Here is a 144,179-nt window from a genome sequence, read left to right on the forward strand (position 1 = left end):
CTCCCTATCAGCAATAAGGCTGTTCTGCTTTTCTTATCATTCATGCTTCACTGGAGTGAACTTTCAATTTCCTTCAAAACCTTCTCCTTTGCGTTCACAACTTGGTTAACTGGTGCAAGTGGCCTGGCTTTCAGCCAGTCTTGGCTTTCAACGTGCCTTCCTCACTGAGCTCAATCATTTCTAGCTTTTCATTTAAAGTGAGAGATGTGCAACTCTTCCTTCCACTTGAACATTTGAAGGCCATTGTTAGGGTTACTCACTGGCCTAATTTCAATCTGTGCCTCGGGAAATAGGGGGGCCCCGAGGTGAGACAGAGAGATGGGGAATAACCAATTGGTGGAGCAGTCAGAACACACACATTTATCAATTAAATTTGCTGTCTTATTGGGTTTGGTTCACAGGACCCGCCAACAATGACAATAGTAACATCAAAGATGACTGATCACAGATCAACCATAACAAGTATAATAAAAACTTTGAAATAGGGTGAGAATTATCAAAATATGGCACAGAGGTATGAAATGAAGAGAATGGTATTGACAAAAAGGTGCCAATTGACTTGCTTGTTGCAGGGTTGCCAAAACCTTCAACTTGTAAAAAGCATGGTATCTGGAAAGTGCAATAAAGCAAAGTGCAAAAGAGAAGAATTCCTGTAATCTCAACTTAACCGGTCTGCAGATATGGGCTTTTCCAGGGAAAGGGGCATGATCTCAGGTTTATGGCCATCTTTAGTCAAAGGCAAGTCCCAGAGGAGGTCTCAGCTCAGAGACAGTGATTGCTAACACTCCCAGAAGCTGGAAGGGTGTGCTCCAAACCTGAGGTAGGGTATCCTGGTGGTATACTTTGGCCTCTAAGGAGAGATGGAAGTGGGACTCCGCTCAGAGTTCTGGCCCTATTCACTTTTAAATCATGGCAGATCATCTTTAAATTTTTTTTTTTTTAAGATTTTGTTTATTTGTCAGATAGAGAGACAGAGAGCACAAGCAGGAGGAGCGGCAGGCAGAGGGAGAAGCAGACTCCCTGCTGAGCAAGAAACCAGATGTGGGACTAGATCCCAGGACTCTGGGATCATGACCTGAGTGGAAGGCGGAGGCTTAACCGACTGAGCCATACAGGTGTCCTGAGATCATCTTTAATTTTTAAATTAGTTTTAAACTTTTAATCATGATATATATCACACTAGAGAACTTACAATATTGTCTACTATGTAGAGCATTTCCAATACCTTGGAAACCCCCACATAAATCTTTTTAATTGTATCCTCTACAGCAGTAACTGCTAGGCCACATTTGATGTTATTCATTTACTGGTTAGTCTTAATAGCTGCCCTCCCCCCCTTTTTTAAAAATTTATTTGACAGAGATCACAAGTAGGCGGAGAGGCAGGCAGAGAGAGAGGGGGAAGCAGGCTCCCTGCTCAGCAGAGAGCCCGATGCGGGGCTCGATCCCAGGACCCTGGGACCATGACCTGAGCCAAAGGCAGAGGCTTAACCCACTGAGCCACCCAGGCGCCCCGCTGTCCCTTTTTAAAAAATTAAGACACCAGTGATATTGGGCAAAAGGAAACCATTCAACCAACAACATGATTTTTTCCCTTACAACCATCTTATTTCACATGTGCTTAAATACTTCTCTACACACACTACAGAATGGATACGACATTACATTCACAGATATGACACTTTTCTCGACGTGGCAAGCAGGGAGCACCCCTACAAAGATCTTCTTTACATGTGTTCTTAAAAACACTTCTCTCATGCGTTCCTTTATGGCTTTTTAAAGACACATAAGTACTCCTAAAAATATTTTTTAGTTTAGTTTAAATGGACTCATCCTACTTCAGTCTCTTCCTGCTTAACATGCTCTAATTTAGTTTTCCTTTTTACTGGTGATTATAGCGGCAGCTTGTTCTTTTCTCTTACTGTATATTATTCCATTATATGATGAGCGATGCCATTGATTTCTTTGATATTGTCTGATGTTGTTGGTTGGAACTTTGGGTACTAACTTGTCTATGAGAGTTTGTTTTTTAAAAGAGGTTTTATATTTGACCAAAGCCTTAATCTCTAGTTGTTGACTTCCATGCAAAGGCACAAAACAGATAGAAATATCCTTTTCACAGAGGAACTTTTTGTTTTGATAGAAGTGCCTTCCACTTAATCATTAGAATCTGTTAACCTATAATGGTTGGTTTTAGTTAGAGCATACTTAACATAAAAATTTTTCAAAAATGAAATAAAATCAATGTTTTATAATTGATAAACTGTGATTCTACATTAGAAAGATATATGAAGGAATCCTGTCTTTAAAGACAATTATCACATGATCTCTCTGATATGAGGAATTTGAGAGGCAGGGCAGAGGATCATGGAGGGTAGGGAGGGAAAAAACAAAACAAGATGGGACCAGAGAGGAAGAGGAAACGTAAGAGACTCTTAATCTCAGGAAACAAACTGAGGATTGCTGGGGGGTGGGAGGGTAGGGAGAGGGTGGCTGGGTGATGGACACTGGGAAGAGTATGTGCGCTGTGTATGGTATGTGAGTGCTTTGAAATGTGTAACACTGATGATTCACAGACCTGTACCTCTGGGGCAAATAATACATTATGTATTAATAAAAATAATGATGTTAAAAGAATCAGCAAAATCAATAATAATTGTGGTATATAAAAACAAATTTTGTGTATGAGTATCTCACGAATAACTCTGATCCTTTGAGTTTTATTGCTGCAATTATCAAACATGGGACCTCAGCCCCGAACATGCCTATTCAAGATGATGAATCATAGGTAGTGAATTACAAGATGCTGAACTTCAGCTGACAACTCTAACAATAAGGAATTTGACTAGTTGCTTGGGATTTTACAGTACACTAATGTGAATAGTTTTTCAAAAAAGATTAATTTGCTAAATATAGCATTGCTGGAAATAACCTTTCTCTAATGGTTTTCCTGATGAAGAAGCAATTCCTACAAGACAATTTGGCCCTCAGTATAATTTCAAGGAGCTAACAACTGAACAAATCAATGGCTTTAATTATCTGCTTGCCAAAATTAAGCTAAAACTTTTTAAAGCAAATGCCCCCACAGGGGTTTGTTCAAAAATGATTTTAAAACATCTAAAATAGCTTAGTATTCTTGATTCAGAAAAATTTCTTTGAAGGATATAAATTCAAGATCTGGAAGTGCCTTTCATTTCCCATGAGTTTAAATCCACTGAGCTGTCAGGAGCAATGGTTTTTTCCCCCAGGAGGGAAAAAGGAAGAAGAGGTGTGTGTGTGTGTGTGTGTGTGTGTGTGTGTTTCCCTCAAAGGAGTGTTGTTTACTAATTTTTATTTATTGTAGACTTTTTGTATCAGGGCCCAAAGTTAGAGCTGTCCTTAACGATGTTTACAGAATGGTGGCTTTAAAGGTAATAAAGTAACGCATAAGAACATTAATTACTCTGTGTGTGCTTGCAGGACTCCATTAACTCTAATCCAGCAGGAGAAACTTGCCACCATCTTGCTTCGTGTGTGAGACTGTGTGTGTGTCTATGAGTAAGTCGTTCACCTCACCCAAGAAGGACAATAAAATGTTGTCAGAGATTGGGGAAGGGGACCAGGTAGCAGACAAAGCATGTGCTTCCAAAGTCCTATTACTGTAAGAAGGATAATCTGTGAGAAAGGGCAGAGGGAGATCATCTGCGGTTTGAGTGGCTCAGGTAGAATCAAATGGGACCAGCCTCTAGACCCCTTGTTCACATCTGGAATCTCTGCCTATAATCACACCTGAGATAGCATTTTGGTCCTAGATTTCATACCAATGAACTTAGACTACCATCTGCTTTCTTTATTTTTATTTATTTATGTAATTTATTTTAAAGATTTTATTTATTTGAGAGAGAGAGCATGCACGCATATGCAATCACCAGCAGGGGGAGAAGCAGAGGGAGAAGCCGACTCCACACGGAGCAGCGGCCTCTGAGGAGATGAGGCAGGGCTACATCCCAGGACTCTGGAATCATGACCTGAGCAGAAAGCAGATGCTTAGCCAACTAAGTCACCCAGGCATTCCTTTATAACCAATTTTATTATCCAGTATAGTTTAATACAGTGTTATCTTAGTTTCAGGGGTACTGCTTTCTTTAGTTATACAGATGACTTTGTAACCTTGCAAAGGCTCTAGCCATCATAGAAATGATGACATGAATCAAAATAATATTAATACTTCTATATACACCCAGAGATGAAGTTTTAATCTGCTTCTATTTGTTATTTAACATATTTAATACAATTAAGGAGATCTGGCATTTTGTACTTGTGATTTTATTTATTTTTTTAAAGTTTTATTTATTTTTTAGTAATCTCTCAACCAATGTGGGGCTCAAACTCATGACCCCAAAATTGAGATCAAGAATCCCATGCTCGGGGGATGTGAGTCAAGATGGCGGAGAAGTAGCAGGCTGAGACTACTTCAGCTAGCTGGAGATCAGCTAGATAGCTTATCTAAAGATTGCAAACACCTGAAAATCCATCAGAAGATCGAAGAGAAGAAGAATAGCAATTCCGGAAACAGAAAAACAACCACTTTCTGAAAGGTAGGACCGGCGGAGAAGTGAATCCAAAGCCACGGGAAGATAGACCCCGGGGGGAGGGGCCGGCTCCCGGCAAGCAGCAGAGCAACCGCGCACAAAATCAGGACTTTTAAAAGTCTGTTCCGCTGAGGGACATCGCTCCAGAGGCTACCCGGGGCAAAGCCCACATGGGGTCAGCGTGGCCTCAGGTCCCGCAGGGTCACAGAAGGATTGGGGGTGTCTGAGTGTCGCAGAGCTTGCGGGTATTGGATCGGGAAAGCCGGCTACAGAGACAGAACCGACAGTAAGCTCACAGCTCGGTGTTACCTTGAACCGGTCGCAGGCTCGGTGAGCTCGGAGCGCGGCCGGAGGTCAGGCAGACGGGAGTGACTGGGCGATGTTCTCTGAGGGCGCACTGAGGAGTGGGGCCCTGGGCTCTCGGCTCCTCCGGGCCGGAGACCAGGAGGCAGCCATTTGTATTTCCGTCCTCCGGAACTCTACGGAAAGCGCTCAGGGAACAAAAGCTCCTGAAAGCAAACCCAAGCGGATTACTCACCCTGGCCCATGGTAAGGGCGGTGTAATTCTGCCTGGGACAAAGACACTTGAGAATCACTACAACAGGCCCCTCCCCCAGAAGATCAACAAGAAATCCAGCCGAGACCAAGTTCACCTACCAAGGAGTGCGGTTTCAATACCAAGGAGAGCAGCAGAATTCCAGAGGAGAAAGCAAAGCACGGAACTCATGGCTTTTTCCCTGTGATTTTTTTTTAGTCTTGCAGTTAATTTAATTTTTTTCTTTTTCAATTTTGTTTTTTTTCTCACCTTCTGGTAAATTTTTTTTTTTAACTTTTACCTTTTTCTTTTTTAACTTTTTTAAACTAGTTTATCTAATATATATATTTTTTCTTTTTTATATTTTTCTTTATTTGTTTTCTTTTTTAAAAATTCTTTTCTTTTTTTTCTTTTTTCTTTCTTCCTTTTTGAACTTCTTTTTATCCCCTTTCTCCCCACTCACGATTTGGGATCTCTTCTAATTTGGTTAAAGCATATTTTCCTGGGGTTGTTGCCCCCCTTTTAGTATTTTACTTGCTCCTTCATATACTCTTATCTGGACAAAATGACAAGACGGAAAAATTCAACACAAAAAAAAGAACAAGAGGCAGTACCGAAGGCTAGGGACCTAATCAATACAGACATTGGTAATATGTCAGATCAAGAGTTCAGAATGACAATTCTCAAGGTTCTAGCCAGGCTCGAAAAAGGCATGGAAGATATTAGAGAAACCCTCTCGAGAGATATAAAAGCCCTTTCTGGAGAAATAAAAGAACTAAAATCTAACCAAGTTGAAATAAAAAAAGCTATTAATGAGGTGCAATCAAAAATGGAGGCTCTCACTGCTAGGATAAATGAGGCAGAAGAAAGAATTAGTGATATAGAAGACCAAATGACAGAGAATAAAGAAGCTGAGCAAAAGAGGGACAAACAGCTACTGGACCACGAGGGGAGAATTCGAGAGATAAGTGACCCCATAAGACGAAACAACATTAGAATAATTGGGATTCCAGAAGAAGAAAGAGAGAGGGGAGCAGAAGGTATACTGAAGAGAATGATTGGGGAGAATTTCCCCAATATGGCAAAGGGAACGAGCATCAAAATTCAGGAGGTTCAGAGAACGCCTCTCAAAATTAATAAGAATAGGCCCACACCCCGTCACCTAATAGTAAAATTTACAAGTCTCAGTGACAAAGAGAAAATCCTGAAAGCAGCCCGGGAAAAGAAGTCTGTAACATACAATGGTAAAAATATTAGATTGGCAGCTGACTTATCCACAGAGACCTGGCAGGCCAGAAAGAGCTGGCATGATATTTTCAGAGCACTAAACGAGAAAAACATGCAGCCAAGAATACTATATCCAGCTAGGCTATCATTGAAAATAGAAGGAGAGATTAAAAGCTTCCAGGACAAACAAAAACTGAAAGAATTTGCAAACACCAAAGCAGCTCTACAGGAAATATTGAAAGGGGTCCTCTAAGCAAAGAGAGAGCCTACAAGTGGTAGATCAGAAAGGAACAGAGACCATATACAGTAACAGTCACCTTACAGGCAATACAATGGCACTAAATTCATATCTCTCAATAGTTACCCTGAATGTGAATGGGCTAAATGCCCCTGTCAAAAGACACAGGGTATCAGAATGGATAAAAAAACAAAACCCATCTATATGTTGCCTCCAAGAAACTCATTTTAAGCCCGAAGACACCTCCAGATTTAAAGTGAGGGGGTGGAAAAGAATTTACCATGCTAATGGACATCAGAAGAAAGCAGGAGTGGCAATCCTTATATCAGATCAATTAGATTTTAAGCCAAAGACTATAATAAGAAATGAGGAAGGACACTATATCATACTCAAAGGGTCTGTCCAACAAGATTTAAGAATTTTAAATATCTATGCCCCCAACGTGGGAGCAGCCAACTATATAAACCAATTAATAACAAAATCAAAGAAACACATCAACAATAATACAATAATAGTAGGGGACTTTAACACTCCCCTCACTGAAATGGACAGATCATCCAAGCTAAAGATCAGCAAGGAAATAAAGGCCTTAAACGACACACTGGACCAGATGGACATCACAGATATATTCAGAACATTTCATCCCAAAGCAACAGAATACACATTCTTCTCTAGTGCACATGGAACATTCTCCAGAATAGATCACATCCTCGGTCCTAAATCAGGACTCAACTGGTATCAAAAGATTGGGATCATTCCCTGCATATTTTCAGACCACAATGCTCTAAAGCTAGAACTCAACCACAAAAGGAAGTTTGAAAAGAACCCAAATACATGGAGACTAAACAGCATCCTTCTAAAGAATGAATGGGTCAACCGGGAAATTAAAGAAGAATTGAAAAAAATCATGGAAACAAATGATAATGAAAATACAACAGTTCAAAATCTGTGGGACACAACAAAGGCAGTCCTGAGAGGAAAATATATAGCGGTACAAGCCTTTCTCAAGAAACAAGAAAGGTCTCAGGTATACAACCTAACCCTACACCTAAAGGAGCTGGAGAAAGAACAAGAAAGAAACCCTAAGCCAAGCAGGAGAAGAGAAATCATGAAGATCAGAGCAGAAATCAATGAAATAGAAATCAAAAAACAATAGAACAAATCAATGAAACTAGAAGCTGGTTCTTTGAAAGAATTAATAAAATTGATAAACCCCTGGCCCGACTTATCAAAAAGAAAAGAGAAAGGACCCAAATAAATAAAATCATGAATGAAAGAGGAGAGATCACAACTAACACCAAAGAAATACAAACTATTATAAGAACATACTATGAGCAACTCTACAGCAATAAATTTGACAATCTGGAAGAAATGGATGCATTCCTAGAAACATATAAACTACCACAATTGAACCAAGAAGAAATAGAAAGCCTGAACAGACCCATAACCAGTAAGGAGATTGAAACAGTCATTAAAAATCTCCAAACAAACAAAAGCCCAGGGCCAGACGGCTTCCTGGGGGAATTCTACCAAACATTTAAAGAAGAACTAATTCCTATTCTCCTGAAACTGTTTCAAAAAATAGAAATGGAAGGAAAATTTCCAAACTCTTTTTATGAGGCCAGCATCACCTTGATCCCAAAACCAGACAAGGATCCCATCAAAAAAGAGAGCTATAGACCAATATCCTTGATGAACACAGATGCGAAAATACTCAACAAAATACTAGCCAATAGGATTCAACAGTACATTAAAAGGATTATTTACCACGACCAAGTGGGATTTATCCCAGGGCTGCAAGGTTGGTTCAACATCCACAAATCAGTCAATGTGATACAACACATCAATAAAAGAAAGAACAAGAACCATATGATACTCTCAATAGATGCTGAAAAAGCATTTGACAAAGTACAGTATCCCTTCCTGATCAAAACTCTTCAAAGTGTAGGGATAGAGGGCACATACCTCAATATCATCAAAGCCATCTATGAAAAACCCACCGCTTAGCTTTTCCGCTAAGGTCAGGAACACGGCAGGGATGTCCATTATCACCACTGCTATTCAACATAGTACTAGAGGTCCTAGCCTCAGCAATCAGACAACAAAAGGAAATTAAAGGCATCCAAATCAGCAAAGAAGAAGTCAAATTATCACTCTTCGCAGATGATATGATACTATATGTGGAAAACCCAAAAGACTCCACTCCAAAACTGCTAGAACTTATACAGGAATTCAGTAAAGTGTCAGGATATAAAATCAATGCACAGAAATCAGTTGCATTTCTCTACACCAACAGCAAGACGGAAGAAAGAGAAATTAAGGAGTCAATCCCATTTACAATTGCACCCAAAACCATAAGATACCTAGGAATAAACCTAACCAAAGAGGCACAGAATCTATACTCAGAAAACTATAAAGTACTCATGAAAGAAATTGAGGAAGACACAAAGAAATGGAAAAATGTTCCATGCTTCTGGATTGGAAGAATAAATATTGTGAAAATGTCTATGCTACCTAAAGCAATCTACACATTTAATGCAATTCCTATCAAAGTACCATCCATCTTTTTCAAAGAAATGGAACAAATAATGCTAAAATTTATATGGAACCAGAAAAGACCTCGAATAGCCAAAGGGATATTGAAAAAGAAAGCCAACGTTGGTGGCATCACAATTCCGGACTTCAAGCTCTATTACAAAGCTGTCATCATCAAGACAGCATGGTACTGGCACAAAAACAGACACATAGATCAGTGGAACAGAATAGAGAGCCCAGAAATAGACCCTCAACTCTACAGTAAACTAATCTTTGACAAAGCAGGAAAGAATGTCCAATGGAAAAAAGACAGCCTCTTCAATAAATGGTGTTGGGAAAATTGGACAGCCACATGCTAAAAAATGAAATTGGACCATTTCCTTACACCACACACAAAAATAGACTCAAAATGGATGAAGGACCTCAATGTGCGAAAGGAATCCATCAAAATCCTTGAGGAGAACACAGGCAGCAACCTCTTCGACCTCAGCCGCAGCAACATCTTCCTAGGAAAATCGCCAAAGGCAAGGGAAGCAAGGGCAAAAAGGAACTATTGGGATTTCATCAAGATCAAAAGCTTTTGCACAGCAAAGGAAACAGTTAACAAAATCAAAAGACAACTGACAGAATGGGAGAAGATATTTGCAAACGACATATCAGATAAAGGACTAGTGTCCAGAATCTATAAAGAACTTAGCAAACTCAACACCCAAAGAACAAATAATCCAATCAAGAAATGGGCAGAGGACATGAACAGACATTTCTGCAAAGAAGACATCCAGATGGCCAACAGACACATGAAAAAGTGCTCCATATCACTCGGCATCAGGGAAATACAAATCAAAACCACAATGAGATATCACCTTACACCAGTCAGAATGGCTAAAATCAACAAGACAGGAAATGACAGATGCTGGTGAGGATGCGGAGAAAGGGGAACCCTCCTCCACTGTTGGTGGGAATGCAAGCTGGTGCAGCCCCTCTGGAAAACAGCATGGAGGTTCCTCAAAATGTTGAAAATAGAACTGCCCTATGACCCAGCAATTGCACTACTGGGTATTTATCCTAAAGATACAAATGTAGTGATCCAAAGGGGCACGTGCACCCGAATGTTTATAGCAGCAATGTCCACAATAGCCAAACTATGGAAAGAACCTAGATGTCCATCAACAGATGAATGGATCAAGAAGATGTGGTATATATACACAATGGAATACTATGCAGCCATCAAAAGAAATGAAATCTTGCCATTTGCGACAACATGGATGGAACTAGAGCGTATCATGCTTAGTGAAATAAGTCAAGCAGAGAAAGACAACTATCATATGATCTCCCTGATATGAGGAAGTGGTGATGCAACATGGGGTCTTAAGTGGGTAGGAGAAGAATAAATGAAACCAGATGGGATTGAGAGGGAGACAAACCATAAGTGACTCTTAATCTCACAAAACAAACTGAGGGTTGCTGGGGGGAGGGGGGTTGGGAGAAGGGGGTGGGATTATGGACATTGGGGAGGGTATGTGCTTTGGTGAGTGCTGTGAAGTGTGTAAACCTGGTGATTCACAGACCTGTACCCCTGGGGATAAAAATATATGTTTATAAAAAAAAAAAAAAAAAAAAAGAATCCCATGCTCGGGGCACCTGGGTGGCTCATTGTGTTAAAGCCTCTGCCTTCAGCTTAAGTCATGATCTCAGGGTCCTGGGATCGAGCCCCGCATCAGGCTCTCTGCTCAGCGGGGAGCCTGCTCCCCGCCCCCCTGCCCTCTCTGCCTGCCTCTCTGCCTCTCTGCCTACTTGTGATCTCTGTCAAATAAATAAACAAAATCTTTAAAACAAAATAAAAAATGAATCCCACGCTCTTCCAACTGGCCAGCCAGATCCCCCTGTACTTGTGATTTTAATTTGATATGTTTAATTAATATTAGTCTTATGATTTTTATGAGGAAGGTTTTTGATATAGTTTGAAAATAATATTTGACTGTCTAAAGGAATTGGATATTTCAAGTCTGTATGTTTCAGGTTTCTTAGCACCATTTAACTTAGTCAAGTTTAATTAAATATTTGTATCTAACATGTTGAGTGTATGAAGGCCTTGAGATACACTGAATTTCTGTGATTATTGTTTATTACGCTTAACCAACATATAATTAATTAAAGGTTAATTATTTGGGATAAATTACTGTTAAACTTATTACTTATTGAAATAGTAATCAAAGATCAAGTAAAAATTTTATAGAAAAATTATATGTGTATTGAAAACCAAATATTTAAGTTGAGCTCAATGCTTAAGAAACACTAATCTTTATGATATACCAAAGATCCCTTTTTAACATTAAATAACTCAGTTAACAAATGATTACGCTCTTCTGGGAAACTAATTTCCCCAATTCTTGGCAAATATATGAGTGACTAGAATACTCTCTCAGGGTTCGGCACAGAAAACAGTACTCACTCCAACAGAGTAGAATTTCTACCCCTATAACAGTGTATAAGTAGAAAGGACTTTGGTGTTCACACACTCCTGCAGGAGCTGGACGAGCGGAAGTCAGAAGGTCAGCTGCTGCTGGTCCTACCATCACAGCAGTCACTATCACGGCTACCAACGTGCATGGAGCTGGTGACTGGACATTGGTACACTTACATCCATTGGGACTTGCTTGCCAGACGCAGTAGCAGCCAGAACATGGCCTCCACTTCCTCCCCGCCTGCATCGTACTGGCAGAACCCAACCTGTATTCTAAACTCTAACAGTGAGAGAGTGAGAAAGGTAGCTTCTTGCCTCCTAGTGCCTAGGACACAGGAGGGAATTTAGAAGAATTAGGACTGGGTGCTGAGTGTCCAAAGGCAAGATCTGTGAAGCAAAATGGCCACAAATCCATATAGGCCTAGTTATTATGACATAGCATTATTTTTCAATATTATAGAATGCAGGTCAGAAATTGGATGCCTTTTATCATATAGAGCATCTGGGGGATAAGGAGTATTAGTCAACCATAGGTGGTTTTCCAGCAGAAGTTTTAAAAATGTTTGTGACCTAATTTAGACTACTTAATGGTTCTTTTCATTTTGTAGAAATTATTTCCTCTTGACATTTGTCAGCAAATACATTGTATAAAACAGGTTTCTTTCTCACATGGTTTTACAAGGTTTATATTTCAGCACTACGATTTTCTGGGGCAATATGCCCCAGAGTGTGCTTTCCAGAGGAAATATGACACCATTAGGTCAAAACTGTGTCTTCCAGTTCCCTCTTGGAAATGTATGTATTTTTTTATTGAGCAGAAATAATTTCACAATGTGGCTGAAGACTGCTTTGTAAAAAGGCTTATCAACAGAATAAATAAATCTGAAGTCCAAAATTAACTCACCAAATTTACTTCTCTTTTTCTGTATTCTCACAAGCAGTTTAATCTTCTAGTTGGCATTTTGATCTAGGACAGAAACACTGTATCTTCTGGTTTGGAAATTTTCTTGATTTGGTTTTGCTCTATATAATAGTGTTAAGAAGTGATGGTTAGAATTTTGATTGTGAGATACAAAAACTAAAACATTTTGCTCTCTATAGTAGTGTTAAGAAGTGATGGTTAGAATTAAGTTTGATTGTGAGATATAAACACTAAAATAATAATAGCTTGTCAAAAATTCTCTTGGGATGGGAGGAGAGAAAGGACGTCGTGAGGGTAATGAACAGTCTATGTCACACCCATACTTTCATGCACACATAAAACATTAACTTCAGAAAAGTATCAGATTTTTTTTTTTTTTTCAGAAAAGGAAGCTAAGTGTTACTGCTTGACCGGATGCATTATTTACCCTAAGTAGCACAAATGCATTTCTTTAATAGAAAAGCTTATTCAATATTTCCTCCTGGGTTAGCAAGAACATACTATCTCCCACTGCAACCCTAGTAGTAAAGGGAGTCCTTTCATTTTGTGCCCCTGCGAGTTTTCCCTGATTTGAGTTCTTCAGGATAGAGTTTGGTGTGGATTAACGGATTAGCAGAAGTGAAGTGAGCAGAACCAGGAAGCAGGAGGAGGGGCTGGAGGGATTCAGCAGGGAAGTTTTCCCTCTCTCTTCCCATTTCCTGTTTCATCACTATGGAATTTGCTTTCTGCTCTAAGATGATTCCTGGGCCACTGTGAAAAGCAGGGGAATTAGACTGGAGAACATGAAGTCTGGGGAACCCCTGGGTGACAGACCAGTCTATAGGAGGTCATCAAGGCTACCTTGTATCGAGTGCCCAGGAGCCAAGCATGATGAAAACATCACCTCATTTTATTCCCTGAACCATCCAGTGAAGCGGTAATTGTCAACTCCATTCTCAGAAAGTTAAAGTAGCTCCCCAGAGTCACACAGCCAGGGAGGGGTAAAGTCAGAATTCCAGTCCACGCTGTGTCTACTGGCTCAACTGATGTCTCACTGAGGAAATGAGATTATCAGACACCTCGGGTTCAGACCAGATGTTCTAAGATGATGTGGTCCATGAAGGTAATGGGGTCTATAATTTGGGGCCCATAATTACCAGTTACAGGTGAGGAATGGTAGATGTCAAGAAAATTAAAAAGAGGCACAGAACTTCCGAAATGATTTTATTCCACCTCACTGTTAGCCGAGCATCATCTTCATCTTTCTCCTTGAAATCATGATTATTGGTTTAATTGCAGTTCCCAACTCTTCTGTCATTCTTCATTCACAAGCCCTCATGGACTTTGTCCTAAATGTAATGCAACAGCCACACTTGTCCTTTCTCCTGTGGCATTTGAGACAACACTTCTCCTATGGGCCAGATGAAGTCAGATTGCTAAAAAATGTTGAATTCTTAAAAAAAAGAAAAAAAAAGGTAAATTCTTTCTTCTTCAGATGTCCTCACCGAGGGCAGGCAGTGTTGGTTGACTACTCTGCCGCTCCTTTTGTTCTTGTTCAATAAAACCCCGGCTTTGTTCAAGTGTTCCCCACCCTTGCCTCTCAGTGGAGGTAGGCCCAGCCTTGGGTGAAATGTGATCGGTATGAGAAAGGAACAGTAGTTTCATTTTTCTCTCCAGGAATTGATTTAAGAAGGGACAGGTGAAAGAATTCTGGGCAATATAAAATGAGGATATCTGATGGAGGCTTCTGGGAAATTTTTCTTTACTTATTAAAAAAAAAGCATGCATGTGGGGCACCTGGGTGGCTCAGTTGATTACATGTCTGCCTGTGACTCAGGTTATGATCCTGGAGTCTGGGGATCGAGTCCCACCCACATCGGGCTCCCTACTCAGTGGGGAGTCTGCTTCTCCCTCTCATGCACACTCTCTCACTTTCTCTCTCTCAAATAAATAAATAAATAAATAAAATCTTCAAAAAATAAAAAAACAAAAACAAAAAGAAACCAAAAACCAAAACAATACTTAAAAAAAAAAAAAAAAGGATGCAAGGAAGGATTGTTTAATCTTCTGGCCTTTATTTTTTATTTTTTTTAAGATTTTATTTATTTATTTGACAGAGAGAGATCACAAGTAGGCAGAGAGGCAGGCAGAGAGAGAGAGAGGAGGAAGCAGGCTCCCTGCTGAGCAGAGAGCCCGATGTGGGACTCGATCCCAGGACCCTGAGATCATGACCTGAGCCGAAGGCAGCAGCTTAACCCACTGAGCCACCCAGGCACCCCTCTTCTGGCCTTTAGACATGGCCTGTAAAGGTGACACGTTTGGAGCTGCTGCAACCATTCTGTCAAAATGGAGAAATCAACCAGGGGACAAAAGCAAAAATGCCGAGGATGGCAGAGCAGAAAGACCGAAGGAACCTTGAAATGTTTTGAAATGTTTTTTCAAAAAAGATTTTATTTAGGGGCACCTGGTTGACTCAGTCGTTAAGCATCTGCTTTTGGTTCAGGTCATGATCTCAGGTCCTGGGATTGAGCCCCACACTGGGCTCCCTGCTCAGCAAGAAGCCTGCTTCTCCCTCCCCCTCTGCTGCTGCTCCTACTTGTGTTCCCTCTCTTACTGTCTCTGTAAAATAAATTAATAAAATATTAAAAAAAATTTATTTGTTTGAGAGAAAGATTTTATTTATTTTATTTATTTGAAATTTATTTGAGAGAAAGTGAGCAAGAGAGCAAGAGAGCTGAGCAGTGAGCCTGAAGCAGGGCTTTATCCCTGATCTCAGGGTCATGACCTTAACCGAAGGCAAAGGCAGATGCTTAACCAACTGAACCACCCAGGGATCCCCAGTAATCTAGATTCTTGATGACTTCAATGAGTTGCTGGAATAACCAAGCCTGAGCCTAAACCTGGTCTTCCTGTTACACAAAATAAATACATTTATTGTTTAAGCCACTTGAGCTGAACTTTTTTGTTACCTGAATGCAAATGAAGCATCTTAAGTGATAAACTAAAGCAGGAGAAATAGAACCATGAGATGAGGAAGTGGGTCACTTTTGGTATGAGCAACCAGAAGAAGTGGCAATGTGCTACTTAGTATGTTCACACATAATTCTTATAAAGAGCTGTTCAGCAATACCACAAAAATAGATTACTTCTATTTTTTCAATTAGGAACTGCAAAAACCTCCAATTAGAGCAAGAGGTAAAACAAATTGGAGAAAAAAATTTTTGTTAATTTTCTAAATATTAAATTTTTCACACATTCTTAGTAAAGGATATCAATTCTGACAACTCCTCCTGGCTAAAAATGCAGGTATGTTCTTCTTAGTCCTTTGTCTCTCGGGCTAACCATTATTCTAGGAGACCTATTCCAGAAGGTCTGTGTGGCTCTAGAGCTCCCCAACTCTCACCCTGTAGAATGATGACGTTTATTTCCCAGGAAACGAGATGATGACTTTTCATTTCTCAGATACCGCAAAGGATACTGTAAACTGTACAAGTTTCCATCACAGAGACATCTGTTTTGCTCAGACGTGTGGGCACTTTCTCGTAAATCTGCATCTCACTGGTTGTCAGCTCCAGGAATAAACGTTCAATACATGTACGCTGAAAGAGAATTAAAAGTGGAACTCCTCCTTTTTTTCTAAAACAAAACTCCAAAAAATTGCTTATTCCTGGGAAGAACATCTTATATTATAGCTGTAGGAAAATCTGCAAGTTTTAACTTGTTTTTTGTTCCTTACCAGATGGATTGTATGTTAGTAGCTTACGGTGAAAGTCAGGCCTCTGAGAGATTTAACTGCTTCTTGATGTGAGATTTAGGACAGGGTTTGATCAGCTGGATGTTGGAATGTCTGTTGCTGCCTCAACATGCTCCTCTGGGCTAATAACTGCCTTCTGAGTTGCTTTCTTGCCTGTAGACGAGCACACTCCAGGTGGTAAAGAAACAAAATACTTAGGAACTAGTCCTTAATCTATTGAAATCATTGACTTTCTGATTTCACTAAATCATGACTAAGCCCAGGTATGGTTTCTGAGTAGTCCAGGCCTCAGGAGATGAACTGGACAAGGCTGCCAAGCAGAGGAATGCCTCTCGTCCTCCTGCCTCTGGCCCAGATCACAGCGCCCACAATAGAAGCACAGCTTCAAGAGTCATCTAAGGAAAAAGGTTGTACTGATTCAAACAAAAGTCTCCCGTTCTTGGGAGATTTCACAATGCACAGTGCATGTTAGAGACTCTGAGAAGCCTTGTAATCAATCTTTGTATAATCCAGCCCTTCTCAAACTTATTTGATTTGGGGATATTTCTTTTCATTTAACACTTACAAATACCTCCCCAAAGACTCGTTTCCTGAGGAAGAGACATTCAGGATCACTTGACTGGGCCATATTTGTTTTCCTCTTTTTTTGCCTGGCCTTCTAAGGGATGGTGTGTGTGTAAAATGGGTAGCTGGGGGAAGGGGCTGGGGCTTTTAACTAAATCAACCATATCTGAAAAGAGAAACTCAAGAGATGGAGTACAAAAAAAGAGCAAAGAACCCTCAAACCAGGGAACTCCAAGTAATGTAGTTAGCATTTGTTCGGTACATACTGTCAGGGACTGTTTTTAGTGCTTTACAATTAAGAAGACATTTAATCCTCAAACAACCCAACAGTAGAAGTAACTACTACTATTGTTCCCACCTAACAGTTAAAGAAGGCTGAGACTCAGAGTTAAGTAAGAAACTCACTCCAGCTATTAAACAGGAGAAGTCCCACTTTGAGCTCAGAATGGTTGGTTCTAGAATCAGTCCTCTTCACCATTATGCCAGACTGCCCTTATAACTCTCCAAAGAGAGATAAGCCAAACAGATCCCCCACATTGCTCCAGCATGGAGACACACCTTCCATTCTTTGGTCTCGGAGTAGAGCCTGTGAGGAGCTATTCCACCTGACTTTCTATGGCCTCCCTGAACTTTCTGGCTGTACTCCTTCGGAAGGTGACCTCTTTCTACTTCACATTACTTTCATGTGTAAAATGTAAAAAAAGGAAGAAAAAGGAAAAACTGTATCCTTCATGAGGAGGCTGTGAGGAGTACTCAAATATACGTCCACTATTGTTCAGTCAGAGCTAGTCTCACAAGCCTCTACCTATTGGCCTGGTCTCTCCTCTACTCAGAATAAGACTGTCATCTTTTATACAAAGGTCCTTCAGATATTTGAAGACAGGTAACATGGCACCTTTCTTCCAGGCTAACTATTGCTGGATTCTTTACGTGTGTCTCCCAGATGGCTTCAGAATGCTTTCCCTTCCTCTCATTCTTTAAAAACAGCTCTTTTACCAACATACAGCATTTTGATCTTTCTTTCCTGAATATATCATAAAAAGAGAGTGTTCCTTTCTCTTACTGTCCTTAAAAGGTTGAAGTTTATTTCCTAAGAGATGAAGTTGTCAGTACCACTACAAACTAAAACATTAAATGTAATGCAGGATTTTATTTTGAAAAGTTTGTTTCCTTTTTTATTTATTTTCTCTTCCACAACAAATAATTTAATGTAACAGTTACTGAGTCTTAAAATGGGTGCATTACAGGGTCATGCGAGCATTAGCTGAACGAATGACTGAAAATTTTTCTCCTGTTACTTTGATAAGAACTGCATCTTTTCTGATGCATTCAATACTTTAAGAAGGACTTGACCAGATGTCCTCTAAATTCCCCCCTAATCCTCAGATCCCACGATTCGAGGCTTCTGCAATTTTGTTGGAAGTACAAACATACTGAAGTTGACCTCATTCCAAAGCACAATAAGTTCATGACACGTTTTATTTAGAGGAAATTTCATTTATAACTATAGTACAAATAAGTTATAGGTATATAAAGATATTGAAATGTTTATTTCCCATTTCCTTTCTTTATTCTGAGAAATTGCTTCTTCAGAGGGTGATTAAATTCATTTTAAAGTGGTTTATCTACTCATGCTGCGTATTTCCCCATTTGACATGTTAATCCCCTATCTTGCCAGATAACCCGTTGGTTATTTCCATCAGGTATAAACAAATGTTTCCAGTGACAGAAAGCCAGGGCAGTGACCTCCCATATGCCACACCATCATTAAGAATTCTTGACAAGGAAGCAGTCCTTTGGAACTCTTAGCAGAAATAGACAAAAAGGCTCCACTCAGCTTGTCAAATCTGATGACATGGGGAAGGATGGGACACATATTAAAAAAAAAAAAAAAAAGCTTTTTGTGTGGACCTGAGATCAAAACTGATATTCAGCACACAAGGACCTCCCCCAGAGGTATCCAAAGATAGTAGAATAGTGAGGTTTTTGGTAAGCAGAGTGAACAAAGAAGGACATGCGGATCAAACCAGCCTATCTTGTCAGGTCACAGACCCACTCAATTTACTAAAATCTACCACATTAGTATGTCTCTCCATTGAGGCATGCTTTAGTCATTAGCTAATTCCAGTTTTCTTGCAGGAAGTGTTTCTTTGTAAAGAATCTAGGCTTTTAAGTAGGGAAGAAATAGAAACAATTACAAAGTATTAAACCCTTAGCAATGTAAGTTTATAAGGTCAAATCTTCAAATGCCGTGTCAGTCATAGCACATATACTGTGATACACAAATAAATCAGATGTACACAGATACCAATGCAGGCAACATTATTTTGACCTCCTTTTGTGTTTAATATTGAAGGCTCTACTAATGCATTAAAAAACACAGAAACTTTTGAACATCCATCAGTTATGTAGAGGAATAAAAAATGTTCCAAACATTATTCATCAAAGCTCTAGAAAAAGAAATGGTTTTTCTCTTCAGTATTTAAAAATTGGTATCTAACAATTTCATTTTGAACTAGGTTAGTATTCTGAGTCTTCTCCATTAAGCTCTTAAAATTAAAAGAATTTTGTCTTCTCAAGATAATAAAGACTTAAGTACACATTCAATTTGAAAATGGGCATTTATTTTTCTATTATACATCTCTGGCCAAAGGGAGCTGAAGGATTTTTTTCCTTCTTACTTTCTTATAGAAAACACTGTCAGATTTTTATTTTTTTTAAAAAGGAAAATATAACAGAACTGTAGTTGAGAAGACTAATTTTACGTAAATGGTACTAACCATCGCTCAGTTAAAAGAACACTTGTAACAGATTCACTTCAACAGATGATGTCAATTTTTCAACACTAGTATATCCCATATCATTTCTGCATGGCCTTGACATATTTTTCCTCAACACAGTGTCTTCATTTTTTTGCTCTGTAATTTCCTTGACTTAAAATAATGGCTTGAGGAAGATCACATGAGATTTAGAGGCTCTCTAAGGTGGTATTTTTTAAATGTTGGGCAAAGTTGGGCTGATTGATAATGTAATTTATTAAATGAGCTGTTTTCAGTGCCCTGGGCTCATGCAGCAGTTTGAGAGGTTTTTATTTCCTTTTGTAGCTGAAGAGTATAGAGTCTGTTTTCTACAAGAACACTGAAGTTGCTGAAAAAGTCCAGGTAATAGATCATATTGAATCCTACTATTCTGGAGAGATTTGCATTTCATGGTGTTGTCATAGGGTAGGTATTTCCTTGAGCAAGACTATATTTAAGTGTTAGAGGGAACACAGAATTTCATAACCATAGTCGCTGTTCTCTGTGAGAAGATTTTTAAATTTGCTATGATCACTTCATTTCAATTTCGTTTTCTTAGAGTCATGCACACTCAATGTGACCTAAATTTCTTCAGTTCATTTCAAATCAGAAAAAAAAATTCAAGAGGATAAAAACAAGCACAAAGTAAACAAACATATAATTTTGCCATTAAATTTTCTCCTGCAAATATTTCTCGTCGTTTTCATTCTGTTTCAACACTGCAGAACAATACACTCATGGCCAATGGCGAAGCAATGTGCATATGAGAGACAAAATATAGAAACCAGGAAAGGACTATACGCATAAACCAAACTGTTAAAATCCTGGTAATAGGACCATCTTCTTCTTTCCTTGTTTGTTGTTAATGCTCATTCCACATGAATTCGCATTTCGGTTCTGGGAGGCCCTGCACCGTGAATCCCGATCACAAGGACCACAGTCTGTGGAGGGTAAAAGTGAGGCTGTTGCCAGTATCTACTGGTAGCAAACTTGAAAAAGTTTTCTGGAAGACTAATAAAATTATATTTTGCCTATATGTCTTCTGGATTCTGGGGACCTTGGAAATAGAAAAGGCTAAGAAACAGGGCATGCTCTTTTGAGGTTTCTTGGGCTGGGAAGTAGAAAAATAGGTGTTTTCCTTTGAGGCTTTTTTTTGTGGCTGAGAATGGTGAGGTTGAGATTTCTGAGAGCACTTTTTCCTTTTCCTCAGTCTTTAAGGGAGTGGTAGGCTTTGGCAGTCCGGCTGTTGACAAAATCTGTCTTCTTAAACTGAGCCTTTGGAATAAACAAACAGAAATGTGAAAGGTAACAACATTGTCATACACGAAAATGGAGTTTTTAGTGCTGTGTCGCCTGGGGCAGACAAACAGGCCATTACGATGTGGCCGTTAACTGCAACCCAGACCTTTTTAGTGTTCTTACCTTCTTGTAGGCATTATGGAGCTCTGTGTGCGTCCACAGGGAATATAGGAGAACAGAAGCAGCTTTACTTGCTTTGTTGGAGCCATAACTGAAAAGAGGAAAAAGGCATTCCGAGATCAGGATGCTGTCTGTGGGCGTTCCGCAAATCTTTAACTGCTGCTGCTCGGCAGCCATCCGTTAAGTCAGGACACTCACCATAACAAGAGAATTAGATGGTGAGCTTTGAAGGCCAGGGGCCACATTGGGTTAAAAAAAAAAAAAATTATTAAAAAAAAATCTTGGGGCGCCTGGGTGGCTCAGTAGGTTAAAGCCTCTGCTTTCAGCCCGGGTCATGATCCCAGGGTCCTGGGATCGAGCCCCGCATTGGGCTCTCTGCTCGGCGGGGAGCCTGCCTGCCCCCTCTCTCTCTGCCTGCCTCTATGCCTACTTGTGGTCTCGCTCTGTCAAATAAATAAAATATTTAAAAAAAAAAAAATCTTAAAACCACTAGCACAGGCCAGCAAATAGTTTTTATAGAGCATATTCCTGATATTTACAAGGAATATATCCTTAGATTTCATAAATCCTTGGCTTATAGAATAAAATTTATATATTTATATACATTATTTACATTTATTTATATTACATTAATAAATAAATCAAATATATGTATATTAAATATTATATATATGCTATTTATAGAATAGAAATATATTTGTACATTTATAATGCATATACATAGAATACAAATTCAGGAAAGCATGACTGAAAAATATATCTACCTTCTAGACTTAGTGATTCTACGAGAGTATGAGTAATATTTTTAAGTTAATATAATAAATTCTTATTGAAATATTTGTTACAATAGCTTCCAAATTTCTTTGTTTTTGTATGGAGTGAATGGAAAATGTACTCCCGTTATAAATCCAAGTCACTACAATACTGGACACTGTACTTAAGTTTTTTTCCTTCAATTTAAGAAAAAGACTTTATTTATTTGAGAGAGAAAGTGAGAAAGAGAGAGAATGAGCAGGGGGAGGGGGCAGAGGGAGAAGGAGACTCCTGGTGGAGAAGGGAGCCCAGCATGGGGCTGGATCCCAGGACCCTGGGAACATGACCTGGGCCAAAGGCAGATGCTTAACCGACTGAGCCTCCCAGACGTCCCTCTTCTTTATTTTTTAAGTAATCTCTACACCCAACATGGGGCTCAAACTCACAACCCTGATCTCAGAAGTCACATGTTCCACCCACTGAGCTAGCCAGGTACCCTGACAATATACTTAGTTTTTGATGTTTTGCTTTTTTTTTTTTTTTTTAAATATTTTATTTATTGACAGAGAGAGAGAGATCACAAGTAGGCAGAGAGGCAAGCAGAGAGAGAGGAGGAAGCAGGCTCTCTGCTGAGAAGAGAGCCTGATGCGGAGCTTGATCCCAGGACCCTGAGATCATGACCTGAGCCGAAGGCAGAGGCTTAACCCACTGAGCCACCCAGGTGCCCCTGATGTTTTGCTTTTAAGTTTGTCCTAAAATGAGGTGAGTTGGGGGGTGAGGTAACTGGGTGATGGGCATTAAGGAAGGCACTTGAAGTAATGAACACTTGGGTTTTATATGCAACCGATGAATCACTACATTCTACTGCTGAAACTAACAATACACTATGTGTTAATTAAATTGAATTTAAATAAAAACAAAACAAAACAAAACATTTGTCCTAAACATCCTGTTTCTGGCTAAGGATCTATGCTTCCTTAGAGCTCTTTCTCTTCCATCAACTGAACAAGCACACAGCTGAGTTTTTTCTTTTAACAAAGAAACAAACGTTTAATTTTTCATGTCATAGGAGTTTACAAACAGGCAACCATGAACAGATAATGCAATACGGTATGGAAAAGCACATCTTGAGTTCATTCATTAGCTAAAAGCCTTTCTCTTCCATGCCAGTCTTGCATTAAGGGAAAATCAAATCAGCACTTTACAGATTTTTTTTAGTACTTCATGGACTTTTCCGAGTCACTTGCTAATACTGAAATACTAATAAATCCATGAAAACTATGGGTCTTTAATATTTAAAACTGGAAAATGTTTTTTGAATAGCAAGGGTTTGATATCACAGCTTCTTTTTAAGTTGGTTGTTACTTGGAAATCATTTATTCAAAGAAAAAAATGTTATAAATGGCAACTAATTTCCAGGCTAGCCCCTACATTACGGGTCAGCTATACAACACTTAGCAAGGAAGGAACAGCAGGCACAACTGGTAGAAGCTCCATGTTGATGATATATATTTTTTTGAGCCAGGGCAAATGGACACTCAGGGCAAAAAAGAACAGAGTAGCACATCCCCATATATTGCTAAGCTATACTAAAAGTGAGGGTATATTCTCATGCACTTTTTATGCCCGATTACTCAAATAATGAAAATCATATGGTCTTAGGGAGATTTGCTTAGAAGCATGGATGACTACTCGAAAGTCATTTCTGTTTTATAGCAATCATTCGATCTTTCCATAAAGACTGAGCAACTGGGGCGCCTGGGTGGCTCAGTGGGTTAAGCCTCTGCCTTCGACTCGGGTCATGGTCTCAGGGTCCTGGGATCGAGCCCCACATCGGGCTCTCTGCTGAGCAGGGAGCCTGCTTCCCCCCCTCCCCTGCCTGCCTCTCCACCTACTTGTGATCTCTGTCTGTTAAATAAAAAAAAAAAAAAAAAAAAAAGACTGAGCAACTGCTCTCTATCAGGTGAATATTCTGACTTGGGGAATTCTAACCAGCGCTCCTTTTAATCCTTTGACTCTGAATATGGTCTTCCTTCCCCATGAGGTTTGGGAATGGGACTGCAGCGTACAGGGGCCCATGTGAGTGGGGAAGGAGATGTGTGTTGACTCCAGGACCCCACAGACCCCTGTGCTTCCCCATGGGGCCAGGCACACATTCGTCTAGCAGGGGTGAAGTCCATGTGCTTTACCACTCATTAGAATTGGGGTATAACACTTCATCTCTTTCTTAGTTACTTACAAAAGTAACTTCTATTTAACAACTCAAACAATTCAGAATTGTATAAATAGAGAAAAAGATGCCCTCTTTGGATTCCATGCCTGTAAATTAACTAATAGTAATTAATTTCATTACACAACGTTTTTCATTCTCTTTATCACTTTTTTTTTAATGGAAAAAATTAAAAGACACAGGAACAGGGATGTGGGATGTCTACTGTAATTAGATCTCCTATTCTCAGAAGGGAATGAGAGATGGAAGAGATGTGATAGAGAAAACTGAGAAAGATGGAATTTCTGATTACGTTGCCTCCTACTTCTTGTGTTATCACTGCTTTTTCTAAGGTACCTGGTGTGACACTAGGTCTAGATCTAAGTGAGGAAAGGAGCAGTCCCTTTGCTGCCCACTTTGGTGGGAAGGACTCCCACTTTGCTTATATTTTCCTGGTTTTAAATCACAGCTGTGGCTCTAGGAAACAAATTAATTCATTAGGTCAATAAAAGGTTGCCACGTACTACCCAGAGAAATTATGGAGTTTAACTATCTGGATATTTTAGAAGTAAATGGGCAACTATTTGGCTTGGAGAATTCAGTTTTTCACTTGCTTGATTATCAAGAATTGAACCAGACCATCTGGCTCAACTTTACAATCTTGTTTTTTGGGCCATAATACTCATGGTTCTCAATGTGTGGACATTCAAAACTAGATGTCATATGGGAGGGATGGTGAGGAATGGGGAGATAACCAACAGGCAGATACTGTAAGACTTACACATCGCCTGAGCTGATGGCCATAATTTTCTGCAGGCCTCCAGTGTTCAGAAGATCCCGTGCATTCTGGTAACTATTTTGGATTATATTGTTCAGAGTGTAGCAGGCAGAGGCTGTAGTCTCAATGAGAAGATCAGTACTCGGGGCTGTGTCAGGAATTATGGAAACCAAATCAGGCAAAGTTTCTTTGGCTACAAAAAGAAAAAAAATCAACATTTGATTAGAAGGATTATTCCTTAATCTCAAGATCCCAACACATTTTGGGTAAAAAACATTTTTAAAAGAAACACAACTAGTTAATGAACATATGGAAAGACGTAATCTCTGATACTCAAATTTTAAAAAGATCTTTCTTACTTCTTTTTTTAAGATTTTTTTCTGTTTATTTGACAGAGAGAGATCATTAGCAAGCAGAGAGAGAGGGGGAAGCAGGTTCCCTACTGAGTAGAGAGTCGGATGTGGGGCTCGATCCCAGGACCCTGCGATCATGACCCAAGCTGAAGGCAGAGGCCTTAACCCACTGAGCCATCCAGGCACCCCTTAAAAAGATTCTTAAATGGTGATTTTTAAAAAACATTTATTTGAGAGAGAGAGAGAGAGAGAGAGAGAGAGAGCATGTGGGCAAAGGGACCTGTGAGTGGAGGGGAGGGAGACTCCCCAGCATACTCTCTGCTGAGCAGGGAGTCCAATGTGGGGCTCGATCCCATGACCCTGAGAGTGACTTAAGCTGAAATCAAGAGTTGGATGCTCAAACAAATTAGCCACCCAAGTGCCCCCCCCAAAAGATGGTATTCTCTTCTCAGTACATTGGAAATCTTTTGGCAGAAATGACAATAATTTGACAGAAGTGTCAAGAATTTAAAATTTTTTCACATTCTTTGATTCAGTAATTGCACTTCTAGAAATTAATCCTAAAGACATTTACTTTAAAAACAGAAAAAGCCGTATGCAGAGGTTTTTATTATAGTATTATATATAAGTGGAAAATTATAAAAAGCTTACATAACTTAATAATAGGAATATGATTTTCTAAAACACATCTGCAAAGATTATGTATCTCAAAAATATTTGTGAAACATGTATAATAAAATATTTATATTAGTATTCTGTGTGAAAGTTAAGTACAGTTATTTATGAAGAATATATAATATAAAATATTAAAAAAAGAATATATAATAACATTTGGAAAGAAAATATTCAAAAGAAACCTGAGAAGAAATACATTAAAATGTTAACAAGACTTGTTTTTTGACAATAGTATTGATGGTGACCTAAAAATTTTTTTCAAAAAAATTATTTGTATTGCTTAGTTTCTTCAGTGCACAAATAATACTATTATTTAAAAAAAAAAGGCAACACTTTTAAATTTATGTTTTCACTCTATATGTAAGTTCTAGGTTGTAGGGTTTTAATTTGTGTTTTTTTGGTGGTAACAAAAGAGGTATTACTATTTGATGATTTGACTATAACTTGTCAAATATATTGGTATATATTTTGGGCAATATAGATATATACTTGATTTTTTGCAATGATTCTTTTCATGTGTATTTTCTTCTTTTTCTCTTACTACTTGGGACCCTTCTTCAATGATAGAGAGCACGCGCCTGTTGCTCTTCACAGCTCTTTAATACGGTGTTGTGTTTATCATGGTTGTATAACAAATACTTCTGCTTTGTTTTGTTGTTTCTTCATCTGAGTTTATGTGTCATGATGAAGCGCACTCCTTTCCCTAGGGCACTGCATTGTAATCAGTCATGTGCTGTCTGAGTTCCAAAGGTGGCTATGGGTTCCTGAAGACAATCATCACATTTACTCTGGACTTCCAGCTTTGAGCGCTATGTCTAAAACAGAGACAGATGCAATAAAAGGACTGAGCAACTTGTCATCCTTTGATAATATGTGGACCTGACTGACAGGAAGGACACACCTTCTGCTCAAAGACCTGAGCTCTGGTTTTCACTGTTGTTGAAGCATCGAGGCACAGTGTTCAGAGCTCAGAGCTCAGGCTCTAAAGTCAGACTTTTCGTTTCAGTCCTGTCTCTCCCCTCCGTGGCTGTGTGGTCTGGGCAAGCTACTTAACCTCTCCATGCTGCGTTTCCTCAATCTGTAAAATGGGGGAATAATAGTATCTACTTCACAGGGTTGGTAATATACATACATACATAAATGCATACATGTAACATTAGGAAAGAAAATAAGCAAAAGAAACCTGAAAAGAAAGAGCATATGTATGTATGCATATGTACGTACACACATGACTGGGCCTAAATAAATATATTTTGGGACAATTAAAATGGGATCTTTAATAATGAAATATAAAATTAAAGGCCTTCTCATGTTATTGGGAGAGATACAGCTCAATGTCTTGTTGTTGAGGGAGATTTTATTTAATCCTTAAACTCAATGTCTTAAAAAGCCAAGGCATTAGTTGGATGTCAGAAAACATCTGTAAATATGAGTAAATGGGAATTGAGAATCTCAAGATGTGTCCAAATACTTCCTTATAAATACATTATTTTATCTGATCCTTGAAGTAGCGATTATTAATCTCATTCTGGTTAGAGCAGTTCAATGACTAGCCAAGGTGTTGTAAGTGACAAAGTGGCCTTGTAGGACGCAGATCCGTGTCTTCTGCATGAGCTCTAATACTCTGTCACCATACCAAGTGTGCCTATCTTTAAATTTGTAAGAAAATATATTTTTTAAAAAAATTTTATTTGTTTATTTGAGAGAGAGTGCATGCCTGAGCTGGGGGGGGGGTGGAGCAGAAGGAGAAGGAAAAGCAGGCTCCCGGCCGAGCAGAGAGCTGCCTGTGGGGCTCGATCCCTGCACCCTGGGATCATGATCTAAGCTGAAGGCAGATGCTTGACCAACTGAGCCACCCAGGCACCCCAAGAAAATAAAAGTTTTAAGTTTATTTCTGTAAATCCAAGTAATACGTGAGGATTTCATTCCAAGTCATCATATGGAATGTTTTAGTCTAGAAGTCTCTCATGAGAAACACGATTCATGTATTTTAAACTGATTTTCATTTATTCCTGGCTATGACTACTCTGAATCAAGATGGGTCCTGTCACTCAAATTATTTATCTGACATAAAGCTGACTTGGAACTTAAATTTCATTTATCTTGTAGAACCCTCTTCTCGATACTGTCCTTGAAATGAGTAGAGTTTTGTTGGTGGGTCATCTTATGAAAGCAAGGGGCTACATAGAAATAAAGCTACAAATATATGACCAATTAATCTTCGACAAAGGAGGTAAGAATATGCCATGGGAAAATACCAGTCTCTTCAACAAATGGTGTTAGGAAAACTGGACAGCAACATGCAAAAAATGAAAGTGAAAGTGGACCACTTCCTTACACCATACACAAAAATAAGATCGATTAAATATCCGTAAAATTACTTCAAGAGAGGACAGGTAGTAATTTCTCTGACATTGGCTGTAGCAGCATTTTTCTAGATCTCTTTCCTGCAGCAAGGGAAACTGAGCAGAAGTAAACTGTTGGGACTACATCAAATGAGAAAGCTTCTGTTCAGCAAAAAACTACAAGACAACCTATTGAATGGAAGGAGATAGTTGCAAATGACATATCTGATAAAGGGTTATTATCCAAAATATATGAACAACTTATACAACTCAACACCAAAAACCAAATAATCCAATTAAAAAACGGGCAGAAGACAAGAACAGATGTTTCTCCAAAAAAAACAGATGGCCAACAGACACATGAAAAGATGCTCATCATCACTTATCATCAAGAAAATGCAAATCAAAACCACTATGAGATATCACCTCACACCTGTCAGATGGCTAAAATAAAAAAAAAAGAAAAAACTCAAGAACCAAGTGTTGGCAAGAATATGAAGAAAAAGGAATCCTTGTACATTGTTGGTGGGAATGCAAACTGGTGCGCCACTGTAGAGGACAGCATGGAAATTCCTCAAAAACTTAAAAATAGGACTACCCTACCATCCAGTAATTGCACTACTGAGTATTTACCCAAAGAACATGAAAACACTAATTCAAAGGGATACATGCACCCCTGTTTACTGCAGCATTATTTACAATAACCAAATTATAGAAGCAGCCCAAGTGTGTATTATATGGAATATCATTCCGCCATAAAAAAAGAATGAAATCTTGTTATTTGCAAAAACATGATTGGAACTAAGTGAAATAAGTCACTCAAGGAAAGACAAATACCATATGATTTCACTCATATGTGGAATTCTTTTTTTTTAAAGATTTTATTTATTTGAGAGCGAGAGAGAGAGAGAGAGAGATCGCACAAGCAGGGGGAACAGCAGAGGGTGAGGAAGAGTGGTCTCTGTGCTGAATAGGGAACCTGATATGGGGCTCAACCCCAGGAACCCAGAATCACGACCTGAGGCAAAGGCAGATGCTTAACTGACTAAGCCACACAGGTACCCCTCATAAATAGAATTTAAGAAACAAAATAAACAAAGGGCAAAAAAAAAGGCAGTTAAAAAAACAGGCTCTTATCTGCAGAGAACAAACTGATGGTTACCAGAGGGGTAGTTGGTGGGGGGAATGCATAAAATATGCGAAGGGGATTAAGAGTACAGATACTGGGCACCTGGGTGGCTCAGTGGGTTAAAGCCTCTGCCTTCGGCTCAGGTCATGATCCCAGGGTCCTGGGATTGAGCCCCACAATGGGCTCTCTGCTCAGCGGGGAGCCTGCTTCCCCCGGCCCCCCACCCCCGCCTGCCCTTCTGCCTACTTGTGATCTCTGTCAAATAAATAAACAAAATCTTAAAAAAAAAAAAGAGTACAGATAACTGTGATGAGCCCTGAGTAATGTATAGACTTGATGAATCACTGCACTGTACACCTGAAACAAATGACACTGCATGTTAACTACACTAGAATTAAAATTTTAAAAATTACAAAGAATCCAATGAAGATGATCTCATTGGAATTTTATGAATACAAGCCTTACTACAATAACAGACTCCATAAAATAAATTGAACAAAACTAGACTTTTGGTGCAAACTACCTCATTAGTGAGAGGATGTGGATGAGGCCGGTCATAATAAATTCTGATTGTGACTATCCGATAATGGTCCTTTGCAGCTATTCCATAATACAGGACATGGCCAGATCTGTTTAACAAAACACTGGTCCTCTCGATAATGTTCAGTGGGCATCACCTACAGTATACAGAGCACTTTAGTTAAGAGGACCAGTAAAATGATCAACTGGAATACAGACATTGGAAAAGAAACTTTCCTCTCTTTCCCTCTCTCCCTTCCTTCCCTTTCTTCTTTCCTTTGTTTCCTTCCATTTTATGTGTCTACAGGCGGTGTTACATGCACGTCATACACAAGTTACAAAAGAGGAACTCTTAGAGATCGAGGAGACTAATATTGCTGCGTGTGCAATCAAGACATTCCTCTAGGTTTGGCCAAGAGTTAGAAATCAGGACTGAGACCAACTTGAGTACACGTTCCCACAGTTTCTAAAACATGTCTGAAATGTAGTGAAAAATTTATCCAAAGTTCAGTGATTCTATGTCATTTTGAATGTTTACTTTTGTTAAAACTAATTCTAATGATTTATTGGCCACTAGATGTTGTATGACCCAATTTTAATATCATTTATTCATTTTTCTGTCTAAACTTTCATCTGTTTATAGGCATAGAGAGATGTCTGGAAAGATATTCACCTAAGGTTAACAAGAGTTGTTTTCTGAGTGATAAGAGGAAGTATTTTTGCTTTATTTGTGGTGCTTTTCTTAATTGCTTGAATTTTTAAAATGAGCATATATCTTTAAAAAAATTAAAGTTGTTATTCTTTAATAAAACCATCCAAAACAATGATTTTCCATTTATCTAGCTTCTGGTTGAAAGTGACAAATACAGGAAGAGAAGTCACATTGTTAAGCCATTAAATATTAAGAGGAGAAAAAGTATAAATATTATAATTATCCAGGGGAGCCAACAAAATTTGAGATGCAATGTATCAAAGCCAGAACTCACTCAAAGTAGGCTAACAAAGAAAATAAATAAACATTAAGTATAGTGTAACACAAAAAACCTTGACTCTGCCAAGACCATTTCCTGCTCAACTGAAGAATTAAATAGAGTGTTTATTTATTAAAAAAAAAAAAAAAGTGAAGTGTGGGGCTACATTTGTATCTTTCCAACAGTTTAGAGGATGGTAGAACACTGGAACAACAGTATTTTGCCCTGAAGGCACGTGTATAATGGGTTGAGCACAAGTTACCTCCATCAGCACTGTTTAAAGATGGAGCCATCTATCCTTTGGGGGGGAAAAAAGTCAAAGGATAATATACCTGATTAAAGTGCAGCACAAAAGTCCACAAAGGACAATGAGAAGAACACTTTCATATTTTTCAGAGCGCCTAGGGCAAGGTTTCTTTTAGATTCATGCAAAGTTTCCAGGCTCTCTCTGTATTTATAATGGGCAGGAAACCATTTATGAAACTGCCTGTCCAATATCGTGCTGCTGGCTGGCTTTGGAAATGACATTAGTAAAACAATAACCACAGACTTCAGTATCTCTGGTGCTGTGTGTCTGTGTGTGTATTCCAAACTACTAATCCAATTCACTAAAACAAAAAAAGAATTTGTGTATAATTTTAGTGGAAGATTGTGAAAAACTGAATTCTGAGTTGTCAGGAATGACTGATTTATGGAGCATTAGGAAACATGATTGATTTTGGTGTTATCTTCCTATTGTCTCATTTTATAGTATTTGACTTAATTCAAACATTCATCAGACAGTTCTGTGTAGAAAGCAAAGGAACAAAACATTTTATTATTTGATAGTGTAACATAGTTATCTTTGTCAATAATACAGACTCTCAAAAAAGGAGCAAATACTTCATTGTATTCATTTTAAAACTGTCCATGCCAATTTTTTTTTTTTAATCTAAAAAATTTTGGGGCTCCTGGGTGGCTCAGTGGTCATGATCTGAGAGTCCTGGGATCAAGCCCCACATCGGGGTCTCTGCTCAGCAGGGAGTCTGCTTCCCCCTCCCTCTCTCTGCCTGCCTCTCTGCCTACTTGCAATCTGTCAAATAAATAAATAAATAATCTTTAAAAAAATTTTTAAATTTAAATTCAATTTAACTAATATACAGTGTATTATCCGCTTTAGTGTCTTATTAGGTTTGCTTCCTTCTGTTTTTATCTTATTTTTCTTTTCCTTCCCCTTGATCCTCTGTCTTATTTCTCAAATTCCTCTTATCAGAGAGATCGTATGAAAATTGTCTTTCTCTGATTGACTTACTTCGCTTAGCATAATCCCCTCTAGTTCCATCACACTGTTGCAAACGTATGCCAATTCGGTATATATTCAATGACTCCACCTTTCTGCCTTTTTTGCACAACCGTCCATTTTTTTTTTTCTAGTGCAACAGGGACCAAACTTCTAAAGGGAAGACCACTGTGTGTATATTTTCCACGTTTTAGAAGAGCAGTCTTAAGCAGTCTGAACTAACTGCGCAGGTTAAAAAGGCTCCATCGACTGCTGAGCCGAAGGCTTTTGAAAAACATCACACATGTTACCTACCTTGTTAATTTCTCTTCCATAGTAATTAGAACAATTTAAAAAATGCTGAATATTAAGAAAATCCCTATTTGAGACCCAGGGAGAAAGCCTACCTTGATGCTTGGGTGCAAAAGCCAGGTCTATCACATTTCAGTAGAAAATGTGATAAAGACAATGGTTCACTGCATTTGTATTTTCAATATGTATTCACAACATCCAGACACGTTTGCTGACTCACCAATTTCATTCTGTAGAGAAAGATTCCGAGACAAATTTCTCAGCAGGGAGACCGCCGTCTTTTTCACACTTGGATCACCGATATGCAGCATCTTGCGGGTGTGCTGAAGGCCATTTTCCTTCTGGACAACTGTCTGAGCTACTGACGTCGGCATCTGTTGCATGAGGCATGTCTTATTAATACTATTGCATTAACATCACACGATAATATCAAGTTTCTATAGATTACTAGAGACTGAGCAAGATGTTTTGAAAACTAGGGCTGTGGTGAAACTAGTCTGAAGATATTTCCTTTAAATTCTTATTACACTTTCAGGGGTGCCTGGGTGGCTCAGTCCATTAAGTGTCTGCGTTCAGCTCGGATCATGATCCCGGGGTACTGGAATAGAATCCTGTGTGGGGCTCCCTGCTCAGTGGGGAATCTGCTTTTCCCTCTCCTTCCCTTTCCTGCTCATGCTCTCTCTCTCTCAAATAAATAAATAAAATAAAATAAAAATTCTTACTATGTTTTCAATTTTGTTACAGGATTAAAAAAACAGTTTATTTGGTATTTTTAAATAGAATATTGGATTTGGCAAGTTGCTATATTTTTGTACGTTTATAAATAAAACCTGTCTTTTCCTTTCCTTCCTCTTTATTCACATTTTCAGCTCAGCATCATGAAAAGGATATAAGGATGATGTTTTAGAATCAAACATGAGTGTCAAGAAACTAGTTGCATAATGTTTTCCCTTTCTCTATTTTCTTGAACTATTTGCTTAATTGATATTTCAGTGCATTTGTAGGTTGTTGCCTTGGTCACCTTCTTGCTCACATTTTGGCACTTTTTGTATTTTTAATAAACTTATTCATTTCTACAGAGCCAACTTACTCTGAAAAGAGATGTAGGGCTTTTAAAGAATGCATGGCTAGTTAGATTACCCTAATTCTATGTTCTCAATCAGAGGCTGTATGTGCAAATCTTATTTGGAATCAAGCTGGCCACCTACTTTCAGGGGGTCTGAGTACTGACCACAACCTTCCAAGCATCAATAAACCTCTAATATTGGGGTTTGTGTCTGCAACTTTATAGTTTTGTATCTGAAGCTAACTTCAGGCCACCTGCCAGAAATTCCTATAATTCTTGACCATTGTTAAGGGTGACTATCTTCTCTGTTTATCTTATCTAAACACTGCTTATTTTCCCCACCTCCTGCAGAAGCTCTCCTTACATTCACCACTCTACTTTGTAGAACAGGGGTTCTTAATATAGGGCCTAGGGTAGGTTTCAGGGAGGGAACAGGAGGTCCTTAAAACTATTTTAGCATTGGGGCACCTGGTTGGCTCAGTTGGTGGACCTGCATCTCTTGATCTTGGGGCTGAGTTCAAGCCCCACGCTGGGTACAGAGAGTAGTTAAAAATAAAAAAATTTCATAAAAAAAAGGAAGTCTATTTTTGTGTTTATAATAAACTTTCTCAGGGAAAGGATATATAACTTTTATTAGATACTCAAAGTATCCACAACTCCAAAGAAGTTTAACACTCATTATTTTAGAATGTTTTGTTGGAAACCAGTTACACTTTGTTTTTCACTAATTTGTTGAACATTCCATTAAAGTATTTGCTCCAATCTGAGACGAATCTTTCCTCTGTAGCCATCCGGAGAGGAGGCTACTTATTCTCTACCACTCCTGTGACTTGGGTACAGAGGTAGGTTGGCATTCCTTTCTCTTCCCAGTGTCCTGTCTAGATAATGTCTTCCCAAACATGCAAAAGCTCTGCTCTTCTGAGTCCTGTAGGGTTTTCTTTGTCATCTCAAGGCCTACTGGTCCTTTCCCAACATCTACTGGAGGCTTCAGAGCCTGGCTGGGAGACTTCTCCATCTCTTGTTCACTGTAGATGAGGACATTAATTACATCATAGTTCCTAGACTTCCTAAATGTCACTGACCTCCATCTCTCCTACACATGAGCCAATCAATTCCACAGTCATACAGAACCTGTATTCACCCCAAAATATCTGGAGTCTGAAAACATAAACTCCAGTGTTAGACTCTGAATGCAACTTCCTGTACTTTTTTGCTCTCTCTCCCTCACTCCTACCATATTTCTTCCTCAGCCGCATCAAGAACTCCAGTGCCTTTATGTCAACCCTTACTCCCCACACCTAAAGTTGTCAATCCTCTCTGCCTTACCTTTCTTTCTCATTTAGACTAAGGCATATGAACCAACACATCAAAAACTATCTTTCAATACCCTTCACTCTCTGTCATTCCAGCTTATTTCCACCCATCCATTAAAACTACAAAACTGATTTTACACCGGGCGACCAAACAGAGTAAATAGTGCAGTTGTGGAATGGTATTTCTGCAAATTTATGGTCTCTAGTCTTCACTAGGAACCAAATGTTGCCAGTCAACTTTTTAAAATGCCTGTTCGGGCTTCAAAGCCTTACACCAGAATGATCCTCCTAAAATTCAATCTTATTATATTCTACCTCAGGATTAAGCCCTGTAATGACTCTTCATTGTCTCCAGAATGATGTTCAGTTGTCTTCAGATGGCCTGGCATACACTTTCCTTTCTTTCCTTATCATTACTCCCTAATTCTCTGGGTTACAACTATACTAAATTGCAATCTCTCTTATTAGAACATAAGCTCCTTTGAAGGAGAATATGGATCTTATCAGCTCTTTTTTCCCCTTCAGGGCTTTGTATGGTACCTAGAACATGAGAGATCCTATGTAAATGTTTACTGAATTCAACTATATGAACAATACGTTATCAAGTTTTCCCAAAGATTTATTATCATCTCAGGAGATCGAGATGGATTAAAAAGTCACAAGATATTGATTCCTTAAAATTTTTAAGACATAAGATGCTTTTAAAATTAAAATCTTGCTTTCTATATTATCTATACGACTTAATGATATATTCTTATATATAATAAAGCACTTTGATGTTAGGATATAAAAAAGATCATTGAACATATAAGACCTGATGAAGTCTGGAACCTCAAATGATGTTTAATCAACCAGGATTGAAAGCACAGCGTATTAGTCTTATTATTCTGATTCACTGAGGGAAATGATAAAGCCCAAAGTGATACGGTTTTTACAATCTGCTCAAAAAGGAAAGTAAATAGATCTACCAAATAGAGATTTTTTTATATTCCAGCTCTAGGGAATATGTGACAATGACTATTAATTAGTTGGTCAGCTACTTGCAAATAGTACTTCTAGTTCATATTGTCCTGATTACTAATGAGGTTTCTAAGCATCTCTTCAAGTGTTTATTGGCCATTTCTATATTATTCTTTGTTCAAGTCTCTTGTCCGCTTTTCTATTAGGTTAGCTTTGGACTGTTAACTTGATGAGTTTTCTTATGTTTCCTAGACACCAACCTTTGTTACTTACGTATCTTGCAAAAATCTTTTTCTACTCTGTGGTTTTGCCTTCTTACTGTCTTAATGTATTTTGATAGCATAACAGTGTAAGTTGTTAATTTTAAGGTAGTCAATTTATAAAATACATACTTGATAGTAGTACTTTCTGCATTCGCTTTTAAAAATCTTCCCCTTCCAGGTTATGAGGATATTCTTCCTCGAATACCAGAAACGAGCTTTACTGTCTTGTCTTTCATATTTAAATCTCACTGATGCTAGAAATTGCTTTCTAGTAAGGTCTGAGGCTAAGGGATATATATATATATTTTTTTTTTTCCAAGCAGGTATTAAATGTTTTTAAAGTGTTTTAGAAATTTGAAAAGTACTTATTTCAATGACATTTAACTTTGACTATGTGGTGTTTTAACTTATTTCTATTGATACATAACTGATTAGTTTTAGGAGTAAAATATAATTATTTGATATAACTATATACTGCCAAATAATTAACACAATAAATTTAGTTAATATCCATCACTACACATGATTTTAATTTTTCTTCTTGTGATGAGAACTTTTAAGATATATTCTCTCAGCAACTTTTAAATATACAACACAGTATTGCTAACTATAGTCACCTGCTGTGCCTTACATCCTTGGGACTTATCTTATAATTGAAAGCTTGTACCTTAACCTTTTCTTTCTTTTTTCTGTACGTTAATCTTTTAATTTATAATGTACTTTTAATTTATACTGTACTTATAGAGTTTGCCAAATGGGTAAATTTAATTAATCCTTTCTCTTTCCTTATTTATTATCTGAACTATACCTGAGCCAATAAAGTTTACAAATACACTTTTACTAACTAGAAATTACTGTCACAATTTTATACTTTAGGTTATATAAACCTATATGCTATAGGTTTATATGCTATAGGTTTATAAACCTATATGCTATAGGTTTATAATTATAAAACCTATGTTTTAGGAAGCTGTTCATTTAAGTTTAGGTTTTTTGCCAATTCAGGCATGTGGCCATCAATTACTCAGTGATATCTCAGCTATGAGCACGAGGTTAATCACTGGATATTTTCTGAAACTATTTTAAATGCCTTGCTTTTCATGTTTCCCTATTCCACAGTTCTTTTTAAAAATGATAAAAACAAGTATTTTTTATAATATTTAAGTATAACAAAACTAAGAAAAGTAATAATTAGAAAGGATATATAAGTCAAAATTTTAATAAAAAGAATTTCGTTATTTAAAAGAACATATCGGATGGGGAGACAAACCATGAGAGACTGTGGACTCTGAGAAACAAACTGAGGGTTTTGGAGGAGAGGTGGGTAAGGTGTTGGGTGAGCCCGGTGGTGGGTAATAAGGAGGGCATGTACTGGATGGAGCATTGGGTGTGGTGCATAAAGAATGAATTTTGGGTCACTGAAAAAAAAATGAAGTTAAATAAAAAAAAAGAACATATCACTGTCCCATGGTGCTAATGATTTTCTCCTATAGATCTCCAGTCAAATTAAACTTTAACAACTCTGAGTATAGATTAATACCAGATCAGAGTAGGCCTCCTTTCAGGGGACCAGACTTAGGTATTATTTAAAATGCCTTGACGCAATTAGAACAGTTATGAGGCTATCTCCAATGCTTGGATTCCTTTTGCACTGGGAATCTCCCAGTACCTTAGAGTTCTGTTTTTTTGTTTATCATTGGATTATTATAAAATAAAGGGATTTCGTCTTTTTCATTGCTACATACTTAGCATTAGGCTAGTACCTGCTATTTAGTAGGTGTCCAAAAAATGAATGTAGGAACTTAAGATCTAGGTAATAAACTAATATATTCAGAACCTGTGTGGCACAATATTTCTGTATCTATCCTCGGGAATGTGGAAACATCTCTGGACTGCTTGGATTCCATGAGAGATCTTGGAGTAAAAGAGGGCTAAAATCCAGGCTTAAAGATTTAGCTCATACTGTTCCCTACAAGGAACACAAGGAACTCAGATATGCACACACACACGTGCACACCACGTTAATTCCTAACATTTTTTTTTAAAGTTGGCTGGGAGTTAATGAGAGGGCTTCTGTAGTTTGGGAAAGTGAAAGAAATGGAAACCTCGCATGGGAAGATGGGAAGGTAAAATGATTGTGTATCATTCAGGGCCCCCTGGGAGTTTCTTGTTCTTTCCTTTTTGTGTACTAGTAAATTTTGCAGAAAATCGAAGAGTTTATAGTTTGGTTTTATTTTTTTTTTTTAAGATTTTATTTTTAAGTAATCTCTACACCTAACATGGGGCTCAAACTTACAAGTCTGAGATCAAGAGTCCCATGCTCTACTGAATGAGTCAGCAGACGCCCTGAGTTTGTTCATATTCTTAATTACAGTGCCAAGGTAAGAAAATACTGGTTATAGTATTTCACGATTTTGTTCAAAATAGAGCAAGCTTCTGTGTAAACACATAAATTAAAGAACAAATATGGTTTCTTTCTTTCTTTCTTTTTCTTTTTTTTAAGATTTTGTTTATTTAACAAAAGAGAGAGACAGTGAGAGAGGAAACATAAGCAGGGGGAGTGGGAGAGGGAGAAGCAGGCTTCTCACCAAGAAGGGAGTCCAATGCGGGGCTTGATTCCTGGACCCTGGGATCTAACCCAAGGCCTGAGCCTAAGGCAGACACTTAACTGACTGGGCCACCCAGGTGCCCCATGAATATGGTTTCTTAAGAATAAATAATATTTTTGTTACCCACAAGGGTACTCTTTCTGCGGGGATGGATAATTGGAAACTGGACATATAATGAACAGTTTTGTGCGTGGCGGGGGGGGACTTAGTATAATAACTTCATGATCAAGACAGAGAATACAAGCTTAGTTCAAATAACTAAACTGTGTAATAAGGTGTAAAATACCGGGGGTGGGGAATAAGCAACATCATCACAACATCACAGGCTTTACTGTTTTATGTATTTTGACTTTGCTGGTATAAAGTAAGCGCTTCAGGAAGAGAAGCAGCTCTTTATTTTCTGTTGAATTTCTGGGACATAAAAGCACAGATGTCCTTTCCAACTCCATACGCGGTGGACATCTGTTGTTTTTGCCTGGCCAGCACTCATTCTTCTTCTGCTAATGAGTCGCTGCTTTAGCATTTCAGTCCATGTAGTCCCCGTGGCAGTGAGCCCGCCTGCTCAAACCCATGCCCCTGAAATTCATAGGTGGGCCCATCACCCAGACCTGGCTAGTCACAACATCACAAGCTACTAGCCACAGGTACTGGTTCAGATACAGGCAAGTGAGACTCATTTCTTGAGTTCCAAATGGAGCTATTGAGAGAATAGTGGTTTCTTTACTGTGAGGACATTGGGTGGATACAATAGAAGTCTGAAATCATTGGTGGCCTTTGCTATCGTATGAGAAGAGCCTCTGAAAACAAAAAAGCAGAAGAGGGAACCCAGAGATAGAGTTATAATTACAATTTCTGGGCACCTACCCACCATGAGAGAAAGAAGACCCACCTTGACTTTCCAGTTAAGCGAGCCAAGACATTTCTCTTTTTTGCTCAGGGCAGTTTAGGTAGGATTCTGAAACTCATAACTGAAAGAGCTCTAATAGAAGTACCTAGGAGTCTTCCACTCACAGCCTTACTTGGGTCTGCAGAAATTGAGACTGAAAGTCCCTAGAAAATTGGACGCCTTGCTGGCAGTTACTGAGAACTGTCTTGACAGAAGAGAAAAATCTTGTTCTTACTTCACTGTCCCATCTCTGAACCTAATGTAGGTATGTCCTACAATGCCATTATTTTTAAAAAGCAGAAGACGAGGAGTGATACTCACTGGTCCACTTCCTGCTGTGAGATTCTGCAGAGCTCCCAAAGACGCTTCCTGAGTATAGTTTCGGACACTCTTTGCAATCAAGGACAAATACATCCGTATCACGATGGAATGCCACAGCCATTCCACACCCTTCGGGTTGCTCTTTTCTTCGGGCATCGGCATGTCCTGATATTGCTAACCACATACACAGTGAAATCCAGAATTAATGCCTTCAAGTGATTTCTACAATTCCATGCCCAAACTAAGGGAACAGAAATACCATCTTGTCTGGAGAGACTGACAATTTCCCTAATAACAAGCCCCTGATGTGGAAATGAAAAAGCAAACATATATGATTTCCAGTTAGTTAACTTTTAGCTCATAATGTCTGTTTCTTCTTAACAACACCCCAACTTTACATTTCATAGTGAGAGAAAACTCGAGAATGAAGCATAGACAGTTCTAGAATCATTTTCAGGCTGCTGTTAAGGTGAAAGCTTACTTAGTCACAACCACTGTGGAGATAAGAAAAACAGGCCTCTTTCCTCAGTCTTGGAAAGTTGTCTGGGATAGCATCAGCATTCTAAATTTACCAGTTGCTCTCCAAGTTCACAAATATGTACCATGATAGTCTGAGGAATAGCAAGGGGTTACATTCTTACAGCTTTCATGAAATGCCAGTAGGGACAGTATTCCTTCGTATGGATATACTTTTAGGCTACCAAGAGCCAAACATCAGGGTTGCACAATTTATACACCATTGGCTATGCTGTATTAAGCTTACTTCCCAACTTTTAAGCATATAGCAGTATGATATAGTGGCTAAAGAGGCAAATTTGGGGCCAGACCACCTGGGATTGAATTCCATCCCCTCTCTTATAATTTCCTGGATTTCTGGAGGGAAAATTAATAAGCCATTCTGTACTTCTGTTTCCTTGTCAGTAAATGATATTAATAATACACACCTCGTAGGATTGACAGAAGGATTAAAACAACTTAAAATAGTGCCTGACATACACCAAGTACTCAGAAATACACAGATAAACACTTTTTCTTTCAAAGTCCTCCCAATATACCTCTTTTATTTTCCTGCTTCGACTGCCAAAACACCCAATACTTTTGTTGTTGTCAGTCTGGATAGTCCGGTTCTGAATATAGATACTCTGGGCATATCTGTCTGGGAGCTCTGTCTCCAGCTGGTAGGAGAGGTTATGAAGAATGCACACACAGTTCTCTGTGGCCTGAGAAAACAGGACATGAATCTTGATCATACACATACAGACATCCCTTTGCAGGTGTGATACCACAGGATGTATTAAGCTTTCACAGTTTAATGGATGCAGTGGGGTGTGCTTGGATTGTGTCCGGGGAAGTGGAAAGAGCATGGCTAGATCACGAATGGTCATGAACACAATGTTAAGGAGTAGAGGCTGAATTTCTTAAACCACTAGAGAGCCTTTCTAGTTTATTTTTAAGAGTGTGTTCAGACGATTCCCTATTTTAAGATACGTAACTTAGTAGCCACATGGAGGTGGAAAACAGAAGATATTGTTTGCAGGACCAGTTAGGAGGCTACTGCATGGTAAGTATGAAAGATGCACAAACCAGGGCAGCAGGAACAGTGTGAGGGAGGAGGAGCGGACCGACTGGGGGCCATTTCTGAAGCGGAATACACGTGGTTTGCTGCCTGATGGCTAAAGGACGTGAGGCAAGGAAGGCAGTCAGAGATTACTCAGATTTCTTCTTTCATTTCGTGGGTGAGGATAATTATTAAAAAGGATTATTCAGTCATGGAACAAGTTTGGGAATAAAGGAATAGATGACATTATTGCACATGGAGCACTTGGGCTCCTTTGAAATATCTACACAGAGTCATTAAACAGGTAGTTGTAAATTTGGGTCTGGAAAGTAGACAGAAAGATGGGGCTAGATAGACTTTTAATATTGCTAAGTATGGATGGGAAACCTTAAGCTTAGCAAGTGAGCTAATGAATAAATCTAAACCCAAAGAGAATACTTTGAGAATCTTCTGCAGTGTCCTAGTAAGACAAAGTAAGTAATTCAAACGAGCGATATTTAATACACGGATCACCTTGTCGTCTGGCTGGTAGTCTGCAATGGTTCCTCTGACATAATGGACCAGCGAGTCGATCAGCCCGTCACACCTTCTCATCACCTTCCTCCCGTCAGGCCCAGCCGAGCTCATATTTCTATCAGGAAAAACAAATAACCATAATATTTAAGCTGTGTATCTAATAGGCCTTTGTTTTAAAGTTTTACTTGATTGATGCTTCTTCCACGTGTTTGGAAAACTGACAAATTGGTAAAAGCGGGGCAGACACGGGGTCAGTTCTCTATCAATTGATGGTCATAAAATCTGGACACAACCTCTAACTATATTCCTGGAACATGTCAGTGTGTCAATAAAAGCTTTCTGTCTACTTCACTCCAAGCACCAAGGCCACAGCATCATATACTTAATCTGCAATCAGTTTTTGAGACGGTAGATATGAAGCAAACACTTCACAACTGAAAGAACAAACGGCATATTTGACATAGCGGTATACTAGATGTCCAAGTACAAACCTGTTCTGTGTCTTAACGCTAAATAACTTCAAGTGACTTAAATTCTCTGGGACTGTTTCCTCATTTGTAAAGACATGATGTTGGACTCTATTTGGGGTTTTGTAGCTTTCAGTGTAAACAATCACTGACAAATATCAAACGAGATGTTCTAAAATGTGATGACTCTATAAAATGGCAAAGAGATGTGACAAGATTTCGAAGTTCCACAGTGTAGAAGACCTAAGTCAAAAGCATGACCTATAAATATCTTTGCACTTAGTCTATTTCTAATTTTGCTAGGCCATGACACCTTTCTATAAACAGTAACTACATCTACAAGTGGAGGTCGTTTCCTTATAGAGGATTGAAACTTATCAAATACAGCAAAGTAATTTATTTGGGGATCAAATTTCAAATTCAGATGTTTATATTCTAGTATTATTATTACTATATTCCTTTGGATTAAGGTTTTGTTAGCATCAAAAAAATTTCCCTCCAAAAATGTTAATACTTTTGTCAACAAAAATGGTAAAAGAATAGCACATTCAGATTTTTAGAATTCTGAGAACCACCTTTACTTATTCCCTTTTGTGAACTTTAATTGCTAAGAACTATTCCTATAAAATTTATCAGATCAGTTTATTTGTTTGGTTTCTTTGCTGGCAGAGTATTCAAAGTATTTGTTTATAATGTCTCTGTCATTCTGAACAGCAAAAGAACTACAATTCTGAGAACTTTCGGGTCTTATTTTCTTCATCTTTAAAATAATAAGTTGTATTAAGTGATTTCAAAAAGCCTTTCTGCCCCAAAATACTGCTTTGAATACATACTAAATAAGAGAACAAATGTACCCAGCATGATATCAAGAAGTAATGGGAAGAAAAAAGGAACACACAGCATTCATTGTACCCTGCTCCCATGAAAATCACATCTATAGGATGAACTTGCTGAAAAATACTATTTTTAACCCACAGAAATGCAATTTCATGATTCAATGTAATACTTGAAGAGATGAGACTAATATATATTAAACCAGGGATTACACTAACAATTTAATGTTTTCTGGATTGATACAATGAATTTTTAATTTTAACAAAATCCTTTCTGTGACTTTGGTTTTCATTTGACTATTCCAATTAAAGATTTAGCTCCTTAATTTTTACTGTACCTGAAAAACCAACACTTTATCCATTAAAAAAAGATAATGCGTAGGTTTAGAAACTGTAAATCAAACCATTTTTATGATAGCTTTTTTCTCAAGAAATGATCATTTCAACCAATATCCTGTATCTATTCTCTGAAGAAGCCTGACAGAAAATGAAAAAAGGCGTCTTTTCCAGTCATCTTCTTTTACACATGGAGAAACAGAGATCCAAAGAGTTTAAGTCACTTCTCCCAGTAGAGTCAGAAAGGGAGAGCTGTTCTTCATCCTGTTCTCAGGGGCGGCTCCAGACGAGAGCACACCTCATCAACGTTCATTCACTCTGCCATTTGCTTAGCAAATATCAGATGTCCCCCAACTCCAAGACAATGTTATCACATGTTTTAAAGCTTCCCCTTGACCTTTTCAACCTCTGGCTTGGAGAAATGGCAGTAGTTTAAAATGGCTTTGACAAACCAAAAGGTTTCTCACTAGCTAAAGCTGCCACATACCTTGCAGATGGATGACCTAGCTTTGTTAAACTTCAGGGTGTTTATTTTGGGTGTGAATGGTAATTCGCTTTGGCGGGACTGCCAGTTCACAAGCGCGGACTCTTGTCTTGTAGTTTGGTATTATCCAGACTCTACTTGCTTGAAATGGGACTTATCAGGGTTTTCTGGCACTTGATACCTTTGTTGACAGAAAGTGTAACCCCACTGCTTCAGTATTTGCTCCTGCATATCAAAAATAGTTCCTACCTTACTCAGCTGCCCAGAAATATGAACGATAAGGGTGGATGATTTTAAAGCACTACATCCATGAATAGAAGTCCCTAGTCAGAAAGGAATTTGTTATTGTACCACTCTGAAAATAAGCAGTAATTATGAAAGTGATATATCTATCTTAAAGTACTAAATTTTTTTTTCAATAGCTAGTACTTAAGTTTGTGGGAATCAGAGAATTACTATGGCTCATCTTAGGCAGAATGGAAGCTTTTACAACTTATCTCCCAAATCCTGAGAAATATTTATTTATAACTATTTCCTATAGGTAGCCCAAAAGAGGTTTAATATGGAAAATATCCCACAATTATAAATGAAATAGTATCAAGTATTTATACATGGCAACAATTATGTTATTGAAAGTAAAAGAGAATGAGCATACAGACATACTACTCAATAATAATTGATTATCAGAGTTACCAATGAATATATTAGAAATGTTTAATTTAGTATCTATGATTTCAACTCAATTAGATGATGGTTTTACTTCTCTTGGTATAATCTAGCCAAAGTCTGGGTAAATACATCAGCAACTTCCAGCCAACTAAAATATGTATGCTGTTGTACACTGAAATTGAAAAACCAGATCCTTGGACTTAAGTTGGAGGTTAGTAGCCCGGCCTCAGAAGAAGGGAGAAGTGGGCAATAGAAACTACTCGCACAAAAGCAGAATTGTTTTGGAACTCTTCACCTTCCATGAGCCAGAATGGGGGGAACACCAGCTTGATTGGTTACTTATGCTTGATATGAGGAAGAATTTTTCTGGTAATAGGACTTGTAAATGGTGGAAAAAAATAGAATCTGAACCTCTGTATGTCTCCGAACAAAACTTTACAGATTTAGGAAGATTCAGGTGTCTTTTATCTAAAAGCAAATCAATGATTCATGACTCTCTTTAGGACCACTTATCTCACACATTCCTGAGTGTCCTAATGAAAAGGAAAAAAGAAAACCAAACACCCAGGACTTTGCTAGAATTAAAGGAAGAATGGCATGTCTTTGTTAAGATTAATGATGACAGGTGACTAAACCTTAAATTCATATGGCAAACCAAAGAATGGACAATGTCAAATGACAAAGAAAGCCGCAACTTAAGTGTGTGTAATAGACATTATAATAGGTACTTTATAAACACTATTATCTGTAATTTCACAAAATTCTCCAAATTAGGGCACACTAAAATTTCATTTGGAATCCTGACCTGTGACTCTTGTTTAAAATCAGTCACTTAAGCGTCTGCCTTCAGCTCAGGTTATGATCTCAGGGTCCTGGGATCAAGTCCCACGTTAGGCTCCCTGCTCAACGGGGAGTCTGCTTTTCCTACTCCCTCTGCCCATTCCCTTCCCACTCCCCCTCTGCTTTTGATCTGTCTCTGGCATTTTCTCTCTCTCTCTCAAATAAATAAATAAATAAACTCTTAAAAAAAAAAAAAAACAAATAAAATCAGAATTACCTGCCTCTAATAGGCTTTTTACTGGCCCTTCCATAAGAAGTCATCTGTGTGCAGGCATACTGTTAACAGCTAGTTGGCCAGCACCAAAAGGAGGTTTGTTTCGACAAAGAAAGTCCGAAGCTTAGTGTGTGGTGTATGGTCAACTAGCCTGGGGAAATGAACACTGTATGTTAACTATACAGGAATTAAAATTTTTTAAAAATTAAAAAAAATAAAGTTAAAGGCTATAATTACTCACGAGATAGGAGATTAGCAGACAGCACAATAATATGGTTAAAGTGAATCTTCTCAAAACACTTCAACAACAAGTAATTCTAAAAGGCGGATTTTTTTTTTTAAATGGGGTGATATCTACTGGTAATAGGTGTAATTTCCTACAAATGTACAGTTTACATGTGTGTCACAAGCAAGACCTACTGCCTATGGGACCAGTCTTCATGGTCTAGCTAGCGTACTGAGAGAGTGACCACCTTGATGATTTTACAAATATTGTAGGTACATCTTCATATCCACCAACAACTATAGGATTTCAATATCGTGTATCGTAAACTGTGCAGTAAGGCCCCAGTCCCCTAAGTGCTTGGTCAGAGTCCATTCTAAGACCCAACAGGCACTTGATAAGAGATTGGTGGATAAGGAGGCATCCTTCTTCCTCTTGTTATTTGAGATTTAGGTCTGGGCTTTTGTTTATCTCTCAGCTGATATATATCAAACAGTTGGGCCTTGTCTGTGATGAACCCAGAGAAAGTAGCAGAGGCAGCTTGTTATTGCACAGAACAAAAGGGGAACCTCATTTGAACTGGCAGAGGGACAAAAACTCTTTGCCAAGAAAAGGGCTTGTCTGTTACCTTAAAAGTCAACATCAGTTCCTGAAGGTATCTGCAAACAGCAGTCAAAGTCAACTGTTTGGTCTGCAAAAAGAAGCAGCATTGGGAGGTAGAACAAAGCTCTCCCACCTACACATCTTGTTCCTTCCAGGACAAGGAACATTAACCGAACAATGATATGTCAGCATCTATTACACTTCAAGAAGCCAGAAGGTAGAGGAGAAAATCTATCCTTGAAAATCCTTTGGTTTTTGGGACGCCTGGGTGGTTCAGTTCATTAAGCGTCTGCCTTCAGCTCGGGTCATGATCCCAGGGTCCTGGGATCAAGTCCCGCATTGGGCTCCTTGCTCAGCAGAGAGCCTGCTTCTCTCTCTCCCTCTGCCTGCCACTCTGACTGCTTGTGTTCTCTCTCTCTGTGTCAAATAAATAAATAAAATCTTAAAAAAAAAATCCTTTGGTTTTGCTTTCCTGTATTTTTAAGATCATCTAAAATTATTCTGAATAATCAATGTAGCCAGTAATCATCTGGTTGGTAGGTAACAGTCACTTCCTTTGGATTTAGCTGGCTCTTCAAGGTAGAATGCCAAATTCCATTTTGAATCAATTATAAACAGCAAACTAATTTTTAAAAATATGCCTGGGAGTCACTGGAACTTGAATAGACATTCTTGGCACCTAAAGGAGATGTCTTGGATGCCAGATAAGGATTGATGAAGAAGCTTAAGACTTAGAGTAAAAGCATATGATGCTCAGATGGTCTGCACCTCCAGTACAGGCACAGATTTTTAACCACAGGATAGCAAAAAAGTCATCAGCTGCTTTATCCAAATATAACAACCTGCTCATTTTTTAATCATGATGAATTTCAAAATTTTTAATAGTTCTATGATGAAAGTCAAGTTTTTTTTAAAAAAAGATTTTCAGTGACCTAAGATATAGTTAATAATAAACTACTTCCAATTTAAGCTATACCAGATTTTTTTTTTTTTTTTTAAACACTAGGATGCTGAGAGAGTAAATCTTGAAAGGTCTAACACAAGAAAAAAAAATCTGTTAACTATACATGGGGACAGATGTTAATCAGACTAACTGTGGTGATCATTTCACAATGTCTACTAAAGGGGGTATAGCTCAGGGGTAGAGCATTTGACTGCACAATGTCTACTAATATAAATTCATTATGTTGTAATGAAACTAATGTGTCAATTATACCTCAACAAACAAACAAACATAGGATGTTTTAAAAAATCTCTGACAAAGTCCTTCTTGGGAATTTTTTGTTGTTGTTCAGGACCCAAGTCACATACTGACTGATACACAGAAAGGCAAGCAAATACAGTCCTCTTGATATAATAAAAATTATTCTTCTGTTACCTTGTTTTTTCTACCTCCAGATTTGTTCTATTCATGTATTCTTAATAGTCACCCCAAGGCTGAGCCTGGGATACCAGTAAAGAGTTTCTTTGGCAAAGAGAAATGTCACATAATTACTGAGAAGTACAACTCCTAATCTGAACCTATCTGCTAAGGGCATGAATAGGATAGTGGAAAATTTAGTTTGAAGAACTGAGACATTTGCTAGCATTGTAGTTGTGCTGACGGACAATTCTAATGCGACCTAAACTCTTAAAAGCACTGGATTCAGGAAGATCAGAAAGAGGTGATCAGGTTAGCATAGCCGTATTTGCTTGGTTTGATGTTTGATTTGTTTGCTTTACTAACCTAATTACTGTTGAGAGATTTCAAACTGATGACCTAAAAACCCTGAGATTTTACTTACAAACAATCATTTTTTATAACTCAGGATTTTATATACCTATTTAAATACCACTTAAATCTTTTAAATTCATTTGAAGAGAAAATTACACAACAATGTATCTCATAAAACTAGACATTTGTTTGTATTTTATTAGGAATCAAGAGTTCCTGTCCCCATTGGGGTCCTTTTAGCTGGACGAAAAATCAAATTGAAAAGAGACAGATAAAGAGGAGAAAATCAAATAGCCTATGTACAGAGAGTCCACATAGCCATGGAAATTCTAAAGACAGGCAAAATGAAGTACGTATGTTATTCTTTTTTTCTTTTTTTTTTTTTTTTAATATATGTTATTCTAAACTGAGGACATAGGGGTAGGGGCCTGGGACTTCAGAAGAAAGGAATGCAATTGACAGGATGAAAAGAAGAGCAGATGTTCAGTAATTAGATGTTTGTCCTGCCACACAGATGGGACACTCAGATAAAATTTATCGCTGCTAATAACCCTTATTCTGGGAAAGACCGCCAATTTAGAGTTTTCTATGTAGTTAACAAAGAGGCAAAAATTTCTCTTGAGCACACAGGGTCTTGATTGCCTTCAGCTCAAAATAATCTTCATGTCAAGTGGCTCATCTCAGTGTGGCCTATCCTTGGCCCCCACAATATCTAAAATACACAACATATAAAATACAATTGTGAATGATAGTGTAACATTGCTAGAAATATTGCCAATTCCATTATTTATGGTATAGGGGAGCAAGTTTTGCCACCCCAAAAAGGCCTCTTTGTCATGTTATTTTAAGCTGGTTATTTTTAAGAAATAGCAAACACAGGAGACGTTCTGCAAACCAAGCAGAAATCACCCTTTTGTGAGAGACATTTACATTCCCTTACAATTTGTAAGGGAAATCTCCTTTTATAAGGGTGTCCCTCTGCTGTAGCGGGAAGAGATTTGAATATAGCAGGCATCCAAGGAACAAATACAGTGTTAGATAAGAGGAAGAGGAAAGACAGACCAAATGGTAAAATATCAAGAAAGTTGGACTAGTTTCCTTTCTCAAGTTTCTGATAATGGTTCTATAATTTGGGAGAGTCACTGTCAATTTCTTCAAGATGAAGAAGGAGACTGCTAAGAGAGACTGCTGAGATGTGTTTGTGTTCAGTCTAATGTGTCTTCCAGAACTTTGAACCTCACTGCTCTTGGAAAAAGGATATTTTTCCCATTCTCTACTCTGACAGCTTCCACCATTCTCCATGGTCTTATACCTGTCCATTTCAGTCCAAATGGAACTCTGGAGGCACTTTAATTTCTAACCTGTAGATTCTTTCAGCCCCTTCTTTAAGAGAGCAAAGAATCAGGAAAGACAAGGGAAGAAAGGAAAGAAAGAAAAGAAAGAAACAATGGGAATGACATGGAGGAATGGAGAAATAATGATAAATCTTTGGTAGAAATTTCAAACTTCCTCCTGATAATAAGTATTGGTTTTATTTGTCACATCCAAAGGTCTTCCAAAGGTGTCCCAATCCGCGAGGTGGAACACACAGATTTGACAGTCATGTCACATCAACTCCCAAGATGTTACCCATACTAAATAGAAAAGCAGGGGCTCATCACAGTGAGTGTGCACGTAGGAGGGGTGTTAAATCAAAGAAGGCAGCTCATGCTTTTTGGTAATTTACAATTCTATGATTGTCACATAAATCTTTTGGAATCTGAAATATCTGAAAGAGTAGCCTATTGATTGCAAAAAATTATCAACTGTCAAATAATGGCACACTTCTCACATTAAGTAAATGAAAATAATTTGGAAAAAAAAATGAATGGGTCATTTTAACATGTTTTCTCCACTCAAACAAAGGAAAATGCTGAAGCTTTGTGATACCTTCCAAGAAAACAAAGGAACTGTTTCTTCTTTGAAAAGGGATGTGTATAGAAAAAATATATATGCTTATACTCTAATTACCCACATTTTGATGTTAATTAACGAACAGAAATTCAGTGCCAGTGGCGTGCTGATAGATTTTTATTGAAGAATCAGTTTTCTTTTTTCTTTCTTTTTTTAAGATTTTATTTATTTGTCAGAGAGAGAGAAAGAGAGAGAGCACAGGCAGGGGGAATGGCAGGCAAGGTGAGAAGCACACTTCCTGCCAAGCAGGAAGCCTGATGTGGGGCTCGATCCCAGAACCCAGGGATCATGACCTGAGCTGAAGGCAGACGCTTAATCAACTAAGCCACTCAGGTGTCCCAACAGTTTTCTAGGGGCAAGGGAGTGAGGAGACCTCTGACTTGTAACATTTGCCAATTTCTGTGGTGTAAATACTCCCACTGTGGCCAATTTCAAACTACCAACATGATGTCACTGTCTGTGGAGTTACTAAGAGATGCATACTACTGCTTTTGCTGGCTCTAGCACAAATTGGGAATGTAGTATTTTACTTTTCCTCTCCTAGCTTGGAGTTTACTACTTATTATTGCTAGCATAATATTGTTTAAGATGTTTCCTCTTTGCAAAATATGTATCACCTTTCAGTGAGTAACTTCAGTTGTTATAAGTATGTTAATTCCAAAGGGACCTAAAGAAAGCACCAAGGCCCATGCATGGAAAATGCTGCTGCGGACAGATGCTAATCCTGTAGATAGGGCTGATATCCGACAAATATCCTGGACCTGACAGTGTTGGTCTTTTCAAAGGATAAACTTTGCACGTTCTCTTGTGGGAATGCAGTCTCACTGTACCAGCTCCAGGTGGCCAGAGCCAGAGCCACTGCTGCAAAGCAAGTTCATTAACAACACAAACATCTTACCTGCAGAGCAGATTCACTAAACCATTGCTCTAGGCAGACCAAGTGAAGTTCCTCTCAAAACTGATCTCAGTGTCACATTACTAAAGAAAAAAAGTCACTGGTGTATGCAGTTTTTCTCTGAGGAGATTAAAAAAATTTAGCTGCACTGAGTCAACCACAGTGCCAAAGATGTTGCTCATGTTGCCAATTCATTGTTGGCTCTGCACCCACTGCAGGAGAGAATACCTCAAATAAACTTAGAGCAATTAAGATACTTGCTAACATCATGATCTTCTTATTCAGCAAGATTCACTTTTGTAAGAACCAGTTAACACTCATCTTAAAATCTGTTTAGAGAAGCTGTGGTCATAAATAAACAACTATAGGGCAGACACCTCTATTGTTATGGAAATTGAGACTATTTGATCACAGGTTCCCTAGAAGGCTCTTCTTGCATTCTGCGGGTTTCTCCTAGTGGCTTTTATACTCATTGTGACAACATCTAACCTAACCTTGTTGCCTACAATGCCTTCTCCTTTCCTGGAAATGTTGCCCACTTCATAGGCTTCATTCTTTGTATCTTCTCGCTTCTGTGAAATGCAGAGTTCTATTTGCATAGAACTTATAAAACCAATGAGACACAGATGCAATGCCCTGAAGAAGACTTGAATGTGAGTATAAATTGGTCTACCCAGCTGTGTGAGGTAGGCTGTGAAGGACAGATTTTTTTTTTTTTTAAGATTTTATTTATTTATTTGACAGAGAGAGAGAGAGCACAAGTAGGCAGAGAGGCAGGCAGAGAGAGAGAGGCAAGCAGGCTCCCTGCCAAGCAGAAAGCCCGATGTGGAGCTCAATCCCAGGACCCTGAAATCATGACCTGTGCCAAAGGCAGAGGCTTAACCTACTGAGCAACCCAGGGGCCCAAGGGTAGAGGTTTCATCCACATCAGCACAGTCTGTAGAAATGTGACAAACACGAACATACGAATATATGTGGCTTTAGAGACAGGCTTCCTGGATTTGAATTTCAGCTATCTCTTGCTAGCTGCATGATGTTGGAAATACCACTTAACCTATCTGAGCCCCTCAACTATAAAATGGAGAAATCTTGTTTTACAAGGACTACGATAAGAATAAACTAAGAAAATTCTCATAAAGCATTCAGAAGTTTTTAGAACATAATATACAATAAATGTCAGCTATTATTATTGTAAATTAGATACAGAAATGAAATAAGAACAGATACTTAAGCATGTACTATTGGCATTCAATTTGGTAGACTTTTTGTTATATTCTGCTTCTAAAAGTAGTTCAAATCAGTGGTTTGAACTGGCTTTGCAAACACTAAAATGGTGTCATATTGGTGGGAGTGTATTCAGCTATTACATCTTCTGGAATGTGTGTGTCAGCTAAGGCATGCTTCACTCAAACCATCCAAGTCTTTTATTCCTCATTCATAAGGGAAAATGGCAGGAAGATTTGAAACTAACATCTTTGTCTTTATTACATTATTCACCTTCTCAGTACACCTTTCCTGTTAATATTATAATTATTCTTCGCACAGAACTTCCTATTTCTATCCTCCCACCCTAGATAATCTTGCTTACAGAAGAAAAAAATTAACCCCTTAACATGACCTTCAAGGCCCCCACAATCAGACCTTAGCCTATGTTTCCAACTTCTGTTTGATTACTTCCCATCACAAATCTGATGCTCTCGCCAGACTTGATTATTCACTCAGTTCATCAGGTATTTTCATTTGGCCATTCTTTCTTTTATTTTTTCATTCAATATTTTATAGTTGCTTACTCTATGCCAGAAGCTTTGCTAGGTGTTAGGGATTAAAGTAAAAAGAATGCACAGGCTTGTTCACATTTGTAGAGAATGAGCCCAACATATGAAAGAAGAGCAAGTGCAGAGGAGATAGAAATTTAAAAACAGAGTGAGTCCCATGAATGTTGAGTTTCTGTCCTAGTCCTGGAGGTCATGGTTCCTAGTGCACTTCCTTCCCTTCCACAAGTGACCATCAACATCTCACCCACATGAGCCAATGAATCCTTACTTGGCTTTAGCAAGTTTGAAAACCTCATTTTGAGTTGAAAGAGTCCTGATACTTTAAGAACTCTGATGTAACACAGTCCGACAATGGGAGCTACAGAGAAATTGTGAGATGCAAAATGTTTTTAAATAGATCAAAATGTGTTATTAGATCAAAAGTGCAATAAAAAAAGCAGATCTAGCAAACTGTACAGAAGACGGAGTCAAAGAGACCATTTAGGCACCTCTTCTGCTGTTTAAGGATTTGAGTCTCTAGTCCTCAGAGAATTTCTGACTATTGAAATAATCCACCAAAGCCCAGTTCCTTTGGCACCTCTTCTATAGTGTCTTTCTGATTCCACTCTGCTAGCATGAATGGTCCTTTGTTTTGTATTCCTGCAGCACTTCCCTTGTACCTCTGACACCATGGTTCAGCTGCATCAGAATCACCTGGATGGCTTGTTAAAACTAGATTGCTGCCCCCTCCCCCCAGTTAGAGTTTCTGATTCAGAAGGTCTGGGGTGGAACCTGAGGATTCTAACAGGTTCCAGATGGTGCAGGTGCTAATGCTCCAGGAGCCATTGATCTAACATATTTCATCATAAGCTGTGTTCTCTTTCCTTTGCTCATCTGTAGCCCCTGGTAGGTTAACAGTTCCCTAAGGATTTTCTTATTCATCTTTGTGAAATTCTCTGTAAGTAACATAAAAGCCTACACAACATTGGTATTTGATACGGTGTTTGATTAACTATGAAGATAAGATAAATATTTTACCATAATAAATTCTCTTACTTCCCATCTAGATTCCCTCAAAAAATGAACTGTAACTAGAGAAAATATCAAAAGCGGAACATATTATAACCTCTTGTGGGCTGCCTAATTTCAATTACATCTTTTTTTTAAAGATTTTATTTATTATTTATTTATTTGTGAGAGAGAGAAAGAGAGAGAGCGCGCAAGCACAAGCAGGCAGAGGCAGAGAGAAGCAGGCTCCCTGCCGAGCAAGGAGCCTGATGCAGGACTCAGTCCCAGGACCCCGGGATCATGACCTGAGACGAAGGCAGCGGCTTAACCGACTGAGCCACCCAGGAGTCCCACATCTTTTTTTTTCTTTTTCCTTTTGAGAGAGGGCTCGATCTCACAACTCTGAGATCATGATCTGAGCTGAAGTCAACAGTTGGATGCTTAAGTGACTTAGTCCACCCAGGTGCCCCTTGATTATATCTTCCATTTGATTTCTTTTAATCCTTGCACATAAAGCACAATGATTATTTTCAAATATAAGAAAGCTTGAGATGCATGATCTTAGAGAAGTTCAGACTAGCATTTTTCTTCCTCCTGCATGTACTTCTATTTTTTCTTGATTTAGCTGGCATTTGACAGTCCAAGAGAGAAAATATTTCAAGCACTTTTTCATCCCACTATTTAGAAAAGCTGATCAAATTAACTTCTTTGGTAGCTATTCTTATGGCAAAACTTTCTGTCTCTTTAGGCTTTGTTGCCTTACAGCTATTTTAAAACATCTAGGAATAAATTTAACTAAGTAGGCAAAAGAACTGTATATTAACAACAATAAGACACTGATGAAACAAATTGAAGACATAAATAAAGGGGAAGATATACCATACTCATGGATTGGAAGAATCAATATATTTAAAATGTCCATTCTACCCAAGGCAATCTACAGAGTCAATGCAATCCCTATGAAGTTTCCAATGGCATTTTTCACAGAAATCAAACAGACAATTCTACAATTTGTATGAAATCACGAAAGACCCCCAAATAACCAAAGAGTCTTGAGAAAGAAGAGCAAAGCCAGAGGCATCACACTCCCTGATTTCAAACTATATTACAGAGCTCTAGTAATCAAAACAGCAGTTGTACTGGCATAAAAACAAACACAAACATCACTGTAATAGACTAAAGAGCCCAGAAATAAACTTGAGCATATATGGTCAATTAACTTGCAACAAAGAAGTCAAGAATACTTTGGGAAAGTGGAGAAAGGAGAAAGGTAAATCTCTTTAATAAACAGTGCTGAGAAAACTGTAGCCACATGCAAAAGAATGAAACTGGACCACTATCTCACACCATACACAAAAATTAACTCAAAATGGATTAAAGGCTTGGCTATAAGACCCGAAACCATAAAATTGCTAGAAGAAAACATAGGCAGTAAGCTTCTTGACATCAATATTGGTGATTATTTTTTGGATCTGACACCAAAAAGAAAAAAGGTAACAAAAGCAAAAATAATGAAGTGGAATGATGTCAAACCAAAAAAGCTTTTGCACGGCAAAGAAAACCATCAATAAAATGAGGAGTCCACCTATGGGATGGGAGCAAATACCTGCAAATCATATATCTGATAAGGGGTTAATATCCAAAATATATGAAGAACATACAATTCAATAGTTAACACAATCTGATTAAAAAATAAGCAGAAGATCTGAATAGACGTTTTCCAAAGAAGATACAGAGATGGCCAAAAGGCACAGGAAGAAATGTTCAACATCACCAGGGAAATGCAAATCAAAACCACAATGAGATATCACTTCACACCTGTTAGTATGGCTATCCTCAAAAAGACAAGAAATAACAAGTGTTGGTGAGGATATGGAGAAAAGGCAAACCTTGTGCAGTGCCTGTAGGAATGTTAAGTTGGCACAACCACTGTGGAAAACATTACAAAAAATTCGAACACAGAACTACTATATAATCGAGCAATTCCACTTCTGGGTATTTATTCAAAGAAAAGGAAAACACTAACTTGAAAATATATATGCACCCTCATGTTCCCTGAGACATTACTCATAATAACAAAGAAATCAAGCTAAGTATCTTTTGACAAGAGAATGGATAAAATCTGATATATATATACACACACAAAAGCAAAATGTGTGTGTGTGTGTGTGTGTGTGTGTATGTACATATATATAAAATATTATTCAGAAACAACAAAGAATGTTGCCACAAAAGAAAAATATTGCCACTGGCAACATCATGGATGGACCTTGAGGGCATTATCCTAAGTGAAATATATCAGACAGAGAAAGACAAATACTGTATGATCTCATCTATAAAAGGAATCTAAAAGAAACAAACAAAAAAAAAAACCCCAAAAAACCAAGGTTGCGGGGTGTCTGGCTGGCTCAGTTGGTGGAGCATGTGACTTTTATCTCAGGGTTGTGAGCTTGAGCCCTATGTTGGGTACAGAGATTTCTTAACAAAAACAAGCTCATAGATACAGAGAACTGGTGGGATTGTCAGAAGCAAGAGGGGTAGGCAAAATGGGTAAAAGTTGTCATAAGGTACAAATTTCTAGTCATAAAATAACTAAGTCCAAATAAACCATAAAGGAGATAAATTTTTCATATGCCATAAACAAACAAACAAACAACTTAGTCAATCCTGAAGAGGTAATGTACAGCATGGCAACTATAGTTAATAATACTATATTACGTATTTGAAAGTTGCTAAGAGAGAAAAGTCTTAAAAGCTCTTATCACAAGAAAAAAGAAATTCTGTAACAGTACATACCAATGAATGTTATCTCAACTTACTGTGGTGACTGCAATATATACAAATATTGAATCGTTATGACTAGTATAATGTATAAGATAAAAGAATAAAAGCACTAGGTTTAAAATTATATTTTAACCATATCAGTCAATTAGATTTTTGTAAATTAAAAAATAGCATGGAGCCTATGTTAAACCCTGGGAGACAGAGAAGACCCGTCTGCCTGGGATTCTGGGTATTCAGTTCACATCTCTGTTTTCTTTATTGGAACTGATAGCCTCTCTCTTGTGAGCTAATGTGGGTAGCTGCTGAAATCAAACATGCCTAGAAACAATATTGTGTTCTTACTTTACCTTTCTCATTGTCTCTACATGCCCCACTGGTAAAATGGGAAAGGACACGCTTCTTGTATTTAGAGGGATCTTTATAATTCTTATTGGATCTCCAGGTAATGAGGTAGAGCTTTAGAAACCCAGATGCAGTATGTAAGGTATACAGAAAAAAGATCTGTAGAGTGGCATTACCTTAAGCATCCTGTGACGTTGTAAAATATATCAAAATCAAGCAAACCATTTGCTTTGGGGTAGTCTCCCTCTGGCCACCCCGAGAAGGGAATGATGATATTCTCAGTCAGGATAAGCAAGGCTTCTGTTATCATGAGATTCTTAAGTTTGTCATTAGATGACAAATTCCACAGCAAACCTAGAAAAGCAAAGAGTACTATCAAAACAGTGCAGGGATGAGTCAAATGACTGCTGAAAAGATGCATTAGGGCCCACACCACCCAGGCTGTGGCTAGCTGTTGCGGAAAAAAAGGGGGAGGGAGCCAGACCTTTTCCAACCAAAAGAATCGGTTTTGAGTTTATTAGATGGCAATGAAGCTGATCCGTAATGAGAGAGAGAGAGATTTATGTTATAAAATTATGCCAGCTTAAATGAACCCAGAATGTGAGTGAAAGTTAGAAATCCTTTAACATTTATGTTGTTTCTCTTAAAAGATCCTACCATTAGGCTAGCCTCACTGAGAGAATAAATTCTGGTCTACCCAATATGCAGGCTGAAAATTATCCTATTTTAATAAAGACTTCAGTGTGTGTGTGTGTGTGTGTGTGTTTTTTTGTTCTTGTTGTTTTGTTTTTTAAAGATTTTATTTATTTGACAGAAAGAGAATACAAGTAGGCAGAGGCAGGTGGCGGGGCGGGGGAGGGGCTCCCTGCTGAGCAGAGAGACTGACACAGGGCTCCATCCCAGGACCCTGGGATCATGACCTGAGTCGAAGGCAGAGGCTCAATCCATTGAGCCACCCAGGCGACCCAAGATTTCAATGTTTTTATTTTTATTTACTTAGTTTTTTAAAAAAGATTTAACTTTTTTTTTTTATTAAAGTAATCTCGAGGGGCGCCTGGGTGGCTCAGTGGGTTAAAGCCTCTGCCTTCGGCTCAGGCTATGATCCCAGGGTCCTGGGATAGAGTCCTGCGTATTGGGTTCTCTGCTTGGCAGGGAGTCTGCTTCCCTTCCTCTCTCTCTGCCTACTTGTTATCTCCGTCTGTCAAATAAATAAATAAAATCTTCAAAAAAAAAAAAAATCTCTATACCCAATGTGGAGCTCGAACTCACAACCAAGAGACCAAGACTTGTATACTCTACTGGCTGAGTCAGCCAGGTATCCCAAGACTTCAGTGTTTTTAAAGGGTCATATTTTTTTCTCTTGAGAAACAGGGAGAGTTGGGGCGCCTGGGTGGCTCAGTGGTTTGGGCTGCTGCCTTTGGCTCGGGTCATGATCTCAGGGTCCTGGGATCGAGCCCCGCATCGAGCCCCGCATCGGGCTCCCTGCTCCGCAGGAAGCCTGCTTCCCTCTCTCTCTCTCTCTGCCTGCCTCTCTGCCTACTTGTGATCTCCGTCTTTCAAATAAATAAAAATAAATAAAATTAAAAAAAAAAAAAAAAAAGAAACAGGGAGAGAATATTTCCCTCTGCCTCCTGCTCCCCACTACCTGCAACTTCTGACCGGTATTTGCCTCCCAGTGAGAGCAGGAAGGGCCCACAGAAAACCTTTGCCTATACCCACACCGGTCTCCAGTAGGCTGATCAACATCGCCAGTTAATATTTACTAAATCCTACCCAATGGTAGACTTTCTGTCCTCCCAGAATTTATGCTAGATACCTTGTGTATTTCCTATATTACAGTTTGGCAGTGAAGGAGATACAAGAGTATTTGATCAATTTGCCAACGTGTATGGCCTAAAGCATTTGGTCTAAGGCTGGTACCACTGTCCTCATTCAACTTCCCTTTCCTCTTGAAACCTCTCCCCTGACCCGCCATTAAAGAGAAAGGCTATATTAGCCAATACTGAAAGAAATGAAGATAACCGCATACTGTACCTTCCAGGGCATCTGTGAGACAGAGGCTGAAGCTGGGTATCTCAGAAAGAATGCAAAGTGGCACATACATTGAGGATTTGATTCTCTTACAAATGTGGCATTTAAATACTTCTGGTTCAGTGCAAGGACCATGCTCCTCTTGCTGGCTATTCCAGTGACTCCCAGGAGGGGTAAAGTTGCCTTACCTTCCCTCACACCTCAGTAAATGACTAACTCACTAGCATCCAGGAGGGCAGAGAAAGAGAAGGGGCAGAAAGAGAAGAAATCTTCATTTTCCCTATTCATTCCCCTCACCACCCAGTCGGTAATTCCAACTTTTAAAAATGTACTGCTTTGGGCACCTGGGTGGCTCAGTGGGTTAAGCTGCTGCCTTCGGCTCGGGTCATGATCTCAGGGTCCTGGGATCGAGTCCTGCATTGGGCTCTCTGCTCAGCAGGGAGCCTGCTTCCCTCTCTCTCTCTCTCTCTGCCTGCCTCTCCATCTACTTGTGATTTCTCTCTGTCAAATAAATAAATGAAATCTTAAAAAAAAAATGTACTGCTTTGTCTGCAAAAAAGATAGAGGAAGCACTGGTATACAGGACTGTCTACTCAGTGAAAAAAGCAAAGGTGCTTTTATGGGTGGGGGCGGGGCTGAATTCAGTGGTGATATCATCAGCCCTGATTTTAATGATTGAAATAATCATCTGCGCAGTTAAAGGTGCTAATTATTAGACTATACTAATACTTGGCCCACCATTTAGAACACTTGAGGCCAGACACACTCTCCTGACCTTCATCAGTTTACTTTGGCTGTGTACCAGTACGTAATTTCTGAAACGATAACCAAATTTCCACTGCAGCCTACGCTGAGCTTCTGTCAGAAAGAGCGACACTGGGTCTTCAGTCTGGCGAGGCCCAGCATTCTGGCTCAGGAGGAGGTCTTCTCCTGCTCCAACTGGCTCTGGGGGTTAGTCAGGAGCAGTGTCTCTCAGTCTCAGGTTTTGTAACACAATAACTTCATTCCTCCCACTCCATTTTGAGGGGTACTGGATGGAGGAGTGACAGAATAAAACTCCAAAGGTGGTTGAAAACAATTTAGAGGCAGTTCTGAGGTTGAGTTGCGTGGTTACTAAGCCACTAAAGAAAGTTAAGAAGAAAAGAGAGAAAAGGAAAAAAAAATAGCTTCCTGTTTTAAATAAATAAACAAATTAACAGTCTCTGCTTGCCAGAGGCTTAAAGATGTAAAGCATAATGACATTTCCTCCTTTTTAAAAAGGACCACACAGGGCACTCAAAGGAAAAGTATACCTTACAATAAAAACCAGAAGAGGATTAATTTTAAACAAAGGGAGTGGAATTTTCCTTCAAAAGTCGGATGTCCTTTATAGCTGGGCATGTGGTATTACTTCTATAAAAGAATCCGGTTTGTGAGTGTGAGTATAATTTTTGAATTTTTAATGTAGGGTATCTTATAGAAATGTCATGCCTGCCAAATTTTTGTATGGCACGAAGCTAGGAAGGAGCTTAAGTGTTCACTTGAGATTCGAGATTACATTCCTCCTACATGTACATACGAAATCAATAAAGGACCAACTACGGAATGGGAAAATACAGATGAAAACACAAGGTTAATTTCCTTAATACAGAGAGTTCTTAGAAGTCACTAAAGATTCAATTGCTTGAAAAATATATCCAAGCTAAAAAATATTAGAATCTAATACACATAGTAATGAAAGAAATGCAGATTTAACACCTAGATATCTTTGTGAATGTGTGTGACTATAAGAAGGCAAAACCAGAACTTAATGAGTGGAAATTCTAGGGAAAAAGATTCTAGCTTACTGGAAATACAAACTTCTAAGAGAGCTTTGAAGGAAAGAGAAAGATCTGCTTGTAAGATCCAGTTCTATCGCAGGAGCTGATAAAAAAATGAGCTCATCCTTTGGGAAAACACTGACAAGGGGTTTTTACAGTGGCTCCATGACGCCTTCTTCTTTTTTTTTTTTTTTTTAATTTATTTATTTGACAGAGAGAAATCACAAGTAGATGGAGAGGCAAGCAGAGAGAGAGAGAGAGGGAAGCAGGCTCCCTGCTGAGCAGAGAGCCCGATGCGGGACTCGATCCCAGGACCCCGAGATCATGACCTGAGCCGAAGGCAGCGGCTTAACCCACTGAGCCACCCAGGCGCCCCGACAAGGGGTTTTTTATCCTAAAGCTAGAGTGCTACACTAGACTAGCAGTTTTTAAATGAACCTCGTGGCATATCTGAATCACATATTTCTGGGCCACATCCCAAATTCACTAGCCAGAATCTCAGAATGGATCTTAGGAATCTGTATTTTAAAAATGATTCCCAATAGGAGCCCCTGGGTGGCTCAGTAATTAAGTGTCTGCCTTTGAGTCAGATCATGATCCTAGGGTCCTGGGATTGAGCCCTGCTTCAAGCTACCTGCTTGGTGGGAAGCCTGCTTCTCCCTTTCCCACCACCCCTGCTTGTATTCCCTCTCTCATGGTGTCTCTGTCAATAAATAAAATCTTAACAAAAGAAAAAAAAAAGTTTCCCAGGGCACCTGGCTGGTTCAGTCGGTAGAGTGCATGACTCTTAAATGCAGGGTCATGAGTTTGAGTTCCACACTGGGATTGCTTTAAAAAAAAATGATTCCCATTTCTGGCATTGAGAAACAAACAGACCAAATGACCCTTGATAGAGGTTCCTTTCAATGACCTGATTCTAGATGCCCCAAGATAGTATTAGGGTTTAGGTTTTCACTGGTCTCACCTATAACTTCTAGTTAATTTATTCATAGCACCCAGATCTCTATTATAGTTCTTTGCTACAGCTGATAAGCCTGTCATTTTCTATCACTAAGTTCTCACTTGAGCCAAAAAGAAAGAGAAATGGATTCTGGTAAGGGATATACTTTGAATAATTAGCACTTACAACAGAGATAATAATAACTGCATTATCCAGAAATTTATTCCCAACTGTGATATTTGCAAAAAATAGCTAACTTTAGTAAAGGGATCTTGTAAGATATTAAAATCCATGTTTTATAATATTGCCCTTTAGGACTAGAAATATAGTTATTTAGCAAAGTCTGCATGATACTTTGATAGCAAAATCTGCAAGTATTATGATTAAATGAATCCTTATTATCAGTACAGAAGGAGAAAGAGGAGCAGGAAGAGGAAAAGGAGAACCAGTGTGTTTTAGCCTCATTTTGCAAAGTGGTCACAGGAGGATTATTATTTTTTAAGATTTTATTTATCCATTTGACAGACAGAGATCCCAAGTAGATAGAGAGGCAGGCAGAGAGAGGGGGAAGCAGGCTCCCTGCTAAGCTGAGAGCCCAATGTGGGGCTCAACCCCAGGACCCTGGGATCATGACCCGAGCTGAAGGCAGAGGCTTAACCCACTGAGCCACCCAGGTGCCCCAGGAGGATTCTCTCTCTCTCTCTCTCTCTTTTTTTTAAAATAATTTCCCTTGCATGGATATACTCCTTTCACCTAAGTTTTGCAAATCTTACCTGAAATACCACACTATTGCAAAGGCCATTTAGTCCAAGTCATATATGAACCCAAGGTAACTTGTTGCACATTACAAATGCAGAAAAAAAATATATAGTTATTTTTAAAAGGTGCATAATGGATATTTTATAGTAGAATGTTTCTGCTACTAAAATATAGCAATCCAATTAAATATTTCCATAAAATATGCAGAAGTCAATATGCATTTTCAACAAATTTCATCAACAATCATCCTGACCCTTCCTTATGTAACAAGCAGAAGGACAAGAATCTCCTGCTTTATTCTTACCAAGGCAGAGCCCTACTCACTCCTGAAAGTGCTCATCAATCAGTGACCCTGAAGATGAACCTCTGAGATCAGTATGTACTGTTCTCATTTCAATTAAAGTACATTACCATGCTCACTTGGTAAGGGAGGGAGAACAATCTCACAGAGGGAAACTCTTTGATCCTCAAGTCTTTTTATCTGACAGGAAAGAGCTTCCCCCTAGGCTGGTACTGAAAATGCCAGGAAGGTCAGTGAGTTGACTTCTCTCCCAATAAAGCTCTGCAGCTTCTTTTATGCATGTATAGAAATCAGATGGTTAACTGCTTCATATCTTGGCCAGAAAAAACAGGGTCTTATCTAAAAACACACTTGATTCTCTTATTTGTGTGTAATCCAGATAATCCCAGGTCACAAGTCTCCCTTTTTTCATTAAAAAAGATTTTATTTATTTATTTTTAAAGATTCTTTATTTGAGAGAGAGAGAGGGAGGGAGCACTGGAGAGATCAAGCATGAGTGAGGGGGAGGGGCAGAGGGAGAGGAAAAAGTCAGCTTCCCACTGAGCAGAGAGCTGGATCTCAGGACCCTGAGACCATGACCTGAGCTGAAGGGAGATGCTTAACCAACCGAGCCACTCAGGCACCCCAAAGGTTTTACTTATTTATTTGAGAGAGAGTGAGTAGGAGGGAGAGGGAGAGAGAATCTGAGGCAGACTCCACAGTAAGCACAGAGCCTGACATGGAGCTCTATCTCAGAACCCTGAGATCGTGACCTGAGTGAAACTGAGAGTCGGACACTTAACGGATTGAACCATCCGGGAGCCCCCACAAGTCTCTTTTATATAGTCAGTCATACAGCCACAGCTGTTGAGAAACTTAGAAGAGTAGCACTGTTTTTACTGCAATAAACATACAGGCATGAAATAAGTGACATCCTAATATTAAAGGATGCAGAAGTAGTTCATTAGGAGCCCCCTCTTTCAAAACTCCGCTGGGGGGGATGGCAGGAAACAGGGAGGAAAGTGTGATAGGATCTGAAAATGCTTCATCTGAAAAGCATCTGAAAATGCTTCAGAGGAAAAGACGCCTTTCGAAGGATGAGAGGATTCACCAGGTGATCTAGGTGTGGAAAAGGATTCTAGTCCAAGAGACAGCAGACACAAAGACACCAAGACATGGAACAGACCAGCTAATCCTCTAGGATTTTAGAACTTGGGCTGGAAGGGTATGAGAGGAGACACTGCTGCCCCTGGTCACCAGGCTCACATTATAAAATTGTTGTGTGGCATACTCCACAGCATGCACCCTGTCTTAGAGCTAATGGGGAACACAGTAGGGCAGTATTTTCATATTAGAAAGAAATTACTAGGTTCAGAGTGGTGAATCGAGTGGGAATGCACAATACTGAATCAGAGGGCAGGTAAGAAGCGACCGCAATAGTAGACCAGAGGCGTGAAGATGACTGGAGCATGCCAGTGGTAAGTGGGGAGAGAGGAAGGCTCAGAGAAGCGGGAAAGAGGTCTCTGATCTGAGATTCTTAAAGACAAACCCTTTCCCAAAGAAGTGTAAAAATGAGTCACTCTCTGCCCCCAAAACAGTAGGTGGGAGCCACTTTCACAGAGCAAAATACCCAGATAAAGCTAGGTTTGCATCTGGGCCTTGTGCTCTGTCAGTTGTGTAATCCTGGGCAATCTACTTCCCCCTGCTGATCATGTGGCAACCATCAATAATGCCTTAAGGAGATGTCAGGGGGCACAAAGATGCAAAATGGAAAGTCCTAACTTAGGGACTAGCACGTAAAAGGGGCTCAATAAAAAGATATCCACCAAATAGATAAGAAAAGATTCACATATATGGTTGCTCATTTTGTGTTTCTAAACAAAGATATAAACATGTCTACATTAAGTCAACAATTTATTTCTAAGGTCCTGAAAGCGCTTACTTAGCTGTTTCTATTAATAGAGCTAAAGGAAGTTATTTGGAAGGATTTGTATCAAACATTCAAGTATCAACTCAATTCAATTAGCATGTAATGAGCACCCTCTGGTAGGGGTGTTTGGCTTGTTCTAGAATTCGTGAGAAATTGCACAATAAACCTCTATTTATCAGCTCTGTAAAAGATAACAGTTCCTATGGCATTAATTCCACAGAATGTTCTCTGATGGTAGTTTTCTATCAGCGGAACAAAAAAGAGGAAGTGTGGTTTAATGGATTACTTCCTTGACACACACCCACAAATCCTCCCAAGCTCTCGAGCTACAATACACCCTAACCTCAGTACTCTATTATACAACTCCCTCTAAATGACCAGCAGCTTCTTTTTGCTTTTTTGCTTTGCTAATGATGTTCACTTTGCTGGGAATAACTTCCTTTCTCCTTCAAAACACCAGTAAACGGTATCCTAACCTTTTTTAAAAGTCCACAAGGAAACGTATCTCCTTTGTGAACTCTTTTTTTGACCGTAGAACAGTTTATCTGTTTGATTCTCTCTTATGGTTGTCATTACTATATTTTAATGAAGAAAATGTTAGGTTCTAATTATGAGGTATGGCTTTTGTTTTGTTTTTTTAATGCGCCTATCATCACATAATTGTTCATCTTTTAGTAGAGGGAAGAGAACATCTACAACCTCTCTAGATTGGTTCTCATTGCCTGGCCCTGGAAGGCAGCCCTATAAATACCAGCTGAATGAATGAATGAATGAATCCATGAACGAGTAAGATCACTCCTAGTTTCTGTAGGTATTTTAATGTAAGTCACAAATATGGAAGGAAATTTTTCATGGGAAATGATAGCATGCCATGACAGCATGGTATGACCCTTCATATAGTTTTATAAAATTAAAATATAGCAAGATAGAAAAATATGTGATTATTTTAAGATATAAGTGGGGAGAGAAGATAGAATGACAACATTTCTACAGAAAAAAAGAACTGCTCTATGGTAAAGTGGACATGGCAGAAGTGCAGAATATATTCAATTTAAAATAGTATTTGTAAAATACCCCCTTGAAAATAAATAACACTCTCAAGCATTATTATTTAAAAGGACTCTTATAGGTTATATTAAAAAGGGTTAACTTCTTTGGGCTTTACTTTTCTCATCTATAAAAGTGAGATTTAATCACCCAATAATACCTAAAAATACCTCAAAACCTTTCCGTGATAATTAAATTAAAAATGTATGTTTACCACCTGGGCCACTGACGCTACTTAATTAAAGTTTCCCCAGGGCAATCCTACTGACAATTGCTGTCTGCAGTGTGTGCAGGGAGCTGATGACAATGGTGAGGAGGGTGAACTTGAACATCAATGAAATATTTTCTCCTCTATCATATGGATTGTTCATTAAATGAAACTAGATATCTCTTCTCTATGTTTCAAGGATTACTAAAACTGTTGCTTTAATGCTCTCAGATTATTTCATCCTTTTAATCTCTTGGGCAGAAAGAAGATATTTGTGCAAATCAGTATTCTGAAATATGAAGTAGACAACTAGAAAAAAACACATCCAGCTACTCTCATCTTTTTTTTTTTTTTTTTTTTTTTTTTTTTAGGGTGCAGGGACAGGTGGGCTAGGGAGCAGGTATTTTGAGGGGTCCAGACAATGGAAGGATTGGGAAACAACATTTCTTGCATTTTGACTCTTTGATTAAATTGACCCTCTACACTTGGGCATGCCCTGATATGCTTTCTTTGCATAGATCCAGCGAGTGGATTGTGGAGTATATAATAAAAATAACTGGGTGTGGTTCCTATTGGTTCTCTTCAGAATGAATGCCTTGGGCACCCAAGGCAATACTGAAAGCTCACACATCCTCAAACTACACAGTTGGCCGTTAGTAAGCTGATGCAGGGTTTCCAGACAGTGAGACTTGCAAAGTTGTTTTAAAAACATGTAGTCAAAGTCACAGTTTTGAATGAAAAATATTGAGCAAAAGGCTCAAAATAATTTCCCCGTCAGGTAAAAAAGAGTTCAAACCTGACCTGAATCTGGGGTCTAACTCAGCAGCGTGACAGTGTCCCTTGAAATCCACCTCTTGGATAATGATGAGCCCATCAACCACTGGTTTCAGAAAGCTTAAGAAAAAACAGATGGCATAACATAACCAGCTGGGGTACCCTGTTCTACATCCCTTAATATTCTGTAAGCACTACCTGTTATTTGCTTTTTAGTCTCCAAGTCTCTGGTTTGCTTCAGCACCTGGAGCAGCCGAGGTACCCCATTGAGTTCAGCCACCTCCAACTTGTTGTCATTATCTTCGAACACTAAGTTTCTCAAGGCCCCACACACGGCTCGCTGAACATCTTCATTCTGAACTTTTAGGAGCTGCAGCAGCTTGGGGATGCCACGAAGCTGATTAACCTGGGGAGGAAATGGATGTGTATTTATTCTGATGTGGCATTAAAGACACTGGTTGTAATACGAATCAACAGATGAAGTTCACTAGTGTGTATGAGAACTCCCATCAAACACCAATGGAGAAACAATCTGAAACTCACAGCATACAATATATACCTGCTATAAGGCAGTAACTCTCAACCAGAAGCTAACAATAAATTTGAGAAGACTGGAGCCTATGAGATAATTGAAGAGAAAGGTAAAGTGATAGAAGCTGGGTAAGTGATAGCGAAATGGATAGAAAGAGTTAAGTTATAAAAGCCTTGAGCATAATGAAGAAGGATGGGAATGCAGGGGACGAGGAATTTTATGGGAGAACAGCACATCACATGAGGTTTTTTTCCAGGACACAATTTTAGGGTCAACATAAACAAATACAGCTCATCTTCATTAATGGTAGAAATAAAGATTCACATACCACAGCAATGGTAGCAGCAATGCAAACTAATCCTAAATGCCAGCTATTTTTACGGTCAATTGCTTTGGGTATTTAAAAAAGGTTTATATAAAAATTATGCAAGCATTTTAAGTAAATAATGCAATTTTATACTTCTTGAGATGCTATTTTAAAAACATTTCTCCAATCCAAATATGCAGGAAAGAATGTGCTGTCTGTTACAGGCAGGGCCAGAATGAGGAATAGAAAAATAGTTTAGATTCTGAAATGGATGGTTGTCCAAGAAGAGGTCAAATAATGGCAATCTGAGTAAAGTGATTTTGTATCTCAAGCTACAAGTATTAACTAAAAAAATCAAGAGGTGGACAGGGGGTTGCTGAAGAAAAATGTCAAGTTGCAGACTGAGGGTTTTCCTTCTCATAGACTTTCACTAAAATCTGATGCAGAAAAATCTGTTTGTTTTAGAGAGAGCAAGACAGAGCGTGAACAGGAAGGAACAGAGGGAAAAAGAAAGAGAAATCCCAAGCAAGCTGAGCATAGAGCCTGACGCAGGGCTCGACTGCATGACCCTGAGATCATGACTTGAGCCCAAATCAAGAGTCTGAGGCTTAACTGATTGAGCCACGCAGGCACCCCCAGAAATTTTTAGTAAGAACTTTTGATAAAGATCCCAGTCATTTTCACCATCTTAATGCAAAAATTTTTAGGATATTAACTATTGTTGTGAATCAGCAGGAGTTTCCCTTTCAGATCAAGTTCATCACCATCATCAAGTTCATCACTGCACAACAGTTCATGCTCTGGGCATCATAACACCTTTGCATATTTTCTCTGTATCATCAAATTCCAGGGTCCCTGTCATAGATAAATGGTATTTAAGACATAATCTTCCAATTGGACATCTTCCTTTGTTAGGATTGGGAAGAAGACAGGCAAGGCACGAACAAAAGTTGAGGTTTAAAAATAATAACCATGATAATATTAATAAAACAAAGATAATGACTCCACCTACTTCCAGGTGTTGGCACAGTGTTAGATTTCATATATGTTATCTACTTAATAGCTTGTTAAGAATCTTACAAGATTAAGTACTCTTGGGGCACCTGGGTGACTCAGTAAGGTAAGCATCCGAATCTTGATTTCGGCTCAGTCGTGATCTCAGGGTTGTGGGATCCTGCCCCCCATCAGCTCCACAGGGGGCAGTGAGCCCAATTAAGATTCTCTCTTTTTTTCTCCTTCTGCCCAACCTCCTGCCCCCTTCTTGTCTTAAGAGAGAGAGAGAGGAGAGAAGTCGTCTTCTGGTAAACAGGATCCAACTGGTAGACTGGTCACAGCAGTTTTGTTGGGCTATGTCTAGAGCCATTATAATATATTTGTGTGAGAATGCGAATGAGAAAGATTTCTTAGCTATCAATTAATTCTCATCCAACAGATCATCTATTTGATCACTTCATCTATTCCCATTATTATACTTCCTTAAAAGCAGAAAGGCACAATTTATTTTAAAACAGTCTGTAACTCACATGGTTCCCTAATTCCATCAATTCCTATTTCATAGTTAGGTTTTAAGGTGGTTGAATTGACACTCTGTAAACTTAATAAATGCCACCTATACTAAATCTTCACACCAGCAGTATAACCATCAGATGTGAAAAGAAAATGCTCTTTGTCCTAAGTACTTTGCAAACTTTAGAAGTATTCTATTACCTAATTTATAATTTATTAAGTTGCCTTCTTCAAAATATGATGCGAAGTGGCTTACTGGCCATATTTCACTTCCAGATGTGATTATAGAACTAGTGAGAAGTGGCATGGGGAAGCGTTCATCGCCCTGACCAGGCGGCAGGGGAGGCAGGGTAAGCTTCCCCTTACCCTGTCACCTCTATCCCTTTGGCTTTCAGCGCTTGCTCCAGCCTGTAAAGAAGGCATTGCAGACACACCATGCTCAGATAAAGGCTGAAATCTGCAACAGCTCTAGTTACTGGAGAATTTGACTCCCTAGTGTCTAACACCTAGCCTAAACTTAAAAATAGCCTTTAGTTACTTTTATACATTTTATCAAGCAGATTGATACAAAATCAGTATCAAATGCAGGAAGTTGATGACATTCTCCTTATTGTGTATAACTAGAGGAACGGTTGGTGATGGATCCTATATACATTAGGGCCAATGTCAAATGTATTGCCCTTGTCCCCTTTAAATTCAGGGAAGCAGAAGGGACCAGAGAGGCTGCATGTCTTTCCCAGTTGTACCGAATCCTCAGGGGATTTGTTCTCTTTTGGGGAAAGGAAAAAAGAAACAGATGAACATGAATGTCTCAGAACTTCAAAAGAGCTTTCATTTGAAATGGTTTCTAAATATATGGAAGGACTCTATTCTGTTTCTCTTTCCTGCCAACTATAAAATAAATGATGAGGATTTCCGGTGGCAAATAAGCAGGGGGGAATGGACTGACTCCTCTGGGGCAACGGCTCTCTTGTGTTCTGGTGCCTTTGCTCTCTCTTTCTTTCCTGTCTGGAATGCTCTGACCACTATGCCTAACTTCCGGCAAAGCCCTACTCATTTTGCATGAGCTGGCTCAAATGTCACCTCTGTGAAATGTCACCCCCCCTTCTCTATTTTCTTTCCCATTAGCGTTAATCACTCCCTGTAGATTGGTATAACCTTTCAGGAAGGCAATTGGAAGTATGTATCAAAAACTGTAAAAATATTCTCTTCCAATAACCTTCACTACTAGGAAAAAATTTGAAATGTATACACACATAGTTGTAACTACATTATTTATAATAGTGAAAAATTTGAAACCATAAATGTCCAACAACAGGGGAAGACTGGTTAATGACTGTCACATATCCTTATGTTGAGCTTTCCATGGGAGAGGCAGAGCAATGTTAGAATTGTCCAGTATTTTATTAGTCATTACAGTTCCCTCACCAGTCAAAGGGAGATTATCTAAGATTAGCAATCTGCATGCTAGGCATACAGTAGTCACTCAACACATGGTAGCTACTACTATCACCACTAATATGCCACCATTAATATGAGGTATGCAAAATACTGCTAATGTTAAAACAAAATGCTTATGATACAGTGTTACTGAAAAAACCATATAATATCTATATATTTCCATTTAAACACATACATAAAAAAAGAAATGAAATCAGGGTGTTTGGTAGAAATGATGGTAGTATAAGTTATGAAAGCAGCTTATTATTTTTTATTTTTTTAAACAAGCATACATTTGCACATTAAAAAAAAATCAAGCCAAAAAAATCCATACAAACAAAGCTACATATTCAATTTGATCACAGCTATGTACATATACAGATTTTAAAAGTTAGAGGACAAAACCAAAATGATAACCAGAGTGGGAATTGTGGGTATGTTTTTTTTCTTTTTTTGTGTCTTACTTTCTCAAATTCTAAGTAATGAATTCCTATGAGTTTATAATAAGATTCTGCAAGACAGCTATGGCAGTCAATACTCTAGTGATGAAATATGAAACAGGCATGGAAATAGAGCCAGTTTTAGAAGGGACTGGCAGATTAAATTAAAGGGTTTGTCCTTTCTTCTACCGGCAAGCGGGGCTGCTATTGGAAATGTCTCCCTCCATGCTGTGAGGCGACTGTATCAGAAGGGGTTAAGCCTGGGTGGCTCAGTGGGTTAAGCCTCTGTCTTCCACTCAGGTCATGATCCCAGGATCTTGGGATTGAGCCCCGCAATGGGCTCTCTGCTTAGCAGGGAGCCTACTTCCTCCTCTCTCTCTCTCTCTGCCTGCCTCTCTGCCCACTTGTAATCTCTGTCAATTAAATAAATAAAATCTTCAACAAGAAGAAGAAGAAGAAGAAGAAGAAGAAGAAGAAGAAGAAGAAGAAGAAGAAGAAGAAGAAGAAGAGGAGGAGGAGGAGGAGGAGGAGGAGGAGGAGGAGGAGGAGGAGGAGGAGGAGGAGGAGGAGGAGGAGGAGGAGGAAAGGGAAATTAAGCATGAAGCAGCTGGATTAACAGAAAACATCTCAGAAAGGGATTAGCACAGTAGCACTGAGCGGGGAGGGAAAGATGTGGGTAGATTCAAGACACTTCAGCAGTACTAATAGGTCTTTAAAACTGCACGAATATGAGTAATGTTGAGAGGTAAGGATAAAAGAGAGTTCAAAGTCTGTGTTCAAGTTTTTGTGTCACACCACTTGGGTGAATTACCACTCACTTACATAGGAAATAATATGTTCTGATTCATTACTTCAGGGCAGGCATTATACTATTATCTGACTGCACTGACTGCATTCTCACAATTCCTTCTAGCAGGACTATTATTTCAACTTTAAAAGTAGGAATGCCGAGACTTGGAGAGGTTAAATATCTTGCCCAAGGTCACTGAGGTAATTAGGGTGCTGGGTTCACCCTGCCCCAAGAGACTCTTGAGAGTTAACGCTCAAACCGCCAAGGGTCCTGCCTTCCAACCCAGTAGGAAAAACAAATTCAAAAGCAGGGTTGTATACTAGAGAAGAAAAGCGAAAGAAGATACTGTGTTCATTTCTTAAAACGCTGATGTTGAGTTCGGTGGGATGTCCAGCAAATGGTGGACACATAGTTTGGAGACCAGGGTAGAGACAGAGGCTAAAGATGCGGTTAAATGATCTTTAACATATGGGAATGGAAGTCATAGGAGTGGATGAAACAGGTCAGATGATAGTGTGGAGGGAGAAAAGTCCCAGGAAGGCATCATTTAAGGGACAGGCTGAAGATAAATTTTTCACAGAAGAAACCCAAAGGTGCCACAGATGTGGAAAAAGAATCAGAAGACTCTGGGCCCAAAGAAGAAAGTTTCAAAAAGAAGAAAGAGATCAACCATACTAAATGGGTTGAGTCCTAATCAAATAAAAAAAGGATTAAAAAGTTGCCACTGGTTTTAAACATTTATGATTTAAAATTTTGATCTTTATGTGCACAATATAATTATTTTTTTTAAGAATTATTTTATTTTTTAGAAAGAGAGAGCATGTGCACACATGCATATGGGAGGAGGGGCAGAGGGGAGACTATCAAGCAGATTCCCTGCTAAGCATGCGGAGCCCAAGGTGGGGCTTGATCTCAAGATCCTTGAGATCATGATCTGAGCTGAGACCAAGAGTCAGTTGCTTAACTGAGCCACCCAGGTGCCCCTAGGATTTTCTATACGCAACATAGGGCTCAAACCCACAATCCCGAGATCAAGAGTTGTATGCTCTACCAATTGAGCCAGGCAAGTGCCCCTCTAATTGTCTTTTATACATAAATTCAAATACTATAGCACTGTGCTTAATATTAGCAGAATTTTTGTTTATGTTCTTGGGTTATAACATAATTCTTAAATTTTTCTACTATGCATATATATTTTTAGGTTTCAGTGTGATTTTTGTGTTTCATTATTCTCAAAACCAGTGTTTGTCCTAGCTTTAGAATAAGTGCCAAGAAGGCAAGCACAGCATTAATCCTGTATGTAAGTGAAATGATATTTATAATCAAACTAGTAACTTAAGAGATAGAGGAAATCTAGTCCAACTTGAGTAGCAAAAGAAAATTTCAAGTATTTCTATATTAGAAAATGAAAACATGCATAACAATGTCCAGCTTTTTAAAAGTGGAAATAAAGATTTAAATATTTATCTGATTTAGTCATAGAAAGATCTAATTTTTAGCCTAATTCTCTTCACCTGTATGTATAAAGAAAGTTCATTGCTATTTAAATATATTGTTTTAAAAAAAATCCTTACTTATTCTTCCTGTGGAACAAACATATAAGCAAAGGAGCAGTGAGAAATACCTCATAATTATGTGACTTTTAAAACCAAAAAATTGGGGCACCGTAGCTCAGTCAGTTAAGTGTATGCCTTCTGCTCAGCTCAGGATCTCAGGATCCTGGGATCGAACCCCATGTCAGGCTCCCTGCTCAACAGAGAGTTGCTTCTCCTTCTCCCTCTGTGATTTCTCTAGCTATTGCTCTCTCTTCAATAAATAAACAAAATCTTAAAAAAAAAAATAAGATAAAACCAAAAATATTCTAGATATGGAGGTAGGTTTTTTAAAGAAACACCTAAAATATAGATGCCATGAATAGAAATATTTACAGATTTGACTTCACAAGAATTTTTAAATCCTGCATGATGAAAGATACCATGATATGCACAACACTGGATTATATATTATATTATGCATAACAGGTAAAGAACTCCTACAAATCATTAAGGAAATACAGATCTTATAAAAAAAATTCAATAGAACCTTTTTGTCTGACCTGCCAGACTACCTACATTCTCATTATTCCCTCTGTGAACCCTATGGATTCCCTGAGTACTAATAAAGCTGGTAGGTTACTGTATGTTGGGCTTTGTACTTCTATTTCTATTAGTTGAGTCACATATTTTCCAAGGATAGCTTAGGTGTGCTTCCCAATGTATTTGGGCCAACTATACTTATTACTACAATCATGTAATTTATCTATCTGTTCTAAAAATGAATGAAATGTAAGTGTGAAAAGAGTTCTGTCTCTCTGAAAATTGATCTCTACACTTTGGAAAGACTAGGTAAAGGTAAATAGCTTTAAAAAGCTCTGCAATGATTTTTTGACAAAATTAATGTAAAAGACTAGGGAAAATATAAAAATCCACAAGGATTTGAACTCAGATGAATTAGGCTATTAAGTTCTCATTTCACTTTAAAAAACTAGAAATTGCAGATGATATATAACTGGCATAGTGTATGAAAGATTAAGACAAACTGTGTAATTGTGTGTGGTATGTGTGTATAATTAATTTTTTTCTCTGTAGCTTTGATTAAATGACTATTAGTCTTGATTTCAAAAAATTAGGAAAGTTTCTACCATAAAGTTTTTTTTTTGTTTTTTTTTGTTTTTTTTTTGCTTATTAGATTAACAAAACCAAACAATAAAGTATAAACTGGTGATGGTACATGTAAATGGGCCCTGGGACACAATGTTACCAGGGTGTAAGTTTACAGTTTCAGGGAGAATTTATTAGGGATTATTTATCAAAACTGATAATGACTCAACAGTGAAAAGGACTAATTTGCCTACCTCCTGAAACAATTTTTATTTTTAATTTTTTTAAAAGTTTCGATGAATACTAAGTTTTGTTTTGTTTTGTTTTTAAAGACTTTTATTTATTTGACAGACAGAGATCACAAGTAGGCAGAGAGGCAGACAGAGAGAGAGAGAGAGGAGGAAGCAGGGTCCCTGCTGAGCAGAGAGCCCAAAGTGGGGCTCGATCCCAGGACCCTGAGATCATGACCTGAGCCGAAGGCAGAGCCTTTAACCCACTGAGCCACCCAGATGCCCCCACCAAAACAAAAAAAATTTTTTTTTTAAAGATTCCATTTATTTATTTGACAGAGATCACAAGTAGGCAGAGAGGCAGTCAGAGAAAGGAGGAAGCAGGCTCCCTGCTGAGCAGAGAGCCCGATGTGGGGCTTGATCCCAGGACCCTGGGATCATGACCCGAGTTGAAGGCAGAGGCCCCAACCCATTGAGCCACCCAGGCGCTCCCCCTACCCGAAACAATTTTTAAAAACAGATAAAACATGCAATGATTTCAAGAACTGGACACGAAGCAATGACGAACAGTGATCCCTCAGGGATGGAAAACAAGCAAGGTCAGCCCCAGTGCTGTCACAGATCAGTCTCCAGAGAGTTCTCAGGCTATAGTGTGGTGAGAGAAAACCCAACTGAAATTCAAAAAGCAGAGCTGAGACAAAGTGCAGAAGAGGGGTTTAATAAGTCCTAGAATAAATGCTGCTCTGGTCCCACCTAACAAATCTCAAAAGCAAGATTTGGAAGGATCAAACTGTTTTCAAATAACTACATCCCAGAACAAGGTTCAAGAATATTTACAGAAATAAAAAAATACCCAGCATCCAACAAGGTAAAATGCATAATACCTGGAATTTAATGAAAAATTTCCAGGTATGCAAACAAGAAACGGGCACAGATATTAGAATTAGCGGACAAAGTCATTCAAGCAGCTTTATTTTATTTTATTTTATTTATTTGGCAGAGAGAGAAAGAGAGAGAGAGAGAGAGATCACAAGTAGGCAGAGAGGCAGGCAGAGGGAGGGGGAGGAGAAATAGGTTTCCTGCTGAGCAGAGAGCCCAATACGGGGCTCAATCCCAGGACCCTGAGATCATGACCTGAGCCAAAGGCAGAGGCTTAACCCACTGAGCCACCCAGGTGCCCCTCAAGCAGCTATTTTAACAGTCTTTCATATGTTTGGAAATCTCGAGGAAGGATGGAACAGGTTCCATCCAGAGAAAGAAGATATACATTAAAAAAACAAACCCAAATGAGAATAATGGCATATTAAACACCACAGAAGAAATGATTAGTGACTTTAGAGCATAGCAACTAAACCCATCTATAAAAGGAAACATTCAGATAAAAAAACTAAAGAAAAAGCATAGAATATGGATTAGCTATGAGACAACTTTGAGCAGCCAAATAAGTATGTAACAAGTTCCCAAAGGAAGTTTCAAGTATTAATGGTTGAAAAATCCAACGAAAACTCCAAAATTGGACGAAAAGTAAAAATCTACAAATTTAAGAAACTCCATGAACTCTCAAGCACAAGAAACTTAAGGAAAACTACACCAAAGCATATTATGACCAAACTGCTCAAAAGTAGTGATAAAGAGAAAATCTTAAAAGCGTCGTGCGTGGGTGGAGAGAGAGACAGTATGTACAGAGGAACAATAAAAAGGACCCATCATTTCTTGTCTGAAGCAACAGCAAGTGAAAAGACAGTGAAGCAACAACTTTCAAGTCCTGGAATAAAAAACCGTCAACCTAGGATTCTACTGCTAGTGAAAATCTCTCAGAAACAAAGACAGAATTCCTTTTCAGACCTACAAAAGCTGAAACAGTTAATCACCAGGAGACCTGCACTAGAATAAATGTTAAAGAAAATTTTTCGGGCAATGAGAAATAACAGATAACATCTACACAAAGAATTAAAAAGCACTGGAACAACTTAGATGAAATGGACAAAGACACAAACCACCAAAGTTCACTAGGAAGAACACATAGCCCGAAAGACCCTGTATCATAAAGAATCTGAACTCACAGTTAAGAATCTAGCTAGCCTCCTTAGTGCAGTAGGCGGTGTGTTGGTCTCATGACCTGAAGGCCCTGGGTACAGTCGGAAATGTTTCACAAGAAAATTTCAGATCCAGCTAGCTTCACTGGTGAATTCTACCAACTACTTAAGACAGAAATAATACCAATTACCATCAAACTTTCAGAAAATTGAAGAGGAGAGAACACTTTCCAATGTGAAGCTAGTATTATTCTCAATCCAAAACTGGACTAAGGCATTGCAAGAAAAGAAAATTACAGAACTTTATAATATAACTGCATAATTTCTTTAGTAGAATTTTAGCAAATCTAATTTTAAAAAGTGATAGTACATCATGACCAAGTGGGATTTATCCCAGAAATGGGATAACATTTAAAAAATCAAAATAATTTACAATAGCAGCAAAATTAAGATAAAAACACGGAAATATTGTAATAGGCAAATAAAACATTTGACAAATTCCAACAACCATTCCTGAGTAAAAAACTAAAACACAAACTCTATAAAATCAGGGATAAAGGTATTCTTCAACTTAAATGGTGATTTATGAAAACCCTATAGCTAACATCATACTCAACGATTAAAAGCTAAAAGCTTTTCTTCTGAAGATCAGGAACAAAAGAAGGATGTCCATTCTGAACACTTTTATCCTAAACAGTATTGAAGTCCTAGCTGGTGCAATTAGGTAAGAAAAAGAAATAAGCGGCATCCAAATTAGCAAGGAAAAAGTAAAACTGTCACTATTTTCAGATGACATATTATACAGAAAGCCTTAAAGACTCCAAAATCTCTACTAGAACTAATCAATGAATCCGGTAAAGTTGTAAGGTACAATATGCAAAAATCCATCACATTTCTGTATACCAATAATAAACTATCAGAATTAAGAAAAGGAACCCATTTACAATTGCATAAAAAAATACCTAGGAATAAATTTAACCAAGGAGAAGAAAGACCTGTACCCTAAAAATTATAGGATACTGATGAAAGAAACTGAAGACACAAATAAATGACAAGATATTCCATGCTTATTGATTAGAAAAATTAATAGTTAAAATGCCCACACTACCCAAAGCAATCTATAGATTCCATGTAATTAGTATCAAAATTCCAATGGTATTTTTCACAAAAATAGAACATACAATACTAAAATGTATATGGAACCATATACATTGGTCTATGTATATAGACCCTGACTAGCCAAATTGATCATTAGAAGAATAAAACTGGAGGCATCATGTTTCCTGATTTCAAAACTATATTAAAAAGCCATAGTAGTAAAAAAGAGTATATTGGCATAAAAAGATGCACAGATCAATGGAACAGAATAAACACTCTAGGAAAAAAAAAAAAAACCACGCATATATGGTCAATTAATTTAGAACAAAAAAGCTGAGAATACACAATGGGGAAAGGAGAGTCTCTTCAACAAATGGTGTTGGGAAAACAGGACAGCCACATGCAAAAGAAAAAAAAAAAAAGAAAGAAAGAAAGAAAGAAAGAAACTGGACCACTACCTTTCACCATACACAAAAATTAATTCAAAATGGATTAAATCTTTAATATGAGACCTGAAACCATAAAACTCCTAGAAGAAAACATAGGCAGTAAGCTCTTTGCTAGCACTCTTTCCAATGAGTTTGGATATGACACGAAAAGAAAAGGCAACAAAAGCAAAAATAAACAAGTGGGATTAGATCAAATACCAAAGGAAACTATCACAAAATGAAAAGGGGAACCTACAGAATAGGAGAAAATAATTGCAAATCATACATGATAAAGGGTTAATAATCAAAATATATAAAGAACTCAGATGACAGAATTGCAAACACAACAACAATCCAATTAAAAGTGGGAAAAGGATTTGAACAGGTATTTTTCCAAAGAAGACATACAGATGGCTGACATACAGAGGAGGTGTTCAGCATTCCTAATCATCAGGGAAATGCAAATCAAAACCACAGTGAGATCTCATATCACAACTGTCAGAATGACTATTACCAAAAAGACAAGAAATAACAAGTATTGGCAAGGATGTGGCAAAAAGGGAACTCTTTTGTATTGTTGGTGGTAATGTAAATTAGTACAAGCACTCTGAAAACATTATGGAGCTTCCTCAAAACGTTAAAAACAGAACTACCTTAGGACTCAGTAATTCTACTTCTGGGTATTTATCAGAAGGAAATGAAAACACTAACTCAAAAAGATAAACTCCCATGTTTACTACAGCATTATTTACAAGACCCAAGACATGGAAGCAACCTAAATATCCACTGATGGATGAATGGATAAGTAAAATGTGGTATATATACACAACGGACTACTATGCCATCATAAATCAGAAGGAAATCCGGTTATTTGCAGCAACATGGATGGCTCTTGAGAGCATTATGCTGAGTGAAAAAGACAGTGAGAAAATACTATACAATCTCACTTATATGTGGAATCTAAAAACAACAAACCCACAAAAACCAAAATCAAAGATACAGAGAACAGACTGGTGGTTGCCAGAGATGGGGGGTTTGGCATTGGTGAAATGGATGAGGGTCGTCAAAAGGTACATACTTCCAGTTATAAAACAAGTTAAGATGTAATGCTCATCATGATGATAGTTATTAATACTGTACTGTATATTCAAATTGCTAAAAGAGTAGAACTTAAAAGTTCTCATAATAAGAAAAAGAATTTATGACTGGTATGGATGGTAGCTAGACTTGTAATCATTGCTATATATATATATATATATATATATATATATATCATGTTGTACACCTGAAAATAATGTTTATCTATATTATTATGAATATAACTCAATTGTAACTCTAAAAAGGCAGGAAAAAGGTGTTAAAAATACTAGAATATAAAACTTCTTCTTTCCTTCCAAAAAGAACTATATAAACATCCCCAGATTAAATTCCTAAACGCAAACAAAAACAACAAAAAAAAACTTACATGTTGCACCATACTGAAAGAACAACCAAATGCTTCCCCCCATGATCAAGAACAGGATATATCCACTCCTTTTTTTTTTTTCTTAATATAGCATTAGAGGTTCTAGCCAATACAATAAGAAAATAAAAAGAAATATAAGTTATCCAGATTGAAAAGGAAGAAACAAAACTCTCTTTATTAGCAGATGGCATGTTCTATGTAGAAAATCTGATGAGTCTACAAATATTCTACTACAGCTGAGAGTGAATTTAGTAATACTGCAGTAAAACTATAAAATACAGCTGACAGCAATTAAAGAAGACTGAAATAAATGGTGAAATATACCATGGTCATGGGTTAGAAGACTCAATATTGTTTAGATGAAAATTCTCCATATATTAATCTATGGATTCAATGCAGTCTCAAACCAAATCCTAGCAGTTTTTTTCATAAAGAAATAGATTCTAGGGGTGCCTGGGTGGCTCAGTGTGTTGAGCCTCTGTCTTCAGCTCAGGTCATGGTCTCAGGGTCCTGGATCAAGCCCCACACTGGGCTCTCTGCTTGGCAGACAGCCTGCTTCCCCCTCTCTTTCTGCCTCTCTGCCCACTTGTGATCTCTCTCTGTCAAATAAATAAATAAAATGTTAAAAAAATATATAGATTCTAAAATTCATGGAATGGCAAAAGACCTAGAATAGCCATAATCACTTGAAAAAGAACAAAGTCAGAGGACTAACACTAGCAATCTTCAATATAAAACTGTATTACTATATAATACTATAGTAATATATAAAACTAGAGTAATCAAGACAGCATGAGATTAGCATGAAGATAGACCAATAAGGGATGCCTGGGTGGCTCAGTTGGTTAAGCGGCTGCTTTCGGCTCAGGTCATCCTGGGATCGAGTCCCACATCGGGCTCCTTGCTTGGTGGGGAGCCTGCTTCTCCCTCCGCCTCTGCTGCCACTCTGTCTGCCTGTGCTCGCTTGCTCTCTCTCTCTCTCTCTCTGGCAAATAAATAAATAAAATCTTAAAAAAAAAAAAAGATAGACCAATAATAGATCAATGAAATAGAACACACAGCGCAGAAACAGACTCACATATATGTGATCAATCCCTTTTCAACAAAGGCACAAATACAGCTTGGACCCAAAATAATAGTCTTTTCAACAAATGGTGCCTATGCAATTGTGCATATATTTATATATATATATATATATTCATATGTATATTTATATGTATAAATATATTTATATCTTTTAAAAGAAACTTTAGTCCACATCTTGCAATGTATACAAAAATTCATGCCAAATGGACCTTAGACCAACTATGAAATCTGACACTTACAAAACTTCTAGAAGAATAGACAATCTTTGTGACCTTAGAGTGAGTGACCAGAAAGATCTCTTGGATATACCACGAAAGCACAATCCATAAAGGAAAAAATTCACAATTAGACTCCATCAAAATTAAAAACTGTTAAAAGAATGAAAAGAATAAAATACAACTGGGAGAAAGTATTCTCAAATCATGTATCGAAAATCTTAAAGAACAAAGTAGGGTTAATAGATGCCAAACATTTCCAAGATACAGGGTTAAAGAAAAACAAAGTGCAGGGTACTATACATAATCTGCTACCTTTTGCAATTTTGTTTTAAACAAAAAAGGATACCGAACCAACCCATCCAATAATTGTTTCTATATGCATAGAATATCTCTGGAAAGAGACCCCAAAAGTGATAAGAAAAGTATGTAGTGAAAACTTCTTCCCTTTGGTGTGGAAGGGAAACAGTTTTCACTACATACTTTTTCAAACTACGATTTTTTTCCTACACAAATGTACCACTTTTCAACAAACACAAAATGACCTGTTGATTCTATCTTTGTGAGTTCTGTCCTATAGAACACCTAAGCCAGGGTGCCTGGGTGGCTCAGTCAGTTAAGTGTCTGGCTTCTAATTTGGGCTCAGGTCATGACCTTAGGTGGTGAGACTAAGCCCCGTATTGGGCTCCAGGCTCAGTGCAGAGTCCGCCTGAGATTCGTTCTCCTTCCCTCTCCCTTCCCCCCTGTCCCTTCCCCCATTCACATGCATACACTCTCTCTTTCTCCCTCTAAAGTAAATAAAATCTTTAAAAAAGTCTCAAGACTTTTATTTTATTAATTTATTATTTAAAATTGACCTATAATTGATGTATAACTTAGTGAAGATTTTTAAAAATTTATTTATTGAAAGATTTTATTTATTTATTTGAGAGAAGGCAAGAGTGAAAGAGATCATGGAGGGAGAGAGAGAGAGAGACGCAGACTTCTGCTGGGCAGGGAGCCCAATGTGAGGCTCGATCCCATGACCTCTGTGATCATGTTCTGAGCCACAGGCGGACACTTAACCAACGACCCAACTAGGTGTCCCAAGATTTTTTAAAATTTAAATAAACGATTGTTTTCAGTTTGCATGGCCCCTGTAATAGATATAAAAGCATGGCACTTTTAAACTGAACTTAAAATGACACTCACCCTTTTCCGGGCTTCAGATTTCTGGAAGCACTCGTGCTGTATGAAAGTAGCTGCAGCAGAAATTCTGGGTGGCAGTGTGTGGTCTGCGTCGAGCATACTCACTGCTCGCTCCAGAGTCATCTCCATGTCTGCATTCCTAGACAAACAGTCACAGAGTCAGCGGAATTCCAGACCTGCTCCCTCCTGCCTCCCAGCCTGATATCCAGAAATGATTTGGCTTATATCCAAAAGCACATAGAACATCTGAGCCTTGGCTTCTCTTCACCCAAAAGAAAGATCAGCACCTGAGATCAGAAGGTACAAGAAGCTAGCAGTAGAAATATTCCCGGTCAGACTAACCTCTGAAAAGAAAGAAACTGAACTCTGTTTAAAATAAGCAATATGGGGGCACCTGGGTGGCTCAGTGGGTTAAAGCCTCTGCCTTCGGCTCAGGTCATGATCCCAGGGTCCTGGGATCGAGCCCTGCATCAGGCTCTCAACTCCTCAGGGAGCCCTGCTTCCTCCCCTCTCTACCTGCCTCTCTGCCTACATGTGATCTTTGTCTGTCAAATAAATAAATAAAATCTTTTAATAAATAAATAAATAAATAAATAAATAAAATAAGTGATATGTAGTATGATAATCGCATGTTAAAAGGCCACTTTAAAGGCAAAATAAGGGGTACCCGGGTGGCTCAGTCAGTGGAGCCACTTAAAAAGGTAGGTAAGTAAGTAAGTAAGTAAGTAAGTAAATAAATAAAGGCACAATAAGGCTTCACATGGAATTTAAAATAATTTGATCTTAAAAATTAAAAATATTTCTACCATGGTAATGTTATACTTGTAGATGAAACACCTTCCCTCAATAATCATTAGATTTTTCTCGGATCTGTTCAGAATCAGTTATTTTACCTGAAAGTGAGTTTTAAAATGAACATTCAATAAGTTTTCTAACAAATGAAACAGTATGTAAACAGTACCAGGAATACTGAGTCTGTTTTGTTCAAATAAGTCATGCTGATATGACCGAATCATTAGGAAAAATAATGATTAAACATAATTATAATGTGCTTTTTCTTAAAGAAAACAATTTCTGTCACCATTGCTTTGCCATTGCCATGACATTTGGTGTATGTCTATCTAGTAAGATACTTTTGTCCTTTACTAATTGCAGGTATTTATAGTGATGATGAAATCTGATGTAGTTTGACATAAGAGAGAATAACTGATAGAGGACAAATAAAATTGCAGTTTGTAAAACAATAATTCCCAAATGCCTCATCAAACTGGTTTTTTTCTCCCCTTTTATTTCTGTCTGGAGGGGAACTACGTTAGGCAACCTGTTACCATTGTGGATGTTAACACATTCATGCTTCCTCAAGCACTGACTCAGAGAAAGCAGACTCAGGATGTCAACATCTTAGAATTGCAGCTAAAGACGTGCCTTAAAGGTATCCTAGGACTTTGGCTTCAAAGAGTTACACCTGATTCGTTCCTGGTAATAGAGAACAAAAGGATAGCTTTGGCAGGGCGTTTTCCAGGATTTGCTAACAAGCACAAAGAGTACAGGCATACCATGTCTTATTGTACCTGGTACCTTACTCTACGAAGCTTTGCAATACTGCTTTTTTTTTTTTTTTTTTAATTTGAAGGCAACCCTGCGTCAAGCATGCCTATCAGTGTCATTTTCCCACAGCATTTTCTAACCTGATGTCTCTGTGTCACATTTTGTAATTCTCATAATGTTTCACATTTTTGCTATGATGATTGGTGATCAATGATCTTTGATGTTACTACTCTATTTATTTGGGTGTGGACGCCATGAACCACACCCACATAAGATGGTGAAATTGACTAATAAATGCGTGTGTTCTGACTGTTCCACTAACTGGCTATTACCCATCTCTCTCCTTCTCCTTAGGGCCTCCATATTCCCTGATACACAGATTGAAATTAGTTAGTAATTTCAGTTAATAACCCTACAATGACCTCTAAGTGTTTGAGTGAAAGGAAGATTTGCACGTCTCTCACTTTAAATCAAAAACTAGAAATTATTAAGTTCAGTGAGGAAGGCACGTTAAAAGCCAAGAAAGGCTGATAGCCAGGCCTCTTGCACCAAACAGTTGGCCCAATTGTGAATGCAAAGGAAAAGTTTCTAAGGAAATAGAAAGTACACTCTAGTGAACACACAATGGTAAGAGTGAAACAGCCAGGACACCTGGGTGACTCACTGGGTTAAGCGTCTGATCGTGATCCTGGGGTCCTGGGGTTGAATCCACAGAATGGGGCTCCACACTCAACGGGGAGTCTGCTGTTCCCTCGCTCTCTGTCCTTCTCCCCAGCCAGCTCCCACCCCCTCACCGCCTCCTGCTCGTGCTTGATCTCTAGCTTGCTCTCTCTCTCAAGTAAATAAATAAAATCTTAAAAAAAAAAAATAGTGAAACAACCTTATTGCTGATATGGAGAAAGTTTCAGTGGTTTAGAAAGATGATCAAACAAGCTATAATATTCCCTTAAGCCAAAGCCAAAATCACAGCAGGACCCAGACTCTCCTCAACCATGTGAAGTCTGAGAGAAGTGAGGAAGCTGCAGAAGAAAATTGTGAAGCTAGCAGTTCATAATGTTTAAGGAAAGAAGCTGTTTCTATAACATAGAAATGCAAGGTGAAGCACCTTTAAAAAAAAAAAAATTTATTTGAGAGAGAAAGTGCATGCAGGGTGAGGTGGAAGGGCAAAGAGGGGGAGAGAAAGTCTTCAACAGACCGCTCACTGAGGGCGGAGCCTAAGTGGGCTTAATCTCCCAACCCTGCAATCAGGACCTGAGCCGAAATCAAGAGTGGGATGTTTAACTGACTGCACCACTCAGGCGTCCCTCAAGGTGAAGCACTTTTAAAGATATCCATATGTCTATAGATATATATCTACATATCTATAGATAGATCTACATATCTATCTATATATCTACACATCTATCTATAGAAATATACATATATACATATATATCTATATATATATATTTTTAATTTGTTTTATTTTTATTAGAGAGAGTGCATGCAAGTTGGGAAGGAGGGGGAAGAGAGAGAGAGTGAATCTCAAGTAGACTGCACACCTAGCGTGAAGCATGATACAGGGTTTGATCTTATGACCCTGAGATGGTGACCTGAGCCAAAATCCGGAGTCAGGTGCTCAACCGACTGAGCCACCCACGCACCCCTAGGTGAAGTACTTTGTAGAAGTTACAGCAAGTTATCTAGAAGATCTTGCTAAGATCATTAATGAAGGTGGCTACACTAAACAACAGATTTGCAATGTAGACCAAGCAGTTTTATATTAGAAGAAGATGTCATCTAGGACTCTCACAAGTAGAGAGGAGAAGCCAATGCCTGGCCTCAAAAAACAAGCTCTTTTTTTAGGAGCTATTGCAGCTGGGACTCTAAGTTGGAGCCAATGGTCACTGACCATTTCCAAAACCCTAGGGCTCGTAAGAATTATGCTAAATCTATTTTGCCTGTGCTCTATCGAGGGAGCAACAAACCCTGGATGACAGCACATTTGTTTGCAACATGGTTTACAGAATTATTTAGCCCAGTGTTGAGACCCACTCCTCGGAAGAAAAAGATACCTATCAAAATATTACTGTTTGTTGACAGTGCACCTGGTCACCAAGAAATCAGATGCAGACATATGACAAAATCAAAGTTGTTTTTAGGCTTACTATCACAATATCCATCCTGCAGCCCAAGGATCAACGAGTAATTCTGACTTTCAAGTCTTACTATTTAAGAAATACATTGCTTTGGCAGTACATGTACTAAAATTGGAACCACACAGAGATTAGCATGGCCTCTGTGCAAGGACGACATGCAAATTCATGAAGCAATTTACAGTTTTTATAAGTCGGTAATAAAAGGTCCAGCAGAAGTATAGTCGATGATACTGTAATAGCGTTGTCTGGTGACAGATGGCAGCTACACTTGTGATGAGCATAGCATAATGAATAAACTTGTGGAATCAATATTATATACCTGAAAATAAGGTAACATTGTGCATCGACTACACACAGTCAATTTTAAAAAAATTAAAAAAAAATACATTGCACAAGGCTATACCTTCCTTAGATAGTAATTCCTCTGATGGATTTGGGCAAAGTGAATTGAAAAACTTCTAGAAAGGATTCACCATTCTGGGAGCCACACAATAGCAGTCCTGATTCAACGTGCCTGGCTAGCTCAGTTGAAAGAGCAAGCAATTCTTGATCTCGGGATCATGAGTTTGAGCCTCACATTGGGTGTAGAGATTATGTGAATTAATAAAACTAAACTAAACTGAACTAAACTAAACTAAAATAAAGAGCATCCTGATTGACAGGAAGAGGTCAAATATCAACATTAACAGAAGGTAGCAAAAAGTTGATTTCAACCCTCATGGTGACTTTGAGGGATTCAGGACTTCAGTAGAGGAAGCAGCTGCAGCTGTGGTGGAAACAGCCAGAGAACTAGAATTAGAAAGGGAGCCTGAAGTTGGGACTGAATTGCTGCAGTCTCCTGATAAAACTTTAATGCAAGAGCAGTTGCTTCATATGGATGAGCAAAGAAAATGGTTCCTTGAGATGGAATCTATTGCTGGTGAAGAGGCTGTGAAGATTGTAAAAATGACAACAAAGGGGTTGGAATATTTTATCAACTTGGTTGATAAAGAAGCCGCAGGGTTTGGGAGAATTGCTTCCAAACCTGAAAGAAGTTCGCCTGTGAGTAAAATGCTATCAAACAGCGTCACATGCTAAACCGAAATCAATCATGAAAGGAAAAGTTAATCAATAGGGCAAACTGCATTGTCTTATTTTAAGAAACTGCCACACCCCAACCTTCAGCAACCACCACTCTGATCAGTCAGAAGCCATGAACAATAAGGTAAGACCCTCCACCAGGACAAAGATAACCGCTCTCGGAATGCTCAGATGATAGCTAGCATTTTTTAGCAATAAAGTATTTTTAAATTAAGGTATGTACATTGTTGTTTTAGACATAATGCTATTGCATATTTAATAGATTACAGTGTAAGCAGAACTTTTATGTCCACTGGGAAAACAAAACATCCATATTGGAGCCACTTTACAACAATATTTACTCTACCTTGGCCGTCTGGAAACTAACCCACCATACCTTTGACGTATGCTTATAAATTCCCTCTTATAGCAGGCTAACTCACTAATCCATGTGTAGATATGAGTTTATGTATGTGTAGTGCTTTATGGTGTGTTTGTGTGTGGTGGATGTGACATAGGTGAGAAGGTAAGAGTAATGGGACCCAGGACTAAAAACCAATACCCAGTGCTTCCGATACACATGTTCAAACATACCAGTGTCCCCTCATGAGTATGAAGGTATTAAGAATGAAGCAGAACAGTTGGGGCATCTGTACTGGGAATTATATAATGATCTCCTGTTTTAAAGTTGTGCCTCAGGAATCAACTTAATGGGTAAAAAATGTAGGCTATTACTATTTGAGTCATTTTTATTTAGTATAAACACAGCTTTTAAAAGAGATGAAGGGGCTCCTGGGTGGCTCAGTCAGTTAAGCGGTTAAGGGTCTGCTTTCAGCTCAGGTTATGATCTCAGGGTCCTGGGACAAGTCACAAGTCACGTGTTGGGCTCCTGGTTCAGCAGGGAGTCTGCTCCTCCCTCTTCCCCCCCCACTTGCGCGTGCTCTCTCTCTCAAATATATTAATTGTTTTTTAAAAAAAAATAAAAAAGAGATAGAAATATTCTACATGCATGGACTCCAATGCCTTTACAGAAATGTCAAAACTCTAACACTCTCCATCTCGTGGGAATTTTAAGTGTTTACACCCTTGAACGCTACACGTGTTTTAACTGATGAAGTATCACTTATGAGAATAATAGCCTTCTGTTCGATGCAGGTATTTTTGGTTTGTTTTTGTTTTGTTTTTTTTTTTTGTTTTTTAAAGATTTTATTTATTTATCAGAGAGAGAGGGGGAGAGAGCGAGCATAGGCAGACAGAATGGCAGGCAGAGGCAGAGGGAGAAGCAGGCTCCCTGCCGAGCAAGGAGCCCGATGCGGGACTCGATCCCAGGACGCTGGGATCATGACCTGAGCCGAAGGCAGCTGCTTAACCAACTGAGCCACCCAGGCGTCCCTGTTTTGTTTTTTTTAAGAGTAAGCCTCTAATCCACTTCATAAGTCACACACGTCTCAGGGAAGTTTGCATTTCCCAACACTGTAATGGCCACAAATAATTCCATTACTCTAATCCTTTATTCTCCTGAACATGATTCAAAAAGAGCTCTGCATCCACAGCTCGTCAACCCAGTGCTACTTCACTTGATCATTAAAAACAACTCTCACACCGAAGAAGACTTCCTCTTTAAGAAGGTCCTCGATTCTGTGCTCGCCGTCTGTGGAGTCCAGCTCTGTAACACGGCCTACATTCTGATCCCAGTCTGGCTCCATCTCCGGGCCACCTTCACCCCTCCCTTCCCTGCTCTGTCTGCCGACCCCATCCGCCAACCACATCGAGCTTTCTTCCTTCTCTAAACCCTGTGTGCCTCCTCACAAGCTGCTCTGATTTTTCTAGAAAGCCCATCGTTCTACCTCGTTCTTATCCATTCTTCATGACTCAGTTCCAATATCCACAGCTCTGAAATCTTTCCTGTGTCCCCATCCCCGGCTAGATCTTTTCTGAATTTCCTCCTCAATACTCATTCCTCCCCTCCTTCCCTCTCTTTCTCTTCCTCCCTCTTTCCTACTTCCCTTTCCACTCAATCACAAAACACTTCTTGAAGCCTGTGGAAGTGTGGCTTGTGAGATGGTGCTGGGAGGTGGGTGGGGGTGGAGAGTAGGGGGAGACTCTGCTCTGGGCCCCATTATTGCCCGAACACATTCTCCAGAACGGAGTCTTTTTTAACCATTTTTAGATATAAAATGATTTCAATGTAAGTGAAAAATTCAAGGGGAAGCAGTGTAAAAATATCTTTGGTCAGAATAGGAGATGATATAGGAAAAAAAAAAAAACATGGTACTTTTTTGTCTGTGCAATCCTTCAGCAACCAGCCTTTTTGCTGACTAACAATGCAGCCCTGCCCCAGGCTGGTTCCAAGATATTACATACATTAATAGGGCTACACCTCGGAGGGCCTAGCCAATATGACATGATGAATGGAAAGCTCCTGGTTGATGTCAGATGCTCAGGAAATACAAATTCCACCCCATCACAAAGGTTTAAGTGTGATGAAAGTACTGCTTTGGGAATGTGCCTCTGGTGTGGGTATGTGTTCCTCGAGACTGTTTTGAGGGGAATAGAAGAGTCTTAGCTGAGGCAATAAAGCCTTGAACTGGGCCAGTAAAAATGGAAATGGAAAATAAGATATAGTTGAGAGATACCTGAAGAATCAAAGAACTTAAAGACATTGGTAATTAAGAGGATATGGAAGGTTTTTTTTCTGCTCTGTGCTGCTCTATGTCATGAACTTGACTGGTAATCCTACTAGGGATCCAACCTCTCTCCACAGGCTCCATCTACTAATCTTAGAGTACAATGCTCTTTTGTTCTCCGAATTCCCATAAGCTAGCACCTGATGATGTCTCTTACTTTCTTTTGCACTGATCCTCTCCTAAACCTTCATATAGTCCATTCCATTTTCTATCTCTTGCAGTGCTAGGTATGCTGGAGGAGTCTGACATGCATTGCTGAACCACCACTCCCCAACAGGTACAAAAATCGTATTTTTAGAAAAACAGATCTGGAACATTTCACTTGGTAATTTCTTAAACCTTTTTCACCAGTCTGATTTAGATCAGATATTGAATCTCTTTTCACTCCAATGGCTTGGTTTTCAGCTGCCTTAGTAACTGTCTGACCAGCCATTCTTCTTTTGGAAAGAAAGATCCATTATTTAATACCTTATGTTATTATGTAGGTTTATAATTGTACCTGCCTACTCTGTAGGAATGTTCTACATACATGAAAGAACTCTTCTTTACATGTAGGACTTTTACCAGGCATTTAAAAAAAAAAATAAAAAGTAGATTCCAAAAACAGGGACTAGATAGGTTTGAAAGGTTTGATACGGGAGAGAATGCAGGGCAAAGGAGAACATGGGGTCCTAGAGCCAGGACTCTCAGGAGATGGCCCTGGGAGCCAAACTGCCAAGGGGCACACCTCGGAAGGAAGAGACGCAGACAGCAGAGACAAAGGCGTCAGGCAGAGATGCCACCTTGAGGACTTACTTTCCTATTATTGGATATACCCTCTTTTCCTTTTACACAGAGAGAAAATTTTCAAGAAGAGTTCATTTTTATGAATTCTGGTCTTCAGTATAGCAACTTTGGGAATCGTCAAGAATAGATTTCTTACCCTTTATTTCAAGTTTCTTTACCCTCAGGTGTTCCTTCTATTCTTTGATAATTTAGTCTAATAAAATCTGCCCTGTCCATTAAAACAATAACCCCAAAATAGCATAGTTTATACTTCTTCTAGAATCTGAGCAACAAAAGAACTTAGATGGCAAAAAAACACAGATTTTATGTTTCATTCCTTCCTTCCTTCTTTCATTCTCTCACCATGCACTTATTTAGTGCCTATAATAGGTCTGCCTCTGTTTTAGGGTACTAAGAATACAAATATAAGACATTCTCAAGAAGTTCAAAGTCTAGAGGAAATGCTGTATGAAATGAATAACCACAATGTATTATTCCGCACCCACAGAGTGCTGCTATCTGGGGGCACCCAGATTACAAGGGGAGTGATCAGGAAATAGGCAGGATCTGAGTTACATCCAGAACCCTAAGGAGCCAGGCAAAACCAGAGCTAGTGGGGATAATGAGAGACAGACAGAGACAGATGGATATAGATAGATGGAAAAAAGGAAGGGAGAAAGGGAGAAAGGAAATACACGAATGAATATCTATTATTAAGTGAAGAGGTTCCAAGTGGTCTGTTTGTGTAGGGGTGGGGGGGGACGGTGGTGAGAAAGGGTGGAGGGGAGTAGGATTGGAGTGATAAGCAGAGGTGAAAACGCGGGACTAGGCCATGTGTGCCATCCTAGAAAGTATAAAAACTTGGTGGAATTATGGAAAGGTTACAATCGAGGCAGAGAAAGAATCAGATTTGGTAAGATCATTTTAATGGTCAGAGGACAGTTCTGACTGAGCAAGACCAGAGGTACAGAGATGTGTGCAATGGAGATGGACAGAGGGGTAAAAAGTTAAGGCCCGTTGGGGAAGTTGCAATACAATGTGGGACTCGGGGGCGGGGGATGAAAATAAGCACAACTTACAGGTTTGTAAGGGGCAGGACTTCAGTTCGAGGAGATGGTCAGGAGTAGACAGTAGGGGGGAGCTAATACATTAGGTTTTGAGAAGAGTTTGGGATGCCCAAGAGGTTGCTAGAAATATATGCAGATCTCGATAGAGTTCAGGATAGAGGACAGTTCTGAAGAAAAAACTTGGGGAATCACGAAGATATGAGTGTAGTAAACGGGCCTCCTTGAAAGAGTGCCCAGGCTTGGAGAAGGGTTACCAAAGGCGACCTGTCTGAGTATGCAGAAAAGGAGCACACGGAGAAGACTGAGACAGCTTGAGAGGGGAGTGGAAAACCGGAAGAGGCTGGTGCCCTGGAAACCGAGAGAAGAGAGAACTTCACAGAGAGTGCTGTCAAATCTGTCCAAAGGTTCAGTGACATGAGGACGGAATAAATATCTGCTTCGGATGTAGCAAAAAGGCAGTCATCGGTCCCTTTGTGAGGACAACACTTCCACAAAATGGTGGGGATGGAAGCCAAAGTACGGCAGAGTGATGAGTGACTGGGGAGGGGGAGGGTGCCTCAAGAAGCACGGGGGCACGGAGATGGAGGAAGAGAAGAATGCCAGTTGTCAGAGGATGTGGCATCAGAGTTCCGTTCCTGCTAAAATCACTTTGTGAAAATCGTGCCAAGCACAAATCCTCGAATGTAGCAGGCGTTTAATAAATTTTAAATTATCCACTTAAAGGCCTTCTTCCATAAATAATGACCTCATACATTTTCTTCTTTGTAAGTATGTCCACAGTGACAAAGATCTGCATTCTGTAGGAAATGTGAGAAGTCTCAGGCTCAGTTTTGTTTTATAAAAACTATTTCCTGGAGTACCTCAGTGGCTCAGTCAGTTAAGCATCTGACTCCTGATATCAGCTCAGGTCATGACCTCAGGTTTGTGAGGTCAAGCCCTATCCCACCGCCCTCCCATCCCAATCAGGCTCTGTGCTCACCAGGAAGTCTGTTTGAGATTCTCTCTCTCCCTCTCCTCCCTCACACCGCCTGGATGCCCCCTCTTTCTCTCTCAAATAAACAAATCTTTAAAAATTTCCTGCTTCAGGATTAGATGATCCTAACATCTTTTATCACCAGTGTCTGAGCAATCAATGAGCAGACAGCACAAAGTCACTTAAAGGGATGATAAGCAGTAACAACTTCCATTAAGCAACTTTAGAAATAAAACAAAAGTCATGTATTTAATGTTTTACCGTAACAATACTACATCATTATTTCTGGAGTTACTGATTTAATAATCAATTTCTCAACCTTTCTCGTAGTAACTTCCTCAGTTCATGAAATTTGTACTCCAGCATTAAACCTGAGTAAGACTGGGGCACCTGGGTGGCTCAGTGGGTTAAAGCCTCTGCCTTCGGCTCAGGTCATGATCTCAGGGTCCTGGGTTCGAGTCCTGCATTGGGCTCTCTGCTCAGCAGGGAGCCTGCTTCCTTCTCTCTCTCTCTGCCTACTCATGATCTCTCTGTCAAATAAATAAATAAAATCTTAAAAAAACAAAACAAAACAAAAAAACAAACAAAAAAAAAACCCTGAGTAAAACTTAGGTTCTAAAGATCAGATTGGTCGTGCCAGAAAGTCAAGTATGACAGGCAAAAGAAGGACTTCAAGAATCTGGTTACTTTAATTATTCAGTACTGCCAAAAAAATTCTCTCCAAATCACTGCTGCTAGGATCAAAAAGTAAAAGCGTCAGGCATCAAAGCGACACCTGGGGATTAAGCTGCCTTTGCTTACTTAGGTCTCCAGCTCTCCATCATTTTACGACAATAGTTATCAAAATAGCAGGTAAAGTTCACTCTTAGCACCAGCAATACGCATTTTTTTCTTTTTTACCTTCCTTTAGTTTGAGGAATGATTGAGACAAGGCATGCAATTAACCATTTCTTGGTCTACATTCGAGTAAACGCTCATTCAGAGCAGATTCTCACACAGCCAAGGGGTGGCCATGCCTACAGCCAAGGGGTGGCCATGCCTTCAGCCAGCATCTAATTTGGAACAGATGGACTCAATGTCACATTTCCCCGCAAAGCTGCCACAGGAACAGGTAGTTTGGCTCCTGTCCCTGAGGTAAATAGGCTAATCTGTCAATTAGGCAGCTGCCTGAGAAGTCATTGTTTTCATCCCTCCTCTCTGGAAGCCTTTCTCGGCAGCCCCAGAAGTGCCAGCTCACCCTGAAGGGCTGTGGGAACAGAATGTGCTGGCACAGGCCATCCTGTCAACCGCGAGGGGACTCACCCGAGCTGGGAGTCGGTGAAAGTGCTTCTGTCCAGGAGCAGGTTCCCACTCCCAGCGGCTGCCACTTGGCCGGCCGTCAAGTGCGTCCTCCTCCCCCCTGCATCCACAGTGACACTGGGCCCGGCTTCCCTCACCATGCGGGTGCTGCGGAAGGAGCTCTGGTGCCAGGAGTGAGAGGCCCTGTTCTGATTGACCACCTGCAGGGGGGCAAGTGGCCGGAGGTGCCCAGGGACAGGCCCCGAAGTCAGACAGTTCTCTTTCTCCAAGAGGTTTCCCATGCTGTGACTGGTCCCGGGCCTGGGGTACGTGAGCACCACTGAGTTGACAGGGGCATTGTCGAACATGGTGTCACTCACAGACCCATACTGGTGCTGTCTGTGGTAGGTGTCATAGTGGCGATGTCTGCTCATGGCCCCGGAGTGATTGAAACCAACGATTTCTGAGCGAGCATATCGAGGCGGCAGAAGGAGGGTGGATCTCCTGCTGTCTTGGTGCCGCAAAGTGTACCCAGCCTGGCTTCTCTGACCATACTGGTAATCACTGTGTGAGTAATGAATCCTCTCAGGGCTGCTGTCTGGAGAAATCTCAAGTCTCCTCAGAGGCTGCCTCAAGGATCTTTCTTCTACTGACTTCTGTGAACTGTACTGTGCTGTTCCTCTCCCCCAGCGACTTTCGTAAGTGGCAGGGGTGCCTGTCTGCAGAGAAACAAAGTTTAAATGTGGCATAAGTCAGTTTTCATCTTTGTTAAAGACCAAGGATCCAGGACTATTACATACGGTGTCCATTTCTCTGTCTCACATGAAGATGTTGGCTACTTTTCTTTAAAAAAAAAAAAAGGGTTGACTAGTTGTTTGTACTAGGATTTGATACTATTTAAAGTTCCCAGTTTTAGAGTGCCTGGGTGGTTCAGTCAGTTAAGCATCTGCCTTCAGCTCAGGTCATGATGCCAGGGTCCTGGAATTGAGCCCCACATCAGGATCTTTGCTCATCGAGGAGCCTGCTTCTTTTTCCTTCTTCCTTCCCTCCCATATTTGTGTTTCCTCTTCATCTCTCTCTCTCTCAATAAATAAATCTTTAAAAAAAATAAAGTGCCAACTTTTCCCTGGTGTCCACACAACATCAATCTTCATATAATCAGTTTAGGGAATGGCAATATTTGAGAAAGGTAAACATTAAAAAATAATCTATGGAAGGGGCACCTGGCTCACTCAGCATGTGACTCTTGATCTCAGGGTCATGAGTTCAAGCCCCACGTTTGACACAGAGCTTACTTAAAAAAAAAAGAAAAAAGGTAAAAAAAATTAAGATCTACAAAATTTAAAAAAAAACTATGAAAGTTTAAAAATGTTTTCATGGTAATCTGATAACTAGGGTTATTCCTTGGTATCCTACCTTTAGCATGTCATAGGTTTTAATACCAGGTGAACGCCCACCAGCATAGTCACTTTCAACCAAGTGTAGGTTATAGACATACTCAGGAACACTGCTGGTTCGGTGAAGATTTCCTGCAATCAAGCATATAGTAAAATATTAAGTGGGACAATCAGTAGTTAAAGATTACATAATGGATTTAAGTAATTAAGACCAATAACAAGTATCAGGTTTATATTAGTGTTTTTAAATACTTAATTAATATCACCTTTGGATATGGGGAAAGGACCAAATGTTATCACAACAATCTTTATGAGATTTCAAAATAAAAGTTGAATTAAGAATAAAAATGAATTTTTAAAAATACTAGTTAAATTTTTTTGTAAGAGAAAGGAAAATGAGGACAGACAGTTTTCACAAAGATCCAAAAATGGGGGCACCTGGGTGGCTCAGTGGGTTAAGCGCCTGCCTTTAGCTCAAGTCATGATCCCAGGGTCCTGAGCTTGAGTCCCACACCCAGCTCCCCCTCAGCAGACAGCCTGGTTCTCCCTCTCCTCCCTGCTCTTTTGCCTCTCGCTATCTCTGTCTCTCTCTCTCAAATAAATAAATAAAATCTTTTAAAAACAACAACAACAACAAACCCCAAAGATCCAAAAATGTTTGTTATGAAACTGAGGAATTTGGGAGTCATTTATTGGCTCAGGTGGTCCATTGCATAAACATTCCATTTCTTGGGGCACCTGGATGGCTCAGTGGGTTAAAGCCTCTCTGCCTTCTGCTCAGGTCGTGATCCCAGGGTCTGCGGGGTGGGCTCTCTGCTCAGCAGGGAGCCTGCTTACCCCTCTCTCTCTCTGTTTGCCTCTCTACTTGTGATCTCTGTCAAATAAATAAATAAAAATCTTTAAAAAAGCAAAAAACAAAAAACATTCCATTTCTTAAGTCGGAGGAAAGAGACCTCTATTTCTGGGGTGGAAATTCTGAAGTTTCCTGAGAAGGGTGTAGGTGCATAAATATAATAGGGACACACAGAATCGTGACTCAATACTAGTAGATAAGATAGCCTGTAAAAACAGCAAGGTGGTTCAGTGCAGTCAAAGAAAACATCCACTTGAAAGGGGCCAAGCCTGGGGTTGAGGTTCTTGGCACCGTGAGTTAGGTAGGGCATGAAACCATTCTCTCCACTGCGAATGAGTGCTTGTGTGGAATTACCAGGCTCGATCTTATTCTGGTGGTCTAATCCAGCCCACTCCCCTACAAACACTGAGTAGGAGGCAGTGTTTCCTGCTCAGCTCTGTGGGTCTACAGGGACTCTCAATGGATGCATGTCTCTTAAAACAGCCCTTTTCTGAGGAGAGGGGTGGTAGGAGACAGTGCTATGACCCTCTTCGACTTTTTAACCCTTCTCTCAGCTTTCTGTTTGTTCTCCTTTTATAATCTCCCACCACCTTACCAAAAACAAAACAAAACCTAATCAAAATAATCACAGATCTCAGGGTACCTGGGTGGCTTAGTCGGTTGGGTGTCTGCCTTTGGCTCAGGTCATGATCCTGGAGTCTTGGGATTGAGCACACCGGGCTCCCTGCTCAGGGGGGTGTGTGCTTTTCCCTCTCCCTCTGCTCCCCATCCCCACTCAGGCGCTCTCTCTCTCTCTCTCTCTCTCTCTCAGGTAGATAAATGAAATCTTAAAAAAATAATAATAATAATCACAGATTTCCAAAACCTAGGTAATTTCTGGTTCCCTGATTTTAATCAAAATTTCTTTCTCTTTTAAAAATCAGAGGGAAAAATACTCAATGAACTCTCCTAGGTTTCAGACTGGTGAAGGATGTGGAGAATAGAACAACACAGGTGTCCCTTTCCAACACAATTGGAATATACCGACATACTTTCCCAGCAAGACTGCTATAAAGTCAAAATTTCAAAGGCTAACAATAGAGTCACATTTTTTTTTTACAGAATCACATATTTTGAGGGGGAGGGGAGATGACTGTTGCCAGAGGACTAAAAAGTATGAATCCACCGAAATTATGTTTGTACATGTGTCTTATTTCCTGAAGCCAAACAACATGGCTGGTAAATAGCTTTGGGCCTCAAAGGGTCCTGGGGGTAGGTAGGCTTGTAACTGTAACCTTTCTATAGACCAGGGAAGTTGAGGTAAGCCAGGTACCTCCTGTTTTAACAGGGGCCGGATTTCTCCATAAGGGCAGGCAAAAATGTCAGGTAGCCTTATGTTTTAACCTCAGTGACAGAGAACCTCCAAACGGAATGAGGGAAAGGAATTCTTGACAACCTCGGAACAAAGGCTGCAATGCCTTAAAGATTCAAATCTCCATATCCACCTGGGGCTCTGGCCTTTAGCCAGTTGAGGCTGTCCTAGGCTTCACCTCTGCTCTCAGCCATCCTTCCCATCCTTTCGTCACCCAGACTCCTCACCCCAGGCTATCAGAACAGAGGGCAGCAGGCCACACCTCCTGGTGGAGAAAATGAGGCCAGCTGGGCAGAGCTAGGGGACATCCTGGCTCTCATACTGAAGGGTCTGGGGACTAGGGAGCTCTCAGCACTGGAGGTGTAGTAATCAAATTACCGTAACTCAAAAAAGTCATTTTAGAATTTTAGATTATATGAAAACTGAATATATAAGTCAGGGACAATCTAGAATGGGAAAATACTAATAACACATGTGGACAGTAGCTAGAACTATTAATTCCGGTTTAAGGGCTGATGATGTAAGGGCACAGTTTTAAAAACCATGCAAATTTTTTTCCTGGGCCACTCTAGCCCATCAGCAGCAGCAGTATTAAGGACTACCCCTCCCCTACTTTCATTGCAAACATTCAGGGATAGTTAATAGGGGACTACTTCCATTTTGAAGCTGAGATTCCTGCAAGGATTTTCTAAATGTGCAAGAATCTTTGGAAAAGATCCAGCCAAACAACGTATCTTATCAAAATAGCTCATCAGTGAGTTTTATAATCAGGCTTATTGAAGTAAAATGTTTAACTCACATTGTTGCTGGGGGCTGTAAGGCTTTTTAAAGCAACTTACATGAACTCCTTGTATCTCAATATTACTTTTCTTTAAGGAGTTCAATTATTTTATATGTTTCTTTCCAATATTCTGTGATGCAGAGCCAGCTCCTATCATCTCCTTTATAAACAGGGAAACTTAATTACTTGCTTTAGATTGCAAAGCAATTTTGTATCACATTTGAACTCTGGGTTCCTCATTTCCACTGGTCTCTGCTGTTTGACTGCATTGTAGTCTTTCTGGAATTGCCATTTACCAAAGCTCTGGTGGGATCATTATCACAGGTTTTGATTGGAAAACCAAAAACAATCATTCTCTTTCCTCTAGAATCTTCATCTGGGCAACTCCAAATACTCTGTAACTATTAATTTTTTATTTGCTGACATAAGTCCTTATAAGGAAATTTATCCCTCAGTTTTCAGATGAATGAATTGAGACCAGTTTACTGGTTCCCAAAATAACTACAACACAGTTGGGAACAAGGAATAAAATAAGCTTGGATCTTTAAATCACAGACTCTCTTCCTGTGCGGCAAAGCCTGTACCTCCTGGTACTTAGCTTGCAGGTTTCACTGGTTAAAAGGCCAGGCTCAAACAACAAGCAATGCATACTGATTTGCCTAGGCAGTCATGAATTTGCCGTCAGTACAGTGGCTTAAAGATGAATTAGCAGGTGTATTCTAAGCAGCTTATTCTTAGCAGCTGTATTCGAAGATTTTATGTTTTTAAAGATTTTATTTATTTGGTCGGGGGGAGAGGACAGAGGGAGAAGGAGAAGCTGACTCCCCACTGAGCAGAGAGCCTGATGTGGGCCTCGAGCCCAGGACCCTGAGATCATGACCCAAGCCAAAGGGAGACACTTAACTGACTGAGCCATCTAGGTGCCCTTGTAGTCTAAGATTTTAAAGAAATTTTGAACTGGGTGGAATTAAAAAAAATATATATATATATACACATATATATTAATCATATATCTATTTAATGATATAATTTTATATATTATATAATTAATAATAATTAACTTAATTGAATTATATATATATCAGGATGGAAACATATCTTTAAGACAAGTCATTTTCTGTTCAGAGGAATAAATAAATAATAACTAAACATGTAATAACTCAGCCATACCCTTCTTCAAAAACAGAAAAAGAAAGCAAACAAAAGTAAGCATAGCATACTTACAGGCACAGCCTGCTTTAAATAAACTAACATGAAAATTCAGACTTTCTAACATGGAAAATTAGGGTATCATTATATTTCAAAGAAGTTTTTCTCATCACAAAATGAGGCAGGTTTCCTCCTAAACAGAAGAAATCTGTGGACTTGGCTTGGAGCCTCTACTACACTACTTTCTGTGTGCCTAGACAAATCACTTATATGCCTCAGTTTCCCATAATTCTAGTTACTAAAAAAGTTGCTCAGAGAGGTTTACCTGAGAAAGCCTATATTCAAATGCTTTCAAAATTGTAAAGCTATATGCAAAAATGAGATACTGTTTTTTAGAATTTGGGTTATGAAAATTCATTTTTTACCCTTTCTCATGAAGTAATCTGTTCAAAAAAGAGGGATAGAGTGCATGCTTTAATTTACACTGTGTTTTACTGCAGAATTTTTATTCTGGTAAATTTACCAGTGATCTTGAATTTAACTTTCTCTGGTTATTTGTGATTGACCCAGTTACTGAGGATCACAATGGCAGTAATGCGGTTTTTCCAGCCATTCATTTCATTTACACAGTGTGCAAATGTGCTTCTTGTGTCTCTTAAAGAAGGTGATGATTTATAGGAACTATTTCAAATTAATATTAATTGGGCAACACTACCCATACCTTTTTGTCTAAGAATGCCAGAGACATTTTATAAGAGAAAGGAAGACTGTAGTTACAGAACAACTTTAAACTCCACCTTCTCAAATAAAAAGCAATTACAAAAGCAATGATAGAGTAGGGTTGGGGTGATGGGGGTTGATTGTTATGGTGGAAGGATTCCAAACTGCTCAGAAGACTGCAAAGGTGTAGAACTTTCAGGATAATGTAATTTTCTCTTTCCTGATCCAAACGTGAATCTGAATGATAGGACTCGCTAAGTAGCTGTGAGGGGAAAAATATCTTGGTTTCTGGTTATGTATGCCAGTCTTGTCCAAAAAAATGGATTATTGTTAGGATTAAAAATAAACTGACTTCCATAATCAGTTTTTTGTTTGGGCATTTTGTGAGCAGATTTATTACCTAATTGGTTAAATTTAATACACCTTATAAAATCAAACTGACAAGCCTCTGTGACTCTTAGCTATATCTGAGCATGTTTTAAAAAATCAACTACAGCTGCCCTTAGTAAATAGATGATTGAGAATGGCTAAACAAGCAAACAAAACCTTTATATAACTTGCTTCTATTAGAATAGCATTCGAATTTAAAAAAAAAAAAACCATAATTTCTCTCAAGCTTCTAGTACTTTCTGCGAATGGTTAAAAAACTGATTTGGTTCACCCTAGGCTCTAAGATGAGAATTTGTAGAGCTGGAAAGAGAAGAAATTCCCATGAAAACAGGTATGGTTAGATGTATACATAGACATCAGCAGGCATTCACTGCTGATATTCATTTAAATGCTACACTTAATTGTGCTGCCGGTCACAAGATGTTGCCTTCACAGTGTAGGCTGACAATGGTCTTTTTGTGGGAAGAGAGCCCAGAAGTCTAAGAGCTATCATCTTCTTTTACTTGGCCTTTCTGCAGAAACCTCTGGGAATAGTAGTTCTCTTTCTTCACATACCTTAAGAAGATTTAACTCCTTCCTTAAGAGTAAAATTGGGGGTATGTTATTACAGGTGAGAAAGGGCATCCTGAAACCTACTGGAAGAAATCTGTATAGGGAAATTCATATTTAAATGGCTCCTTAAAGTCATTTACTAACAAAAGTAGGAGCTTAAAACATGAATTACATTAGGACCCATCAAGAACCGTACAAGAGGACTCAGGAATAAGTGAAGGATTTTTCTTTGCCTGTGTGTGCCTATGACACAAGGTTTATTTCCCTGCATTTACATTAAAAACAGCAACAATAACAACTTCTTTTATCTTTTAACTTCTGTTCTTACTTTCTAAGAAAAATGACCAGATATTTGTGGAAACCACAATTCTACAGCATGTATAGGTGTAGAACTCAGGTAGGTACTTGCTGAGGCTGGAAAATGAATGAAATTTGTTTAAAGACCATGGCAAAGATATATTTCAAAGTAGGTCGAAGTCTACTCATGCTCCTGCTGATTGAAAAATTAACAAAAACTGTGCAATGCTGCTTATTGAGACCTGGTAACACAACTTACGTCATTGACTATGAGAAACAAGTAGTATGTTGGGTATACGGTTGGAAAGGCTGAGCTGGGACTTTCTTATAAAGCTGATATTCCAGGAATCGGAACTGGGGAAATAGTGGGAAGGTGAATATGCCAGGGACAGAACCACTGTCCTCACACGATGGGCCACACGTGCCATGTACCACTGTGCAACTAGTCTGGGGCTACTCTCCCTCACACCAGATACCAGTCAGCTACTGGAAGGCCTTATTTTCATTTTTTCCCCCAATATTTTAAAATAGATTTTATTTTTTACACAGAGAGAGACAGACACAGAGAGAGCACAAGCAGGGGGAGCACCAGAAGGAAAGGGAGAAGCAGGCTCCCAGGTGAGCAGGGAGCCCGATGTGGGACTCGATCCCAGGACCCCAGAATCATGGCCCCAGCCAAAGGTAGATGTTAAACCACTGAGCCACCCAGGTACCCCACGGAAGGCCTTATTTTTCAGAAGCTTCCCCAAGCAGCTTCAAGTTATCCTCCGATAGATCCGTTTATGGCATGTGGGAGATAATCCTCAAATTACTGCTCAAGATAACCACAAAAATACATATTAAAAAGGACCCCAATACTGCAGGAGTCTATAGCATGCATTTCATTTGAGTAGCCGGAATATGTCATCATAGAATATGTGATTTTAAGCACACTGACGAAGTCCTATGTTGATCCATCCTGGAAATTTCTAAATCTATCCATTCCTGCCACGTGTCTCCTTACTTTGGCATTCCTGCCAATTCATTTGCTGAGATATCTGATAAGGACTTTAGAACTGCAATGACAAATATCACATTATACTCACAATGGTCAAAAAAGATGAATTTACAGAACTCACAAACTTAATTATTTTTCTTTTAAAAATTCACTACAGGTTTTTGTAATGAGTCTCAAGTCATTATTTCCTCCTCCTCCCTCTCAGGTACCAGGACTAATCTCTTCCCTCCCAACTCATTCAGAGCTGCTGTCCCTTCTCCTTTAAAATCCTCCTTGCACCAAGTCTTCCAGATGTATTTTCAGAAATCCCCTGCATTTTTCACATTTCTCTCTTACTAAAACATCTTCTGCGACTTGCAAATCTCCAGTCTTTAACTTGCATTCAAGATCTCTCTCTACCCTGAGATAGTGTCTATCCAACACCACTTTACTGAGTTTTGAGGGAGCGGAGAAGAGGTTAACCAGGCCAGAAGAAGGGAGGAATGAGGGTGGCAGGAATAGGAACACCAAGATAAGTCCCACATGTTTGTTTGGTGGGGGCGTAGGAGTAGGGGTGATAAGATGAAGTTTGAGAAGTTGCAGGCATCACACCATGGAGAACTTGGAATGTCATGCTGAATGAGAATTTTACTTGTAGTGGAATAGCTACGTCGATAGCAGCAAGGAACTGAAGGAATTCAAATCAAGAAATGATGCAGTGAGACTTCAGAACGTTGACTCCAGTAGTAAGGCGAGGAATGAGTCGGAGTGAGGCCAGATTCAAGCAGGAAGAGTTTGTCTTATCTTCTAGGCATCCTGACATAAAGAATCATATTTGTACTACTGCTTCTAGCAGAGCCCTGCATCAGCACTTCACAAGTTTATTGTTAAGTAGGCATATGTCCTTATCCATTTGAAATATCCCAGTTACACCAATTCAGTGTGCACGGAGTGCTTCGGGCCCACATCCATCCTGTGGATCACTACAGTGGAGTCAAAATGGGAGGAGGGCAGTCCCACACTTTGCTCTTGCCTTGGTGTGGCTGGAAGGTGTTCAAATATTTTCTCCTGTGTCTGTTATTCTGGGAATATAGAAAAAATTTCTGGGAATAGAGAAAAAATTTCCTTCCCTCTCATGTAGGCAGACTCTCTCTTCTTGAATGAGTAGACAGGATATGTTCCTTTTAGCAAGGTTGATTCTACATCTGGATGCTGAATATTTATTGTTATTCTCTTATCTGTATGCCTTAAGTATGAACCTGTAATATTTTGGTGGTTTATAAGTTCCTATTATCTGTCAAGAAAAGTTCCCATTTGTTTTCCTCCATCAGAGATAAAGGTAACAGTACAATAATTCTGATGTGGTCCTCCTTATGCCCACTCTATGGATGTATTAGGGAGATTCAAGATTTAGTGGGAGTAATTCATTAAGCTTCCAATAAGCAATGTTTTCTCTTGGAAATCAAGAGATTTCAGTACTTTGATCATGGGATTAACAGTGCTAAGCCTAAATCTGATTATTCTAAGAATATAAGTAAATGGATTCCTCTTCTTTTTTCCTTAAAGATTTTTTAAATTGATTTATTTGACAGAGACAGACACAGCAAGAGAGGGAACACAAGCAAGGGGAGTAGGAGAGGGAGAAGCAGGCTTCCCGCTGAGCAAGCAGCCCATGGGGCTCAATCCCAGAACCCTTCCCTGAGAGGAAGGCAGATGCTTAATGACTAAGCCACCCAGGCGCCCCAAGTATGCGGATTCTTCTAATAGTAATGGCAAATTGCGTTTTCAAATGCTCAAGGCTTTATTCCTTCAAAATATGCATTTCTATCTAAGTCAACATATTGGGTTCTCTACCTCATTTTAAGCACTTAAGAACATAACAACTCTTTTTATGTTCAATATCCAATCACCACTAATGACATTACACAAAAGTTATAAAATAGATTTTTAAATATTTCTATTGTAACAGGATATGAAATTCTGTTATTCCTACCATAAGAAGTCAAGAAAGCAAGATGGTTCACCCTAATACAAAGATTTTCTCCTCATTTTTTTTTTTTTAACTCCCACTTGCAACGCTGCCTTCTACTGTTTATTTCCCTAGGAGAAGTATGGCTTACATCTTCACACATTTGCGTACATGCACAAAATAGAGTCCAGCATTTGTCTAAGAACTGTATAATTTTAAATTCTTGGATATCATCTGAGATGGACACAAATGATCATTTACGGGACTTATTAATCAAGTCTGGTTTATATACTCCAGAAGTTCTAGCAACATATTTGTTATATTTCATTATAGTCATAGATAGGTTGCCAATAACATGTTTATTTTCTTAGAAAAGAAAAAATAGGGTGCTTGGGTGGCTCAGTTGGTTAAGCGATTGCCTTTGTCTCAGGTCATGATCCTGGAATCCCAGGATCCAGTCCCGCATCAGGCACCCTGGTCAGCAGGGAGTCTGCTTCTCCCTCTGACCCTCCACTTCATCAGGTCTCTCTCTCTCTCTCTATCTCTCCCTCTCAAATAAATAAAATATTTAAAAGAAGAAAAAAGAAAGCTTTTATTGACCAGATCAGAAATTCAATTTTAGTATAAAATCAGTTAACTATATCTGAAGATAAAATAATGCATAAATGTATATATCCTTATTTTAATACACGAGAACATAAGTTTTAAAGCCAGTAACCAAAACAGCACTTTAGAAGAATGAGCCAATGTGAACAATACCACGAATACGTAAGTCAGATGAATTCCCCTCTGTTCCCATCACTGGAACCCCTAGCACAGGGCATAGATAACATTAAAGGAGCCTCTTAAAAAACCTAAATAACAGTCTTCTCTTGAAAAGAATGTCTTGCATTTTATCTGTAGCACACAGAGCATTAAATTTTTATAATCAAAATCAAATATTGTTATAGTTTCACTAATTCTGAAAGATTTCTACTACACTCTCACTCAAGACCTTATGCTAAAGGATGTGTTCTCACTCTTTCTAAGGGTGTGTGGAATATAGTTTTTGTAACCATATTTTGCTAACACTCTATTTCTTTTTATTAAGTATAATCAGAAGAATTTCTAAAAAACAAAACAAAGGACACCTGGGTGGCTTAGTTGGTTAAGCTTCTGCCTTTGGCTCAGGTCATAATCCCAAGGTCCTGGGACGGATGGGGCTCCCTGCTTAGTTGAGAGCCTGCTTCTCCCTCTCCCTCTGCTGCTCCCCCTGCTTGTGCATGCTCACGCTCTCTCTCAAATAAATAAAATCTTTATTAAAAAAAAAAAATCGGGGCGCCTGGGTGGCTCAATGGGTTAAGCCTCTGCCGTCAGCTCAGGTCATGGTCTCAGGGTCGTGGGATAGAGCCCCGCATTGGGTTCTCTGCTCAGCGGGGAGGCTGCTTTCCCCCCTCTCTCTCTGCCTACTTATGATCTCTCTCTGTCAAATTAATAAATAAAATCTTAAAAAAACACACACACAAAACTAAACTAAAAACCTATACTTTTTTCTGTACTCACTGTAATTGATCTGCTAGACATTAAACAAAAAGTAGCCCATGGGCAATATTAGGCAGACATGGAGGTACATTAAATCAGGTAGCGCTAGTGACTACATTCATAACTACATTCAGAGCAGCCTGGGCACATCTCTACCACCCCACCATCTGGCTCTTTTGCCCGCTGCCCCCCCCCCCTCCGTGACTCCTGATCCCTCCCACTTTCTGAAGGACTAGCCACCTTGCTCCCAGAACTGCTTTATTCCTGGAATTCCTTTTTGGCCAACAAATAATGCATACAGGATTCGAACAGCTTTCCCACCCCTCACTCTGCTCTCCCCAATAACACCTATTAACAATAACCTTTCTTGCTTCCTTAACCAATTTTCAGTTCCTTCTCCAGAATTTCCTCTGTTCACAGATACTCAAAACATCTCGGCCAGGGAAACGAAGTAAATGACGTGCTTCAAGTTTTTATGGTGGATTTCCAAAGAAGTTGCAAATTTTATTAGGATATTGTTCACTGTGTTTTACAAGTATTACATAAAACAATTTAAAACAGGACTTTCTTCCCCATTCAAGCACCTGGGGGAACTGTGTGTTAAGTATAGTAGTACTTTCAAAGTAAGTGTAATAAATAGGATATGGACACTTTAAATTTTTTCATTTGCTAATACTTGCAGTTCTTAAATATCTCTCTGTTTTGTTTATAAAGTAATTTTTTTAAATTCCCTACAATATACTCACTCATTTCACAATGCTGCTACATACCTCTGACCCCACTGTCCTCTAACCCACCCCCCTCACACAAGGCACTTCCAAGAGTTACAGCCAACTTTAAAATGCTCTGCACAGTTTAAAACAGCAACAAAGGTTAGAATGATTTACAATGAAAACCACCCACCCATACACTGAGGTATTCAAGGCCCTTGCAGGACATTTATCAACAAATCAGCCTCATTTATCACATCTCTGTTTTCAGCAGATTATCTGTTGCCCCAATCTTGCAGGTATGTCAACAATTCAGAATTCTCCAGGGCTCTGGGACTAACAGCAGTTAACACCGGGGCCCTTTCTTCCCAGACTTTTCTTGTGTTGATACAGGACCCTTTCCAGACCAGCCCTACTCCAACAACTGCTGGTCTGTTCCAACTTTAGAAAAATGATAGTAATACGGAAATAATAAAAACAATACTCACAACCATCACAAGCCCCCAGGCCTTTCCAAAGAACTTTAATTAACAAACACGAACCACCCTCGGTAATTGTTTCATGGCATGTTAATGTTAAATTCCTTTGAAGCCGATTTCCTTTTTAAGTCTCAGAAAGCTGAGGCTTTGGAGTAAGTAGGTGTTGTTAGCGGCCTTATCTCTCTGCCTGACTTGCACTTCTGTGTAGGCTGCTGAGTGTATTTCGGCTTGCCGGAAGCTCCTGCTGTAATCAAAATATTTCACTTTGTTTCTTAGTAGGCAAAACCATTCAAGAAGTTGCCCTAAGCATTCGAGCAGAAGCACCAAGACATCGTTTGTCCCTACCACACCATTCTCTGAACTAGGGAATATTCCGCTGCTCTCTTCCTAGAATGGTTGGTCTTCCTTCCCTCACCAACCCCTCTCCAGTCCTACTGAATTTTTGAGATTTAAAATCCAGTTCCTCTAAGAAGCTTTTCAAAATTCCCTTCCGCTAGTAGTTTAACTCGTACTTCTAAACTCCATACATAATGTGTTAGCTGCTCGTCTTTGGGTTGCTTGCTATTTTTTATGTGAGAACACTGTTTTTTAGAGATTTCCTTCTTAGACATTAAACTTCTTGCCTACAAGCAAGTACAAGTCTTTAATGCAGCCCCTGCACAGTCCCCTGCATGAAGACCAGACTCATTGGATAGTTCTTGAAGTCCTCAAGCAATATGAATTTGCCATGTTATAGGGAGGACAGATCATGGTGCGTCTGGGGCAAAAAAACCAATAAATACTGAGAGAGTGATGCATTCTTTTTATGCAACTGTTTTAAGGATTTAATGAAATGCAAACATATGAAGATTTTAGAACAGTCTTAAGCACACAGTGGATGTTCAGCAAGATGATCCCTTTCCTTTTGTTGATTTTCCCCACTCATTGAACAGTGGCTGTCCAGTTGCTCTTCTGGTTAGCCATTTTCAGAGGGTAAGAAATAACATTTAATGTGCATCCCGTGTCCCCCAAGCACAATGCCCTCGTTGATTTCAGCTTAACACTGAATCTGCAAAGATTAACAGGGTGCAATGACGCCACTCATCAAAAATTAGCCTCAGTTGTCACACTCTCAAATGCAAATTTAGGTTCTTTTTTTTTTCCTTGTACTGTGGCAGTCTGGTTGTCTAGACCTCCCTACTCACAGAACTACCTCAATTTTACTTAGAGGAAAGTGAGAAGAGACCAGGGAGACCTAAGGGTCTAATAATAATCCCACTTTGTATTAATAACCAAAAAGCTTAACAATATAACTGATAAGTGGTTTAAAAATTCAGGCTCGGTGGTTTTAATACCAATTCTTCTACTTATTTGAGTGTTAACTGCTTAGTTTCCCCGTCTGTAAAATGGAGATTAAAACACCTAAGACAAAAGGTTTTTTTTTGAGAATTTACTGATACAATGAATGCAAACTACATAGTTCAATTCTTGGCACACAGTAGTGAATTGTATTAATTGCGATTACTAAATATCTTCTCTTTACCTTTCAAGTATGTAAATATTGACTGCCTGATTCTTTCACAAACTGAAAACAATATAGCCTCCCAGGGTATGCTGGGTTTTTTCCCTAATGGGTTCTACATTTGCTATCGCCCACGTTAGGTCCTCAAGAAAGAGTTCAACAAGGCAGGAAACAGATATCCCAACTTAATCGTTCAATTAGTTTTCTCTTCTCTTTTCTGTAATAAGCCTATAATGTTTTTATAATAAAGAAAATAAATCAAACTACTAATAAAAGAGTTACTACTTTGATTATCTGACTTTTAGCAAAGGAGAAAGTGATAATATCATGTTCTCTAATTTTCGCAGCTGGTTTACCATCTTCCCTTCCACCTCCCCTATAAATGACTAATATAGTGCTATTGTTTTTTGAACCCCTTTCACTTCCAAGTTTAATTTTTTTGGAGAGACCAAGGCTGTGCCTAAGAGGACGTCGCTCGCCTTAGCAAGGCGGCCAAGGCTGCTGCTGGCGGGGCCAAAGTCCCCTTCCTCCTCCGCAGGATGGTGTAGTTGTTCCCTGGCCCAGAGCCTCCTACTCAATTTTTTTCACTTCCTAGACCAACCACTCTCTCCGTACACAGGGTGGAGCGCCCTGAAATACCTGGGCGAGGCACCACAATCGCAATTTACAGGTTGTAAAAGGGAGGGCCAGTACTTTCAGGTTTTCTCTTTCAAAAAATTCATAGAGAGGTATGGATTCTTAAAAATCTAATAAAAGCTAGGAGCATTCTCCTCCAGAAAAAAATGAGCATACCAGTTTTCTGCACAGAATCTCAAAGTGTTTATAGACTCCCAGAGCCTCCAGATTAAGTCCACGACTCTAGTGGTGGGGGTTGGGGAAGGAGATTGTTAAGGAAGGGGTGAAAATCTTGTATTGAAATCTTTCATATTTATATAAATATATGTAGATGCGTATACTGAGAAAGAGGTTATTTTAGAAGAGTGCTTTCCCGAAGTAAGTGGGTCTGAGTCTGGAGGCGCGGCAGGTCATACAAAGGGACTGCGAGCAACAGGTGGGCAGAACACCAGGTCCCGCGCCCTCAGAGAGCAGCGAGTCGAAGCAACAGGGCGCTGAGAATGAGGAAGGGGAAGGGATAAGGGTGGGATGGGGGCGTTGCGGGGTGTGGCTGGGCTCTACTCACCGTTGCCCACCAAGCTGCGGCCCTTCCGGGCCAGGGTCTGCTGCACCTGCTCCTGGATCCGCAGGCTCTTGGCCGCCTGGCCGCTGCGGCTGCTGCTCCCCGCCAGCTTCAGCTTGGCCTCAGAGGGCAGAGCCAGGCTGGAGCTGTCCAGCTGCCCCAGGATCTGCTGGCCCAGGACTGTCCGGATGTAGCCGCACTCAGTCGGGGAGCCGGGGGCTGCCATGGGGCCGGAGGGGGCGACGAAGCCGCCTGCCTGCTGGGAGACCTGCGGACGAAGCTGCCGCGGAGCCCGGGGCACTGGCGCGAGCCCCGCCCCGCCGCCCAGGCCCCGCCTCCAGCCCCGCCTCCCCCACGCTTGGTTAGAGGCCCGGGCCGGGGAGAGCGCGGCCTCGAGAGCAGAGGCCCAGATTTCCCCCCAACCGCACCTCTACCCACCCGGGCAGGGGGCGCGGCTCCGGCCAGGCACGCGCACTCGGCCTGGGAGCGGGGGCGGGGCCGGCCGCGCGCAGACACCTGGCGGGTTGGACGCCCTGCGGGGAAGATGGGTGCGAGGCGCAGTCCGCCCGGGGCCGCGCAAACCCACCGAGTCACCTCGGATTCCGCCCGCCGGGGCCGCGCCCGGCTCTGGTTGCAGCACTCGGCGTCCGCGCCGCTCCGGCAGAGGATGTGATTTCCGCTTTATTGCAGAAGCAGCCGCCCTCTAGGCAGGTGCGCCCTGGAGAGTCACTTATGATCCTGGGCTAAGATTTGCTTGTGGGATCCCCAAGTGAGCAGTTTATCTGGTTAGGCAGCCTCTCCCAGACTGTTCAACATTTCATGGTTTTCCTGGACCCGAGGGTGAGAAAGGTCAGGCAGGAAGGGCAGTAGGAGGGAAAGGTGCCAAGAAGATGATGTGTGTGAAATAAAAGACGTTTTAAAGGTTTTTTTCCCCCTCCGTACAACTTCAGGGGCTCTGTACTTTTTGCACAGATGCAGTCCCAGAAACATATGTTCTTCCTCATTCAGAGCTTCTGTTTTCTCTTGTAAATACACAAATTGTACCCAGTACACTCTTGCTCACCCACTCCCTTACGAACACGCCCACAGAGAGAAACTCCAATAAGAGCTCTAGAGAAGAGCATGCTTTTAGTAGGTGATACTGTTTCACAGCCCTGCTAACGTTGATTAAGTCTGTTTATGATGGGGTTTTTGTAGAGGGCCCATGGAAGTGGCCTCTGACTTTCCATTGTATCTTCCACAACTTATATTTATCTTGCTATTAATTATGTTTCACGCGCGGTTGACTACTGAGAACTTGAGAGCCAAGCTCAACAGAAAGGGTCCTTGACCTTAAAGTTTACAGCAAGTCACTCGTCCTGATTTTCCTCTTTGGACTTGAGAGGCAGAAAGAAAAACATCTATCCCTGGTATTAAGTAAGATAATCTTCCCTTTAATTGCTTGGGTTTGTATGTTCACTTTCCCTCAAATCACTCAATTACTGCAAAACTCCATTTGTTCAGGCCTGGAGTGGTTGGAGAACACAGCCTCCCCCTTCTCCTGTGCATACATTTCTACCCTTACACACACACTTCATGCATAGGTACACGTGCTTCCAGGGAGTGAAGAGGGAATCAAGGGGCCCAAAGCCTAGATAGTAGAGTGATGATAGTTCTGTCCGTCTTTCTCAGCTGGCCACAAGTCTAAGGCCTTGGGCAATGTAATGCTTTAGTGAAGTCCTGTGGATGATCTTAATTCCTCACAGCAGGACCGCCCTGAATTAGATGATACCTTGTGAAGGGTTCAGTTCCACAGCCAGATGTAAACATTCAACCCTGGTGCTGAGATTCAATTGAAAAGAACAGTGAACTGAAGGGAAAGTGGTGATAGAAACTTCCAACATCAGACTCAGTTCCTGTCCTCTCCTTTTTTTCTCCCCCTCTCCCTACTCATGGCCTCTTCTTGCAGCCCTGATAGTGCAGCACTGAAAGACATTTCAGTACCAGCCTTCATAAGACCCACTGAGGTATCCTTGATTTTGTGCCTGGAGAGCCATAGTGTACCCACTTTATCTAGACCCCTCACCAGGGGACTAGAGAGGAATTTTTAAAAATTTATTTATTTGACTGAACCAAACTTCATTTACTTTTTTCCTCTCAAGTTGGTTTTTTTCTTTTTTAAGTTGATGTTGTAATTCACTATCTTCTTAGGTAGGTACCGATATTGAACTTGTAGAAATCTTGTTATGGGATACACAGGTGATTCGACAGGAGGAAGATGGCTGAAAAGCCTCACTCACCCTTTGTGGGGGAGGCAGATCTGGGTTCAGATCTGATCTTGCCTTTGTGAATAGTGCAGCCTTCACTTAAATATAAGTTTCCTTATATTTATTGAGCCTCAATTCTCTTACCTATAAAATGGGAGCAATAAAAGTACCTACCATGAAGTGCAGCTGTGAGGATTAAATAAGAGGTTCATAAGAGTACTTAATAAGTACTTATTTAATGTTCTTTAACAAATATCTTTTGGGATCCACATTTGGATTTCCTCACCTCCTTCAGGTCTTTGCTCATATGTCAACTTATCTCAATGAGATTACACACACAAACACACAGAATCACTCACTGTCTCCCTTTGCTGCTTATGTTCCCATAGTACTTATTCCATTGAACATGCTTTATGTCTTACTTACTTAATTGTTGATTTTTTCCTACTAGAATATAAACTTCAGGAAAGCAGGGATGTTGTTTTGTTCACTGCTGTTCTCCAGGCCTAGAATAATGCACACAAGAGACAACAGATATATGTTGAGTGAATGAATGAATGAATCTTGCCTAAAAGCACTTAGTATTTTACACGTATGTAATGAGTATGCCACAACTGTTAGTCAGCAATAATTATTTAGGCTTTCAAACTCTTTTGGTAACTTGTTATCTTTTAAAAAGTCACTTAGATATCATTATATATTCTGGGTATCCTACCAATTAGCTGTGTAATATTCCCTGTAAATAAAAAACAAACTAAATTGAAATAATTTTAGAATACTTTCATAATTCAATGGTTCAGTATAACAACCTCTTTGAAATTAAGATAAATATATAAACTCACTAAAAGGATATCTTTGGACGTGAGAATCCTATTGTAATAGCAATAGTTAACTACAGGGTAAGGAAGTGATATTGTGCCCCCAAAACACAGAATAGATGTGTTTCTTCTCCAACAGAGTGCAAGTCCTGTCATATTCTTTGGGAATACTGCCTAGTTGACTTCCTAAATTGAGAGTAAGCCCTAAGATTAAATGCTAAGGATGGCTTCTGGCCAACAAATTATGGCATGGGAATAAAGTCCTGTGAATATTTTTGTGGTATTTGGCTCGGGATCTGCAATCTGCTACTTTTTAGTATTTTGGTTGTTTTGAAAATGCTTCCATTTCTTTTGTTTTTCATTTATCAATAGAAACTTATTAATCAAAGGGGAAAAAAGTAAAACCATAGAGATGTTGAAGTGGATTATAAATAATAGATAGCTGAATTATTAGGTTACTTCTGTTGAAAAATCTGCAATAAGGACTCAAAGAATTCTTGAGTTTAAATTTGTATTTTTATCTGATTTATACATTATAGCCTTAAAGCACTAATCTTTTATTGTTTTCAAATCTACAGTTAGGGTGTCCTCACAGTAACCTTTATTTTCTTTTACCATTTATAAATTCCAATATGGGAAATTCCAATATTCACGGTACGTAATGAGTACGCCACAACTGTTAGTCACTAATAATTATTTAGGCTTTCAAACTCTTTTGGTAACTTGTTATCTTTTAAAAAGTGACTTAGATATCATTATATATTCTAGGTATCCTACCAATTAGCTGTGTAATATTCCCTGTAAAATTCCCTGTAATATTCCCTGTAAAATTCTGGAAGTTACTAGAAGACTATAGTATAAATTTTAGAACAGAAATATTCTTTAATGTTCTTCATTAAAATATTAATGGCATCAAAACTCTTTGATTCATATTTTTTAAAAAAAAGCTTTAACACATTTTCATGAATGAAACAATTTCCTGTTACTATTTGTAGCCTATTAATATCTATTATTTTATTTATTTATTTTTAAAGATTTTATTTATTTATTTATTTGAGAGAGAGAGCAAGGGCAGGGGCAGAGGGAGAAGCAAACTCGTCGCTGAGTGTGGAGCCTGACTCATAGCTTGATCCCAGGACTCCAAGATCATGACCTGAGCCCAAGTCAGATGCTCAACTGACTGAGCCACCCAGGTGCCCTAATATTTACTGTTTTTAAAAAAATATTTCCTAATTTATTGTAAGCGACCTGACAGATAGAAAATTTAAAATAAACCTCAGGTTTTATTTCTCCTTTCAGCAAACAGATATGTTGCCAAGGCAATGGGTAACAGTTTTCTCATTAGCCACATACAATGAACCTGAATTAGGAGTGTAAAAGGAAGCTCTGAACATGTACATGTGGAACACCACTCTGGGATGGAGACTTTTAATGCCAGTGAGGGTTAAGATGTTTATCTTTAATGCAGATGTTCATCTTGTCTGCTATTTGGGATACATTGTCAGTATGTAGGCTGAAAGTATCTTTTTAAAGACCCCAAATGTGATGTGAGAGGTGGAAATCAGGTGGGCAACCATAAGGGCTGGCAATCAGTGATTTGTTCGTAGTTATTGAGGCTTTCAAGACCGTTTGTTTAGGGCCGATTGGCGGGTTCAGTCAGTAGAGCTTGAGACTCTTGATCTTAAGGTTGTGAGCTCAAGTGCCACACTGGATGTAGAGTTTACCTAAAAAAAGAAACAGTTTCTTTAAATCATGACTCATGGACATGTATGAGCTCAGTACCTCATGGGGGGATGACTACAGCTGCTACATTAATGGCTGTCACTACTTTCATCTGATGGCCAGAGAGGCCGAGCATAGAATGTTTTTCCATTTCTTTGTGTCCTCTTCAATTTCTTTCATAAGTGTTTTATAGTTTTCAGAGTATAGATTTCTTTTACCTCTTTGCTTAGGTTTATTCCTAGGTGTCTTATGGTTTTGGGTGCAGTTGTAACTGGGATTGTCAGGAACAACATTTAGTGATTTTTTTTTTTTTAAGATTTTATTTATTTATCTGACAGATAGAGGTCATAAGTAGGCAGAGAGGCAGGCAGAGAGAGAAGGGGAAGCAGGATCCCCGCCGAGTAGAGAGCCGCATGCGGGGCTCCATCACAGGACCCTGGGATCATGACCTGAGCCGAAGGCAGAGGCTTTAACCCACTGAGCCACCCAGGCGTCCCTACATTAGAGATTTTTAACTTTATGAAGGTATCAAATAAATTCAGAAAAAATGATTTTCTATAACTTTGTAGAAGATCTAACATCACATGGATCTAACAATGTCATGCATTATTTAAATTTTTAAAATTACCGCATTATATATTTTTTGGATTCTTTGGAAATTATTTGACTATAAGATATTGATTCATACATGTTTATTTTCATTCATAAATTATCTTCATTTTTAATTTGTGTCCTTTTTCCATATATGTTATTATTTCCTTGAAATTCTATAAATGGAAATATTACATTCTGTGTTAAAAAATAATACTAATAATCTGGCTTGGATTTTGAAAGCCCATCTCCCCTCTACTAATTTTCTTTTGCAAACATCATCATAGAATGACATTTTAAACATCCTCATAGAACGGTAGGGGAATGTAATGTGTTCTTGAGGCCAGACAGTACTGGATTTGATTTGTTGCTTTACTGTGTGACCGTAGGCAAATTACTTAAATTCACTGAGCTTCAAGTTATTTATTTGGGATGTCCTGTCATTAATAGTATTGGTCTCTCAAGGTTGTTAAGAAGATTCATTAAGATACTAAATATAAAACACTTAGATCTCCTACTCCACACTCAGTTCAGTTATCCACAGCTGCAAATCCAATATTTTAGAGTTTAAAACAACAATGATTTCTTTCTCATGATCTGGTATTTGACTTGAGAGTTCTATAGGTTTAGAAACTTTTTGTTCACCAATTCTTCGTAATTCTGAGAATCTATATGTATAGTAAGCTCACAGGATTTGTTAAATGAATGCATAATAGAAATACATTTTAATTTTAGTTTTCTTAAATACAGTTTATTTATTTATTTTTTAAAAATTTTATTTATTTATTTACTTGACAGAGAAAGAGAGAGCACAGAAGGGGGAGTGGCAGCAGGAGAGGGAGAAGCGGGCTCCCCACTGAACAGGGAGCCTGCCTCTCGACTCGATTTCAGGACCCTGGTATCTTGACCTGAGCTGAAGGCAGATGCTTAACTCACTGAGCCACCCAGGCACCCCCTTTAATATAGTTCAGTTGTGAGGACAAATTCTTTATCTTTTTTTTTGTGGAAAAAAAAAAAAAGCTTATAATGAAAGATGGGATTCTGATTTATTTATTTCATTTTTTAAAAAACTTTTTTTTTTTTTTAATAAATATATAATGTATTGTTAGCCCCAGGGGTACAGGTCTGTGAATCGCCATTCTTTTTTTTTTTTTTTTTTTTTTTTTAACTTAAAGCTTTGAGTAATGATGTGTTAAATGAAGGTAAGATTAAGCAATCATCTGTTTTCACAATTTGTTTTGCTCCTGGAACCTGAAACCCAGAGCTTACTGCAAATCTCCTAGAGCTACCCCCTTTTGGTGAGGGATCATGTGGCAATTTTGTAAAGGGCAAAGGCCTTTTGGAAAGCTCTGGATTTCCATGGTTTCAGGAACAGGTCTAGACAGAACACATACTTCTGCATGTCTGAGGTCCCTTGTTTCATTTTTACAACCCAAGGTTTCTTGCAGCAACTAAAATTCCTTAATATCATCTACTTAGTTGAACTAAACTAGTTCAAATTTGGAACCTGTCCAGTTCTGCTCTTTTTTCTTTTTTTTTTTTTTAATAGACAGAGAGCATGGGACCGCTGGGGCGGGGAGGTGGGTAGGGGCAGAGGGAGAGAGAGAGAGAAAGAGAATTTTAAGCCAGTTCCATGCTCGGTGTGGAGCCTGATTGGGGGCTCAATTTCACAACTGTGAGATCATACCCCAGACCAGATGAAAATCAAGAGTCCGTCACTTACCTGGCTGAACCACCCACGCGCCCCATAGTTCTGCTCTTTTTATGCTTAAAGTGTTATAGCTCAGATAGCTTTTTGAAGAAATATTCTGGACATAGAACCAAAGTCAACTAGTAATCCTAGTAATTGTTCTGTGTTACAGAAGAGGAGGTAAGAAAGCAAGTCCCTTTAAAATAATGACCGTGTAAGAGCTTCCATGAAAATGTTTAGAATGTTTTGCTCTGTATTTTGAATGGCCTTGCTGATATTTTAATGTCATATATTTCAGCAGAAACATCAAGCTTTGAGACCACAAATAACAATGCAATTATTGACTCAGTAAGTCAAATTTTAAAGACATTATCAGGAAAGTACTTAAGTGGAAAGTGACCCCATCAGCAATCAGTTGCATGAAGAATCAAGCCAGCATTAATTATCCTGGCATTCAAGATCTTTCTCATCAGCCTCACACTACCAAGTTGACTTTATCTGGCAGTATGGAACTCTAGAACAAACATTCTAAAGCAGGCAGGCTAAAATTCTTTTCACTCCCTGAGTTGTTGGTGTTCATTTCCTCCTATCTTCAGTGACTGTGTAGTTTATGTCTATCCTGTCTTTTAAGGTCCAATTAATGTTACCTCTCTATAACAAGGCTGACTTCATCTCTTATGGGTTTTACTATGCCTCACCTCCCAGACTCCTTAGAATCATTTGGTTTTACCTCATGAGAATTAAATTAGAAATAAATATTTATTTAACCTTAGTTAGGTTACTAGACTTCTCTAAGCCTTGGTTTCTGCCTTGAAGAGGCGGGTAATAAATATTACCATATTTATTAGGGTTAATGTGACAAGCGAAGGAACAGGAAAATTCTTTATAAACTGTAAAGCACTATGTGAATATTAAATATTATCTTGCATATTTTAGAACTTTTAGATACATGCCATCAAAGTAACATTGTTTTGTAAAACCAGCAGTATGCAAGATAGTAGCTAGGAACTTGGTATGCAAAAAGAATAAGGCACATTCTTGCCCTAGAGGCCCTTCCATCATAGATCGGGAGATAAAACAAAACCATGTTAAAAGTTAAATAACAATAGCATGAATAGCATGTCAAAAATTACTCAAAGCAACAATAAAGTAGGTGGTACAGGATGGTCTGCCAAATAAATTGGAAAGATAAATAGTATTCCTGAAGTCCCAGGCATAAGAGATTGCTTTCTAGTTTGTGCAAGAAGTATAGAGATTATGGTAAGGTATTCATTGAGCTGGATCTTAAGGGTAGGTAGGGTTTAATTACGTGGAAAGCGGCAGAGCGTTTTAAGAAGGTGGGCAGAAGTGTGGAGATGGAAAAGTGTGATTGTTGAAAGACTGATAAACTAGTCTGACTAGAATAAATCTGGCTAGTGTTCCCAAACCAGTTGAACGTTAGAATCAAAGAGAAGGGGTGCCTGGGTTGCTCAGTCGGGTAAGCAGTTAAGTGTCTATCTTCCACTTAGTTCATGATCCTGGAGTCCTGGGATCAAGCCACCAGTTTGGCTCCCTGCTCAGTGGGGAGTCTGCTTCTCCCCAACTCTTTCCCCCTCTTCCCCAGCTCCTGCTTTTTCTCTCACTCACTCTCTCTTTCTCAAGTAAATAAATAATAAAAATATAATCTAAAAAAATAGAATCAAAGAGGAAACTTTTTTTATTAACATATAATGTATTATTTGTTTCAGGTGTACAGGTCTGTGATTGATCAGTCTTAAACACAATTCACAGTACTCACCATAGCACATACCCTCCCCAATGTCCATCACTCAGCTACCCCATCCCAACCACCCCCTTCCCTCTAGCAACCCTCAGTTTGTTTCCTGAGATTAAGAGTCTTTCATGGCTTGCCTCTCTGGTTTTATTTTGTTTCATTTTCCCCTCTCTTCCCCTATGATCCTCTGTCTTGTTTCTCAAATTCTTCATATCAGTGAGATCATATGATAATTGTCTTTTTCTGTTTGACTTATTTCGCTTAGCATAACAGCCTCTAGTTTCATCCACGTTGTTGCAAATGGCAAGATTTTATGGTTTTCGATGGCTGTATAATATTCCATTGTATATATAAACCACATCTTCTTTATCCAATCATCTGTTGATGGACATCTAGGCTCTTTCCATAGTTTGGCTATTGTGGACATTGTTGCTATAAACATTCGGTGCACTTGCCCCTTTGGATCACTACGTTTGTATCTTTAGGATAAATACCCAGTAGTGCAATTGCTGGGTCATAGGGCAGTTCTATTCTCAACTTTTTGAGGAACCTCCATGCTGTTTTCCAGAGTGGGAGCACTAGCTTGAATTCCCAGCAACAGTATAGTAGGGTTCCCCTTTTTCTGCATCCTCACCAACACTTGTTTCCTGACTTGTTAATTTTAGCCATTCTGACTGGTGTGAGGTGGTTATCTCATTGTGGTTTTGATTTGTATTTCCCTGATGCCGAGTGATGTGAAGCACTTTTTCATGTGTCTGTTGGCCATTTGGATGTTTTCTTTGCAGAAATGTCTTCCTGTCTTCTGCCCATTTCTTGAGTGGATTATTTATTCTTTGGGTATTGAGCTTGATAAGTTCTTTATAGATTTTGGATACTAGCCCTTTATCTGATATGTCATTTGCAAATATCTTCTCACATTCTCTCAGTTGTCTATTGGTTTTGTTGACTGTTCCCTTTGCTGTGCAAAAGCTTTTGATCTTGATGAAATCCCAATAGTTCATTTTTGCCCTTGCTTCCCCTTGCCTTTGGTGATGTTTCTAGGAAGAAGTTTCTGTGGGTGAGGTCAAAGAGGTTGTTGCCTATGTTCTCCTCAAGGATTTTGATGGATTCCTGTCTCACACTGAGGTCTTTTATCCATTTTGAGTCTATTTTTGTGTGTGGTGTAAGGAAATGGTCCAGTTTCATTCTTCTGCATGTGCCTGACCAGTTTTCTCAATACCATTTATTGAAGAGACTGTCTTTTTTCCATTGGACATTCTCAAGGAGGAAATTTCAATATTGTATGGATTGGGGTGCCTAGGTGGCTCAGTGGGTTGAATGTCTGCCTTTGGCTCAGGTCAGGATCCTGGGATTCTGGGATTAAGCCTCACAGCGGGGAGCCTGCTTCTCTTTCTCTCCCTGCTCATGTTTGCTATCTCTCTGTCAAATAAATAAATAACATCTTAAAAAAAAAATTGTACAGATTCCTGAGCTCCAGTGCAGACCAATTAAATCAGAATCTGTGGGCATGAAAGAGCTTTCAAGGAGATTCTGATCAACAGCCAAGTTTGGAAACCACAGATAAAGAGGATTAGCAGACCATAAACTGAGAAATTTAGTTGAGGTCTGAATTCACAAAGGCCTTAATGTTGGGAGTAGATTTTGTGCCTTATACAACAAACACCACATCTCAAACTTAAATAATGTATTTTTTTTTTTTTTAAGGAAAAGTGTCTCTGGGGACCCTATGAGAAAACTGTAGAAGTCAGTGAAGAGTTGTCCCTAGAAAGTTTTGTGCTCTGAGGTATGAATCTGAGATTCTGATCTCTTTATAATCTCTGGAATGGCCTGGGAATGAATCAATCATGGGGATTAATCATAAAAAGCATGGAGAATATAGTCAATGTCATTCTATTATTGTCGTACAATGCAGGTAGTAGTTCCACTTGTTATGAATATAGCATAATGTATACTGATGTTCAATCACTATCTTGTACACCTGAAACTAATATAACATTGTGTCAACTATACTTCAAAATAAAAAAAAAGGAAACTCTGCTATTCAAACAAATACATATATGTTCATAGCTGCACTAATCAAATTAGCCAAAGATGGAAACACCCCAAATGCTCATCAACAGATGAACGAAAGACAAGTCATGTTGTACACATAGAATAAAATGTTATTCGGCCATAAAGAGGCATGAAGCACAGATATATGCTACAACATGGATGGACCTTGAAACAGCCTGCTACATGAAAGAAGTCAGACACAAAATGTCACATATTGTATGATTCCATTTGTATGAAATATCTGAAATATGTCAATATGTAGAGACAGAAAACAGATTGTTTGTTGCCAGGAGCTGGGAGATGGGTAAGAGGAGAATTTTATTAATGAGTACAAAGTTTCTCTTTGGAGTGATAAAAATGTTGAAACTGGAAAAAAAAATTGAAATTTAGTTAGAAATGGTGATTGTACAGTATTGTGAATGAATGTAACTTATGCAACTGAATTACTCACTTTAAATCAGTTTTATGTTACATGAATTTCACTTAAACTTAAAAAAAAAAAATCATAGCTGGGTGATTACCAGATACAGGACCTGGTATCTAGCATAGATTCAGAATTTCTTTTTCAATTTTAGTCTAGTTAGCAAAATGAATGATATCTGTTTTCTTTCTGTTGGCAGTGCTTCAAGTATCTGGTACTAGTATAATCATTGTTTTGGCTATTCGCAGACTTAGCAATGCAATTTTTGCTTTGATATTCTTCCCAGTTGTTATGTCAAGAAAAAGGCAGAATTAGGCAGTATGCTAAAATTGAATCAGTATTACTTACATAAATGATCTGTTTTCAGTCACAAATATCCTTTGAAGTCTAAAAGCAAAGAAAAAACTTGAGATTGTTGAAGTGTTCTACAGAAGAGTTGAAAGGCCACTGAGTTGTTGAAAGAACACGAGAAGGCATCACAATCTTCAATTTATCAGCTCATGGCAGGGCCACGAACTGGGTTCTTTGTCCAAGGTATGGGTTTTTCTGTCCCTCACTCTGCAAAATTTTAGGAAATGTTCTAAATTTGTTGGATTGTCACACAGCAGTTGACTCACAGTTCTGGAGGTTGTCATTGACTCGTCTTTCCTACTAACCAGAAATGATATGTCTCATCAAGAAGATTGCATATTACATCAGTATGCAGGGCTCTTATATTTAACTTGTAGTCTAATTTTCCTTGAGGTTGGCAAAGTAAGTATTTAATAAATCGGGCAGCAGTACGGTGAACATATATCTGATAAGACAAAACAGATCGAAGCGCCTGGGTGGCTCAGTCGGTTAAGTGTCTGCCTTTGGCTCAGGTCATGATCTCAGGGTCCTGGGATGGAGCCCCACGTGCAGCTCCCTGTGCAGAGGGGAGCCTGCTTCTCCCTCTGCCTCTGCTGTGGCCCCTGCTTGTGCTCTTTCTGTCTGCCTCACACATAAACAAACAAACAAACAAACAAATATCTAAAAAATAAATAAATAAAAGAGAGCAAAAACCAAAGAAGGTATTTGCATTAGAATTTCTGACTTTAAGCTTGCGGTGTGTGGGTGGGAGACAAAATTCTGGCCTCAATTTCTTCATTTGTAAAGATCTGTTAATGGTACTAGTCACATAGGGTTTTATGAGAGAATGTACAAATATGTGTGAAATTTTTACATAGGATCAAGCATAAAACTGGCCAGAAAAGGGAGTTATTTTTCTAAAAAATACATTTGACATGTAATAATGTATAAATGTAGTAATGGAGTTTGTTTTTATTTTTAAGAATAATGCTGGAACTAGTATAGTGCTTGTCATAAAAGGGAGGATAAAACAGCAAAGGAACATAGCTCAGCTTTCCTTCAGTTGAAAACAGACATGTAAGTAAAGCAAAATATATAATTATTGCAATTATGAGAATATATACTGTGTAACACTTAAGGAAGAGAAATATAAAGAGGTGATATCAAGGTAAAGAGATGAAAGAGAGGTTTGAATGAGGGATAGGGTATATCCCAAAAGTTGGTTCTAAGTGGCATATAAGGATGTGAAAATGTGAACTGTTTTAGTTATATAGAAAACCAGGTCAGCTTACATTCCCTAATATTATAAATCAGAAGTGTAGCACAAAGTGGAACAGAAATTCCCAAACCTCGTTGATATTCGGATTACTTTAGAGACTTACAAAAATGTAAATGCCTATGCTTTGCTCCAGAGATTCTGATTTTATAATTGTTGGGTAGAGTCCAGTGAGTTGTGTTTTTACAAAGATCTCTAGATGAAACTTGATACATGGTTAATTTGAGAACAGTAGACATGGGAATGACATATTTGTCTTTGTCCATTAGTATCTGCTCAGTCCCTACACAGAATTCCCTTTTTTCTGCAGAGCAAGAAAAGAAAAAAACATGGTGGAATAACCCAATTTAAAACTGAAACAGGGGCACCTGGGTGGCTCAGTCGGTTAAGCCTCTGCCTTTGGCTCAGGTCATGATCCCAGGGTCCTGGGAGGGAGCCCCAAGGCGGGCTCTCTGCTCAGCAGGGAGCCTGCTTCCTCCTCTCTCTCCGCCTGCCTCTCTGCCTACTGTGATCTCTGTCTGTCAAATAAATAGATAAAATCTTAAAAAAAAAAAAAACTGAAACAAACATCAGCTTTTAAAAAATGTCCATGAAAAAAGATTAAAAGTCCATTTGTCTCCTTTTTCTTTTCTGGTTACTTACAGAGGAGCCAACTTCTAGCCGCCTCTGAAGCTGGAGATAAGATACAGCAGTGACATCAAGTGGTTGTTATAGGGTATTTTCCTTTTTATTTGGGACTTTGATATTTAAATGAATTAACTTAAACTGGGGGTGGTTTTCTTACTCCCTCCCCGCCACCTCACCAGTTAGACAATTTGTTCTTTAGTTTCTGCATACCTCATTCACCAGAAATGCTGAAAGAATGAAAAAACAACAAATAAAACTTGATCCTGACATGTGATCCTTTGAGTGCTATCCAATACATACACCTTTGTTTAGTTATTGCTAGAACCAGGTGGTTTCCATGAAGTAAAAAAAGTCTAAACTCAACTCTACATGCAGAAACTATGATAATGCTGATGAAACTATCCGTATATTTAAAACAATGTGACTCAGGGCGCCTGGGTGTCCCAGCTGGTTGGGCATCTGCCTTCCTCTCAGGTCATGATCCCAGCACCCTGGGATCAAGTCCCCAGTAGGGCTCCCTGCTCAGTGGAGAGTGTGATTTTCCCTTTGCCCCTCCTCCTCTGTTCCTGCTCTCTCTCTCTCTCTCTTTCTCTAAATAAATGAAATCTTAAAAAAAAGAAAAACAAAAGCAAAGACTGAATGTCTTAAAACAATATGACTCATGAAACGAGGAACCACTATAAACTTGACTGAAATGAGAATACCTCGGGTGCGTGCCAAGTAAACTCATGAGACCAAGATGAAGGTGAATGCTCCTTTTCATAAACATCTGTAGTGAGCTGATACTTAGGTATCTATCTAAAGGATAAGAACTTTCAAAAAGTCTTGATTAAAAACAAAGTAAAAGTAGATTTGAAAGCTTTCTTACTCCAACGACCAAAAATGTTTATTGATCTACCCTGCTTCATGCAACTCAGTAAGTGGAAATCGGATTTTATAGTAAAGGGAATTAAGAGGTGGCTTTTGGGATTTTTACTGAATAATAGCATTCATCAAAGATTTTCTTTAAATGGTGACCTTACCAGTATATTTATACTATGACTGGGTTTATAAAAATTTGATACACACAGTTTAAAGAAATGGATTTGCTAAGCAGAATGCGACACACCCAAATTACAAACAAAAGAAGAGGAAGTTGGGCAACTAATTGGCAAGTGGACAAGAGAAGTGTATTTAGTTACTTGGACTGTGGTGCTTCAACAGACTGGAAGAAAAAGAACACCCAATTGTAAAAAAAGAAAAATAGAAAAAAAATAGGATTATCTTTGGTCCCAGGGACCATCATTCTGAATGGGAAACCAGCTGCTGTGGTTGAAGACCATCTGCGTGCACCTCTCTATTAGCCACTGTTCTCGGGCTACCCTTGCTGAGGTGAAAACCACACAACAAAACCACCACTTGCAGGGAAGTGCTCTTTACTTATCTTCCAGTGTCTTTCAGATGTTATTTTATTATTTTTTATTCATTATGTCTATCCTAGGCTTTTAAATTCTGAAAACAAAAAGGAATATATTGCATTTTCAAATTCTAGATTTAGCTACCTTCTAAGGAAGGACAAGAACCAGTCCTCAGTTTAGCTCCTTAATGCTTACTCATTTTAAGTCATAAGTAGAAACCTGATATATTTAGACAATTGGCAGAAGGAAAATTTATATGAAAACTAAATACAGCTGTCAGCTGATATGGTGGGTCACGGATTTATTGCCACAGACAATTTAATGATCAGAAATAATAAGGAGAGAACTTATATAAGTTAGGATCTATTTTTGAGTTAAATGTTCTAAAATCTGTGAATGACTAAGTGATGAGGCATTCTCTACATTTCCCATTCATAGGTGAATAATAGGGAGAGTTTGATGAGTAGTTTTCTTCAGCCTCTCAGTAATAAATAATTCCAAAATGAGAACTAATAGGTTGCTTTGCCTTAAACAGAACATGTCCCTGGGTTGAAATACTGGAAACTTTATAAATCTCTGTGAAATTATCTAAAGACTCCAAATAGGAGGATTGAGTTTTCACTTATTTTACCTAAGTGGATCTTAAAATGGCTTGAGCAAAACTCTGTCTGTTTAGGCCATAAACATTTACATTAATACATTAATACATCAATACATCAATAATAATTTTCCTTTTCCCAAGTCGTTCCATACTTCTTTCTGCTGATAAGGATATATTAAGGATCCACTAAGCATGAAATAAAGCTGGAAGAGTAGAGTGGGGCCAGATCATGGATGACTCTTACCATTTCTTCAGCAATAAGTGGTTGTTGTCAAGAAAATAAAAGACATGATCAGGTCTATGTCTTGGGGAGATATAACTGGTAGTGGTATGGAAGACATATGCATGGAAGATGAGACCAAAGGCAGGGAGACAGAAAAATACTGTGGGTGGAGAGATGAAGAGGAAGGTAGAATTAATAGAGTTGGCTTGTGTGATCTACTGCTTTTATTTATTTATTTATTTTTAAAATTTAGAACGTGTGAATGCTCAAAAAAGTTAATTGAATATATGCTGGTCATTTGTTGAGGAAAGGAAATAGTCAGAGATGACAGTAAAGTTTCAAGTCGAATAGCTGGGCTGAGACTGAACTCATTCTGTTCCATCAACATTGCTACCCATGTCCTGCCAGCCTACAAGACCCTTCACATGAATTAGAAAAGGTTATCTTTAAAGAACATCATCATAATACACTTGTATTTTTTTTTGACAAGAACATTTACTGTCATCAGTGGAAACGTTTTATAATATATGCATAGATGCGATGTCTTTGATGGAATAATGCCCTTTGGATGTAGTGGGTTGGGAAATACCCACCATACACCACCATATGCAGTGCTCTGAAGTGTTGCTTGTTCTTAAGGAAATCACAACATTTCACTTACATCAAGGGAAAGAAGAAAATGTGGTCAAGAGAACCAACTGCTGCAGAGGCAAAGCAAAACCAGAAAAGATCAAAGAATACTAGATGTAACAGTTAGAAGGGTTATTGGTAATATATTGAGACAGAACTTTGATACAATTACAAACCTTTGGGCTGAAAAATCCTATAGAGATATTTTTAACTCCTTTTCCCTTCCTGTTTTAAATATGGGAACTCTGAGACCAAGAATTTGAGGGACTCATTCATTCTCTTGGAATGCTATCTAATACTCTACACTTCTTTTAGTCTTGGGCTTGTGACTTGTATTTTTCTATCTTCATGATTGTTTTCCATTAAAAATATGCTGAGCTAATACTCTTTCCTAATTACTTCATTAAAAAAATTTTTTTAAATGATTTTATTTATTTACTTGACAGAGAGAGAGACAGCGGGAGCAGGAAACAGAAACAGGAGGAGTGGGAAAGGGAGAAACAGTTTTCCAACTGAGCAGAGAGCCCCAGTGCGGGGCTCGGTCCCAGAAGCCTGGGATCATGACCTGAGCTGAAAACAGATGCTTAATGACTGAGTCACCCAGGTGCCCCTCCTAATTACTTCAATTTAGGAAATGTGAAAGGCTAATGGGCAAATTTTGGTAAGTAAAACTGGCACTGGGGATGAAAACTATTACTGACAGCTTGGGATAGACTAAGGATTTTCTACATTTTTTAAAGGAAAACTCAAAATTTCTTCCAGTACCTACTTTCATCCAAAGGAAGACTCCTCTGTGCATCTTATCACTGGCCTAAGATTTCAGGTCTTGGGGTAGATGAGCAAGAGGAGGAGAGATGGTGTTAGACTAGGTAACAAGAGTATTTCCTTTCTATGCTTGCGTACCACAGCGATTATGCTAAAAGCTGAATTGCCCAGAGTTGAGCAATTACTAGGAGGTGAGTGTGGAGCAGCGTGGGTTGATTCTTTATAAAAGAAGTTTGGCAGAGAATGACAAGAGGTTGCTAGGAGAGGAAAATAACAACATTAAGGAAAAAATAAAGGGGGTAAAAACAGTCTTTACTGGCATTTCTGATTCTTGTTCAGTCTCTTCCCTGGGTGCTCTTCTCACTCATTTCCTTTCTGTTTTTTCCTTCCTCTGGACTCCCTTAGAAAATTCATTTTCTTTAGGAAGCTTTTCCTAAAAATAATCATCACATAATGTACCACTCCATACTCATATGTGACTTTTAAAAGTTATAAGCATTGTTATATTCTTTTGCATGTATTACATGTTTTTGTTCAATTTTTAAAAATTTAGTCTTTCAGAAATCAGTGTAACTCATATTTCTTGTATCCAATCCTAATACCTCTTGCTACATACAGACACACTCCACATGTACAGGCAATAAAATACTATTTTTGTTTTTTGCCATCCTCTTCAAGTCAATCCTAAGGCTTTCATCCACTCAAAACATTCCTAAGTACCTAAGGGGCTAAAGTGATAGATAAAATGTGATGTAGATACAGTCTGGCTGCCCTGTTGTTGGTTCCTGCTCCTGGAGGCTTGAGTGGTTTTGTGGCCAATGCAACTGTTTATCTCCCCAACAATCATTGTCTCTCTTCCTTCCTGCTGATTGAATCTTGCTTTTGTTGTGGTATTGGACAGGTAGCAATGGGCTCAGGGAAGTGGGGCCCACCCATTGCTGAGAGAGGTGACCCATAACTCACTAAGCCAATCACTCTTCTTTGCTGGTGGGAAGATGAGCTTAGTTCTACATATGGCAAAGGAATATAAGGGAAACCATCTGAAAATATGTGAGAAATATGTTCTTCCTTGTTAACAGAGAGACCACTTGGTGAGAAGGTACTAGGGTCTATTTTGCTCAGCAGACCAGTGGGAGGAAGTACTAATGGAAATAATAATAGCCATTTTGTTACTTTACCATAAAAGCCAAGAGAATCTCGGATTTTAACCTAGAACACTGACAGCTTTGAGTCACTAAACTGTTTGGTTCCACTTACACTTAGACTTTTTCTTGACTATGAGTTATATCTTTTTGTTTTAAGCCTCCATTAATCAGTTTTTTTTTGTTGTTGTTGTTCATACTTGTATCTGAAAGCATCCTAGTAGAAGGTCTGACAGAAGCCCTGACTATGAAGACAGTGTAGCTAGGTAGGAGAAAGTTCTAAAGCTGAATTAATTCAGAGAGATTGTTTGCTAAGGAAAGTGTAAATAGTACATCTGAGAAAGAATAATTATTGGGGGCTGAGAGTACGGAGATACAGAGAATGTCCCCCAAATCTGGCCAACATCTGGAATGGAAGATCACAATAAATACTTATTAAATATTGCAAAAATGATGGTGTTCATTGTAAAATGTAGCATATGTGATAAGGGTAAGGAAAGTCAGAGGCCAGGAGGACAAAGGTCAGGATGAAATGCATTTTAAGGAATCTTCTTTTTTTTTTTTTTTTAAAGATTTTATTTATTTATTTGACAGAGAGAAATCACAAGTAGACGGAGAGGCAGGCAGAGAGAGAGAGAGGGAAGCAGGCTCCCTGCTGAGCAGAGAGCCCGATGCGGGACTCGATCCCAGGACCCTGAGATCATGACCTGAGCCGAAGGCAGCGGCCTAACCCACTGAGCCACCCAGGCGCCCAAGGAATCTTCTTAAAGGGATAGTAATCCCATCAGTGGGCCCCACTTTCAAGAGTTCACCCAAGCTTAATTACCTTCCAAAGGCCCTACCTCTAAATACCTTCACAACAGAGGCTAGGGCTTCAACATATGAAATTTGAAAAATGGAAACATTCAGTCCATAGCACTCTTTAGGCTTTGATTTTCTCATCTGTAAAAAGAGGAATCTAATGTAGGGTCCAAGGGCAGGCCACCCCAACATGGGCCACTATGGCATGAAGAGTATTATTATTATTTTTTAAAGATTTTATTTATTTATTTTAGAGAGGGGTAATGTGAACAGGGGGAGGAACAGAAGGAGAGGGAGAGAGAGAATCTCAAGCAGACTCCATGCAGAGCACGAAGCTTGACACAGGGCTTGATCTCAGGACTATGGGATCATGACCTCAGCTGAAATCAAGAGTTGGATGCTTAACTGACTGAGCCATCCAGGTTCCCTGGGATAAACATTATTTTGAGTTACAAGTAATCGATACTCAGCAGATTCAGGAAGAACTCTTTACTTCCCTGTCAACTGCTGATTGTATGAGGAAGAGAGCTATTAACAGAGATTCTTTACCTGGGAAACTTAATAGGAAAACCTTTGTTTTGCAAACATCTCCTTTCACCTTCCTGCTAGAGACAATGGGTCTCTCTCCCCATTGTATTCTCAGACCCTTTCTCCTTAGCTCATATAAGCATCAGCTTGCCTAACTATCTTTGGAATTTCCATGTTTGTGTGGATTCCCCATACTTATGCTATTAAATTTTATTTCCTCCAATTACTCTGTCTCATGCCAATTTGAATCATCTTCCAGCTTGAAGGACCTTTGAATGGCAGAGGAAATTCTTCTGCCCTGACACTTATAACTACCTTGTAAGGTTATTGTAGGGATTAAGGAGAGATTAATATATAGAGAGCATTCAACCAAGTAGTAAGAGTTGATAAGTGATAATAATTATTATTATTATTATTTTAGTCTTTTTATATTATTGCATTAGTATTATTTTAACCTTTGGTGTTGCCTTTTTGGTACCTGGACTCTTCTTAACTCTCTAATGGCTAATATATCTCAGTCAGGAGAGGGTAGCCATTGGCAGATCAGTGAGCTGGGAGTCAAAGAGCTGATTCAAATACTAACATAGTGTTCTGAATGCTTACTTACTGTGGACATCTTATTCAACATTATCTTTGTAATCATATATCTGTATACATTTTGACACAATTGTGTAGGATGGGCCATAACAATGTGTCCCTAACACAGGCATGAGCTGATGGCTATGAGACATATATATATGTTAAGTGTGATATGTGCTACATAGAGGATTCAATTTAGGTGGATGTAAGGTGTAAATAACTGAGAAAATACCTCAAAATCAAATAAGATGAGTAGATTGCAATTCACTTTAATTTAAACAAACCAAAGCCAACAACAAAATTATTGAATATTTTGTTAAACACATTGAAAGTCACTAGGAATATAAAGATATAAATTTGACAGCTTATCTGCAAAGAACAGCAGTCTGATAAAAGAAACATGTAAACAAATAATTATGATGAAGGATAGCAGACATAGGAGTAGAAAAAAAAATTACAAGGTAAAGTGACACCACATCATAGGAAAAAAGAATCAGATTGACCAACTTTATAGGCCAGTGTAGGGCTTCAGAGGGATGGTGACATCTGAACTCAGAAACAGATAGTTGAGGGGCACCTGGGTGGCTCAGTGGGTTAAAGCCTCTGCCTTCGGCTTGGGTCATGATCCCAGAGTCCTGGGATTGAGCCCCGCATCGGGCTCTCTGCTCCGCTCTCTGCCTACTTGTGATCTCTGTCTGCCAAATAAATAAATTAAATCTAAAAAAAAAAAAAGAAAGAAAAAAGAAACAGATAGTTGAGCATCGCATGAAAGACATTCCAGAGTTTTGTATGTGTGTGGGATTAATAGTGAGAGGCCAGCCGAGAAATGGGAAATTAGAGAAGTGCATTATTTTCTGAAATTTTAGTGCTGAGATCAACACACAATGGGTTAGAGCATATATTCAATTTAATACATCTGGGATGGATTCTGAGATTCTGAATTTTGAAAAATCTCTCCAAGTGATATGGATACCTTCTGGGATAAAATAATCTGATGTACCTACTTCATGGGAAGATCTGCTCAGTATTTCCCAAGCTGGCGTCCCACAGAAGACTGTACTTTAAGACAGTTCTGTTCAAATAATTTTGTAAGGTGCTTTGGAAAATAACTTTGAGCTAGTTTCTTTATATAAAATCCCTTAAAGCAAGTTATACATCTCTAAGAGAGAATATAGTGTGTAGGCATTTTGTATAGATTGAAAAAATGTGGTTAAGTGTGTTTGTAAGGATTTTATTGCATATGCATGCGTCTTTGTGTAAGTCTGGGTCTGTTCACCTGTTTTTGTGTGTGTATGTCTGCTTATATATATATTTGTGTCTACTTGAGTAGTGTGTGTGTGTGTGTGTGTGTGTGTGTGTGTGTGTTTATAACAGCATGTATATATGTGTGTCTGGATATTGCAGGGAGGAAAAATCTTTTTTACTCTAATCCCAGGTTCAAAGACTGGAGATCTTGAATCAATGTGTTAAGATAGATGGTGGGTGCCCGGGTGGCTGAGTTGGTTAGCGTCCAACTCTTGATTTCAGCTCAGGTCATGATCTCAGGTTTGCTTAGTGTGAAAGATCTGCTTGTCCCTCTCCCTCCCCCCTACCCCAACTGTCTTTTGTGCTCTCTTTCTCTCTAAAATAAATGAAGAAATGAAATCTTTCTCTGTGCAGACTACCACTTCTTTTTCTTCTTCTTCTTCTCTTTTTTTTTTTTTTTTAAGATTTTATTTATTTGACAGAGAGAGAGAAATCACAAGTAGGCAGAGAAGCAAGCAGAGAGAGACAGGGGAGGAAGCAGGCTCCCTGCAGAGCAGAGAACCCGATGCTGGGCTCAATCCCAGGACCCTGGGATCATGACCTGAGCTGAAGGCAGAGGCTTTAACTCACTGAGCCACCCAGGCACCCCCAGACTACCACTTCTGATATGAAAAAGAAATTTTCTCAGGACTTTTTCTTCCACTATGTTCTTTACTCTAAGCCTCAATTATGTTTATCACACATACATACAGGAAATTAAAAAACAACTACTGTAGACTAGAGGGTTGTATCTCCCTTATCAAGGATGAGAGTCTATTTCTAATCTAGAATAAGTAGAGAATCTCCACTTTTTCTTTGAGCTCACATGAAAAGGCTGAAACAAGTGGTCCATTGACCCCATTGTCACCTTAAATGAGTGAGGTTCCTGCCAGCTCAAACCTGCCTGTGAGTTCTGGCTCTGTAATTGCTTTTTTGTAGGTTAGGTGCTGAAAATTATTCATTCACACCAAGGCTAATATAGGAAAATAATTCCTGAATAAAAGGATTCAAGTAAGCAGGAGATTAATATGCACCTTGATTTTTATTCAGGCCATTGGTGTCTTGGAAATCAATGTAGAAATTATGCAAGAAGAAATTACTCCCCAGCAGGTACTTTGTGAAAAGGTTGTGCCATATCACATGGCATTGGTAATAGATACTGCATAAATTTAAGATGAAATTGAGGCTTAGGTCTCACTGGGAAATGGAAATGCCTGGATGACAGAATGATAAGTGATTAGATTAAGCATTTTAAATACTTCATTTTTACCAAGAGTAGTAAGCTAGACAATGTCTCCTCAACTTCAACTGGCTGCCATTGATGCCATTGTTTTCTGACGAAGATTTCACATGTAAGATAAGTTTTTTGGGGGCGCTTGGGTGGCTCAGCTATTAAGCATCGGCCTTGGGCTCAGGTCATGATCCCAGGGTCCTGGGATAGAGCCCTGCACCTGGGTCTCTGCTTAGTGGGAAGCCTGCTTCTCTCTCTCCCACTCCCCTGTTTGTATTCCCTCTCTTGCTGTGTCTTTCTCTGTCAAATAAATAAAATCTTAAAAAAAAAAAGAAAGATAAGTTTTCCAGTAAGCATCTGTTCTGATAAATAAAAGCATAGATGGGCAGCAAATCCAAATAAAAAAAATGATAAATGATAATTAACAAAACCATCTCTATTCCTGCCAATAATTGGAATCTGTAATCAAAGTTGTAGTTCCCTTGTACATACTACTTAATTTAGAATTTTGATAAAATACTGTAGTCTCATAGTTCCTATTGTTAAAATCAATGTTTGAATGTATATGTTATGGAAACATGAATATATTCTTAGACACAGGTCTGTTACAGGCTGAACTGTGTCCCCCAAAATTCATGTATTAAAGTCTTGACCTCCAGTTCCTTCGATGTAACTGTATTTGAATGTAGGATATATATATATATATATATATATATATATATATATATATATATATTTTTAAAGATTTTATTTATTTGAAAGAAAGAGTGAGTGCAAGAACATGGGGGAGGTGGCTCAGAGAAAGAGAGACAAGCAGACTCTCTGCTGAGCAGGGAGCCTGATGCTGGCTGGATTCCAGGACCCTAGGATCATGACCTGAGCCGAAGGCAGATGCTTAACTGACTGAGCCACTGAGGGGCCCTTGAAAAAAGGATATTTAAAATGGTAAAATGAGGTCATTAAGGTGGGCCCTGATCCAATATGACTGTATCATTATAAGAAAAGGAGATTAGGAGGAACCTGGGTGGCTCAGTTGGTTAGGTATCTGATTCTTGATTTCTGCTTAGGTCACGACCTCAAGTTTGTGGGACTGGGTCCTGCATTGAGCGCTGTGCTGGGAGGGTGGAGCGTGCTTGGGATTCTCCCTCTGCCTCTCTCTCTCTTTCTCTTTCTCTCTCTCTACCCCTCTTAAAAAAAAAAAAAAAAGACTTAAAAAAAGAAGAAAAGATGATTAGGACGTGGACATGCACAGAGCAAAAATGATGTGAAATTACACTGAAAAGATGTCCATCTGTAAGCCAGGGAAAGAGGTATCAGAAGAAACAACTCTGCTAACACTGTGATCTTGAATTTGTAGACTCCAGAACTGTATAAAACAAATTATTATTGTTTAAGCCACACAGTTTGTGGTACTTGCTATGGTGTCCCTACCAAACTAATATAAGGTCTCAAATGGCTGCTTTGAGATAGAATGGGAGAGTCTAGCAAAATTGATATTTATTGTCTCTAGAGAGGTATATCTTTTCCTTTTTGTAGAGGGTTGGGCATGAGAGGTTGGGTAGTTGTGAAGAGAGTTCTCAAATTTTAGTCAACAATGTCATGATCTGTCTATGATCTGTAATTTCCCTTACTCAGAAAATGCTTGGACAAAAATAAGACAAGAAAGATCAACATGTACTGAAAGTGAAGAATGTTCATGATATATATCATTATAAGCATAAAGAAAAAAATTATAGAGCAGTAGTATAAGATGATTCCATCTGTATGTAAATCTAGATTCCTGCTAGTGCTTATATCTACACACTGGAAAAATATTCCCAATTAAGCATAGAGGGACAATGTTGAAGAGGAAGAGCTCAGCTGTTGAATAAATCCAAAATATACTTCTGAAGTTAAAATTGTTTTGAGAAGAAAATGCTTGAATTTTGCTTGTTTTGAACTTGTCTTTAGGGCATTTGAAGCACTATTTAAAAAATGGCTTATTAAAATGAGAAAGTGATGTTAAAACCTGGCATCTGTGGTAGAGACGATATAAAAGTTTGTTTAATGTCTTCTTTTTGGCTGATATTATACTTTTTAATATGTGGCTTTGAAACAAAAAATCTGGTGTTAAACCAAGCTTACATTGGTATCTTCTTTAATTGAGTACTTACTATGTGGTAGGCATGAATACAGGCACTGTAACACAGTGGAGAATGAGATAGACTGGGCCCCTGACTTATATTTTATATTCTAGGGGATTGATAATAATCAATCAGTACATAAATACGATCAGACATGATCTGTCATGCTATCTATGCTCAGAGTCACTGTGTAGGAATTACCAAAAAGGAATGGCATTTTCTAGACTCATGCAGTAGCAGGATGCTGGCCTTTTGATGATTTCCAAATTGGTATTAGGTAATTTATTTCTACCTCAAAGTCTCTTTCTTTTTTTCTTTTTTTTTTTTTTTAAGATTTTGTTTATTTATCTGACAGAGAGATCACAAGTAGATGGAGAGGCAGGCAGAGAGATAGAGGGAAGCAGGCTCCCTGCTGAGCAGAGAGCCCGATGCGGGGCTTGATCCCAGGACCCTGAGATCATGACCTGAGCCGAAGGCAGCGGCTTAACCCACTGAGCCTCCCAGGCGCCCTCAAAGTCTCTTTCTGGGGAACAATTAATTTTTCATTCATTTGATCTTAAGCTGGACTATCATTGGGGCCTTTAATTCTTTACATTTATAGTCTGACAGTAGAGACTTTGTTGGGGTCTGTATTAAATGACAGTCTACAGGCCACAGAGTACTTAATTTTTCAATGGTTAGATTTTATTTTATCTTTAATAATCACAATCAAGAGATTTTCATTAAAGTATGTCCATGTCCAGTAGAAAGTAATGGACAGCTAAGATGAATAGTGAAAATTATGGTGAGTGTAAGGACCTATTTAGCCAGAGCACTTCCATCCATTTGTTAAACAATAACCTTGTTGTTTAACCCTTAAACTGTCCCTGCTCCCCTTCCCCCAGGGGACTTACTCAAAAACAAGTTCTGGAAACCAGCCCCAGGTAACAAAGCCCAAATACAAGGGTGGGTCAGGCCAGGTGGAGACATTCGATCAGTGGGGGGACGCATACTGTCTCCCTAGTTACCAAGGAGTATGGGCCCCACCCTCTGGGCACCTTTTGGGCACCAAATGCTGACCACAATTTCATTGGCCACCTGTGTGTGGCCAGGCCCAACCACATGGCCTTTGCCCTTAGAAGCTAGTCTGTGAAACAGAGAGATGTCGCCCTCTCTTGTAAGAGGTGCAGCCCTGAACGTTTGGTCTGATTCTTGATGCTTGGTGTGAAATAAAGCTTTGCTTGACCTTCGCTTTGTATCAGTCTTGCTCCTTTAATCACGGACCCATTATTGGGGGACCTAACAATGAGTATATATTTTTAGAACAAAAAATCATAGAATTAGTTGTAGTAGTCTCATGACATTTTCATGAAACACACATTCATGAGTACCTCATAAAATAATAGCAAGGATAATAATGATAGGAACTGGCACTTATTGAGTAATTTATACTATTTCTAAGCACTTCCATATATCAGTTAGTTGAATCTTTACAACCGCCATAGAAGGTAACCATCTTTATCAGCCCTATTTTACAGACAGGTGAAGTGAGCCCCAAAGACATTAAGTAACTTTCTCAAACAGATAATTTGCTTAATGACATTTCCCATATTATCTCCTCAAGCTAGTTTACCGATTTTAGGTTACTGACCATCCTGCTTTGCCTGGGACATTTCTGGTTTTATCACTGAAAATCCTGCATCCTGGGAAAACACTCAGTCTCAGACAAACCAAGATATCCTTCAAATTGGTCTCTTGAATGTTTCCAGTAATTACTTAAATGTTTTCAGTAATTATTTTTGTTTAAATGATTTAATTATGTCTGACCTCTTCATCTTTCTTCCAATTTATTACACTGACCCTTTGTTTATAACAAATGTTAACTTTGAGATAAAATGTTTAAGAAGGAATATCCCAAAGACTCTTCTTAGGGGTCTGGGGATATGGAGATGAAATAGGCAAGGTGAGGTGGTGTTAAATAGTGTAATGCAGGAAATGGGCCCAGGGCCAGAGTGGATAGTGATGGTTCATTTGTGCTGCCTGAAGTAAGCCTGATTAAGAATACTTTAGAGATTCTTAAGTGGACTAACTCCAGACAGAGTCTCAAATATGGCAGGATTGAATTGATGCTACAGGTTTAAACCTGAAATACGGAATAAATTGTTAGATGACATATCAGTCATGGAGTGATAGGTTCAGTCCTGGGCTCCCACATCCTATTATGATTTAACTCATGATCAAATCTCAACATTTTTGTTCTTCCACTTATTCACTTAAGTGAGCAAAATTATTTTCTTGTTTCACCATCATAGCGTAAACCATAATCTTTGGGTTGGCATAATTTTTATTTGTTAGTTGTGGAATCATCCTTACCCTTATTTGTCTACTTATTAATTCAGTCATTTACTTATCCGACCCACAAGTATTTACTGAGGAAGTTAATTTCTAGCAAGGCAAAAAAGGCTAAGAAGATTACATACTGGGGCACCTGGATGGCTCAGTGGGTTAAAGCCTCTGCCTTCGGCTCAGGTCATGATCCCAGGGTCCTGGGATCGAGCCCCGCGTCGGGCTGTCTGCTCCGCGGAGAGCCTGCTTCCTCCTCTCTCTCTCTCTGCCTGCCTCTCTGCCTACTTGTGATCTCTGTCTGTCAAATAAATAAATAAAATCTTAAAAAAAAAAGAAGATTACATACTATCTTTCCCAGCTATATTCTCATTGTAAAGAAGTCTTAAACCGAAGGAGTGGGTATGTGAGAATGCATTTTTGATATCCACTGATTGAGTAGAGAAGTTTGAATGAATCTTTGAGAAATTTATGCAGATGAATATTCTCTAGTGAGGTTGAGAATGGAAACAGTCTTGTTTGTTGCACAATGTTATTATCTAGTATCTTTCAGTTATTCAATTATTATTTATTGAGTAAATTCTGTAGATAAGGAACTGTCTTAGTCCTGAAAGGAGTACAAAATTGATTGATATTCTGGCCTTTCCCTCAAGTAGGTATATCTTGATAGGAAAGATGACCCATTCACAAGGGGACTATCTGTAAAGTAGTACGTAACAACCTCTGTATCAAGGAATCTCATGGGAAGAAGTAATAGCCATTAAATTGTTGGGAATATTATGGAGGAACTTGAAGGCTAGACAAAGGACTTTAAATTTTATTTTATAGGTCATAAGACTCCATCAAAGATTTTTAAATGGAATCAAAGTAGAATTGGGCAACACTAAATTGCTCTTTATACCAAGATAGAGATATTTATTCATTATTCTGTGTCTTTCTTCTCTAAAATCTAAGTTCCAGAAGAGTAGGGACTTTATTTTGTTTTCTTGTTGTTATTGCCAGCACTCCAAAAAATGCCTGGTATCTAATAAGTTCTCAAACATTTGTTAACTATTGAATGGCTTAGTTCAAAGGTTATCACACTTTCTTGGTTCATAGTGGTCTTTGTGCCTCAGAAATTTTTATGACACCTCTAGGCAAAAAAAGAAAAAAAAGAAAGAAAGAAAAATAAAATTAACCCTTTCATTGGTTTTCAAATAACACTTAAAAAATCACAGTAAAAAAGAGTCAGCTTTACAAAGGTATGATATCAATGAAAGGAATGTAGAGTATAATGTTAGGTCCTTATATCTTCACTGCTCTTCTATAGGACATATTTCCTTGTTCCTACTAACTTTAGTATTTTTAGCCAGATTTTACTTTATCTAGGTGCTCTAATTACTGGACTATAAGCCATTGAATAAAGCACAAAGGTGAAACTGATTAGTATAGTAAGAATGTCAAAGTCAATGTACAATTTACCAATTTATCAAGACAACCATTCCAATATTATTAGATCAACATTTTAAATTTGATCCATGGTAAGAATATGTCATATGGAATATATTCCTATGAGACTCTCTGAAAAAAAGAATATTCAAATAAAGGTTGTGAAACCTGCATATTACTATATTTATCCTCAGTAAAAGTGTAATTATAGTTGTAAGTCTTAGACATTGATTTAATCACTTTCGAGAAAAGTCTATAGCTAAATTAAATATATACATCAATTGTAAGTTCAATTCTGATTCCAAAAACATTATAAGGTGAATAAATGTGTACCACAAAATTAAGAATACATTGAATGTCATCTTTCTTAGAGAATCAAAATGCAAATTAGCATATTACATGCTTTAAGAAGACTAATGTTTAAAAAAGCTTATTTTTGTTTTACTCTGAATTATCCAAAATTACTTGACCAGAAGTATCTTTTCTCATGTACTAACTCTCATATTGTGACTCCAATGATCAAGAAATTTGGCCTTAACATTTGGCTTGTTGTTTACAAACAGACCTCCAACATTTGAGTTTATTTGATTCAAAGTTGTTCAAAAGAATACGTTTAGTACTTTCAATTTTTTTTTTCTGATCAGATTTCCCACTAGGTGGTAGTGTTACAACACCAAAATCCTTCCCAATAATGGCTTAGCATTTCCAATTCAGTTCCACAAGCATTTACTGAGTGTCTGCTATGTGTTAGATACTAATGATATACAGACTAGTGACTTTGGGGGAGCAAGAATCCACCCCTCTTTCCTCTCAGGTGAATATTCTTTCCATTATACACAGCATATGCACTTTAGAAAGCAATGCCTACTTTTCTTAACCAGGAGCCTTTGAGAAACTTTATACTTAAAAAACTGTAAAAGAAAAAATTTTAAGGAGTTCATACAAGAAGACAGTTCTCTTATAAGAATGTAAAACCAGCAGCATAAAAGATCCATGAAATCTCTTGAGACTTTTACATGAGTTTCTAGACCCCAGGAAAATGAGAGGTAGAATCTGTTCTAGAGAGAAACATTTCAGCTTAGGAACAACTTACGGAACAGAAATAAAGCAATTAAAACATACGATTCACACACATACGTGGGTCATAGTGTGATGGGTGGCCTAGATATCTGGCTTATGGTTTTGAAGCTGCTTGATAGGCTGGTTAATCCTGCAATAAGAAGTGACCTTAGGGGTAGCTTGGTTGAGACCTTTATTCTGAGACCTTTACTTTAGAAAAGAGGCAGCTGGGGTTAAGGGAAAACAAGTCATTTATCAGGATCACCAGAATATCTCTAGAACACACATGAGGGGTTGCTATGCAGATTTAGGTCTGGCCATCACCACTGATAAAGTTTCTAGAAATTGAGTCATCCTCTTCCTGGTACAGAGAGGGAGACGCCCTTACAGATGTAGATTTCCCTTATAAATGTAAGTGTATCTTACCAAAGGATAACTTCTACTAGGTTTTCAGAGCTTCTCATGTCTGCAGTTTCTTAAAAACAACCCGTTTAGGGGTGCCTGGGTGGCTCAATTGGTTAAGTGTCTGCCTTTGGCTTAGGTCATGATCTCGGGGTTCGAGGATGGAGCCCCACGTTAGGCTCTCTGCTCTCTGCTCAGTGGGGAGTCTGCATCTCTCTTTCCCTCTGCTCCTCCCCTCCGCTCATGCTCTCTCTCTCTCAAATAAATAAATGAAATCTTAAAAAAAGAGACCAGCTTAAAATAACCAATATGCCAAAGAAGCATATCTTGGGGTGGTAAAATTTGCTCCTCTTCAGCATTATATAGTTATTACTATTTACTATTATGAATGGGAACTTTCTTAAAATTACATTTTCTAAACTTAGTATTAAAAAGCTATTGTAGTACATTTATAACAAAAACTATTTCCATTAAAAGCATTTTAGTGTGGTTTAAACAAAGGTTTCATAAAATTAAAAAAAAAAAGACCTCAACAGGATTGTTTCTCGGTATTTTCACCAATTTTTAGTACTGCAGGGACTACAAAAGGAAACAAGTCACTGTGCAAATGTAACAGATAATAATAAATGAGTTAAATTATATTACTGCTCTTTCAAAAGTCTCTAGTGCCTCCCCATACTTTTGGGGCATCCTCTTCAGCTGTAAACCAATCCACAATCTAATTCTAATTCTAACACATTAATTTATCGATTGGTTATTTGGTTGATTATTTTCACAAACATGAATATGCCAGGACTTTCTTATTTTCTCCTCTACTCTTACCTTTCATAAACTTTGCTGCAATTCAAACATGACTGTACCTTACTTCTTCCCTGACTATGGAGTTTCACATAACTTGCAATCCATTTATTTGATACCTACCATCCATTAAGGCACACTCATGAACCAATTCTTTTTTCTTCTAATATTTCAACTCATACTTCTTCCATTTCAAATAAGTCAGTTTCCCCCTTCTCATTCTGAATAGTCTATACATTGTGAGATTTCAACTCTGTGATTAGTTTTGACTGAGAACAAGCCTGAATAGTGACACCTGCACCCATTTGAAGATGGAACTGTTCATTGGTTTTGCTGCCTGTATAGTAACCCCTTTCTATCTGACTGGTCTAGAGTGGTCCCTTGATAAGAACTTTACTGAGGAAAATTAATAATTAAATTTAAGTTGTGACAGAATGGTGAACCTAAGGTAAGGCATTACGGTTCTTCAGGATCTAAATTTGATTGTAATATTTTCAAAGATGTTCACAATTTTTCTAAATGTGTTTCTCTAAAGCTAATTGGAACTTTATGGCTTACCCCTACTTTAAAATTAGTTCCATAGAAAGAAAACCCATCAAATATCATCTGTAACCCACTTATTACCTCTTTTTCATTCTTTAAGAAATATTCTGTTGCACTGGTCTTCTAATAGTTTCCTTCCTGTCCATATTTGCTTGTGCAGTGCCTTCAGCCTTTGTTGCTGTCTCCATTCTTTCTAGTCATCAAAATTTTACTAAATCTTATAAATTTGGTTCAAGACACATCTATATCACTATTAATAATTGAGTTTGGTCCAAACAGACTTTTTTTAATTTATATTTTTGCAAAGTTTTTTTTTTTTCATTGTCTGTATATATATCACACACTTGTTTTGTTTCAGATTATGGTGTTTCATCTTTCAAAAAATTTAGTCTGATTAGAATTTAGTTCTCACAAGAACATGCTGTATGGGGGGTAGAAAGACCATGTATTCAGAACCTGGTTTGATCTGTAGCTCTGCCATTTTCCAACTGTTTGAACTTGGGCAAGTTACTTAATCCCTCTGATACGTGTTTTTCTTCTTTGTTAATGAAGGTAAAGATATTTTCATCATGGGATTGTGGTGAGGAATAAATGCAATAATATATAATGTGTTATGTAAATAGTGAATGTTCTTAAAAGTGATTATCTTTTTTCTTACCAGATAGAAGAGGTTGGTTACACTGTGGTAACAATGCAAATCTCAACCATGTAACACAGAAGTTTATTTTTCTCTTAGATTTCATGTCCAACATGGGTCAGCAGTGGTGCTCTGCTCCATGGAGTGACTCAAGGACCTAGGATAATGGAGACTTCATTTTGATATGTGCTTCCAGAATCATGAAAGCAGTAGCAAGAGAATATCACAAATGCACTGGATCTTAAAACTTCTGCTTGGAAATAATATGCCACTGACCCCAAAAAATTAAATATGCCATTGGCCCAAACAAATTACATGTTCAAACTTAACTTCATAAAGAGGCAGAAAGTGCAATCACCATGTGTTCTCAAAGGACAGAGCCAGAAATATCTGATGAATGTTAGGTCCATTATCAAAGGAATGAGACTGAGACAAGGTGAAAGTTATGCAAAGCTTCATTCTATGCCAAGTATTAGAAATCAGACTGATCAGCCAGGGGAATGAGACTGAAACAAAGTTAAAGTTACGCAAAGCTTTATTCTATGCCAAGCATTAGAAGTCAGACTGAGTGGCCAGGGCCGCCTCTGAAAAGAGCGACCCCTCCCAGCCTCACGGATTAACTTTTATAGAGCAAAAACCTGACCACACATATGTGGCCAATGAGATTGTAACATTGCATAGTCATGTTAGGCCACACGCAGGTGTCCAATTGAATTACAATTTACCCTATAGTAGGTGTTTGAACTAACCCATTACTCTGGTCAGAATTGGTGCTCAAGTTTGGTGCCCAAAAGGCAGAGTTTACATTCTTTGGTGGTTAGGAAGATAGTATGTGTGCTTTTTACTGACTGGATATCTCCACCTGGCCTGACTCGTCCTTGTATTCTAGGCTCTGTTATCAGGAAGTGGTCGACCTGGCCTTGTATTCTGGGCTCTGTTATTAGGAACTGGCCGACCATATTTTACTGGTTTCCCAGACTTGCTTCTAAGTAAGTTCCTCTGGGGGGGGGAAGGGTCAATTTAAGTTTTACTGCACAAACAACAAAATGGCTTTTTAACCAAGATGGAGTCACTCTGATTAAATAGGTCCTTACAGTGAACAGCAATGATGACACATCCTCATAGTACTTATAATGCTACATATGGAACAAAGTCTCAATGCATAGATGCTTATTGAAGAAATACTGACACATCTAGGAAAGAATTAGGGCCTACCATTAGATAAAACTTTTTTTGGTGAGGTCTATAAAATCATAAAGGATTTCTCTTTCATGGAAAATCGGAAAATTACTAATACCTTTATTTAGTAGCCTGAGATAATAGAAAATGCTTATATTGGTCTCTGTCTCCAGTTCCTGGCATAAATCTCCTAAAACCCTTGTAATTTCCTAAGTAATAAGAGTACTAGGAGCATCTTTTGTTTAGTCTTTGACCCTGGATCCTGACACAGGGCTCCTGAAAGCCTTATAATTCCCTGAGTGATTGTAGTATCTTTTATTTTAATGAAACAGCTCTGGATGGCTCCTTGATGGCTTCTAAATAAGGGCTGGTCACCAGAAGTTCTGTGCCATGAACAGAAGCTTGGAATTTTCAGATCTGCCCCCATTCTCTTGAGAAGGGAAAAGAAATGGAGTTAATGATCCATCATACCTATGTGATAAATTCTCCATAAAAAGCCCAGTAGTATGTTGTTCAGAGAGCTTTTAGGTTGGTGAACACACTTAAGTACCAGGAGGGTGATGTACCCCAACTCCATGGGAACAGAAGCTCCTGTCCTTGGGATACTCCCAGACCTCACCTTATGTAATCTTGTGGGACTGAACCCTTAACCTTTGGGACCTGAGGCTCTGTCCAGGTAGATAGTGTCAGAATTGAATTAAGTTGTAGGACACCCATCTGGTATTGCATAAAATTGCTTTCTGGGGAAAACCCCCACACATCTGGTGTTAGAAACGTCAGGGATGTGGTAGTCATGTGAGAGTAAAGCAATCAAACAGCAGAACTGGGTTTTTCCCTACTCAGGTGGAAAAGTGGAACTTTTCTCAAATCAAGTAGGTTGTTCAGTTCTAATGTAGGATACTGTGACTGTATCACAGAAATATTGCATTTTAATGTAGTGAAGGTTGTGATAGATCATCTAGTCCAAGGTCTTATCCAGCCCTCCTCCATTTTCCCCCAGTGTGGTCATTCAGCCTCTGTCTTAGAACCTCTGTTGATTAAATAGACTGAAATTTGGCAAGATTTTTTAAGTTGAAATAATTAGATTTCAGTGGGGTGTTCAATGCATGTTTGTGATTAACACATTTATAGCTCTCTGTTTTATTTTGAAATTTGGCTTTGCTCACAAATCTTGCTGTGGAGCTAACACCTGGTAGCACAAAGGACATTATTAGGAATATAAAAAAGATTGATGCATCCTACTGCAACCTGTAGGTGAATTGTTGCTTTAATGTGATTGTTCTGTTTTATGCCTGGGCTTTTTCCCACCTTGGTGAATACTGAGACATAATATTGCAATTTAGTCAGGAGAGCACCAGGTGGTACATAATGTCATCACTGAAGATGCCGTTACTATGGCATCCAGAACCCTATTCCAGCTCTATGCTTTCACCATCTTTCTCTGTTTTCATAGAGGGACAGAAGCTGCTGCAAACCAGATTTTAATATTTTAAACATAGCTAGAAGGTTTTGTTCTCTATCAGGATTGATGTTCTTTTCCATTGTTCTTTTTTGTCA

General features: G+C 38.8%; 1 protein-coding gene and 1 long non-coding RNA gene across 3 annotated transcripts; both read right to left on the reverse strand.

The window, feature by feature from the left end:
• Positions 1 to 18,671: 18,671 nt before the first annotated feature.
• PKP2 (plakophilin 2) lies at positions 18,672 to 110,059 on the reverse strand. 2 transcript variants are annotated; one of them, XM_082739499.1, is made up of 13 exons: positions 109,428 to 110,059; positions 95,018 to 95,130; positions 93,626 to 94,320; positions 82,090 to 82,225; positions 66,885 to 67,092; positions 57,095 to 57,272; positions 41,797 to 41,914; positions 40,781 to 40,945; positions 39,726 to 39,899; positions 32,528 to 32,681; positions 24,749 to 24,938; positions 21,009 to 21,096; positions 18,672 to 20,861 (listed from the first exon to the last, which is right to left on the reverse strand). In XM_082739499.1, the coding sequence occupies exons 1-13, from the start codon at positions 109,648 to 109,650 to the stop codon at positions 20,793 to 20,795; spliced, it is 2,511 nt and encodes an 836-aa protein (XP_082595625.1). In that variant the 5' UTR covers positions 109,651 to 110,059; the 3' UTR covers positions 18,672 to 20,792. The 2 variants fall into 2 exon arrangements, with proteins under 2 accessions (XP_082595625.1, XP_082595626.1); XM_082739500.1 differs by lacking the exon at positions 24,749 to 24,938 and having other exon boundaries at positions 109,428 to 109,737.
• Positions 106,775 to 109,105, reverse strand: LOC309869044. The gene is made up of 2 exons (XR_014313963.1): positions 109,040 to 109,105; positions 106,775 to 106,990 (listed from the first exon to the last, which is right to left on the reverse strand). It is a non-coding gene; the product is annotated as an uncharacterized lncRNA (long non-coding RNA).
• Positions 110,060 to 144,179: the final 34,120 nt, after the last annotated feature.

This window comes from Mustela nivalis (assembly GCF_964662115.1).
Source record: "Mustela nivalis genome assembly, chromosome: 7".
NCBI lineage: Eukaryota > Metazoa > Chordata > Mammalia > Carnivora > Mustelidae > Mustela > Mustela nivalis.

Bases quoted from the DNA above. Each gene is read 5' to 3' on its own strand.
- PKP2 (XM_082739499.1), bottom strand. From the start codon at position 109,650: ATGGCAGCCCCCGGCTCCCCGACTGAGTGCGGCTACATCCGGACAGTC. The intron at 41,915-57,094 runs GTAATGCCACTC...TTTTCCTGATAG, and splicing joins AACGTCACAGGATGCTTAAG to AAATATGAGCTCGGCTGGGC. The intron at 20,862-21,008 runs GTAAGAACACTA...TTTATTCCAAAG, and splicing joins TCCATAATGCCTACAAGAAG to GCTCAGTTTAAGAAGACAGA.